We start from the raw sequence: 115,356 nt of genomic DNA on the forward strand, positions 1-115,356 counted from the left end.
TTGTTTTGTTCTTGTTTTTTGTTGCTGTTCATAATTTATTTATTGTGTACAGTTTCTTATTTTGTGAATGTGCTTGCTTGCTAAGGACAATACAATATTTTTTAATTTTCACACTTGTGTATGAAAACTAGATGGTAACTTTATAAGTAAAGTTGTGGGGCATGCTTTCAGTTGTTTATAAAAAGTTAGAGAACATTTAGTTGATGCGGTTACTAAAACAGCTGTACCTCTTGATTGGTAAGTTATTTCTGTTTTGATTTCAGATTTAAATAGCAGAGAAGTAGAGGAAGATTCCATATGCTCTGACTTTTTGTCTTGTTGGGAAAGTGGTCAAAGTAGCTGATTTGTGTCAAAAGTTACATCGTTTACAGTGACTAGAATGTTGGAAGTCTGGGAGTTTTTAAACAATGGGGAGCATTAGAATGTTGAATAAAGTGAATAAAGATGGACAAAAAAAGCACAAAAAAGTTTAATAATTAAAGTATAAAAGATATCAAAAAGTTGTACACAAGCACACTATTCCAGACCGGTCCACACGTTTTAAAGTTTGAACGGCGTTTCTAGCTTAAACGGTGTAAGAGGAGTAGCGTGCCAAAGAATAATAAGAAGAAGTATGTCGAAGATTTAAAATGGGGACTCTTGCTTCGCAAACGCCACTAAATATATTAATTGAGTGAAGTGTTGGGGTGGATCAAATGACAAAATACAAAGCTGCTTACCATATGTAATTGGCATGTAAAACATCAGGGAAAGTCATATCCTAATTACCCAATTATCCCACACGTATAGTTTCGTACAGGCTTAATTTATCTATGTAACCTTAAAGCGTAAACTTGTACAGTAGAATAAATATGTTTAAACTATTCTTGTCAAGATGAATTTTGATTACAGCCAGCAGCCACATTGAAATTAACTTGGTTCCATAATTGTATTCCATAGGTAATATTATTTAACATTGTTGACACTACAAATCCAGTACAAGGTAACAAAAATAAACAACATCATTTTTGTTTTGTAGGCTATGAAAATCCAGTACCGTACAACATTAACATTAACCACTTTTACACCAGTATCAATCCCCCTTTACCTCAATGCTTAATGCAAGAGGTTATACAGTACTTAACATCAAACTCCTACTTTTTAGTAAAATACTAATATATAGTTCTGCTGAAAGAATATGTAAAATCCCCCTGGTGAAGGTATTGGGTAGTTGTGCCTTACAAAACATAAAGTTGAATAATGGGGTTACTACCTGTTTATTGTAAACATGCAGAGACTTATTTGTTTTACAAAGTCTAAACCTCTCTCTCTCTCTCTCTCTCTCTCTCTCTCTCTCTCTCTCTCTCTCTCTCTCTCAAAATAGCTGTAATAGTTGCTAGTGAATGATGAAAACAGTGCCTCCCCTTCAGGTCTTGACCTCATCCATAAAGGGTCATGTTCCAGTAATCGATTTGTGAATGAATATGTATTTAGTGACCTGACCTGGATTCAATATTTGGATGTTTTATTTATAAGGCTCATATATTTGGTAGCCAAGGCTTATATTCACTTTCAGGGCAGGATAAGACTTAGCAGCAACAGTTTAGAGGGAAACAGAAAAAACAATTTATGTTTAAATTTGTTTTTGATAAACTAGTAGGCCTATTTCTAAAATTATTTACAGTTACAGTAGCTTTTTAATCAACAAATGCATGAACTTTGGGCCAATCCACTGAAATTTACTAACTTACAGTGTGGGTTGCATCAGCTATGCATATCACAGGCTGTTGTGTGTGTGTGTGTGTTTTTTTTTTTGATTCATCAAAAAGCCTAGTCTTACACAACAACTTTTCAGGTTATGTTACGCAGACAAAGTTTTGGCAGTTACACTATTATTATTATTATTATTATTATTATTGCCTTTTCTCTTATTAAGTTGATACATGTGCTTCATGACAAGTAATAAATGCATTTGTATTTCTTGATTCATATCGTGATTGGCCTTGGCATATTGTGTCCGGTGGTCACCTCTGACTTGGAGAACACTTCACTTGCTTTCCGGGGGGTTGTGTTCCCTTAGCAAGCGACTACTTCAGCACAAACATCATAGATATCATCCTACAGTACTGTAGTATTAACAGTGCAATAAACAGTTGTGCAGTGCATTAAGACAATTCTCTATCTGCCACTGAAAGACTACAGAAATGATCAATAAAATGGAACAGTAACTGCACACCTACCTTTCTTTGGCCCCAGTTTGGTTTTTTGGGGGTTTTGCTGGAGGGTGCTGTACACCAAACACAGGAAGCAGAGCAGCAGACAGGTTCCTCTCAGCTCCATGGTCCAATCTGGGAATGCAGAGCCTGGGAGCCAAGCCCTCACATTTATCTTTCACTATCCCAGAAAGTGGAAAAACACTGTAATGAAAAACTTCTGGCCAATAAATCCATCCAGTTTTAAAGAGGCCAAAAGTAATTTTATCTCACCCACTGCCAGACACCACTTTTTACACGCTAGAGGGTAAAGGTCAGGCATGACAAAGCATGCAAAGGTGGGTAAAATCATTGCTATCTGATAAGCCACAATGTTAAACAAACTTTGTTTTTTAAGGATATGTCAGAAACAGACATTGCATCCTTACATTGTTAAATTTTACCATTAGTTCATTTCAATGTGCCTGCTGGCTGTAATCAAAATTCATCTTGACAAGAATAGTTTAAACATATTTATTTGGAAAATGTATCTGATTAGATGGCAGTTTGTTGAAAATTCTTTTGCATGTTCTGCTGAATTTTCATCAGTCAGAGAAGAGGATGGGCTTGAAGACATTTTTCTTAAAATTTAGCAATAATAACCTCTTTTAAACGATTATGATATTTGTCAATGAACTTCTTCTGGCATGATTCTTTAGTGATTTTTGACCATTCTTCAATGCAAAATTGTTCCAGTTCATTCAAATTCCGAGGACTTCTCTGGTGTCTTCTTCAACTCATACCAAAGATTCTCAATCGGATTTGGATCGGGACTTTGACTAGGCCATTCCAGAACCTTGATTTTATTCTTCTTTAACCATTCTGAAGTAAATTTTGATGTGTGCTTTGGATCGTTGTCCTGTTATTATTATTATTATTTATTTCTTAGCAGACGCCCTTATTCAGGGCGACTTACAATTGTTACACGATATCACATTATTTTTTACACACAATTACCCATTTATACAGCTGGGTTTTTACTGGAGCAATCTAGGTAAAGTACCTTGCTCAAGGGTACAGCAGCAGTGTCTCCCACCTGGGATTGAACCCACAACCCTCCGGTCAAGAGTCCAGAGCCCTAACCACTACTCCACACTGCTGCAACTACACTGCTGCAACTGGATGGAACTTTAAATCAAGTTTTATAACAAAGGGTTTCAGATGATTGACCAATATCTTTTGGTATATTATGGAATCCATTTTACCATGTATTGGAACTAAATTTCCTGTACCATAAGAGGAAAAACAGCCCCATAGAAGGATATTAACACCTCCATACTTGACAGTAGGTATGGTGTTCTTTTCTTTGTACGCCTCACCAGACTTTCTCCAAACGTACCAACTATCAGCGTGACCAAATAGCTCGACTTGTTTCATCACTCCACAAAACCTTTGCCCAGAACTCATATCCATCATTCAAATGCCGTTGTGCAAACTTTAAGCAATTGTCCTTGTGACGTTTTCCTAAGGGTGGCTTTTTCCTTGCCCTGCGACCATTGAGACCTTCACCATGCAATACTCAACCTATGGTTGAAATGGAAACCCCAGTCCCACTTGCAGCCAATTCACTTGGAATATCTTTGGCAGTCAATCTCGGATTGTTATTAATCTTCCTGACACTTCTTCTACTTGTTCTTGGTGAAAGAAACTTCTTTCTTCCAGACCAAGGGAGTGTTGTGACAGTACCATGAGTCTTGTACTTCTTGGTACTAGAAACAACAGTTGAAATTGGGATACTCAAATGCTTGGAAATCTTCTTGCATCCTTTTCCAGCTTTATGACAATAAATTATGTTCTGCCTAAGGTCTTCAGATAGCTCTTTACTTTTTCCCATATTGATTTATTGGTAATGACAGCAATCATCCCATGTCTAACCCTTTTATACTCTCTAAGAATGTTCTACAATCCAGCATTTTCTAGACTTTTCTAAGCGTATGAATACTTTTGAATTAACCTTTTTGGAGTTTAGCAAAAATAAAATTACTGAAATAAATAACTGTAGAGATTTACTTCTTGTAACTTTTTCCTCATCCACAAAAGCAAAACCTGCTATTTTTCCTAAAACTCTGTTTGAGAAATTTCTAGAAATTATAAATTTCCAGTGGAGTATGTAAAGTTTTGACTACAACTGTGTGTATATGTGTGTAATATATATATATATATATATATATATATATATATATATATATATATATATATATATATATACACAGCTCTGGAAAAAATTAAGAGACCACTGCAAAATTATCAGTTTCTCTGGTTTTACTATTTATAGGTATGTGTTTGGGTAAAATGAACATTTTTGTTTTGTTCTATACTGACAACACCTTATAACTACTGACAACATTTCTCCCAAATTCCAAATAAAAATATTGTCATTTAGAGCATTTATTTGCAGAAAAATGACAACTGGTCAAAATAACAAAAAAGATGCAGTGTTGTCAGACCTCGAATAATGCAAAGAAAATAAGTTCATATTCATTTTTTAAACAACACAATACTAATGTTTTAACTTAGGAAGAGTTCAGAAATCAATATTTGGTGGAATAACCCTGATTTTCAAGCACAGCTTTCATGCGTCTTGGCATGCTCTCCACCAGTCTTTCACATTGATGTTGGGTGACTTTATGCCACTCCTGGCGCAAAAATTCAAGCAGCTCGGCTTTGTTTGATGGCTTGTGACCATCCATCTTCCTCTTGATCACATTCCAGAGGTTTTCAATGGGGTTCAGGTCTGGAGATTGGGCTGGCCATGACAGGGTCTTGATCTGGTGGTCCTCCATCCACACCTTGATTGACCTGGCTGTGTGGCACGGAGAATTGTCCTGCTGGAAAAACCAATCCTCAGAGTTGGGGAACATTGTCAGAGCAAAAGGAAGCAAGCAAGTTTTCTTGGAAGAAGCAAGTTTTCTTCCAGGACAACCTTGTACTTGGCTTGATTCATGCGTCCTTCACAAAGACAAATCTGCCCGATTCCAGCCTTGCTGAAGCACCCCCAGATGAGTCCAATTTTCAGCTTTGCCCAACACCTGGTCATCTAATGGTTAGACGGAGACCTGGAGAGGCCTACAAGCCACAGTGTCTCGCACCCACTGTGAAATGTGGTGGAGGATCGGTGATGATCTGGGGGTGCTTCAGCAAGGCTGGAATCGGGCAGCTTTGGCATGAATCAAGCCAAGTACAAGGTTGTCCTGGAAGAAAACTTGCTTCCTTCTGCTCTGACAATGTTCCCCAACTCTGAGGATTGGTTTTTCCAGCAGGACAATGCTCCATGCCACACAGCCAGGTCAATCAAGGTGTGGATGGAGGACCACCAGATCAAGACCCTGTCATGGCCAGCCCAATCTCCAGACTTCCTAAGTTAAAACATTAGTATTGTGTTGTTTAAAAATGAATATGAACTTATTTTCTTTGCATTATTCGAAGTCTGACAACACTGCATCTTTTTTGTTATTTTGACCAGTTGTCATTTTCTGCAAATAAATGCTCTAAATGACAATATTTTTATTTGGAATTTGGGAGAAATGTTGTCAGTAGTTTATAGAATAAAACAAAAATGTTCATTTTACCCAAACACATACCAATAAATAGTAAAACCAGAGAAACTGATAATTTTGCAGTGGTCTCTTAATTTTTCTGATCTGAACTGAAGCAAATCTGCTCTGGCACTTTATAACACGGACATCTTATTCAGCATTTGTTTTATAACTAAATAAATATTATGCCTATTACGTGGGTATCTTTCGTAATGCATTTACTTTTTTGCTTCGAGAGGAGCTGCAGCTTTCTCCGGGAGACAAGGTGCTTCAGCCCCACTCCGGCAGCCGAACCTGGTGCGAGTCCATTACCTCTTCCCCTCGCCCGACCCGCTCTCCTTCTCGCACTTGGTTTGCTTGTCTGTCGTTTTGAACTGAACTCCCGATCGCTGTTTAGCCAGGCTATTTATAGTTTAAAAACACCTAATTAAAATGATCCACGAGTGGGAAAGTTTTATGTGCATTATATAGAGACAGTTATTTTATTTTGTATTTTAGTCAGGTGTGTGTTTTTATGTGTCTCACCCCTCCCCCGTTTATAACGCTCTTCAGTTATAATGCTCATATTGTGTGTCCCCCGAGACCCGCGTTATAGTGAGGGAGCACTGTGTGTGTGTATATGTATGTATATATATATATATATATATATATATATATATATAAAAAACCATGGCAACAAGGATGGCTGAACAAAATTCTCTCCTAAGCATAGCAGCATAACCTGAGCCAACATGAATGCAGCATTTTCTATAGCAGCGCGCCTCAGTTTACACAAACAGAACTAGAAGGCAAGAAATATGTCATGTATAAAATAATAACATGGGTCAGAATATATTGCCACACAAATGTCTCTTGTTAGTTCTGAGGTAGCTCAAAACTAACTCGAGACATATTATTGTGTGGTAATATATTCTGACCCATATATCATTCTCTCTCACACATTTATCTAACAAACAAAAATAAGACTATCGTTAAACAAGTTTAGTTTAATGAAACAACATATCTGAGTGAACAGTAGCAAAGAGATTAAAAACGAGAGATAAACAGTATGTTTCTGCTCATTAAAGAGAGGTTTAAACACATCAATGTGTTGGCATTTTGATTGTATATGTTTCGGTCTTCAACCATATATGGCTCAAGAGTCATCAGCTGGATAGCCCTGGGATAAAATAAAAAGAGCAACAGGAATCCTTCTTTGAATAAAAAAAAAAAAAAAAAGCATCACCAAAGACCATTTACAGCACAAAAAACCAGTGCAAATTATCCCAAGAAGCCAACTTTGTGTCGTTTCTTCCCCAGGCTCTCCTCTTTCTGAAGGATCTCCTGTAGAGGTGTGTGCAGCGCCTTGCCAACCCGTTTCCCTGTCTTTAAGGGAGGGGGGGGGGAGGGAGGGGACAGCAGAGAACAGTGAGGATCAGCGGGGAAAGAACTGCAGTACTAATGCTTACATTTAGGTACAAAACACATCATTTTGTTTCTAATTGAAAACACATCCTTTTGTTTTTAAAGGAATATAAAACTGTTCTCAATATTCTTAGAAAATACAATTATTTTTAAAGGGGCACCAACAGATCCTAAAAGCTTTCTACACATACTTCTACTGAATTTCACACATGACAAATGTAATAGCAATACAGTAGTAAGTTGGGCAGAGAGGGGGCGGTGTTCAAGAAGTTAGATACTGTCTTATTTTTAACAGCTGTAGAGGTAATTGAATGCACCGTACAATGCTTGCTTTCAATACTGTTGGCTTCCTAAAAAAGGGATTGTGAAGGTAGATTACAGGCCCAGATTAGATGTAGGGTTAGTGCAAGACAATGCATTCATTTGCATACAGAACTGTAGTTATGATTCAAACAAACCAGACCCCAGTCTATCCCAGAGATCGTCCGGTCTTGACTATTTTGCCACTGTTTTGGTGTAATGATGCACTAATGTTACAATATCATACATATCGTGATATGCAGGTCACAAAACAATGCATCAGGATACATGTCATGGTCCTGATGCATATTAATATCAAATTATCATTTAATGATAGAGCATTTTGAACGTCAGTGAGCTATGCTGTGCTTTTGGTCTTGTATCACAATACAAAAGATACATAGTTCTATTACAATCCATCATGTAAAGAAAGTATCGTGATTCATTGTGTATTACACCCCTACATGCCACCGTCTCAAAAGGAGTTTTATGACAGACATTAAAAGTGCATCAAAAGTAGTCGGTGCTGTGTACGAGCAGGTATAACTAGCAAGGTAAACAGATGACTTTACCTCTATCATTTCAAATACGCTTTCCGGATCCAAACTGCCTCCTCCAACCTTTCTGACACAGGTGATGGTTCCCTTCCTGGTCACTGCAACAAGCAGACTTGCCATGGAGCAAGCCTTTTCTTGAAGTGTAGCGTCAATGACATGCCTGTGACCAATCTGTTAAAACATGGCAGTGCAGGGATCAGTAATTGAAAGAAGTGCAGGACAGCTCACAACTTATCCTATTGTGTGTTTGCAGACTAAATCTTTGCGCTCTTTCTTTAAAATTCAGTGCACATTGCTACCAGCAAAAGCTAGTAAACAACACATAATATTGTCAGCAGTTGTTAGTAGACTCTGTGATATGTTTCAGCAAGCTTGTGAATTAGTCATCAAGACCATTATGAAGCTTATCCATTTAGATGCTAAGATGCCTGTCTATGTAAATGGTAATAAGGGGTTTTACTCCTGTCTTCCCTTATGGAAATCCCTTGAAACAGGATTAAAAACACTAACGTTATTTGTCTAGGTGCATCTAAAGCAATGGTGTACCTTGCACAGAGTCACAATACAGGGGACGTTTTCTACATCGAGTCTCATGCAGTCATACGGGTCATCTGACAGCTCAATTTCTTTCGTACCCTCCTCATCTTCAATCATCTGGACTTTGGGGATCCTGCCAAGAAACACACACTTTATTTCTGTGTCCTTTAACACTGTATGAAGTAGTGCTGCACAAATGGATTATTCGGGTCAAGCTCTCCAGAGGTGAGGGTCATTGTTGTTGAATGGGCTAATATACCAGTCCAAGTTAAACAAGTGAAGAGAGCTGCTTGGAATTGTGTGGATTGCTGTTCTCCACAGATTCAAAGAAAAGCAGCAATCATCCCAAATCAGAGATGAATGCGAGGAGAAGTATTAAAAAAAAAAAAAAAAAAGCTGAAAACGGGCAGGAATCTGGGATCCACTGCCGTGTTGGATTTTTTCCTCAGGAACCCAAATTGAATGAAGTTAAGATTCAGATTAGAATGTATACCAAGCAGCAAATCACCCCAAATCCAAGCAGCAATCACCCCAAATCCAAGCAGCAATCACCCCAAATCCAAGCAGCAAACCACCCCAAATCCAAGCAGCAAATCACCCCAAATCCAAGCAGCAAATCACCCCAAATCCAAGCAGCAAACCACCCCAAATCCAAGCAGCAAATCACCCCAAATCCAAGCAGCAAATCACCCCAAATCCAAGCAGCAAATCACCCCAAATCCAAGCAGCAAATCACCCCAAATCCAAGCAGCAATCACCCCAAATCCAAGCAGCAAACCACCCCAAATCCAAGCAGCAAACCACCCCAAATCCAAGCAGCAATCACCCCAAATCCAAGCAGCAATCACCCCAAATCCAAGCAGCAAACCACCCCAAATCCAAGCAGCAAACCACCCCAAATCCAAGCAGCAATCACCCCAAATCCAAGCAGCAATCACCCCAAATCCAAGCAGCAAACCACCCCAAATCCAAGCAGCAAACCACCCCAAATCCAAGCAGCAAACCACCCCAAATCCAAGCAGCAAATCACCCCAAATCCAAGCTGCCGTTTCTTGACTTATTTCACTTTGATTGTTAAAATTAGCCCAATCAATCCAAATAATCATTTCATGGAGCATTAGTTTACAGGGTAGAAGGTGTTTGAATTCTCATAGCTGGAGCCCAGCAAAGGTCATAATTAAATCATTGCTGGCAGTACTGCATCAGGTACTGTAAACCAGTAAGATACCCAGGCTTGCGACATGTGGAGGTTTAATAAATAGGAAATTAAGAAGGATAAAACCTACCTATTTTCAGCTCTCAAACAATGTTCAACATAAAAATACACCAAAGTCATTATTTAGTGTTACTTCCTCCGGTTGTAGGTGTATTGTTATAGTTTTAAAATAAAACTTTTGTTTGGATAAATATAAAATGCTGACATAATGAGCAAGTACTGCAAGTACCCATTACCTGCATTCTAAAACTTTTATTCGTGTTATTAAATATTCATGACACTGTTAGGTGCAGAAAAATATGTCTGGACATCGCCTGTTTAGGAGCAAACTACCTTCAAGTGGAACGAGTGCATTCTCTTACCTTGTGTTAAAAAGTGCAGCCTTGATTGCAACGGAGATTGCATCAAAAAGGTTTCCATCACACTGCAACAGCTAGGAACCAAAAAGACAGACACGTTAACGACAGATTTCTACTTCCGGTTATTGGTATTTCAACCTGCTAAAATAGATTTTTTTATTGCAGTACTGTTATTTTCCTAGTAAAAAAGCACTAGCAAGTTTTTTGTTTTTTTTTTATTTAGAAATGACAACTCAACATGTGCAACTTTAAATTGCTGCCTTTCTGCAGATATGGTTTTGTATCAAGATGATCCATTTACTAACTTGTAGTTGACACACCCCTAGTGGTCACTTCTAAAACCATCTCAAGAATTTTTTTTTAAAGCATCCTGTGTCACTGAGAGGGGACATTAGTTAGTAAACCTGGTACATTATAGAATTAAAAAAAGTAATAATCTGAAAATGCAGAAGCAGTAATTTGCAGCGGGTTCACTGATGACAGCAAGTACACAAAACTAACAATTTCATATCTTCTCACAAGGGGTCAGTATAACATTCTAATGGATGTACGGTGGCACTAACAAAAAGGTTTAAAAGAAAGTGACTTTCTATAGCCTTTATACACAGGCACTTACCAGTACATCTACATACAAGGTCCAGCAGTGTTCCATGGGACAAATGCAGAGGGACTTGAGGTCTATGTTGTGGCCATTATCGAAGACTCTGTACAATGTGTTAGCAATCTCTGTGCCAAGGTCTTCCCCTCCTCGACCTTCAAATTCTGGAGTCGCATTTGCGGAACTGGAAAGAAGATAATGAATATTACAAAGGAAATGCACAGAAAAAGAAGGACTATTAAATGATTTGTTTTTGGGAGAATACGTTTGGACATTTTCAGTCTTTTGCACCACGTCATTTACCCTGTCACAAATCATACAGTAGATACAATTTAAAAAATAAAACCTTTCATAAATCAAAAGATTTCCTTCTAGGGGGCAAATACAGCCCTCTGTTTAAAAGTAAAGTGCTTTCTTCAATTCACCGACGCTGTTAAAATAGCAGTATATAATAACACAATCATAATTTAAAAAGTAGACATTGGGTGTATTTATTGCAGATCATGGCTGTTTTTGTTATATCGTCATCTAATCAAAACAATAAATGTACAAAAAAATGATTAGAAAAAAAGATCAGGGGGGCTCCCGAGTGGCGCATCCAGTAAAGGTCGCTCCACGTTGAGTGCAGGATGTGCCCTATAGTCTGGACGCCGTGAGTTCGAGTCCAGGCTATTCCTTTGCCAACTAAGGATGGGAGATTCCAGGGGACGGCGCTCAATTGGCCGAGTGCTGCCCGGGGGGAGGGAGGGTTAGGTCGGCCAGGGTGTCCTTGGCTGACCGTGCACCAGCGACCCCTGTAGGTTGGCCGGGCGCCTGCAGGCTTGCCTGTAAGCTGCCCGAGAGCTGCGTTGTCCTCCGACGCTGTAGCTCTTGGGTGGCTACATGGTGAATCCGCAGTGTGAAAAAAAGCGGTCGGCTGACGGCACACGCTTCGGAGGACAGCGTGTGTTCGTCTTCGCCCTCCCGAGTCAGTGCAGGGGTGGTAGCGGTGAGCTGAGCCTAAAAATAATTGGCCATTCCAAATTGGGAGAAAATAATAAAAAATAATTGATACTTTCAGCAGATCTCAGTTGTTAATAAAGGATTGCTTGGTATGGCCTTTAGTTATTATTATTAATTTCTTAGCAGACGCCCTTATCCAGGGTGACTTACAATTGTTATAAGATATCACATTATTTTTACATACAATTACATAATTTTTTACATACAATTACCCATTTATACAGTTTGGTTTTTACTGGAGCAATCTAGGTAAAGTACCTTGCTCAAGGGTACAGCAGCAGTGTCCCCCACCTCGGATTGAACCCACAACACCCCGGTCAGGAGTCCAGAGCCTTAACCACTACTCCACACTGCTACCCGATGTAGATACAAAATTCACTCGCATCACACGCATCACTCGCTTCCAGTGTAGACCCACTTTTAGAGAGACAGGAGACTTGAATCTGGGTGTGAGAGTTAGGGATGAACCGGTATAGATATTGTGCACACCTAAAGTGATTGTAGTTAAAAAATATTTATATAAATCATACCTGTTTTTCTTTCATTAGCTACCTAAGTCTCAAATGTTCCGTTTTGAAGAAGCAATAGCAAATATGTATTTTTATTTTATTTTAAAACGTTATCTCAGGTTCCATGCCTTATTCTCAGGAAATCTGTCACACTTACATTTCCTTTGTCATTTCACATCAGCAGTGTCTTCTGGGTCAAATATTATTGCATATTTGAGACCTACAATCACTTTAATGGTCAATCCTAATTTGAATCTTTGTCCTGAGTTTTCAGCATTGAACATGATATATTCAACATTAGCTGTGCACTACTCCCAATCCAAACTCTTCCCTAACAGAAGGAAAAACTGCCCCAAAATGCATTACATCAGTGATAGCTATGCTAACCACACAAAACATGTACAATTTCATCAATCTTGCTACCATAAACTGGACTTCAAATTATGATGACAACGGGGTACCAGAGCCAAGAGAAAAACATAAAAAATGAGCAGTGTCCTATTGAAGGCCAGATTAACCCCAGAGGATATGTTTTCATTCTGCAAGACTGTCTTCCACAGCATAATCTTCATCTGTCTCTGAAAAATAGATCATGTTCACTGCTGAAAACCTAGAACACAGGTTCAAGTCAACCTTGACCATAAAGGACACACCACGCCTACACACAGATTCATACCAGTTTACCAGAACAGGCTTCAATCCTCTTGCCTTTCTTTACTGCATCAGATACGGTTGTGACAATCCCTTGGTACGGCTCAGTTGAAAGCAAAAGGAAAAGACACTGGACATACAAGAAAGGAGGTTTTGTTTCGTGCATATATACAGCTACAATTTGGATTGGGATGATTGAAAATCTCTGAAGAATTGGGAGACTGATTTATTTATCAAATCCAAGCACCCACGTGGGAATTCAGGGCAGTATCTCTGGCTAGAGATGAATGAGAAATGCTGGATTAACCCTTGAGACACGCATGCCCAAGTCTCACTTGGGCAAACAAAAAAATATTACCTTCCTGTAACTGTACATGTGAAGCAGAGACTTTTACCTTTCCATATCATTCCTTTTCCAATTTGTATTATTGGGAGTTTTTCCCCAAAGGTCAACAACTTTAAGGGGTTACTTCAAATGTGTTATTAAGTCGCCTTAGATAACGGCATCTGCTAAATAAACAAATAATAATAATTAATGTCATTTTTTGATTTCTCATGAAATTTTCAATAAAAAAAGACACCTAAGTCTAGCTCAAATAGTTTTTGAGTTAAAGATCGATTAAATGTTGGTGGGTCCAAAATCAACCATATAATGACCGCTTGACCTGATAAACGCTAAAAACGTTTTGGTTTTTTTTGCCCTTTTTTGTCCCAAGTTTGAAAAATCAGAGATGGTGTAAATCCAATATTTTTGGGGTGATTTGTCATGGAATGGCCCAACCGCATTTTATCAACATAGGGTTAATGACTGGTTGAGGTCATTTAAAAAGTGAGATATAACAGGAGAAGGAGGGGGAAAATGCACAATTGTGTATATATAAAATGAAACCACTTAGTTGCAGGAAGGAGCAGTATTGTTCCTACCAGTTTTATACCATTAAAAATCATTGTATTAGAATTTCTAACTTTACTTACCAGTCTACAAAAAACTCCAGACACCCTTCATTGGGTTTCTCCAGCTTGGGTCTACTCATTTCTGCTTTCACGCCTACTAGAATGTCAGTGTGTCCCTGTGAAAAAGCCAATTGGTGGGGGGGTGGGGGTTGGGGGGGGGGGGGGATTTTTATTTAATCTTAAACAAAACTCCGCACATAAACCTGGACCTGAGGGTAGACTTCATAATAGTACCTAATCACTTATTGTGCTGTAGGTTGCATTGTCCAATTGTAGTTAGTAAATCTTATACAACACAGGACAGAATTAGGTACCAGGAAACATTAAAAATCACCCTGTTTTTTTAACGGCACTGTTGTGACTTGTTACAGTGTAGTCATAGAACTTCTGAGTCGACAAAGTATGACAGAGTTCCATTAGCAAGGAACACACCACAGCACAGGAAATTACAAACACAAGTTTACGTGTTGCTACCTGAACTACGCTTAATAAAATCATGCTTATCATCTTACTGCAAGTAGTCATAGGGGAATATCTTTAGGATTAAGAATCATGTCTAAGCAAGCAGGTTTCAAGATTAAACTGTTCAAACAAACGGGTCTGTTAATAAGGTCTGCTTTCTGGTAGGATTTACAGAATGATTAAATACTGAATAACATATACAACACAATGCAAAACACTTTCGTGTAAAATTGAACGGACTCCGTAGCTACCTGAAAAAACTTACCAGTTTTACTCTGGCAGAACCACTTGTGTTTGACACCACATCAGTTTCAATCTCCATATGTCGGTAATCGTCGCACCCACGCCCATCTACCCGCAAGTCATCCTAAACAAATTTACAACATTTTACAAACAATAAACGTATATAATAATATCGACGAGTGGACTACATAAAGAAACCAATCCAGCTACGATCATAATTAGAATGTAGGATTAAATGATATATCCTACTTTGCAGCCGGTGAACCTGACTCATAAGTGGAGAATTTTCACCTTTCTAAGTTTTTCAATCTGCTTTTAAGACTGCTGTTTAATAACTCAATTCCTCCCATCCCCTGACCCACCCAAATCGCTGATACATTTCAAACCTTTACCTGCACACCGTGCATGATATACACTTTCTCTGCTTCGCTCACTTGCACAGCAGCCATCTTTGAAACACAGAACACATTGGCGATTGCGCAATGTTTTGAACCCCAACAATACACCTTGCAAAATACATGTCATACAGTAATGCGAATTACTAAATGCATTACTAAGCTTATCTCATGCATTATGAGTTTAAAAAAGAAAATAGTGTATATAAAGATTTAAAATATTTTTACTCAGGCGCTGCAAGAGACAGACTACATCCTGCATGGGGCTTTGGTAACCAAGGAGACAACCTGTAGTCCCACTTAAACAGACTGTGCACAAGTTTGGAAAGCCCATGCCCGCACTTACCAATGATGCCGCGGATATATAATCCAAATGCTTAAAAATGTTCAGTTCTTCTACATGCATGAAAAATGATAGAAACTTAAAATGTGGAATCTTTATCCATGGTTTGTTAGCGTCGATTTAATTAATTTATTTTACATTCATTTATTGTTTTGGTTATGGTTTATTTAATTATTTTATTTCTTTTGAAATTGGGTTGATTATTCATATTGTAGCACGTGCTGTAAACGTAATATACCAAATAATTTGACTTTGTACTGTAAAGTGTTTTGAATTGTTATATATAAAATAAACATATTGTTTGGTTTATATCAAAACAGTTTATTCTAGAATATGTTTCTTGTTCTATCCACTGATTATCAAGGGTTATCAACTCCGGTCCTCCGGGATCTCCAACTATACAGATTTTTGATCAAACCAGAAACCAATTGTTTATAAAAAATATATATAAAAATCTACACTGCATTCCATATATAACTCACATGTCCTAGATTTTAGTATTAGGACATTTAAGTGTTTAGTATTCAATATTAAACGGCTTTACGCATATGTATTTATCCCGGCCCAAAACGGATTTGGGTAAAAAAAAAACAAAAAAAAACAAAACATGGCACAGATAGCAAGTTGGCATGTTATCCAATTAACGCAAATTGAATACGTAACTGGGATATTTCAAAGGTTAAAATCGCTTTAGGCCACTTATTTCAAAGTTGTCACTGAGTGGGATCCCCCTCTACGTCACCCATATGTTTCTATCCCAGCCAAATACTAGGATTTTGCTGTACCACTACCAGACTTGTAGGAGTCCGGGACTCGGGAGCGGATGAGCGCTCTGGGAGTTGTGGGTAATAATTTTGAACAGAGAGTGGGAGAGAGAGATATACAGTGGATAATCAGATGGCAGAGACAAATGTGATTTACAAGTATTACAATAGAAAATGCAACATTCAAAAAATTATTATATTTTATACTATTATTAGTAGTAATACTACTGTACCAACCGTCCCCATTTTCCCAAGACAGTCGTCTTTTTAGGTAGCATGTTCTGGTGTCCCCACAAGTTTAATTAAATCTTATTTTTGTCCCGCTTTTGTCTAGTTATCCCATTTTTCATGAACGTCTGTGTTTGACCATAGGTTCAACTTTAATTAAGCAGCACCCTGACGGACGGAGGTAAATCTAAAGCTAACTGGCCCCATAATCCCCCCCGCACCCCCAAAAAGATGCTTTTAGACAGGACAAGTTTGTAAAATTGACCCTTAAGTGCAAGAAATTAATCTGTAAGTGAAGTGTTAAACCTTTGCTAAATTAATACTGTTGCTTAATTATCAGGAATTAAGTGCACATTGAATGCAGGTGGGTGGTCGGGTTGGACAACAAAGTTCGGTACACAAAGAAAGTTTTCATACAAATAGGGTCTAACAGCCAGCAGAGTAGTCCAAACAATCCAAATCATACACAGGTATCCAATAATTCTCAGTTCAGTAATCCTCCATCTCTCCCCCACATCGATCCAGCAAAGTTGTCTCACTTCCAAACACAAAGGTTTCCACAAAAAAAAAAACACAGGGGTCTTCCCCATGACAGTCTCTCTCTCTCTCTCTCTCCTCACACAGGTTTCTTCCCCGTGACAGTCTCTCTCTTCGACCAGGACCAGGACCAGGACCAGGACCAGGACCAGGACCAGGACCAGGACCAGGACCAGGACCAGGACCAGGACCAGGACCAGGACCAGGACCAGGACCAGGACCAGGACCAGGACCAGGACCAGGACCAGGACCATCTCCATCTCTCTCCTCACACAGACTGGAGAATGCTCTGACCAAACATTTCACCCTGTTTAAATACCTGCCTACTAAATTACAGGCAGGTGATACTAATTAAACTAAAAACAAATTAACAGGTAGTCAATTAAATTCAATAAACTAATTACATCGTGGCTGTGCAAACACAGCCACACACATGTTCATCTGGCAGGGACAGAAATGAACCCTGTCCCTGCCAACTACCAACATTTTCTTCAGGCAGGGATTTGCCCTGCCACAGTATTTTATATGGGAGATCAGATATATAGCATAAAATGTAGAACAACAACTAGAGCTCACACTGGATCTTCTAGATATTATTAAACCGAGGTGAGGAAAAGTTTTCATTGAAAGAAAACTCAGAATTCTTTGACTTCAACTTAATCCAAAGAAGAATGCCTTATGTCTTAAATAAAAGTACACGTGAGGTTATTTGATTTTTTTTTCTTACTATATGACATGTCTTGAGTTCACTCCTCATTACTGCAGACTGGATGAGTGTGGAAACTCTTACTGAGTTATAGTCTTTACAAATGATGCCATCCCAGATTTAGGCTTTGGACAGTTGGTGACTTTAAATAGCAGTAGTGCATCAAAATCAATTTTGGGCTAGGATAAAAACATATGAGGATCCCCCTGTGTGAGATTCAGCTTTGAAATTAGTGGGCCAAAGCGATTTAACCCTTGAAATGCCCCAGTTATTCAATTTGCGTTATTAGCCAACTTGCAATCTGTGCCATGTTTGCCCGCTGTTTTTGTATCAAAATCTGTTTTGGGCCGGGATAAATACAGATGGGGGACGTAGAGGGGTTCCCCCTCTGTGAGAATCAACTTTGAAATTAGTGGCCCAAAGCAATTTAACCCTTGAAATATCCCAGTTACTTAATCAATTTGCTTTAATTGGGTAACATGCCAACTTGCTATCTGTGCCATGTTTGCCCGCTGTTTTGTACCAAAATCCGATTTAGGCCAGTGTAGTGTTATTTTCAGGTACGCAGATAAAGAGTGGTACGCAGCGCACTGCGCTTGCTCGCTCATGCCAACACAACTTCTAAACAACTTCTGCTTAGAAAACATGGAAGTGCCCATTCAAATCTACGTTACGCTGTTTTCAGTCTTTTTCAAATTTTTAAATTGAATTTGTCATATTTTTCCACCATTAAGAAAATAGCATGTGAATATTTATCATATGCACTACATTGGGTCTGTACGTTTTTTTTACTTCTGAAAATCTCACAGCGTACCACTTTCTAACATTACACGGGTCAAGTTTTGGTACACGTACCACATTGTGACGATGTAGGCCTACCACTTTATAACACTACACCTGGATAAATACTTATGGTTAAGGTAGAGGGGTGCCTCCTGTGTGAGAATCAACTTTGAAAAAGTGGCCCAAAGCGATTTTACCCTTGAATACCCCAGTTACTTATTCAATTTGTTAAATTTGCGGGATGCGAATAAAGAAGCTGGAATGCGAATAAGCTGGACGAATATTTAAGAAGCCAACTTCAGCATCGTACCTTTAAAGTATACTATATATCATAATTAAATCACAGATATGTGTATGTTTACGTATTTACGCGTAACTCAGTTATTATTTGGAATGTTATATTGAAAAACCAGAACTTAATTTGAATACATTTTAACTAATTTTGTCTCATACACACACCAATAGTGCTGGTTGTTTTGACGCGTATTAATAACGTTTGTTAATATACTTTTATAGGGGCGGAGGGTGGACGAAATTTGGCAGGGGGTCGGAGTTTGCTATAGCAGCGGCTGCTATAAGGAAGGAAGTTTGGGAGCGAGACACAGGGTGCGTTCACGCCACGCAGACTTTCGCCATTCTGCACAGAATCGGACTTTGCTAAGTCTGCGCAGATTCTGCAAAGATTCTGAAAATGCATTGGCTACTTGCTCCGATTCTATGCAGAATGGCAAAAGTCTGCGTGGCATGAACGCACCCTTTGGCTTCAACAAGTTAACTGCTGCCAGAGACAGGAAGTCTTGCTTCTGCTTCAGACTTCCTGGTTCTTGTTTGAGAAGGGTGCATACACAGGAGGAAGAGGCCGTACTTGGTTCGAGAGAATGTGATATTCTCCTTATGTGTAAAAGAAGAACATATAGTCGAACAGATCTGTATTAAAACCGCAAATATATTGATATTTGAAAAGGAAGCGTGCGTCGGTATCAGAAAAAGGGTGGTGGTCGAGAAAGGGTGTGCGACGTTGAAATTTTGTTCCACACAGCAGTGCAGTTTGGGTGTTGATACAACAAAACATATTGCGGGGCAGCTCTTTGCAGAACAGCGTCATCCATACACAGTAAAACAGGTACGTATGATCGTTCGTTTCAAAATATCTGTCAGCTGTCATCGCATGGAAGGGGAAGTTATTTTTCGTTCAAGGTTTTTGTTATGTTATTCCCTAGAGATTCTGCTCTGAAATTCCATTTTGAGTTTGTACTGCATTGGCAATGCTCCCTGCGTTTGCATGTTGTTAAGTAAACCGCTAAATTATACAGCATGGTGATACAGTAGTACAGAATGTAACAAAATAATGATTTCCCCCCGTTTTTCTATATGTGTAGAATTTGATACATCTCTCTACAGTAATTCACATTCATTAGTACTACCACAAATCAGTTTACAATATCCATTCATCCATACTGTGGCTTAATGCCTGCATGGCTTGACTTGTGTAACAACGTATATCCCTGAAGGTAGTAAGCAGCAGCAGAGACAGCAAACCCACCTGAATGTTTCTTGTGAATGGCATTTGGTGCACCATGCTGGTTGGGGTTGGGAATAAGGACAGTCGCCTACAGTACTCACCTGAATGTACATACCTGTGCACCGTCTTAGACTTTCTCAAAGCACACAATATAAAATGAGGGAGGCCTAATTGTAACAAATAATAATTTTTTATTGCTAATTTTATTGGCCTAAATTAATTGCATTAAATTATACAATAATTAATATATTTATTATCATTAATTTGACCTTGTCAGTTGTTTGCACGGCTATCTGTCATCTCCTATATTGCCACAGTGCAGTTCGATGCATTAATATGCAGTAGAATGGTTCATGGGGGTTAACCTGCATCACAGCTCAGTATCTGTTCTAAACAAGGATTAATATTGTTCTTTTGGAGAGCTTTCCCATCTGAATACTACAGTCCACAGCCTACCAATGAGGCTTTATTTTATTTATGTATAGGAACAGACAAAAACCTCAGGACACATCTACATATGAATTCGAGAAACATTACCATGTTTTGTACTGAGAGTTAATTGCAGGAGAGGACAATTTCATCTTCCACATTGGAGACCCATGGTAGCTGCACAAAATGCTAAATATTCCATGTGTATACTCTTCTGTAACATTCTAGAACAAACTAAATGCCTTGGCTCTCATCATAGAACGTCTGTAGTTTCAGTCACTGTTTTTTGTATCCCATTATGACATCTAGGAGGATGGTTTACAATTAAATCTGGTGGTCGTCATTCAGGGAGATTCTAGTCCAGTTGTCTGATTACACCACCGTTTCTTAGAAGTCGCCAGACTTTAGTGTTCCAATATGAAGGAGTGTAGGTTCATCTGCTTCATGTCACCAGTGGCTCATTTAGTAAAGCCACTACCCTCCAGTGAGCCAATTCAATGAGAGTTTGCTTTGTGAATGCTATTTGTGGTGAGTTGCCTGTCTTGGCTGGAGGCCCACAGGGAGCACTGCATTGGCCTCCAGTGTGTTCGGGAGGAAAATTGACTGGAGATGGTTTAGGCTTTAGAGGATTAGCCAGACTGGGCCTCCCCTCGATGGTTTAGTAGTTTAGTAACACACGTTGCTTAGGTTCAAAGAGTGAAAAGAGGCGTACCGCTTGACTGGCAACAAAGGTTTTGTATTGCTTGTCAGTCCTTCTAATCGCTAGGGTGCATAGTCATAAAGCACACTATATCAGCCATCCAGAATGTAAACTGGGAGTGGTGTCCAATTTGGCCGAAATCCAACTATGTAACTATAAACTAGGTCAACCTGTTAATTAATCACTTTTGCAGGAGGTTTAACTTGTGCCTCGCAATACCTTTAGTGCCACAGGGGAGTGGCCATGTAACCAATGGGCAGTCATTACTGGAACAGTTTAAAAAAAAAAAAAAAATAGTGAGATAGGAATTGTCACAGTAATACTGCAGCTCAATAGCTGATTCCATTTACTAAATGAATGCAGCTCCTCTTACCTTTTGAGATTACATACTGTACTTGGCTTATTATCCATCAGCAGTTTACACAGGAGTCAAGTCTTGTTCGCAAAAACTCTGATAAAGTATTTTTTATGGCATGACTTTATGCCTGCAGTTTATTTCCACTGGAAAATGAAACTATACATATTTTGCACATCATTTCCCATATGCTTTAATTGCATCATTTAGCATCACATCTATTCAGTTAATTGTCTTGAACTATACTTTACAGTATATGGACCTTTACTAATTCACTGTTTTCGATATTTCATCTTTTTTTAGTGTAAATTAAGAGTGAGAACTGTAATGAAATTTCATGTCTTTGTCCAAGTACAGAGCCCTTAGTGTATTTGTTTTACTGGACCAGCGCTGTGTTGCAGTGTACCTCAATAATACTACATTTTGTACAAAAATATAATTCCTTAATGTCAGTTTACTACATTCATCAATAGTTTGACCTTTGCCCTGTATGGGAAACAGCAAACTAGAGCTTCATGTTACTGATATCAAGAAAGTGTCCTGCCCAAGCGATCGCTAAGTAATGAATTAAAGGGACCAAACATATTTCTTTTCATATTTGCACACAGACAGAAAATGTGCAGTTTAGTTTTCCAGAAGTCTGGTTAATATGTTCTGTTTTAATTTATCTAGGTTGAAATACTGGAAAGTGCCAAACGTTTGGGATTCTTCTGTATACTGTGTTCTCCTCAGATATGAACGGATTAGCGAGATAACTGCAGTATTTACAGATCAACACGGAATACCAAACACAGCAGATGTTAATCCTTGGCATTTGTGAATGTGATACCCAGTTCACAGTATTGCAATGTCTCTCAGACTACCACAATGGGGAGTCCTAGTCTTGCATTATCCCATGAAGAGGGAAGGGGGAGGGATGGAGGGGCGGGTTACTGAAGCTGTTCTGTTGTCAAGGAAGGGTGCTGCTGTTGCTAAGCTCCCCTTAGTGGCTTCAAATGTAATTAATAGTTTATTTACTGTTTTCTGGTGTTTGCAATCATTGTGACTGCAGGGCTCTAAATTGGCAACAAAAAGGACAATGGCGATCAGTTAAGTATATTTGTAGAGGGCACCAAGGCCACTAAACTTAAGTCAAGGCCAAAGTGTAGGCTGCGGTGAAATTTTGCTTAGGATTCATATATAAGGCTAATTAATGTCCACAGAAAGAAACAACACGGTTTAACTTAATAATAACTTTTATTTATTCAGAAAATGATGTTTTTGTGTTTTGCCGACAGCTGTGGCCAGAAGTTTTGCATCACCTAGAATTTTAGGATTGAGACCATTATTAAAAACAAAACAAACAAACAAAAAAACACACCTATATGAACATAATTTAGGTATTTTATTTAACATCAACGAAACTACAAAATGATATCGCAAAAGTCTACTGGAAGCCATAATATAGAGTAATTCATGTTAGATTTCAAGATGTCACATTTTTCAATTGTTGGCAGTTTTTCATTTACTGTGGTAAAACTACAAAGCGGTATGCAATTCAACATGTTAACGTAACATTTGACTTTGAAGTAAAACTAGTTCAATCTATAGGGTGATGCAAAACATTTGACCATAGCAGTAGATTAGAGCCTGCAAGGACACCGCTGTTTGCGCTGAAGCCAGATATTGGCTATTATCACTAATCCATTGGATTGTTTTTGTTCAGTTTTAATAACCTATATTCTACTCGGTTCAACATAAACTAAACTCAGAAATGTTGTTCCCGTGTGTAACATACAAAATGCAGAGGTGCTGTGCTGCATTTATGGATAAAGCTACCAATCATCAGAAGCCTAAATTCAGGACATGTCATAATTTGCAAATACAGGTTACCTAGTGGGGTATGGTACAATTAATTCACACACTCAAACACACACAATTCTACCAAATTTCTCATCCTTGACCTTTATTATATTGATATAAAGAAAAAAAATCTAAACTTATTTACAAAAATAGAGTAAAATAAAATACAGATGTAGCTTTATAATACACACAACTACGGCTCTCATTGCACTCGTGCAGCTTATTTTTTTTTAAGCACCCAAACAAAAACAAAAAACAACTACTCTCCTTAAACGGGATAGCTTTGGCAAATGAGACATCATATTTTTAAAAGCTCATTTTTTCCCCTTCAGCATAACTAATTGAACTAAACGTCATGTTATTCCATCATTCACCTTGTACAGCAAGCTAATGAGAATCCCTCTGATGTTGTATTATCAGGGAAAATATTAAAAACAGGTGTATTTCCCAGCAGTATTAACAATGGCTGAAAGCATTACAGCTTCACATTTTTATTAATCCCTTCTGCCTCTGTAATATATATATTGTTGCAGCATTATGACAACCATAAGGCAAAGTAAGACCAATATATGGTGAGATTGTGATCTTGTGGACCAGTTACAGTATACATACAGTGGAAATTTGACCAAGGACTGTGTTAAAATGTGAAGTCTGCCAAACATGGCAGACAATGGATGAAATTGGCAAGTGGGGTTTATTTACAACCCCTCTAAACCCAGTGGCGTGTAACATCAAACGTGTTGAATATAAAACAGTGGAATTTTGTATGAATTGACATCGTGCCAATGACCGCCTGTTAACACTTGGTGTTGTTAACAGCTCAGCACTGCAATTCTGGTTCATCAAATACAGTAGATGATATTTAGCTGCTGTGGAAAAACACTGGATTGATGTTTGAGTGGAATACAATAACTTTGGTAACATTTAATAATACGCTACAGTATATTTAAAATGAATATTAATTAATTCATCCATGCATTCATGTATGTCCGAAATATAAAACTCTTCAGTTTGTTTATTTGACTTCCTGGATTCTAGACTGAACAATATGAAGAAATCCTATAGGCCAGATTAGGCATCAGTCATTCACCGTTTGATTGACATGATCAATCCATCATTCACACGTTTTGAGAGACTAAACCCTCCCACACATATCCTAAAATCTCGGAAGAGATAGGTCAAACACAGCGTGCCCAAGCACTGAGTTACTATCCCATATGCCATGGTACAACAGAGACAGCGCTCTGTGCTTCTTTTACAGAAGACAACACCTCTTTCCCCCCTTCCAAATAGCAGACTTCCAAACTCGCCTTCTGATGCCTAAATCAACCGATATATAATGGTAATCTCTTGGTCTAAACTATTAAAATCAACTAAAGTGATGAGCAAAGAAAACAAGCTAAAATCAGTGTATACAGTGGCACCATTAAATACACAGCTAAATAGGGGGCTCCCGAGTGGCGCATCCAGTAAAGGCGCTCCGCGTGGAGTCCAGGCTATTCCACTGCTGACCGTGGACGGGAGCTCCCAGGGGACGGCATATAATTTGGGGGGGGGTTTAGGTTGGCCAGGGTGTTCTCGGCTCATCGCACACCAGCGACCCCTGTGGTCTGGCCGGGTGCCTGCGGGCTTGCCTGTAAGCTGCCCGAGAGCTGCGTTGTCCTCCGACGCTGTAGCTCTTGGGTGGCTGCACGGTGAGTCCGCAGTGTGAAAAAACAGCGGTCGGCTGACGGCACAGCGTGTGTTCGTCTCGCCCTCCCGAGTCAACGCATGGGTGGTAGCGGTGAGCTGAGCCTAAAAAAATAATTGGACATATCAAATTGGGAGAAAATAATAAAAAAATAATTGGCAACGACTAAATTAAAATAAATAAATAAATAAAATACACAGTTAAAATACAATTGCAATTAAAATACTTAACAGTAAAATTATTGGTACAATTCCTTTCTGCACAAACAGTACAAATTTAACAGCTGCAAAGTGCCCATTAGCTACTGTTATTAATATTAATCTCTGGTACTGTTAATATAATTTCCAATCGGTTATCAATTTGACCAGTGGCTTTTGTCAGACCGTCCTTTAAAATGACAGCACTCAGGCTTCCTTCTTCTCCAGCACCGATAACCAATTTCCCACAGTTGCAGAAACAATCAGCAGTCTGTCACATCAGCAGGGCAGGCACCTTAAAAAGCAGACAAACCGTGCTTCAGCGTTCTCTCGTGTACAGCTTCCATCCTAACAGATTTACCCCGTGCCATTTTAAATAGCTCACTCCTTCCAATCAGGTCTCACTCAAAGAAGTATTGTAACACTTCCCAGTTACCAACGTGTACGACTAATATGTCTAAACAAATAAAAAGTGTTGTTTCAAAATAATGTGCTCAAAATGAAATTACACAAAAATAAAAATCGAACAGTGACTATATTACAAAACGCAAATAAAACAAGGCCACAATCCGTGAATACAATAATAAAATGAGTGAGTACAAAACACCCGTGTTACATCTGCGTTGGCTACTTTTATTAAAAAATATTAAGACTATTTTCATGTATTATCATTCAGTACATTTGTTGTCCTATTATCTCACTTTAAGATATAATACATAAAAGCTATTCATTGTAAATAATAGCTGTACACGTGCAACAAAAAAAGCGTATTCCTTTATCATATCGTAAAATATGTACCCATAGGTGCTTGTCATTTTGCGAGTTCATGTATAGAGTTTCTTACAAGTTGCGATGGTCACCAAACATGTGTGAGTAGTACTGTTGTGTAAAAATGAAACTTAAAATGAACATCGAACAACTAAAATAAAAATACACTTCAGGTTTGTGTGTTGGACATGTGACATTATTAAAATTATTTTCACTGCATTTTGTTAAAGTGCTGTAAATGCAGCAAAAAGCTCAGTATTTAAACCAAAAGGGAAGTGAAAAGGTTAACGTATCAAGCTAAAAAAAGTTTTCTTTGTGAACTCCAATAAACCAACATTATCTTTCGCCAGTCAAGTCGTAGAGTGCTTAAATAAAGTTTTGAGTCAACATAAACAGATTGCTTAAATAAAGTTTTGAGTCAACATAAACAGATTTAGTCTGTTGCATCTTCTTAGCAGCCACAACTATTCCAGGTAAAATAGACATTGACCATTTTAAGGTGATTTGCAGAACGCATAGAAATAATTGGGACTTTATTTTGGAAGTGTACTGCTGAGAAAAAAAAAAAAAAACCTTTAGGGAATTAAAAATGAAATGCACTTCAGCTTACGTGATTGCAGGAAAAATTGTATTGAAATGTTCTTGCTGTGGTGTATTTAATATAGTAAATAGTGGAACAAACTCGATGCACTTCAAACTTGTTTTTACTGAAAAATAAACAGTAACATGTATTCATAAGAGCTGTCTGTGTTACGTGCTGTCAGATCAGGACTTTACTAACACTAAGCTGACAATGCTTTTTCCCATATTACAGGTGGACAAAATTAAAGGTGCGGTCACCAATTCCACACACATTTTCAGCCAGTCTTGTGTTGCAGGAGCCTTGATGTTCAAAGTCCATTTTTCTTCTTGTTGGTCTTGTCTTGCTGTGAGCGGTGCTGAAATAAGACTCCTTCATGTAACTAATGGAGTACTTTGTCAGAAACTACAAGCAGACCACTACTAGTATAGCACATGCTTAAACCATCCAAAAATGCATCAGAATGCACAATTTTAATCATTTTTAAAAAGCTTCCACTGGGAAACCCCCCTCCCAAAGAAGAATGAAAAAAGAATAATCATACTTTTAGAGCTTGTTAATTTATATCAGAAAGTCGCTGTGTGATTAAATATTCTGTGTTTCTGTTTTGCAAAAAAAATAGGAAAAATAATACTAAATGTACTATTTAAGAACATAAGAACATAAGAAAGTTTACAAACGAGAGGAGGCCATTCGGCCCATCTTGCTCGTTTGGTTGTTAGTAGCTTATTGATCCCAGAATCTCATCAAGCAGCTTCTTGAAGGATCCCAGGGTGTCAGCTTCAACAACATTACTGGGGAGTTGGTTCCAGACCCTCATAATTCTCTGTGTAAAAAAGTGCCTCCTATTTTCTGTTCTGAATGTCCCTTGATCTAATCTCCATTTGTGACCCCTGGTCCTTGTTTCTTTTTTCAGGTCAAAAAAGTATATACACTGCTGTGCAAAAGTCTTAGACATGTTGCATTTTTCTACTCTGATGCATTATGAGCATCAACAATTTATTATTATTATTATTATTATTATTATTATTATTATTTATTTCTTAGCAGACGCCCTTATCCAGGGCGACTTACAATCGTAAGCAAATACATTTCAAGTGTTACAATACAAGTAATACAATAAGAGCAAGAAATACAATAACTTTTGTTCAGCAAAGTACAAGTGTGACAAACCACAATTCAATAATACAGCAGATAATAGTGATAGTTACATCAGGATATGATTAAATAGTGATAGTTACATCAGGATGTGATTAAATACAAAGTACTACAGGTTAAACACTTGGCAGATTACAGTATTCTGAAGTACAGGATTAAATGCAGTAAAATAGGGGGCAGATAAGAGCAAAATAAAGCACATTTACATGAAGGGTGATAGTGTCCCAGGATACAAACAGAGGAGTTCTACAGGTGCTCTTTGAAGAGGTGAGTCTTGAGGAGGCGCCGGAATGTGGTCAGGGACTGGGCAGTCCTGACATCTGTAGGAAGGTCATTCCACCACTGCGGAGCAAGGGTGGAGAAGGAGCGGGCTCTGGAGGCAGGGGAGCGTAGCGGAGGTAGAGCTAGTCTTCTAGTGCAGGCGGAGCGGAGAGGTCGAGTGGGGGTGTAGGGAGAGATGAGGGTCTGGAGGTAGCTGGGTGCAGTCTGGTCAAGGCATCTGTAGGCTAGTACAAGAGTCTTGAACTGGATGCGAGCGGTGATCGGGAGCCAGTGGAGCGAGCGGAGTAGTGGAGTAGCGTGGGCGAAGCGAGGCAGAGAGAACACCAGGCGGGCAGCAGAGTTCTGGATGAGCTGGAGCGGACGGGTGGCGGACGCAGGGAGGCTCAAAGCCTCCATATTTTTACTATTATTATTACTATTGCAACTTTGACTTGGGTAAAGAAGGAAAAACATTGAGTGAACTAGCTTGCATCACTTGATTTTCAAGGTGTGGTATCCAAAGCATAATCAACAAGTACAGAGAAACATCATCTGTAATTGACGAACCCAGGACTGGAAGACCCAAAAAGCTGTCAAGCGATTAAAAAAAATGAATCACAATCATGATTTTAATCTTAGTTAATCTTGGGTTTAATCGCATATTTAATTGATACAATTACTGCATCCATCTCATTTGATTGTTTTATTACTGATGCTGTTCTTACAGGGCTAGAAGTTAACTTTTTTAAGGCAGTAGTGAGGATTTACTACCAGTCTGGAAAGTAGGTAGCAAAATGGTCTTAAGGTCGGTTTATACTCCATCATCAGACCTGTAAAAATGTATACCATAAAAAATGTAAAAGTTCTTAATACCTATAAGCAGCGGTCCAGATAAGCTGCGTACCTGCTGTTTTTACAAATGAAAAAATCAGAAATATGTACTAAAAATACGCATAGCAATTTTGCGGCACGGCTACAACTACATCTCCCAGAATGCAATGTCTTCAGCTACTAGGAAACTGTAAACAAGAAAAACCAACCCAACAAACATTATCCAATCTTTGGCTAAACCTGTTGTTGTCTTTGCAGCCAATTGCTGTAAGAATAAGAAATTCACCAGCAAGCTACACAGGTTGAAGCGTAAACAGCCCAGTCCAGCTACAAATCCAGCTGGAACCATCGTCGGAGGCAATCGCTAAAAAAAGGTGCCTATAATATTAAACAAACTGTTTTATAAGTTATTAATGCATTCCCTTATTGTATTTATCTGTATGGCTTTATATTGAAGTTCGTCGAGTTTAAGGATTGAATGTTAACATATATCTAGTGTTCCGCATTTTCGCTTTTTATCTTTTAAAAAAAAAATTGGGGGAATTTTTCTGAGTTATATTTACATATATTAAAATAGAGATAAAATCGGTAATAAATAGTTTTTAATTGAAACATTGGTAACACACTTTACATGTGGAATATGATGCATAGCACTTCTGGTTTCTGATAGGTTTAATGTCCCTGGCATGTATGAGCGCTGTGACAAACTTCTGTGCTTTCTTTTTATTAAAGCACATGTAAAAGCAGGATAAATGGATTGCTTGTCTCTTAGTTCACTTTATTGTTTTAGTTTGATGTGTCGCTTATTTTTCAGTATGTTCTTTTATTGTGAACATTTTAAAAAAGTACTTGCAATACGAGTCAAATTTCTCCAGTGAGAAGGAAATTCTGTAAAACAGGCGATGCTATGTTTGGTATGATTCTTTTGTTACATCACATATCACTGCCTCACATCAGCTGTGACAGAGAGACACTTCTTGCAAAGTATTTTTTTTTTCTTCTCTCTTTTCTCCAGGAAGTCAGGAAGCAATCAGCGCGGCGCACAAACAAACTTGATGCTGATAAAAGCACGGTGTTTATATAATTAATGAATTAATAATTTTTTTAAATGTTTTTTTATTTTTTTATTTGTGAATTCATGCCTGATGTAATTTGAGGGCCTTGGGATATAGCCAGAAACTTTCCGTCGCGGATCATGCAAGCATGCCTCCTTGGAATGTGTGGTTAAGTATTTGAAGCACCTAACTTGAACACCCCCTGCCATTCGGTCTGTTCATATGTATTTTTATATGGGACACACAACATTGTGGCTTGCATTTTAAATGTATTAATAAAGTGAACATCTGGAAACCCGTCTTGAAACAGGCTTTAGATAAGGAGTCTTTCAGTTTTGTGAATATGCCTTGTTTCAGCTCTGTGAAGGACTGCGTTCACAAAAGTATCTGTGTCTCTAGTTTCAAAATTTGTGGAAATTGCTATACAGGTATCCTTCACAGGGGTGCAGATTTGGCACCAGGGTAACTCATACAGCACCAGCAGTAGACATGTTTGTTAATTTTTTTAATTCCTTGGCAACCATAGATGATAGTTTCTCATTGGGTCTGGACTACTCACATGACCCACCCGCACACCTCGTCATACACAGGAGAGAAGGTTTGTGTGGGAACTTTAACTGCAGAAACTGGTTGCAAACATGTCTTCACAGTGCACATTTTACCCAATTACCAATTAAATCAGCAAGTCAAAAAGGTGGGTGAGGCTGTGTGGTGCAGTGGTTAAAGAACAGGGCTTGTAAGCAGGAGGTCCCCGGTTCAAATCCCACCTCAGCCACTGACTCGCTGTGTGACCCTGAGCAAGTCACTTAACCTCCTTGTGCTCCGTCTTTCGGGTGAGACGTAATTGTAAGTGACTCTGCAGCTGATGCATAGTTCACACACCCTAGTCTCTGTAAGTCGCCTTGGATAAAGGTGTCTGCTAAATAAACAAAAAATAAAATAAAAAAAATATGTGGGCAATAGTAGGCTTGCCAGGTAATGAAAAATGCATTTTACGGTTTTCAGATATTGTAAAATAAAGTTTCGTGTTCACAAGCATGTTCATTTTACCGCAAAAGTTAAACATGTTTTGTTGATTTAAAAAAAAACAAAAAACATCCTTGTTTGAATAGATGCATATAATCACGGATTTAAGTTAAAGCAAAATCAGTTGTTGCAGCTAATTGTAAATCAAATCCATCAATAAAATGAATCAACAATGTGAACAGCTTTCTTTCTAACTATTGAGTGTAGCTGAATTCATGAGCTATTGTTTTGTTAATATGTCGAATGTTTTGGCTACTCTGGTCTGCAGTCTTTAGTTTCTTAATATTTCAATTTTGGTCTTAAGCAGTTATACATATAAATATATAGCACACAATCCTGTCTAATACCGTATAAACACTAATTGAAGAGCACACAATCCTGTCTAATACCGTATAAACACTAATTGAAGAGCAGTTTAGCACCAATTTTCAAAACGATTTGCACCCCTGCTTCAGTATCGCAGCATTGAAGTAAAGTAAAAACAAACCAACAAACTGCAGTTAAGGGGTGTGTAATGGTGCAAATCCCAAAAAAGCATTACAGTTAAATGTAAAGTCTTGGTGATTCCTCTGTCTACAGTATATCAGCAGTCCAGAGAGTGCAGACATAAAGGCAGATGTATTAATCCAGAGTATTGCCACAGCTTTTCCATTAGTTACGGCAGTTCTTGCATTTCTTGTTCTTGTACTGGAGGCAAAACCAGTGTATCTTTCACTTGTGTCTCTTTCATTCTATTCCATTCCAGGACCTAGTTCCCCTTAAGGTCCTTAATTGTTTGTTTGAACTAGGTTCAATTAAAAAAAGTGGTTGAAACAAGACGCTGAACCGATCAATTGTATTGACAAGGTTGGAACAAGGTACTATACTGGATTGGAATTAAATGTTGCTAAGTGGTTACTAGTCAATGCCGCAATTTATCAAACCTTTAGAATTGAAACTCCTTTCCCATTTGGCTAATGCAGGGTCACATGACCAGAATGGTTTGTGCTGTTTAATTAAACAGATATTGACTGCAGTTTTCACCTTGTAGTGGAAAACTGTTCCCTTTGGATTGAAAAGATGACCTCCAGTCTGGGCATCATTGGCCACGGTGTTGCTTTTTCAACCCATGAGGGTAAAAGTTTTCCACTGAGACTAATCTGAATTCAGCATTTGTGTAATATCCCACCCCAGTTATCACAGACTAGCACTGATTGTAACCTTGATGCCCTTTGTCAAACAGCACATTGAACATTTTTATATGTATTTGTCTCAGTGTGTTTTTTTTGTTTTCTGCAGTGTGACAATGGACCACGCATCCTAGAATGCGCAGCCCGGCTCACCGGTGCAGGGATATCGAGAGGCAAGCCGGCTACCTGCAGCCTGACCAGTGTGTGCCTCCCCCCCCTCGCGGCACGGCGGACGGCATGTGGTTCATCCAGGACGGCTGCGGCATCGTCTGCGGTGTTATCACCTGGCTGCTGGTCTTTTACGCAGAGTTCGTGGTGCTGTTCGTCATGCTGGTGCCCTCCAAGAGCCTGGTGTACAGCATAATCAATGGAGTCCTTTTCAATGCGCTGGCCTTCCTCGCCTTAGCCTCCCACTTCAGGGCCATGCTGACAGACCCGGTAAGCACGCCTGCTAAGCTTCACTTTGGAGGAGCATGGGCTTCTATTGGGCCTGTGCGTTTTAATTATTGTAGACAATACATTTATTAATTCAGTACAAAATGTTAAAAGGAAGTGTAAAGCAATATTTAAAAAAAAAAAAAAACATGTACAATCTTAACTTATGATAACCCAGAAATACTGTAGGAGAGCTCTATGTGAAGGTCCTAAACCATATCTAATATAGCTTCTATTAAAGCTGGCAATTCAATATAGTGCTCATATGTTAGTGGCAAACACTGTGGCAGCAGCAAAGGTCATTCAAAATGATCTAGACAGCATTCAGAACTGGGCTGACACATGGCAAATGACATTTAATAGAGAAAAGTGTGTTTAATAGAGAAAAGTGTATTGCATGCAATATACAAAATGTGCATTATAAATATCATATGGGAGATACTGAAATTGAAGAAGGGAACTATGAAAAAGACCTAGGAGTTTATGTTGACTCAGAAATGACTTCATCTAGACAATGTGGGGAAGCTATAAAAAAGGCCAACAAGATGCTCGGATATATTGTGAGAAGTGTTGAATTTAAATCAAGGGAAGTAATGTTAAAACTTTACAATGCATTAGTAAGACCTCACCTAGAATATTGTGTTCAGTTCTGGTCACCTCGTTACAAAAAGGATATTGCTGCTCTAGAAAGAGTGCAAAGAGCAACCAGAATTATTCCGGGTTTAAAAGGCATGTCGTATGCAGACAGGCTGAAAGAATTGAATCTATTCAGTCTTAAACAAAGAAGACTACACGGCGATTTGATTCAAACATTCAAAATCCTAAAAGGTATAGACAATGTCGACCCAGGGGACTTTTTTTACCTGAAAAAAGAAACAAGGACCAGGGGTCACAAATGGAGATTAGATAAAGGGGCATTCAGAACAGAAAATAGGAGGCACTTTTTTACACAGAGAATTGTGAGGGTCTGGAACCAACTCCCCAGTAATGTTGTTGCAGCTGACACCCTGGGATCCTTCAAGAAGCTGCTTGATGAGATTCTGGGATCAATAAGCTACTAACAACCAAACGAGCAAGATGGGCTGAATGGCCTCCTCTCGTTTGTAAACTTTCTTATGTTCTTATTTGACAACAAAAAATACTGAGGCAGTGAATTAGTGACACACCTTTATGTATTAAAGTGCAGTACACCCATCAACATGGCCAAAATATCAGATTTTTTATTATAATCTGATGTGATGTATACATTTAGGGATTCAGGGTCATGCTATGCTACATTGATCCGGATAGCATCCTGTACTATTCATTGGTTGTCCCCTTTCTTCACCTCTAGGGAGCAGTGCCAAAAGGGAATGCCACTAAGGAGTTTATTGAAAGTTTACAGCTGAAACCGGGCCAGGTGGTCTACAAGTGTCCCAAGTGCTGCAGCATCAAGCCAGACCGAGCCCACCACTGCAGGTAGGGACCAGTATGAACAAGGGCTTGTACAGAACAGGTTTTATACAGTAGACATGTTTACGAAAAGCAAACAGCTGGCCACCAGAAAGTCCAGTGTAAGGCAATTTAGTAGTAGTAGTAATAATAATAATAATAATAATAATAATAATAATAATAATAATAATAATAATAATAATAGAAATCCAATCTCTGGCCCTGCGGAATCCCAGGCTTCCTGTTAAAAAGGTTTTCAACTTTGCAGGTCTGCCAGTCTAAAAAGGATCTTTTACCAATTGTTTGTTTGGTGATGTCCAAGGTGTGGCCACTTTATTAGGAAATAAAGTTTGCACTGTAGAGAAGTCAGTAAAGTAAGTAATGTATGTAAGACCTAGAGCAGTTAGTTAGTTGGCCTTAAAATGGGTGGAAGCCAGGCTTTGTCAGAGTTTGAAAGGGCTGTGACTGTGGGTGTCTGACCAGTCAGTTGAATATGTAGCTCAGACTGCAACCCGGGAACATCAAGGACCACTGTGGTAGATCAAGGGTCATTAAAGAGCTACTTTGGTATATATAAAATATCAGAAATATCTTGACTAATGTATTCTTCTTGTTTATATAGCTTTTTTGTCATCACATCCTGGTGGCCTTTTTCTAACATCCTTGTAGAGCTCTCAGAATCATATCTAACCATGAAGTTCATCTGGTACACCAAAGTGTTACCATGAACCTTGTCCCCCTGCAACACTCTGCCCTTAGTCGATGTAAGGCATACATCAGTAAGAAATGTCATATACCACATCAAATGTCTATTTTCTTACAATCACAAGATCAACCAGAACAGTGAGCAGTATTACGCAGAATAGATTTCATTTTTCATTAGATTTTATTGTTAATTTTATTATAAATTGTAGTCTTAAACAGATATTTAAGGTTCATATCCTATGTGTAAAGCCTGACACAATACAGTAGAATCTGTCATATCCAATTTAATTGGTTCCAAGGGTCTGTCAGATATGTAAAAGTGTCATATTTCAGAGAAAGTCATTATACTACCTAGCAGTTGCTTTATAAACGCCGGGGATTTATACATTAACAATGTTAGATATATCAATGTGTATAAAAATCTGTTCCAATTATTGCAAAACAAAGCACTGCATTACAGTATTTGGTAATTTACAAAACAGCATTCCACAGTTCTTACCACGCTTTCTCAGTGTACGCCAAAGTAATCCAACAGGTTTGTTTGCACTGTGGGTGTTAACCCAAGACTTTGGAGGTCAGCAAAAATATTGTATCAGCTTTTAACAGTACAGTAATTCAGTAAATTTCTTGCTGTTTTGTTTTCTGTTGTTTAATGTGGCTAAACTAAATTCCCAAAAGGCTTTTCCTTTTTTTTTATTATCTGCAATTGAATCCATTCTGTCCTGGTAAGAGCTGAATTTGCTGTTTTAGACCCATAATAAAATGTGCATTGATCAGTTTCCAGATTATGAAATGTTGTTATGCTGTGTATTTTCTTTAACTTAAGGTGGTATTAGGATAGGGTTAAAACTAGAGTTTCTATGACCTTCCACAAGACAAAGGCAAGTCTGTGGAAACTTACTGAGGAGGAGATGGACTATAGTATGTGAACGCTGTATGGACATATTGAAATGTTGGCAGTGTTAGCCCACAGATTCAGACACAAACATTTGTAACCATTTATAAATAACCTTGAGTAAGATTTAAACTTGCATAACCTTTTTGTACTTTTAATAACAGGTGATAAAGATTTGAAGCAAACAGAATGATGTAACCAGAACAATGTAGACTATTAGGTGAAACTAAGAAACGCTTCTGAAAGATGTCAAATTAGGTTAGGTTTACAGCTGGTTTTTAGAGCTTTTTGTTGGAGCAGGAAGAATGAAATGAGGACTGCAAGACTGTCTCTCTGGAACATTGGCAAATATTGCCTTATTAATCTTAAATCTTTTTTTTATTTGAACAAATACTTTGGGTGAATCCAAAAGTAACACATTATGGGCTTCAGTGAACCGTGCATTTCTAATATACTTCCCCAACTCACTCTCTCTAACATACCTGAAACTCACTGAAGGTTTTATGGTATACATTATCACCAGGGATATTATTGTTGTTCATGTTGTATTTTAGTTTATAACTTTAATTATTCTTGAACTGTAACCTTGTATTACAGTATAACATGTGTACGTTGCTTTGGATAAATGCGTCTGCTAAATCAATAAATAAAATAAAAATGGTTACACTTTCAAATTCTAAGCAAGTTACAAGCTTCCCAGCACCATTAATCAATAAAACAAACATACTTTTTTTATTTTTTACTCCAAATATTACAAATTGTTCCCTGTTGTAAAAAATATATATATATATATATATTCATGTTCGTTCAACTCCGAGTTAGTCTTCGTCATCCGGACGGCTATTGTTAAATTATAAAATTGATCTTTTAAATACTCTATCCTGATTGGTCAAAACAGGTCACAAGGGGGTGTGACTATTACAGTAGATTCCCATGGGTTGAAAAAACAGTAGCCATATTTAAATTGGAAATAAAGATGACTGACAAGTGTATGTCAATTTTGATCTTTTGGGAAACCAAACTCGAGATGAGATTTTGGATGAGTCTGAATCAGATACCAACACTTATTCAAGTGGTGAAAAAAAAGTAATATTGCTAGGTATCGAAATTACTGAAGTACAGCTTCTGGACATAGAAAACGAAAATGAAAAAAAATACACAGAAGTCCAGAAGTGTTTACATTTATATATTATAAGTGTATTGATTTGGTTATTATCAAACAAACAAAAAAGCCTTGTATGTTTTTTGCCCCTCCCCAAGTGTAAAACAAAAAAAATCTCTGAAAACCATAGAAAATCTCTCTGTTTACGTGTTATCATATAAAATCTGTGTTATTCCGCAGCAAACAGATTCCTAGGATCCCTGATTATCACACAGTATATGTTATCAAACATTTTCTTTTTTTTCTTTCTCAGTGTTTGCAAGAGGTGTATTCGGAAGATGGACCACCACTGCCCCTGGGTCAATAACTGTGTAGGGGAGGAAAACCAGAAGTACTTTGTGCTGTTTACAGTGAGTACAGCTAAGACTGCCCCACAACACGGGTTGGTTCTAAGAAGTTGAATTCTTGGTTTTTAATTATGTTATTTAAAGAGACTTTTTTGTTTTTGTTAACGATATCAAAGACAAAATATATTTCATCATCTCACCTGATTTACATGAACATTTTAAAACATAAATCTAAATGAATGGTTTATATAATTTATAATCCTACTAAAAGTGTAGGGTCTCTCTTTGTATAGTTTGAGAAAAGATGACATCTCTTCTATAATGAGACGCTGTACTAACAACGTATTAAGCATCCCTGTAGGTTGCGTCTGCATAGAGCATGTATCCTCTATTGCGGTCGCTGAAGTGGATATTTAATTTGTGTTTCAGATGTATATAGCGCTGATATCCTTGCATTGCCTTGTGATGGTAGTGTTTCATTTCCTTTATTGCTTCGAAGAAGACTGGACAAGTAAGTTATATCAGACCTTTTTTTTGGAAGACTTTAAATGTAGTCTTCATCATTAAAAAGAGAAAGTACTGAGGAGTTTGTGGTATGGGCAGCTCATGCTACTTTCATTTCGTTGTCTTTTTTTTTTTTTTTTTTTTTTTTTAATTTAGTAATCACCAATTATTTTATTATTTTATCCCAATTTGGCATATCCAACTATTTTTAGGCTCAGCTCACCGCTACCACCCCCTTCACTGACTCGGTCCTCCGAAGCTTGTGCCATCAGCCGACCACTTTTTTTCACACTGTATACTCACCGTGCAGCCACCTTAGAGCTACAGTGTCGGAGGACAACGCAGCTCTGGGCAGCTTACAGGCAAGCCCGCAGGCACCTGGCCAGACTACAGGTCTCTCTGGTGCGCGGTGAGCCGAGGACACCCTGGCCGACCTAACCCTCCCTCCCCCCGGGTGGCGCTCAGCCAATTGTGCGCCGTCCCCCTGGGAGGACTCATGCCGGCGACCTCCAGGCTATAGGGCGCATCCTGCACTCCACTCCGAGTGGCTTTACCAGATGCGCCACAAGGGAGCCCCCTACTACTTTAATTTCTTGACTTCATTTCTTAAGTGCATGTTGTGTCTGTGACATAGTTGGCAGGCGGCAGCACGTACGGACACACACACACACACACATTAAAATCCTGTACTGTGTCATGCAAATATGAGACTCAATACGTTCTCAGAATCACTTCTAATCTTTTGAGTAAATCTGAGTGTAACTATGAACCTGTCCCCCTGCAAAACTACCCCTAGTGAGTTCATGTCTTACTGATGCACTGTGTTTCTTACCTCCACTAGAGGCTCTGTGAGCTCTATGGAGACCACAGGGGTGTGTTAACCTTCTTTTAAAAAGTCATGCCACATGGTGACTGAAACAGAAGCCGAAATACAAAGCGACTCTAAACAAGAGGAAGACTACATAAGTTAAAATTGCATACCCATGTATAATTTAGTTATCAAGCTTTGAAAATCAGCCCCTTAGCTGGGACTCTAGTTGAACAGCTCTGTAATTTGTGTTGCCACATGTTGCATTGCCCATGCACAGTGCAACAGAAAAATTAAAAGACTGCGTGGCACATTTATATATGACTCCTGCCTGGAAGGAATTTAAAAATAAGGACATAACAATTAAAACAAAGACTTTTCAGTGTATGTATCTGTTTCTTGTTTTTACCTGGTAGACTATCACACACATTTATTCTCTTCATAAAAATAAAACCATCCTAATGGACCTTCCATTCTGAATACACTTTCACTCCATTTGTGCCCTTTAGTCCGCTTCTGTTTTTGGCGTGTTTGCAACAGAAGCTTGAGTTAACCTTATCCACACCATTCAGGATTCTTTAAGTATTTTACCATACTGTGTCTTATACCATGTATTCCTGGGGTGAGTCTAGTTCTCCTTCACTGTACATTTTCCAAGTGCAATTTTGTATTTTTTTGTTGATGACCAGAACTGTACATTGTATTTAAGTACACACATAACGTCTAACTAGAGCCCTATATAATCTTACCATATCTAAGTATAAGCTCTGTTTGATTTCCATTCAGCTATTTGTGAAATGTTTGACTGTACCTTTAAGAGTCACACACCCCTATCCACCCCAGCCACACTAAAATAGCCTGTACTCTCCAAACCCCTGTATAAATGTCTGTGTGTTCTCCCCAGAGTGCAGTACCTTCTCACCTCCAGCAACAGTGATCCTGCTCATCCTGTTGTGTTTTGAGGGGCTCCTTTTCCTCATTTTCACATCTGTGATGTTTGGGACCCAAATCCATTCAATTTGTACCGATGAAACAGTAAGTACCACTTTCCACCTCATTTTACCTTTTCCTTAACCCTCAGAATAGATGTCTGTTTCTTAGTTAATGTATAAGGTTCAAGTTCTCTCACTGTAATGTCCCAGGAACCATAATCACATGGAAAGCATTTGCTTGTATACTAGCTTCTAAGTGTTGGATCAGATGAATAAATGGGGGTGGGAGATTTGTTATATTTTAGTATCTACATTCACAAACTGTTAATGTCAGTCACCAAAATCCACTTTTGGGGTAAAAACAAAGTTCCTCTCAGTTGTTCAGCATTGCTGATAATTAGGGATCTACCTAAATCGCGATTTCGCGGAAATCGTGAAATTGAGGGGTCACCGCGAAATTCACCTCTTAGGGGCCAATGCATACAAACAAGTACAGAGAGGAAAAAAAAAAAATAAACCTCGTTTAAATGAACTACTGCACAACGCAAGCGACGCAAACTGCATATCTTCCATCTGTAGATAGCCCTTTTTTATTCCTTCGCCGTCCTGTGTGCATTGCACTTAAGCAAAAAACAAACAAACAAAAAACGTCCACAAGTAACATTTACAAAATAAATTCTCCAAAGCAGTTAACGTTCTTGTTTACTATTCAAATGACAAAGTTTTAATCAGCATTGGAGGTAAAACAGTAGAAATGGACGACAAAAAAAGCAAAGTATATTCGGCTGATGATCGTTTCAAGATATTTCCCAAATAAACTGTACATGCAGACTGAGGTAATTGTTTTGCATATCTTAATGTGTGTTTGGAGAAAATATGATTGATCGCTATTTAGCTTCAGAATCACACATTAAACAAAAGGCTACAGAGGCTGCTGAACAGAACGTAAAATAAACAGCTTTCAGAAACCTGGAAAGTCAGCCCAGACAAGAAGTATTCCTGTCTGCAAGTTAAATCAGTACTACAACAGTCTAGCACAGCCACCTCGCTTCAACCTGCTGCTTATTATTTTAGACCCGAATAGCCACATTTTCTTTGTTTTGACTCGGTACTAATAAAATAAATTATTTGATGGGACAAATAACATAACAACGAACTTGCTGCATACATTGACTTTATTAAAGTATGCCAGATGCCCTTGTGTAACCGAGTTTTGGGGCTGTTTCTAATCGATTTCCACATCTGTATAACTTGGCAAAGCTTTGCCTTAACTTCCAACCAATTCAGTGGATGCAGACGTGCAGTCTCATTGTATGGACAAGTCAACTGCTGGGGGATGCTGCATGCCTGCCTTTAACAAATGACAGCACTGTTTTAGTAAGGAAGCAAGTACCACTATTTTTAGGCTTTATAGTGTTCTGAAATACTGTCTACTTAGGTTTATTTAATGTTTAAACCAGTCCGCGAAATGTCCGCGAAATCCTAATTTTATTCCACAACATACCCGTGAAAAATACGTAAATTTACTGCGATTTAAGTAGACCCCTACTGATAATATATAGAACTGTTGGGGCAACCATGCATTTGTGGGATTTAAATATTTTTCATGTATCTGAAAATGCCAAGATATTTGTTGACAAAGTGGTGTGTGGGGTGATTCAGTGAACATTCTCCACACCAGTGAGTTTATTCATCTGTTCCAGTACTTGCTGGAAGGTATTGTGCAGTATATGGCCAAAGTTACACACATCCTGTGTATTTCAAGCCAGAGCTTTTGAGCTGGCGCTATAGTATAGGAATAGTTAGAAAAACATATTTTAATATGCAATCCTTCAAGCTTTAATTCACAAGTTATTTACTGAATGATTTTCAAAGTCTGTTATGATGATTTGATTCATTGTATTTTCGTGAAATTGTTGTTGATGGTTTTGCAGTCCAGAAAGTTAAACGCAAATCAAATCAAATAAAAATATTATTTTCAACTTGCAAATGCTACCCTTGGCTAACTAACTAAGTAGTTTGTGTCTTGTACTGAAATAAATAAATTGGGTGTAGATGGGTTCTTTGTATATTAGTTTTTAGTGGAGATATGTGTCCTATACCGTACTAGAACGGCCTGCAGATTTCAAAGGAGTTGTTTTTTTGACCTGCAAACAGGTCTGCAGTGTTGAAAGGGTTAAATAACTCCTGAGTTAAGTTTTATGAATATATTCGCTAAACTGGAAGCTACTGGTAGTATCTCTTCCACATGGTGTACAAGATGCACCTATTTCATGTGCTGTAGGATATAGTTCACCTTGTGACAGCAAACTTTTGTCACAGACAATCTGAGGTACTTGGTAGATGAATTGCTGGTCCAGTGCTACTTGTCTTGTTTCCTTTATTGACCAGGAGAGGGGAGGATATTTATAGTTTCTTTGTAAAGAGAGAGACAGTTTACTACAGTAATTGAGAAGTGAAAAGAATTGAAAGTATAAAGGTACTACGTCCTCCGTGTGGTTAGATGTGCTTGTTTCGGTGTACAGTAGGTTGTGTTGAGGACAGTGCTTTTAGGCTCCCTTGATTTTAAAAGCATTACAGTTCAGCGCTGACCATATAAGGGTGGATTCAATGTTAAAAAAATAAATAAATACAGAGCTGCTTTTTGACCTGCCTTCATCTACAAAATAAGACAACACTGTCAACTGGCTGTCAATACATTGCTGCTTTTTATTTTTGTTGTTAATAGTTCTAGAGGCAATACATTCCTCAATGATTATTGCATCTACTACACCAGTCTGCTTCAGAGCCTGCTCTCCTGAATGGCACATGAATCATTCAAATATGTGGGCATTCTTGGATATAGAAGCACCTATCAATCGAGTGTCCTCTTGACCATTGAGACTGAACCTGACTTACAACAGGGAGATTTAGCTTTTATGTTTTAGTGAGCTGTTGTCTGCAAGGATAATGTACGTTTTTGCGCAGCTACATGGAAATGGCACTGATGCATGAGCACTATGGCAACTCAATATGCATTCATAGGATCAGTAGTCCCAAAACAGCACTAAAATACAGAACAGAGGCGCTAATGTGTCTTCCCTGGGAGAGGCTTCAAAATAATTCACACTAAATGGAAATGTGTGTTGAGTGAATTCATATTATAAGAGTTTATATTGTCTCGCTATTGAATAATCCATATTGTTTCGTATTGCAGCCTTATATTCTGCTATGCGTATTTTTAAATTCATTTTTGTTTGTCCTACATAAACTAAGCCACAAGGCCATTTAAGCATATATACCACATGGCTTGTATTACAATTGATAAAACCTTGTATCATGTATCTATGACCAGTGTGGGTGATATTTGGTATTGTGCGTGTTAGAACAATGAACACATCTTCCACACCAAAAGTTACCATGTACTGTTTTAGTAAGCCAATTGTCATTAGATGGTATTGCTTTATACACAGAAGTGACTAACACATCTTTAATATTCCTACCACGTCTAAAACAACATCTAGGTGGAGAGGTAACGAAAGGACGAAGTTGAGGATCACATTCCAATATCCTCAATATGTTTCGAGACTATTCTTTCAATGTCATTGGACATATTATTATACTCCGTGACAGAAGTTCATCTTTCTTGTGTAGTCGACTCATTAATCTTTTATAGTTTTTATAAGCTCACTACATTCTTTCATTTCACTTCTACTAAAAGTGGTATAAATTAAATTCTTCTTATACCCTGAGATTGAAAGTGAGCTTGCATGTCTTTTGCTTTCATTATAACGTATCACTACATATTCTTTTTAGCTGTACAAATTGACCACATGGAATATTTTTGATCAGATGTTTTGGGTGGTCACTATCTGCACGCAAAATTGTATTCCGATCTGTTGATATATGAAAAATGTATTTAGAGAACTTACTGAAATTAACAAATCTAGAAAATGTATTTGTCTGGCTATAGTCCATAGAACATTTTTAAGTTCGATTGGGATTGTTTATGTAATCTCTAAACAAAAAATAGACCAGTCTCAGGTCTCGTCCATGTTAGTAACACATCATCAATATATCGTTTCCAAAACAAAACATCCATAAGACTGGGTTAGAGGCAGTGTCATTAATATATTGTTTTCCCAATATACCAACTAAATTTATATTGGGATCAAGTTACTTCTTATTTAAAAGCACAATCATGGGCTATATATGGGATATTGGGAAAACATACTCAACAATTGATTCTAAAACCATTTTTAATTAATGAATGCTATGATAGAAAATGGTCATCTGTAACTTTAAATAATGTATATGGCTATTATCCAATTAATGGTTTCATTATTGGATTGATTGGTGTCTCATTATATTTGATAGAGCTGTTTTTTTTTAATTGATAATCGCTGCAACACCTGATGAAGACACACTATGTGTCGAGGTGTGTTGTGTTTGTTTTTTGTTTTGTTTCAATAAATAATAAACATTTTTAAAACAAAATGTAAGAGGAATCTGACACTTAATATTAGAGGTCAAGTCTAAAAGAAGAGATTTGAGTGTGTGACCAACCTCGTCTCTATGAGCATCATCGAGCAAAGTATACATGGTTTACATGTCACTGCTGTTCACTATTTAACTGCAGAGACATTAATATATAAAGTGCCTTGCTATGTAAGATATAAAGTGCCTGCTGTGCATGAATGCCTTCATGATTTAAAATATATATAGGGCTGACACGCGATAAAACATTTTTATCGGTTAATTTAAGGGAATTAGTTGATTAACCGGTAGATTCATCCCTGCACAATTTTTATAAAGGTAACAATCTTATAGTGGCGGTCCTGCATAGTAATACATTTAAAAAATCAATAGAATTTAAAATAAAATAAGCCCAATGGGAATCTGGTCGTTTTTTAAAAAGCGTTTTTATTTACACAGAACAACGTCAATCCTTGAAAGAGTTTAACAGCAAAAATTGCACAAGACTGGATTTTTTTTATTTTGTCTTTCATGCAAACATACCGTATATAACACTTATGGCTCCTTATGAACAACCTTTTTTTTATATTTAGGGCTTCTGAGTTTTTAAGTAAAAGGTTAGTTAGAAGTTAGTGTTCTTTTTCCTTCATGCATCTGTCAGTATAAATAATTATTGTGATTCCGAACTCCGTTGTAGATTTCAAGATATTTTATTCAATACAGTTGAACAGATGGGTATTCCATTTTCCCTAAGCACAGGTCATAACAGAATCAAAGATCGAATACACATGTGTGCATTGTTGTACCATTTCTTAACCAATCAGAAAAAGACATTCCCCTTTAATGACCTTTCTTAACCAACCAGAAAAGACAATGACATACCGATGCAAGTTTTAGAAGCCTATGAACCAATAGTAGTATTGATCACGTGGGTCCACTTTCGTTTTATTACCTTAAGTGATTGTAACATAAAAGCCTGGTTGATGTTCCACGCAGGAAACCCTGATGTTATAAAGATAAGGAAGGAGATTGTTTTAGCCCCCAAAGTGTTCTCTCTGATGATGCACAGGGTCCCCCTTTTAAATTGCTATTTGGTGCACTTTAAAGCTTTCCCCTTACAATCTGTCTTCCTGCTCCAGTAATCAATATTAAACCCAAATTGTCTTTTACTAACTCAATCTAAAACTAAATAGTTAATCTTTTAAACTACAGTTTCTTAAAGTGCATGTTTCTTCAACAGACATAAAAAAAAAATTTGAGAAAATGTCCTGTCACAAAGACGGCTGCAGTGGGTGACGTCAGACCAGAAACAGGAAGTAATGCACAGAGACTTGGGGTTTTGGTGAAGCTGAGCGCGTGATCGCGCTCAGTATTTAATGATTAACAGACAGAAAATAAAAAGGTTGTAACACAAATAAAACACAGGACACGGCACTTCACGCCAAAATAAAGAGACAAACAAAAACGAACACACACTAACAAACAGGGACGAACACTAAACAAACACGTACTGTGCTGGTCCTCCAGCACCACGTAGCAATTGCTCACTTTCTCTTTCTCGTTCTCGTTCTCTTTCTCCTCACTCCCGTTCTTTCGCCCTGAACACACAACCCCGAGTGAATGAAAATGTGTCTATATATACTGTTGTGCTGGGATTCAATTACTAATTAATTATTCACTTGAATCCCAGCACGTGAATGAATTACGTGCAACCCCGTACTCACATATTACTTACTTTAAATGCACGTGAAGTGATTTGTGCCATCCTCGTGCCTAAATACAATTATACAATTTAAATCACATGTGAAACACAGACCCGTTTATATCCCGTGTACCAATCTCTATACACCAACATTAACACACGCAACATACACCACATAACACACACATGCACACTGGGGCGGGGCACATTGCCACATGTCCCCACAAAGATAGTAACTGCTGAAAAAACAACGTTTTGGGGTCAAATTGATGCAATTGTAAGTGTCGCAATTGCCCGCAGCTTTAGTACATCTCATTACAATATTTTGTATCCCTCATTTGCACTATCTCCACCCTGTTTTTGCGAATTTCTGCAGGAATGACCAGGATTACATATTCGTTAAAGGCTAAAGCGCAAATAAGAAATGCGGCTGCAAAGCATTTGTTAAAATGACACGTTTGTTTAGTACATTTCACGCTACACTTCCGACTGGTTTGCATGTGGCAACGATTGCAACAGACGCAACACTTTAGTACATCTACCCCTAAATATGCCTTCAAAAAAAGTGCTAAAATATTTAGTTTGTTGTCGACTTTCACCCTGTGTGGAGTTTTGTCTGACTGGAGTTAGAAATAGTAAATTAAAAATATAGTGAGAGTCAATGAGAAGTCCCCACAAATATAGGAAAGCAAACGTGTGTGTGTGGCAACAACAAACCAGATATGAAATGACGTGGGAAGCCTTCTTGCATACATTCTTTCTCAGTAGGGGATGTTGGGATATAGAGTTCAAAATGCCCAGCCAAAAAAAATAAAAAATAAAAAAATCTGCCTGTTAATTTCTTTTACAATAAAAAAAAAAAAAAAAAAAAAAAATCTGGAAAAATTAATCTGATTAATCGGTCTGATTAATCTGTTAATCGAAGCAGCCCTAATATACCGTACCTGTACATACCATACCATACCATACATACTGAAATAGATTTTCAATTAGAGAACAATGAAAATTATTATGAGTTTAAATGTACTGTGCATTATACTGAAAATATGTCTAATTTAACTTTTTAAAAAGTATAGCCTACATTGCAAATTAACTGCACTTGAAACCTGCATGTCCCATGCAGATCACAGGCATTTTTAAACCACAAAAGCAAGATGTCCTCATCAAGGTATTGAGCAAATCAGAAACATTGACGACTTGCATCCACAGTTTGCTGTTCATTGGCCTGTATTATATTGCTTTTTTTTTTTTTTTATAGAATGGTTGACAGTGTTCCTGGGAATGTTGAAATCTGTAGCAACATCTTGCATTTTCTTGTATCTTGGTGCATTATTGACCACTTTCAAAACATCCACTTTTATATGGCAACTAGAAATGCATCATAGGATCAGTAGTCCCCAAACAGCACTAAAATACAGAACAGAGGCTCTAATGTGGATGTGCGTTAATACATTCCCCTATGTGTGTGTGTGTGTGTGTGTGTATGTGTGTGTGTATATATATATATATATATATATATATATATATATATATATAATATATATAATGTAATGTATGTATGTGCACATGAATGTGGGTCATAAATCGGCTGTAATTTTTGATTAAATCCACCCTTAGTTGTTTGAGCACCCTTCACTAGTCATAGTGATATTGAAATATCTTCAATGTACCAGCACCTCTTGTTTGTTTAGTCTGCCAGGGTTGTAAAGATCTTTTTTACGATACACTTTTCTGTGTAAACTGACCACACTTTTTAATGCGGTTTGCTGTTTGCTGCATGCTGTTTGTTAACAGTGCTGTTTTTGCTGTCTTTTAACCCTCACTAAACTAATATTCTCTCTCATTCTTCATATCTCTTTGTCTGCAACTGTGCGAGTGAAGTTAAATAGTCCCCCTTTGTCAAAACCTGCTAATTTTAAACCCTTCCCTCCTTCCAAAATTGGACAATTCCAAATTTAAAACTGAGCATGTAGATTCAGAAAAAAAACGTTTTTCCATTAGTCTCAGTTTATTTGACACATTTGTTAAAACATTTTATACAATACAACTGAATCATATGATTTGTATTTTTACAGCTGTACTTGATAACATTTTTAAAGCCATGATACAGTCACCACAACCAGCTCACTTTTTAAAATGCCCCTGTGGCCTCTATAGAGCTTGCCTGTCTGTTCCAACCATTAACCTGTCCCTCGGTCCCTAGTAGATACAGTTAGAAATACCACAGTTTAATAGTAACACTGTGGTGTACCAGCTGAACAGAATACGGTACATGTTGGAGAGCTCCACTGAGGCCACAGGAGAGCTTTGAATTGCTTTGAGTTTTAATAGGTCACCAGAATGTGATGGCTGAAATGGAAAATGATATGCATTGTGATTATAAACAAGAATGAATTAGTTCTGTTAACTCTGATATTGTATAGCCGTACCAAGATGTTCTTTAGGTGCACATGGAAAATGTTCTGCTCCACAGTTATCGATTTAAACAAAGCAATTCTGAGCCTAATCCAAGGCTGGTTTTAATGGTATTAAAATGTCCCCTGTTACACCTGTAAAGACCGCCACACACCAGAAGTGAATACGTGCTTCAATGCGACTAAATAATAGTGCCAGTACTTTTGATAAGAACTTTTCACACCCCAAGCAATGAGACTGGCTACACTAGGTAGATGCTAAATAAATAGGACTGAGACTATCTTTTGGGAATGTGTCGCACGACAGATAGGGGACTGAGCAATCACAGCTCACCATCAAAGCATGTGTTCGACCAGGAAATAACAGAATCTAAAGAAATTTTTTTATTTTTTTATTCCTAGTTTTATTTTTATTTTGGGAAGGGAAGTGGTAAATGTTTGTTTCAGTTATGATTCTTAATTCCTTTACAAAGCTTTTAACGGAAGGAAGTCTGTATAAAAATAGCTGTTTTTTGCTTATTTCCCTCCCTGAACAAATCAAGCATTTCCCCTTAATGATGAAGGTCAACACCACTATCTTGTTGTCACCCTATAAAATGATACAACTTGATTGTTGTTGTTGCTGCCAAGGAGGGGGCCGCTCAGTACCACTGAGGCGGGAAAGGTTAATGGAACAGCAACAAGGGGAGTTGAAAGAAGAGAAGGAGAAGCAAAGTGATTTTACTGAAGTTCTGGTTGTTTCTCATTTTCAGGGGATAGAGCAGTTGAAAAGGGAAGAGAGAAGATGGGCAAAAAAAACGAAATGGATGAACATGAAAGCAGTGTTTGGCCATCCCTTTTCTATAGCATGGCTTAGCCCTTTTGCGACGCCCGACCATGGCAAATCAGACCCCTATCTATATGTTGTCTGAAAAACGCTGTGAGAAAGAGAGCAAGAGCCAGCATTGCCATTGTGTACATCAGGGCAGCACCACTACCACTCACTACATTTCAAATTATTGTAACCTTGACATCGAACAAGTCTCATTTTTTTTATTATTATTATTATTATTAATTTACTGCAGTTGCAGGGGAAACTAATTGTCTTCTTTATCTGCGTTTTTGAAATCTTGACAACTTTCTTTGTCTGGGGCTGTTGATTTATTAACTGAACTGCTTTCCTTCTGTTCACCACAATGCCAACTCAAGCCTTTTTTTCTGTTTGATTTCTGATTCATTTCTATAACAATGGGGAAAGATTACTACTACTACGTATTTTTAGGGCCCAAACTACCTAATATATATATATATACACACACACACACACAGGTATATCATGTATATAATAATTTTGTATTCAAAATAAATTGCAAGCGACCTATTGAAGAACTTCATAAATAAGTACCTAGTAAGTTGCTCCATACTTATTGTACCTTTATGCAATTTATTTTAAGGTTTATCTGTGTACCAATAATGTATTTTAAAAATCTTTCTTTTCAGGTTTTTTTTTTTACGTTATAATTATTTTAAGACAGTTAAGATTTGTGGTTTCATGGTTTTATCAACAGACAACAGAGGCCTGCTTAATACACATATCTATTCTGTCTGCCTATACAGTACAAACTTTGTTGCTACACCTGTTTAAATAAATGGGTTTTAAAATACAGGTTTCGTTTAAAAATCTTGGGTTAATTGTATAGTCACTTGGAATACAGCATGGTGGTCGTAATGGGCAGTTTATCCACTACTTCGTGTCTGCTTCCCTTTTCCCCTTTTGTTAGTCGGTGGCTTGCAGTCCAAGACTACAGTGTGATGTAACAGGACCTCCAGATGTTAAATTGTTGATCGTCTGGTGTGTAGCTCCCTTTGCTAGCTCAATTAACAAGCTGCAAAAAGACAAGGTTCTGTGAGACGGGAATTGCGCCTAAAAGCAACGAGCAAATAGAAATATTTAATGTGGTTGTTTCACCCTTAATGGAACTACCATAAGGTATATTAACGGAAATGCACTTGTCTATTGAAGGTGAAACAACTTCCCATCTTTTAGATATCTGTGCTTTTCAAATGCTTGTCTATTCGTCATCTTCATGTGTAGAAAAGTAGTTCCAGTCCCTTATAATCATCATCGTTAAGATCTATAATGGCCTGTATATAAAACTAATGCAAATTAATAAATAACTAGTTTGTTTCTTATTTCTCCTGCACAGCTTGTTTGCAGTCTCTGACGCTAATGCTGTCTACCTTAATAACAAGACGCTCTATTGCAACCTGCGCTACAGAATATTGTGCTTTTCTTTTGTCTCTTTAAAATAAAGCTGTTTGGTGGATATGTACATGTTACTTTCTAAACGTCTGCACTGACCTGCACGGACATCTTTTACTTGGTTCAAAGCAGTACCTGGTGTTTAGAAAGTGTGCTTGAAGCAGTTTCCCAGTAGACTTAAGAAGACTCCGTGCCCTGGATATTACTATAAAACTGTAACATAGAAGTGTCCACCAAATACAGTTTTATTAAAAGGTAAATAGTTTCAAATGTCATTTCTATATTTTTGTATTTGTATTATTACTATTGTTTGTTTGCAGTTGTTGTTCTGGGTTTGGTTGCTGCGATGTTGAGTTCTCACCCTTTTTTGTTCAATCTTACTTGACTTTGAGCATGTCTAGAGATTCCAAGATGCCAGGACCCTCTTCATACAATTCAAATCATGTAAAAATGGTCCATTTGGCCTTGCCTACGTACAGTAGTGGGAGAGAGAGTAGATGGGGCTGACGGAGTCACTGGCCGGGTTTCCCTACAGCTAAGAAAGTCGTCACTCTCTCTCCACAGTCATTATTAATGAGACTTGTAGTGTACGGGCTACTTGATTCTTATTTGCGAAACCATCATGTCTATGTGGGAATGCAAAAAGGTTTTCCTCTAATATGAACTACAAAATAACCAACTAGCATGTTGAAGTGGAGTCAATATGAATTTAAATTCAACCACAGTGCAGTGTTGTATATTTCAAAATGTCAAGGTTGTTGAGCAAAATAATTTGAGAGAGCACTAAGGAGACTGCCCTAGGAAACACTCTTAACTGTGTAAAGTACATTGAAACCTATTTAATTGATGTATATGGTGGCAAATCTAAATATTAAATCATTGGAAAAGTAGGTTCTGTGTTTCACGTTTGCAACTAAAGACAAGCAAGTTGGAAAATGACAACAGCTTAATATGGTCTTTAGTTAATATGTTTCTAAATATTGAAATACTTACCTGAACAACAGCAAATGCTAAATTGCGGAATATTTCAGTTTTTATGTAAACATTTTTAAAGACATTCTATTTATCAAACAGTAAAAACCATAAATAGAAATAACAACAGACACGTGAAATGTTATCTTCCTGTACTTGATAGAGCCATCTTTAACAAAAACACCTTTCCAATCTTTGATGCAGCTGATGTCTTTTTCGTTGAAGACATTTTAAAGAAATCGTGCCGCTATAGGCAGTGTGTTTAACCATCTACCCAAAACAAACTAAAGTGGCTGCCAGGTTCCTAAATGTGACATGTAGCGTGTCAGTAAAGCAAACACTTGCTGTATCGATTTTTAAGTGCCAACATTTTTTTATATTTAATCTATTCTATCAGAAATAGGAATTTTCACAGTGAACTACATATTACACAGCAATGGGTACATTTCACAGAAAAATAAGCCTTCTTCATGAGGTTTGCTCCTGCATCTGTTAACTTTTAATACATTTTTAAAATCCCAGGACAGAAATGGGTGGTTTAAAATGTGATTAGATTCAGTTCTGTCCAGGAGGTTTTAAGTACTTATACTCTGTGGAGATTTTTAAACAAAGGAAAATTATGAGTTTATTAGGTGTAGACCTCTTGTTAAGCATTAAGACTGTAGTTCACGTAACCTCTGCTACACCATTCATTCTCTGCTACCAGTCAAGTTTGGCTACATGACATTTAACACCACAGTAACAAATATGAACTTAAAAGTAGCCTACATGTTTTTCAGATTCCCAAAAAGTATTTTTTTTAAGTTTGCATCTTTAGTAAACAAAAAAATTAATTAATTTGTTCTTGATAATGCTGTTTCCAGCAACAAAGTAAAAGATTCACTGTTGGTAATAACGTTATCGAGAACAAACTGATTTCTGTTCTTGAGCCACTCGTCAAAATTAACTGATAAAGTTAATTTGCTGTTACAGGGTTACTGAAACAGGCCTGTTGCTGTTCAATATTTCTTCCCTCCTGTTGCCAACAAGTCACCTTTGAAGAACAAATGTCTGACAAACTAACATGTCTTCCTGCTTCAATGCTCCTAAAATAATGGATTTTGCATTCGTACTAATGCGCAAAATGATAGTAACCCACACACCTAACATTGCTTATACCTTGTAGTCTAGCCAACTACCCCTCTACAATACCTATCTCAATTACTTCTCAATCAAGAAGCAACCAATTTTGACCTATCAACAATTAGGAGACCTACCTAAAATACAAAAAAATTACATTTCATCAGTAAAAATGATGTAGCATAAAAACAAATGAAATGTCACATTAAAAATCTCTTGGGGACATACATTTGTAAAACCCCTTAATCTGGGAGGATATATTAGTTAGACCTCCTGTCTTGCGTATTGAAATCCGAGGCGCCAGGGGTTTTACCCATATAGTGTATAGAACTACATTCTACCCATCCTTAGGCAATTTTGAGAAGTTTTTCAGATGGGCGTAGTCAATGAAGAGGTCGACAGGTAATAGGATGTGAGCTGGAAACACTTTTAAATAGTACATAGAGGTCAAAGGCTTGTGTTGACCGTCGGGGAAACCCACAGTTAGGAAACAATTAAAATGATAGCTTTAAAATATGCAGCCTTATCGAACAAATTGTGTCATAGCGTCATTTCTTTTTGTGGGGGTTGTTTTGTTTATTCCTATTCACAAAACTTTAACAATTTTTTTCATAGGTTACTCGAAGGTTGTCCTTTAAAAATTAAAATAAACACTCAAAAAAACTCTCTTAAACATTAGTTTGAACTGCCAACTTAATTAATCAAAATGGGCTTAAAAAAACAAGAAATTCATTAAAATAGTCCTTAAAGTTTTGTAAATAGGGACCATAGCTTGTTACATAAAAAAAAACCTTAAACTCTGTTCTGTTACTCCACATTGCTAAGGGTTTTCTTTACATTCTGCTTGTCATAAATATTTGAGGTGGTTTGATTTATCCCGTCGAGCATGACCTGTATGTAAACATTTTTAGATGCGGAGAGCAGACTTACCTAAATCATTTATTAACAAATTCACTGGTTCTTGTAGTCACTGAAAAATGTATAAAAGGTGCTGTTTTTGGGCTGTATTGTAAAACATCATTCTTGGTCAATATTTCATGCAGGGGTCTTCAGTTGTTTTGAATTGTTATAGTAAATCTTACTTATAGTTGAAAATCATCAAGGGACCCAATTGGGAAAACAAACAAACAATACATTGGCATATGCATAAGCCTTTAAAATCCATGCATGCATTTTGTTGTCTTTTAATGTGTAATTTTGCCTAAACTTTTAATAAATCTGTTGATTGTGACAGAAATGTTTACATGTGACATCAGGGACTTTACATGTACAAATATGTTTGCTGGTTTATTATTGTGCCACTTCAACAAACCAAGTTCTAAAGATTGATATTTTCCATTCATCACCATACAGTAAGTACATAGAACTCAAGACTATAGGACTGATCTCATAATTTCTCAATATTTTCATGAAAAAAAATAAAACCTTGAAACCGCTTGCACGCATACAGTAATTCCGTTTTTTACCAAGGGAGTGGTTTGGTCGTGGGTCTTATTTTTCTTTCTGTCTTGTAAATAAAGTATTCACAATGTGCTTTTCTTTAAAGTGTTTATCTGAATGATGTGTATGTTCTTTCAACTACATCCCCTTTGAAAATAAATGCAATAAACAGTTTTTCCAAAGAATTGCTTTTTTCTCTTTCCCTTTGGCATGTCATGGAATGGACTGTCTGCAGTGGCATCAAACAGCATCCAAATGAAATCTGGAAAATGGTACTCCCCAATTATTAGGGAGGTACCCACTCTTCTCTCTGCATGCCAACAAGATTGTGAGACTATTAAAAGTGGATGTTGATGACACATGGGGGCGGGGAGAGGCAGGTGGGGTGGGGGGGTCTGTCTGTGTGTCACACTTACATTTTGACATGTATCTTGAAAACATAAAAAGTTATTCCCCTTACTGTAAATCAGTCACTATAAAATAATAATGTGCTTACTTTCTAGCATCTAGCGCTTAAATACTACTCAAACCATTCATTGACATTTCTTCTTCTACACGGTTGTGTGCTTGCTGTTGATTTATATCATGGCCATCCCCTTTTGAATTTACAGCAATGACGGGATCTTCGTGTTATAGCTCTTTTTATTGAATGAAGTAATGTTAATAAGTGAGTGATTAAATCACATCTGGGGGAAACTGGATTAATATAGTTAGAAAGCATAGGTATTTAGATCCAGCCCTGTTTAGATCAATAAAATAGACCCCACAGACACAAAAGGCTGTGGAATGACTTGAAGGTCAGAAGGGACATTGACTCTGTAACCACTTTTAAATCAAAGTTGAAAACACATTTTTATTCAATGGCTTTTGTATGAACAAATTGTTATGTTTTATTTATTTTTTTATTTTTTTATTGTTCAGCGCTTTGAGGTGCACATGAAAGGCGCTATATAAAATAGATTATTATTATTATTATTATATATATATATATATATATATATATATATATATATATATATATATATATATATATATATATAGTAGTGTTAAAATAGAGCTGTACCAAACCGCAGAAGCACATGCCTTTGAAAATGATCTAGATATTAAGTAATGGTGTATTCCTTTTAAATTTGGTTGTCGCATCACAAATGTATTAAAAAGTACATGAGTTGATTCAACCCTTCAAAAAAAAAAAAAAAAAAAAAAAAACTACATAAAAAAACTCTTCTTTAATTTTGTATTCAGTTCACTGCATGCAAAGTTTTTGGCTTCATTTTGTTTGGCTGGCTGTTTGTTTTGTTAAACACCTGTTAGTTTTCCGAGATTAGTACTTTCTGCTGTGCTTTGTGCCTGTGGGGAATATTACATTTACATGAACATTAGGCTCGGGTTCTAACCACAGCATGTGCAGTTTTGGTCCAAGTCTACTGCGTCTCATTCTTATTTTAAGTAACTATACAGATAGTATATTCAAATGTCCTTATCACTTTTGATTTGGGTGCAGTTTCAGTCCGCAGTCAAGTAAAAGTCAAGTAAAAGTGCCTTTTAATAGTAAAATAAATATATTATCGTTGCTATGTTGGTGCCCGTTTTACAATTCCAAACCATAAGCCAGTGTGACACAGGAAAGCAATAACACCTGACAGTGTGTTTGTGTGGTCCAATATCTGCCTTCAGGTTTTTGTGAACCAGGGATAGTGGTTTTAAAAGTGCTCAGCTGTGCTAGTATGGTGATATATTTGCACAGGTTGAAACACTTGTTAGACAATGAGATCGCTCCCTCTATTCTTGCCATTTTATAATCTGGAATACAGCAATGTTCTATTCCAGATTTACAACACCCCTGCCTTTGAGTTACAAGAACAAGGTTAAGTTACTTTGAGGTCCTTTAAACAATGCTGTTGAAGAGTATTTTGCTGTATAGTAAGTTTGGCAAGAAATAACAAAAGCATCATTGTAAAATTCACATTAAAATAAAAAGGAATTGCTGTACGTTTTAAAAAACATTGGTGCTAGGACACCATTAAAATGCACAACATCATCCTTTATGTTTTAAAGAAAAACATGAATTAAAAAAAATTCAACTTGCACAGGGCCATATGAATGCAGAATGCTCTCGTCCTGGCCCATACATGTAAATATTACAGGAGAAATCAAAACAACTGTTATTATGAATACAATAAAAAATTAAGGACGACTGGTATACTGTAAGGTATGTTTGACTTTCATTTTGCTTAAACGTTACTTCTTTATACCTGTTTTTTGTTTTAAGTGTAATTCACTGAGTTATTTTTGTCGCAGGGAATAGAACGGCTTAAAGGCGAGACTCCCACTTGGGAGAGGAAGAGGTGCTGTGAGGGGATGAAGGCTGTGTTTGGGGGCCCCCTGTCCCTTGGCTGGTTGAGCCCTTTCTCTGGCCTGAGCTGTGAGAAGAGGCCGTCCCCTCAGATCCATGCTGCGCAGGGAGAGATCATTGAGGAGAATATCATTGAAGTCCTGGAGGAATGCTAAGAACTTTCCTGTTACTGGATCTGTATTGTATATCCAACCCTGAGGGGGACCAATATAGTCTGTGCCTTAACTGCTTTTATTCTTGAACTCAAAAATAACTTGAGGCAACTGACAAAGTGTTCAGTATGCTTACTTACCCTTTCTGAAAACAGAAATAGAAAGTGAAATTGTGCACCAAGCAATAAACCTGCCAGGTGGAGGCGTCAAATATAATGTCAAACAAAATTCAAGGACTAACCCCATACTCCATAAAGGGTCCTATAATGTATCTGAAACGTGTATGTGTTATTGCATTACTGTATAATGTGAGGCCAATTTGCTTGAAAGTCGAAAAAGGTTTAATCAAGATGGTGCAGTATTAAAAACCTCAGAATATAGCCTTTTCACAGGGACACAATGTGGTTTCTTTTCAAATTGACCTCCAGTCCTAGTTTTTGAAAGGAGAAATAGCCACATTAATGTTACAAAACAGAGAAAAACAACTGGAGAGATTTTGAGAGATTTTGAATTATGTCTTAGTTTTTTGGTTTGTGTTACTGCAAAATGAACAACTGTTTTTTCTACATTAAAAAACGAGTTGATTAAAGACAGGTGGAAACTTGAATAGGTAGCATCCCACAAATTATACAATTCCTATACAATTCATTAACATCTATTTAAGAAGACACGACTTAATGATCAGATTTATAGTTTAAAAATATAGATCCAAAATGGGTTTTAATGTTGTGTAACCTGCAAGATCAGTAGAGGCTCACCAGGTAAAAGCACATCTGAATGGCTGACTCGGTAGAGCCTGGTCTGTGCTGGTAATTTCACAGGGAGGGTCGCATGGCTGTGGCGCTTTAATATTAGAACACAAATAACAATTATAATATTACTGGTTGACCACGAAAACAGGATTCCTATGAACAAAATCGATAAAACATGTTTAATGCACGTGTAAGAATAACTGATCTGAAATATCTATAACTTTCCATTTAGAGTTTGATGCAGCATACACTGTGAGGATGTTTGGTCTAATGATTATATCCACCCCCTGGAAATTAGATGTTGTGCTTTTGTATGATAATAATTGAAGAGGAAAGAGAAAGTAATTATATGTTATATATTGTATCTAACCATTCATGCCAAGTTAGCTAATTAACAAAATTACTAATTTACTGAAATAGTCTGAAAAATTGTCGATTTTTTCATAAACTACAGGATACAATTAAGAATCTGAAGTCTGTACTACCCAGAGATAGACTTTGAAGAAAAAAGTCTAGGTTTTTAGACTTAAAATGTCCTGCAGTGCTATCTATTATCCCCCATTATTGAGTATTGAGGGAACAGTTGGTAATAGCTAATACTAATGTACAGTATATGCCAAAGCAGCCAGTATGGTGGTAAATGTACTGATGCATTTTAAAGTTCCACAAAGAAGTTAAAATATAACTTTCAAAGCTTTTTTTGAATTCAAAACATAATAGAGGATGCCAGAAAGTGGGTCAATAGGGAAAAGGATGGTTAGTAGACCTCACCCCACAACAACCTCCAGGAACAGGAAGCCAGTGCATGGTGGAGGAGAGGCAGATGCTTAAAAACAATGACAGTTTGCACATAGGTTCAAGAGGAATACAGTATAGGAAAAAATGGGAGGCGATACAAATTATGGGGTGTGTCTTCAATTAAAATAATAAACAAAAAAAGCTGTTGCATAAAATCTGTCCTGTGTGTTCTTGGAGAAGTCAAAAATGCTTTTGTTAGCAATTTACGAAGCATGCAGATTACTTTGACCTAGGCTCAGAATCTGTTGAACACCGCTCTTCTTATCTCCATCATATTCCTTTCATTTGAGTTGTCAGTTCCGCAGCACACCGGCTCTTGGCATGTCTCGGATGTCATGTTGAGATAACGGTGGTGGATTTCTCAACGGTGAGTCAATTGATCTGGTCCAAGGTAATATTTGCAATGATCTCAAGGTCCCAGCTTTTTCAGGCTGTGCAGAGGATTTTGGATCTGAAGATCCCACCGACTCTCACGTTCCTTGGAAACAAAGAAATACACTTTCTGAGTTCATACCAAAGTATACTTGCATTTCACTGATGTGAAACAATAAGGAATCATGCCTGTCCACTACTGTCTTAAAATGCTATCTTACCCGTGATTGAAAGTCTCCTGTCTGAACAGACCCAGCCCTTCAACATTTATTATTTATTTCTTGGCAGACGCCCTTATCCAGGGTGACTTACAATTGTTACAAGATATCACATTATTTTTATATACAATTACCCATTTATACAGATGGGTTTTTACTAGAGCAATCTAGGTAAAGTACCTTGCTCAAGGGTACAGCTGCAGTGTCCCCCACCTGGGATTGAACCCACAACCCTCCGGTCAAGAGTCCAGAGCCCTAACCACTACTCCACGCTGCATGTAGCTTGCATTTGTCAATGAGGATGCCTATATCGTCCTTAAAGATGAAAAAAAATATATTAAAAAAAATATGGAAACACTAATTAGGTCACAAATTTGCCAGCAGCCAGACTCCCGTGTCCATATGTTACTGTTGCCATTATTAGTTGCTCATAGGTCACACAGCATGTACAAATTTGGAGGGTATGGAAGACCACACCTACATATCAATAAGAGAACCTGATTTACACATGAAAGTTTAAAAAGTTGTCAGTAACAATTGAAATGACACCTGAGAGAAACAGAACTGAAAGAGCTGGAACAACATGTGGGTAAATATAACACTTTGTTAGTCTCCTTGGTTTCACCCACACCACTGACTCACACAAGAAGGTTGTCGTTGACAGCAGACAGGTGTTTCAGGTAGTAGCCCCTATCTCAACTGGGATCTCAGGGTTAATTGGATTTAATGTTGCAACCATAAATCTGAAAACCCAAGCTGTGATTCAGATAAGAATGGTAAGAATCGGAAAAGGCTATTTCAACGTCATCTAACATAACTACAGATAGATATCTTGAAGAGTTGCATAAACCGTTCCAGAAAATGGTGCCTGAATGTTACCTTGTGTTTCATAGCTGTAAGTTACTCACAAGACTTCCCTTTGATCTTTACTTTCTGCTTCAGAGCCTCAATGTTGGCCCCAGTCTTGTCATCATAGGTCTGGAACTGACAGGCTGTGTGGCTAGGGAGACTGTCTTCGATGAGTAGCTCAACAACCTGGAGTCCAGGGGGCGGTCTTTCTGAGTTACAGATGGTGCAAGCCCATTCCATGGCCTTGCACTCCTCAGTTGTGCCTATGGAACAAAGCGGAGTCCAATTCTTAGTCTTTATTTAAATCATTTTCAAGTTACAGTCTGCAGTCATAACATCAAGTATTCTGATCTCGACTATCACAGAAATGAATCGGTCTAGTTTGATGTGGGTTCAAATCAATCCTGATTCATTTAAATAGATGTACTTTATTTAACATTTTCAATGTACATATTAGGTATTAAGTATGCCGTACAGAAAAAGTATTAATTTAGGCATGTAATAATAATCTTATTGATACAGTAATTTTGACACACTAACCCACCAACCATCCCCACCAGTTTCTCTACTGTAGACCTAGTACTGCTTGGTGACTTCCTTACGAATGTCCACCCTCTCACGGTGAGCACCGGCCCTCATCCCCAAAACACCGCTACCAAATGTCCCCTCATATTTATACAAACATACACCCCCCTCCGATCTCTCCCCACATTTATAACAGCACCCCCCATATTTAATTACCCCTTTTTCCTCAGTTACACGTTACCCATGATCCTACGCGCTACTTTGCTTAGCACCCCCGCTACAACTTTTTTTGTAATTTGACCAATAAAACTGTGTACTATTCTCATACAAAAGCATATATGAAAAAAAAGCTTTAAGATACAATGAAGGCCACTTCAGGTCACCTGACTATTCAAACACATGCACACACAGATACACATTTATACGAATGCATATTTATATACTTACATAGAGGTGGAAATTTGGGTAATTATCATGACAGTGCAGTCCTTTTTTTTTTTTTTTTTACAAATTAGAGACTAATTATACAATTAAAATGCTTCCTTTTTATAAAATTAAATATTATTTTAGTTTCCTAAACAAGGTTTTTAATAGTTTATACTTTTAATATATCTACAACTTATGTTGCTTTTTTAAGAACAGGATAAGACCAACAAAAAACATAATTTCAAAAATTCTACTGGTTTTGTTTTCAGGAGAAAGAAAAAAATGAGTATGAGCGTGTGGGTAACAGACTTCCAGATACAGTCTATCCAGTTATTGGAATCTATCTGAAAGATACAAACAGCAGTGAATTCAAATACAGTTTGGATTACTGAAATGGGCTTTATTTGAATGACTGATATGTACAAAACATGTATTGTTGTTTCTTGGTTATGGAGAGATAAACAAGAGGGGACGGTGTTAAGAGTTTTGTTTTTCTAGACTGACCGCTCCCGACAAGGCCCTGGCCATCCACACAGGGTCCTTCCTGATTACACTACTTAAAGTCTGAGGTGGCAAAACAAACATCCTGTAGGATACACCAAAAAATAAAAACCTAACTAATAACAATACCCGCCACCTCACAAGTGTCCCATATAGTTTCCATTTACTATAACGTAGAAAAAAAAAGTTTTTAATTTTAAAACTGCAACAGGAACTGCATGACATTAAAACATGTCTCAAAGGGGTAAAACAAGCAACAATTGCCCCACTTGCAGTCATTCTGCATTTATTTTTACTATTATACTTCTTGGAGGGCAGAGTATTGATTGTAACTTGATCTGAATTCAAAATGAATTAATTGAAAATCATGTCATAGTTTATAAACAATTGCTTTGTTATTAATGAAACCAAAAATTAGTGCTGCCAAGGAGTAAAATTTGAGGAAATTGGGAGCAAATACTGTAGGTAATACAGATTTTTTTTTTTTTTTTTTTTACACACTGCATCTCCTTAATTGGATTTGACATTGCCCTGGTGTGGGGCATGTTCTCCTGATAAACCCTGGGCCCCTGGATTATTCTGGAAGGCTGAACGAACGCAGGATTTTAATAATGCCCTACCAGGATATTGGTCTGTCATCAGCCTTGAGTGCTGAAAAAAACCCCCACCAAAAACAGAATTTCTATTTTCAGTTCTTCTACAGCAACATTATAGAGGTACTAAAAAATATAATGCTCTAGGTGCACTTTTACTTCTTCTTAAAAGATTAGAAGCAAGTCAATTCTTCAACTACTGTAGTGGAAATGTTTGTAATCGTGTAGCCCTCTGGGATGCTTGTCGGGTCAGGGAATCAACCTTTGAAAGTCTGGTTTCCTTGGGTTTGCTGTGAACAGCGTTCCGCATGTTAAGAGACCACTGTATGCAATTTTATATATACTTGACTTCCCTGTTTTTTAACCCTCCAATTATGTTTCAGTCGATTTAACACAACTGAGGTTCCCACATAGTATTTTACAATTACATATTTTTATTTTTAAGACTCCTTCTAATGTGGTGGGATGAACAGACATATACATGAAATTATAATTCTGCCATGCTTGTTTTTTTTCCTTGGACTCATTATGCACACAAACATTATGTTCAGACTCAGTAAAACAAATGTAGCAAAATTCTCAAAAAAAAAAAAAAAAATAGGGTAATGGGTAACATAAGATTACAATTTATTTTTTATATTAATGTGGGTTTTATAATATGTTTTTGTATTTATGCAGTATGTGCATTTTTCCTTTTTATTTATTCATTTATTTTTTAACCAAAGCTACATCTGGATACATCATTATGGAGCCATGAAATGCATTTTTTCGGGAACTTAAATTATTATAGATTTAGGCAATAGACGTAATAACCCACAAACTACATCAAATACTTTTGAAATATTAAATAACAATTTCATCTTAACAAATTAGACACTTTGAAGACACAACTGGCCTACCAAGTACCAGGGCAGTAATGGTACCTGGGATTAAATCTGTCATAAAAGATGGGGATCCTGCCAAGAGTGTCACAAGTGAAAGTTTATTTAAGAATTTGCAGTAATTCATGTGTATATGTTTCTCAAACTGCAACAATAACAAAAAAGATTTTAAGCCAGTGGTCTGAAATAATTTAAAAAATACATATATTTACACTGCACATCAGTTCACTTTTATTTATCTTAATACACAGGTGTCAAGTAAGAAATGAAAGTGTCTGGCATGACTTCGCATTCAGATAAGCAGGTCATGCAAAAACCTCCCCACCTTTAGTACAATTATTTTTAGTTTGTTTTGTTCTCACCTTGTAACTTTCTGCTGAAGGTATGACAGCAAAAATGATAATCACACCAAACCATGCATAGAAAGGGGTCTTTGTTGGTGTTCAGCAGTGTGGATCAGTACCTGAATTGCTTCCAGGAATACTTCGGATATGCAATTACCAGAGGCAGCTGTTGGCACTGTGCTACAGTGAGTAAGCAATCCGTCACTTACTCATTATATTAATGTGCCAGCCACAGTGTTCTTGTTATCACTACACCAAGAAAAGTCCCGTATGCCATAAAGCTTCACCAGGTCCTGTAAGGGGAGTTGACTATATGGATTGCATATGTTTTTCCAGGTCAGCTACTACTATTGTCACCACCAAATTCATTCTTTTTTTTTTTTTTTTACTGAATTGGATTACAATCATTTAGATTTGTTGAGTTTTAGACTATAGTTGTTACTTTTGTTACTCTTGCATTTTTAATTGAAAAATACAATTTGTGTAAAAGATCTGCCAAATATATTTTGGAGAAGATATGATCAAAGATAACATATTTGCCTTCTTAAATGAAGTACAGAACTGTAGTTGACGTCTCATTTAAAACTACTATTTCCTAATGTATACAACCCTAAATACGATAGAAAACTAAAGTGTTTTTGGACAGTACTATAGTACACCTAATCTTGTGGAACAAATGCGATCTTGCTCATCACACTGATTGCGCATTAAATTCAGTAATCGAATCACTCGAAATACTCACCAGCCAAAAAAAAGTAATTGCACTGCTCCATTCTGCATTTTCTGAAGCAACAGAATTCTGATTAGAAGGCATTACTGTCTGGTAGTTGATCTACTAGTCTGGAAATTCAAAAGGCAAGAACCTGAGCCATAGGGTTTTATTGCTATTAAAAATCTGTAAATGGCGCATGTATTGCTATTTTAACATTTAAATGTACAAGTTACTGATTCACACATTTTTATATGACCATTAAAAAAAAAATCTGAAAAATTAAAAAACGATGCTGAGGAAAAATTGTGATAACCCAGAAATATTTCAGATTTTAGAAAATTGCATTTGGTTGGTAATATGAAGGAGATGTTATCTGAAACTAATGATTGGTGTACGAAAGTTCTGATGTTTCTAGTATTGCACAATCTATGCTAACTTAAGAACTTTATCAACATGTTAAGTTTTGGTTTAGGCAAATTATACATTTCTGGAGGTAATTTATCTTGGTAACACATTAAATCAAAGTGCTACATTTCATGCTGAACAGGACTTGCTGTATACAAAAAAAAAAAAAAAAAAAATGTAGAACCTCAAGTTTAAACTCAAGATTCTAAGAAAGACTACAGAAGTATTACATAACAAATCTACTTTTGAGTTATCTGTGTCATAAATATAAAAACTTCAACTTTAGGTTACTGTAGCTGTACCAGGTTTGATAGTCTTACACTTGCAGGCCTGCTGTATACAGAACACATTGTCAAAGATAGGTGGGGCAGCAGCCTAAGGTCTCAAATGAAACGAGTAAGGAAGTCTCAATCTAGTCCTCACTGAACAAAAGCCTACTTCACAAAACCACCACACATTGGACACAGTTTGGCTCAGTTGTCAGTCTCTGTTTGAGAGAAGCCCAGTACTGAATTACATGGGGTTCCAGGTCAGGATTGAGATGCGCTGGCAGAATAACAATAAAATAATCCTGCAGGCTCTGCGATGTCAGGGAATCAGCCTTTGAAAGTCTGGTTTTCCTTGTGTTTGTTGTTAACAGTTTCAACATTAAGAGACCACTGTATGTCATTTTGAGATAGTTATTGATTGGCTCTTGTAATGCTGAAATGTGCATATCCCGATTACCCAGAATTCTATAGCTACTGCGTTCTCTCACCTTAACTCGAAAGCTACTTTTACTTATATATACAGTACTCCCTCGCTATAATGCGGGTCTCGGGGGACACACAATATGAGCGTTATAACTGAAGAGCGTTATAAAACAGGGGAGGGGGTGGGGTGCGCCGCGGAACATATACCACACATCTGACTAAAATACAAAAGCTGAAGTGTCTCGTCTCCCGGAGAAAGCCGCAGCTCCTCTCGCAGCAAAAAAGTAAATACATTTGGAAAGGTAACCACATAATAGGCCTAATATTTATTTAGTTATAAAACGAATGCTGAATAAGATGACTGTGTTATAAAGTGCCAGCGCAGCTGTTCTTCAGTTCAGATACTGTATCGAAAGGGAGAGACAGAAACGGAAGTTAGACTGAGAAGTTGTCCTATTAAAAGGTAGATTTTCTTGCTCCACAAAGGGAGAGATATACCTGATTCAGTGCCCTTGCGGTAAATTTTGTCAGTAAAACTAAACATACTCTTAAAACTAGAATAGCTGAACATCGTAGCACGATAAGATGTAAAAATGAAACCTATCCAGTTGCTGCCCATTTTATAGAAGCCAAACATTTGATTTCATCGCTTAGATATTTTGGTAAGAAAAGGTTGAATTTTCAAGGAGGGGTGGTGATTCTGAAAGATGCATTTGATTTAGACAAACCAAAACCAGCGTACATAAACTGATAAAACACAAACCCGTTAGTGGCCTGCATTCATCAAACTCACTTTTTCCCCTTTAATGAGTTTTGACATACATTTTAACGTTGGGCTGTATTGGATAACACAGTTTAGGTTTAACGCAATTCATTTAAGGCATGGACCGATTATACCTGTTAAATACAACCAAATTAAGTTTCGTATGAATCAAATATGGCCTTAAAAAAAAATCTTACAGGAACTGAACATACGCTATGAAAATATATTTTTTCTAAGAAATGCAAGACTGAACCTGCCTCACAGTGTTTGAGTTTATAGGTGGAAAACATGGCAGACAAACTCAACCATTACAGGTAGAAATCCTTCATCAGATGGCTGGTGAGAACAAGTGCAATGATGCAATGTGGGCCACGTTTCCAATGTGTTATTTCCAGTTTTACTGGAGTCTGTTTGGTTTCCAGCAGGGGGTCCCGTTGAGTTTTAATGCTCTTTCTTATCAACAGCCTGTTCACCAGTGTGTGGCGCAGCAGTGTGCAGCACGAGGAGTCCCGTGAGAGTGAGAGAGATGCCCACCCACCACAGCATGGCATGGGCTTCTCCAAAAATCAGGTGCCCCAGGAAAGCCTGTATCACAACAAAAAAATAAAAAAAAACACACTTTAAACCAGAACAGAAACTGAAAGGTTATAAATATGTGCATAAAAGCAAGAGTTTATCGGATTGTATAGTTTGGTGAACATTGGTATAAGGCAGTTATCGTGTTTACCCTGTACAGTGCGAGCAGCGCATATGGGTCCCTGTTTTTTTGAACGAGGACCCTAAAAAAGGGAGAACTAGACTGAAACCCCTCTGTGGTCACCATATACCAAACATGCATTATTGTGCTGGCATGTATGCATAAATTATTGTCCTACTGGATTTGTACTGTAGCCAAGTGGCAAGGCTTTAACAAAAAGGAAATTAGACTGTGCCAAGTTTCTGACATTTGAAATCTAAAATATGAACCGGTTTAATGCATTTTTTAACCTTTAAAAGGGCTATTTCACACTATAGTTTTTATTCGCTGCGTTTTTACGGCTGACGTTTCGGTGCTATTTTTATATTCAGACTTGCGTGTCAAATATCACAAAGATGGGGGAACTATAGCACTGCAGAATATCTTGTTCTTTATGATAAGCAGCACAAGAAATATCTCGATAAAGAATGCAAACAGAAATTATGGGAAAATATGAGGAAATCAGAAAGTAAGCACTATTGGTATGTTAAAATAAACACACTGTTTTGACTACAGGTTTTTGTTAAATGTCTGGGTGTAGCTTCTAGACAGTAAATGCCAGGAGATAGCGCGGCACATTATTACATATAGACTGAACTACAAAACAAAATCACGTATCTAATTATATCCAGTAGCATACGCAGGTAAGCTGTATTGTATTTACAGCAAATTAAAGTCTAAAACAGTTTTATGTCAATCATATGTGTTAGTATACGTGCATTTTTCCCCCCAATAATGTAAAACCCTGCCAGTAGTGTCTGAAGTTACATCTGCATTGACAGTACCATCTACCTGCGTTTACTGTATTGTTTATTAAAAAAAAAAATATCAGGATGCATCGAAATGATTGCGTCTGTACTTCTAATTTTGTTTCGTGTTGCCAATAAAACTGTTGAGATTATTTGTTACCAATACAGCGGCTGATCTGACACATGTCAAACGCTCCCTTTTTATAGGCACACTGGGTTCAGGGTGTCCATTTGCGCCACACATACCCAACCTATCGCAGCTCCCCACCCAATCAATCAATTTAATTAACCAGGTTAGGCAAAGCCTGCAATGGTTTTCTGTTACTAAACCGGTTTACCGGTCACACACACACAAGACCTTCTTTGCTCTACACACAGCACTCCTTGGATAAACTCACAGTATTTCCCCTTGTTACCAGCTCCCTGGCAGTCCACTCCCTAATGGAGCTTCAAGTTCCCTTTTTATTTCTGTGGCTGTTCCCAATTAGCACCGGTTATCTCATTTGGGAACAGCCACATTCTCACATGTATTTGGCAGGGATAGGAATTAACCCCGTCCCTGCCAACCACCAGCAAAACACATAACATTTTATTTACAGTCAGGGCTCTGGTCTGCCACAATTTATTTATTTTTTATATATATATATATATATATATATATATATATATATATACACACACTACTGGTCAAAAGTTTTAGAACACCCCCATTTTTCCAGTTTTTATTGAAATTTAAGCAGTTCAAGTCCAGTGAATAACCTGAAATGGTACAAAGGTAAGCGGTAAACTGCCAGAGGTTAAAAAAAAAAGTTTAGGTTACCAAAAACTGAAAAATAATGTACATTTCAGAGTTATACAAAAAGGCCTTTTTCAGGGAACAAGTAATGGGTTAACAACTTACAGCTGTTCTGCAGCAATGGAAGTAAATTAAGCCTTGAAAGTTGATGCTAACAATTCCTACAGTTGTCCCAACTTTTGTTGATTACTTACAAACCCTCTGTCTGTATAAAAGCAGTGTTGGAACAGACTGTGTTACTACACCCTCTTAAGCATTATTTGGACAGTATTGTACTGCAGGAAGTAGTATATTGCTCTCATAATGGCGAGAAAAAGGCAATTAACAAAGGAAGACAGACAGACCATTATAACCCTTAAAAGTGTAGGTCTTTCCTTTAGAGAAATTGCAAAGAAAGCCAAGGTGTCAGTGAGTACAGTTTCCTACACCATCAAAAGGCACTTGGAAACTGGAGGAAACTCTGACAGGAAGAGGTCTGGCAGACCCAAAGCCACAACAGAATCAGAAGACAAGTTTCTGAGAGTCAACAGCTTGCGTGATAGGTGGCTCACAGGACAACAGCTTCAAGCACAGCTTAACACTGGTCGAAGTAAGCAAGTCTCAGTTTCAACTCTGAAGAGAAGACTTCGAGCTGCAGGTTTGACAGGTCGAGTGGCAGTAAGAAAGCCATTGCTAAGATGGCAAAATAAGAAAAAATAAGTGGACTACTGAAGACTGGAAGAAGGTCTTATGGACCGATGAATCAAAATTTGAAATCTTCGGTTCATCACGCAGGGTTTTTGTACGCCGTTGAGTAGGCGAAAGGATGGTTCCTCGGTGTGTGACACCAACTGTCAAACATGGAGGAGGAAGTGTGATGGTCTGGGGCTCTTTTGCTGGATCCAGAGTCTGCGACTTGCACAGAGTGAGTGGCACCCTGAACCAAAACTGCTACCACAGCATTTTGCAGCGCCATGCAATACCCTCTGGTATACGCCTAGTTGGTCAGGGGTTCATCCTACAGCAAGATAATGACCCAAAACATACCTCCAGGCTATGTCAGAACTACCTTAGAAGATAAGAACAAGACGGTAGGCTTCAAATCATGGAATGGCCAGCACAGTCTCCAGACTTAAACCCCATCGAGCTGGTTTGGGATGAACTGGACAGAAGGGTGAAAGCAAAGCAACCTACAAGAGCAACACATTTGTGGGAACTTCTGCAACAGTGTTGGGAAGAACTTTCCGAACAATATTTGATTTCCATTGTAGAAAGAATGCCACGAGTGTGTTCGGCTGTTATATCTGCAAAAGGTGGCTACTTTGATGAGTCAAAAATTTAGATTAAATTTCGTTAAACAAAACGATTCCATGATTTCTTTTTTTATCTCCAATTGTTTATTTGTTCTATGCTTTAATTTCAGAGTACATTGAGACATTAAACTGCGTAAATTTCAATAAAAACTGGAAAAAGGTGTTCTAAAACTTTTGACCGGTAGTGTGTGTGTGTGTGTGTGTATATATATATATATATATATATATATATATATATATATATATATATATATATATATATGATAACCTCTTGAATTTCATAACTACATAAAAAAATACAACAGAATTTGTAGGATATGCTATACACATACATACACGGTTGTGTAGATAATTCTTTCTCTTCTTCTTTGGAGCAATAACCACATGGCAGCTTGCACCCGATCCATATTGCCTTCAGATTATATCCAAATTTAGCAGGACAGGGTGGTGGTTGCTGCATTTTGTTATTGTGACAAACCTGTTTAGATTTTTTTTTCACAGCGAATTTCGCATTTTTTCCCGCAGCGATTACACTCAGGTATGAAAGGTAGTATTCAATTACATAGGTTCGATTTTTTACCCCAGAAAACACAGCAAATTAACGCTATAGTGTGAATAGCCCTTTACCGATTAATTGTTTGTACTCTTGAAAGTTGAAAGGTTTGCAGCACTGAAGACTGGAGGCCTATCCACAGAGTAGGGATAGCATAAGTAGTGGCAATGCAAGCTTCCCATCCAACCCTTGCTCATTGTTAACATAATTCAGGGTGTCTACAAAAGATAGCCTGTGTCAAATTGTGAGGTGGTTTTGTGATGTGGAGTACTGTTTAAAGACCACCAAACTGTCACTTGTAACATATGACAGTCCATCCCCAGAATAAGTCAAACATGTTCATGGATTAAAACAACACAAGGAGGGTTACCTTAAATATTTAACACACTAGCGGTATTAGAACATAAACATGGTAACCAATTACTTTACTAAGTGCTCACATGCTCTAGCTGGGGGCTATTATAACCGGTAGCTAGCATACTATTGTAGAGGTACATTACTCATTGCTAGCTCTCAGTCTGATAAAGAGATTTTACATGGTTAACCATGTTTGGGACAATGTGTGGGAAATCATGCTGTACAGTGTATTCTGTTATCAACCAAAATAAACAAGCAGTCTACTTACGGAAGATATGAAGTTGGAAGCTGTAGTGGTCACAGTAGCTCTTGCTGAAGAGGAGGAATACCTGAGTGCTTTAGCGAAGCAAGTCCACATCACAGCATTGCAGGTGAACAGCAATCCCCCGCACAGCAGCCTGAGTGGTATGTGCAGCTAGAACGGAGGAAATAACAGCCTTACTGTACCTCAAACACCAAGTGAACTATTTCTCTCTGTCTGTGGGTTTACTGATAGAAGCTGTTCACGCAGATATATGGGGCGGAGAATTTATTTAACATCAAACTCCTGTCTCTTGATCATTTAAATAATACACTTGTTTGACTGTGATTCTGAAAGCCAGGGCTGGGTGCAGTGCTAGTGTGAGTTTCAAGCCATGAAAGACATACAACCTACAACAGAAATTCCCTGGTTTATATTTACAACAAGCTAAATGGCATGGTAATGGTGTATGGTACTCCAGCATAGAGTGGGCTATTAGATAGTGTCCTGTAAGCAGGTTTAAAGTATCAAGCGGTTGATCAGATCAATCTATCAATACCCCACCTAAGCCACAGCTGAATTTTTTTGAGTATGTTACAGCACTGGGGCACAACTGTGGATTATCCTAGCAGGGTAAATATGTATTGTATATATTTAAGGTATTTCCATGCAGCAGTAAGCTAGTTTAAAGTATTTCCCTCTTTTAAAAACAACCTGTCAGTAAGATATTTGTGCAAGGCAAAAATACCAAAGTAATATTCCATATTTAATTATAGCAAGGCAAGGCGGATGACAAAAACACTCCCATTGCACAGCAGTTTGAGCCATTCCAGGATTTACAATGACCTTAATGGGACTTTCCCCTCTGTGGTTTGTGTAATTGATCGAAGGTAGGCCATATTCAGCGCACAGTAAAACCTGGAATGGCAATTCAACTGGAGTGTTGATTCCATCTCTGTAAAGGCAGTCTGTCACAATTGTGCAAATTGAGTACAGTAGCATTAAACCAACCCCAAGCCAGTAATCTTCTGAAGGTCATTTTGAGAGAGAAATCAATTGTCCAGCTGTGGACTCCTAGCAGGCGACATTAATGTTGGTATAAACAGAAATACGGACATCTTGAAGGAGTTTATATTATCTTTATATTATCTGTGTCTGCCCATGGCTGCTGTTTAAACACAATTAATGCATGTTAGAATGTGGGATTCCTAAAAAACAAACCTTCACTAAAATACGGTATACTAGGCTCTCTACTCAAAACTGTCGGTGTCGAAATTTCTTAATAAGGGATGTTTAACAAATGTTTGCGAGACACAAAACACTTTTGACACACTCCGACAATATAGCGAAAGAGTTTAGTATGAAACGCAGCAGATTTTGAAAACACTGAGCATTTGACAAAATTCGGACTGTTTGGCTTGTTAACCCCTCATTCATTAAGGAGTTCCAAAAGCTTTAGTAATGTTTAAGGAAACCTTTTTTCATGAAAGTTTTCCCAACAGGTTGGGTCTGCCCTAAAAGCACAGTAACTCAGCATTCTCCATAAGTGCACATTGTAATTGTAAACATGGATTTGTCCGCTGGTGTTGTAGCATGCATGGGCAATGCTGTCACTGTTGCTGGTATTGCCACGCTAATATTGCTGTAATAAATGAGGATCGAGTTCAGCCTTGCACCACAAGCTGTGTAACATACGACCGGTGGACATAGCTAATTATGTTGACAACCTACGTAAAGCAATGCCCATACAACTTGCCGGACGTTTTCTGGGTCATAATAATAATAATAATAATAATAATAATAATAATAATAAGACTTAAAGCCCCCAAAAATCAAATGTCTTCATTTTCTGAAAGCTTACAATATTAGTTGAAGTCATACAGTAAACTAATCATACATCTATATATATGTTGGGTTAATTTTACTGGAGCAACATGGGTAAAGTACACCGCCTTGCTCAAGGGTACAGCAGCAGTGTCCCACAGGGATTGTTAGTGTTCATTTGTTGTTCAATTTTTAATTTGTTGTGTGCCCGGTCTGTAATTTCGTCCCATATTTTATTTCTGAAGGACATGTTTCTTTTTTGGTCCAAAGAGTTGTTTTTCATATTTTGCAACTTCCTCAGTGTAACCTCCAAACATTCTTCAGTGAATATTTTTTCCCTCCTTCTTTGGAGGGGTGATAGGGTTTAGCCTATAATAATGTCAGTGGTGGCAGTGCCAGCACTGTTTTCAGCTCTGTTTTCTAAGATGAGGCACTAGTTTTCTAGTGCCTCATCTTCCTGCCCTGCTGCACCATCAACTATTTATCCATACATTTGTAGACAAACAGCCTAGACCAGTGGTTCTCAATCCTGGTCCTGGGGGACCACTGCCTGCTGGTTTTTGTTCCAACTGAGCTCTCAATTACTTAATTGAATCCTCAATTGAACGAATAATTTGCTTAATTTGACTTTTTCAATTGTGTATCTTATAAAAAATTGGAGATGTCATGTTCCTTATACAATTTTATACTTAACTTGAAATCTCCATCCGTTTAAAATATTTTAAGAGCTCAGATTAGGCAAATTATTAGTTCAATTAAGGTTCAATTAAGTAAATGAGAGCTCAGTTGGAGGCCCAGGATTGTGAACCACTGGCCCAGAAATACTAGAAACGACAGGAATTCCTGCCTTTTTCGTAATGTATTTCTACACGATTAATGGTTAACAGACAACTGTAACACTTTGCTTTTTAAATAAACGTTTTCCCAGAGCGGGTTCCTGTCATTAGTAAAACCAGACATACATTATCTTTTGAATCTGTTTGTTACCTCACAGGTCATGATGATCGATCGGTTTTCGTCTGCTTTTCCCTGGGAGGAACAGCATCTGCCTATTCCTTTTAACCGATTAAATCTTTAATGACTGATTGCACCGACGAATTTAAGGTGGGATGTGTGCTCGTTCATTTCCTTATTTTAGGCGATTATGTTTGTGTTACATTTCGACTTTCTGACAAATAGTAACAAATTTGCTCCGGTAAAACACAATGAAATACCGAAGGTTTTGAGTATAGAGTCCACTGTTTGCAGCACTGCATTAAATGATTGCATTCTCAAACAAAATGCAACATAAGGTTAAAAATCTGCGTCACTAGTGCTCGAAATAAAATACGAGCAATAGGTTTAGTCAGGGCTGTATTTTCATGATTAGAAATCACGGTGGTCTGTATATTTAGTCTGTGTGTGTATGTGTTATATATATATATATATATATATATATATATATATATATATATATATATATATAATGCTTAAACAAGTGCAGCGTTGTCTTACCCAGTCGCAAACTGTAGTTTCGTCGGCTTGCCTAAAATGTCTTTCATGTAATGCCCATGATTTGAGCCCATTTTCACAGACCCCTTTCAGGTAGTCAGATCCGAGGGATAGTTTCGCTGACGAGGAGGCGACGGCTCCAAGAAACCCTGCCAGCAATGCGTAGAAGACACCGGAGAACATCTTCTAAAGTATTTACAAATGTTAACGAGTACAAATGAAAACAAATGCTTCTTCGTTACATTTTTTTCTCCTCTGTATAAATTTGTAACCGAGACACATACTTCCCACTTAGGAGTGTCAAATCGTTTAACCAATCAGAACGGTGTGTTTTGTTTCTTGGATTCTGGGAGATGTAGGCTCTGTGTGTGTGTGTGTGTATTGTTCTGTACAGTTATGTGACCATTCCCCAGTGGTTATCTGATTCATTGAGGGAAATTGGGGAAGTCTGTCACTGTAATAGTCCATCATCGCTTTTGCGATTCTCTAAAACATCAGTATAAACGGCACCTTTTGGAGTTTTGCAAAAAAAAAAAAAAGGCATCTATTTCATTTTCCTCGTCCACAAATTTTTCTAAAATTCTGTTTTTGAGAAATATCTCGAAATTGTAAATTTCCATTAGGGTACGTAAACCTTTGACTACAACTGTGTGTGATTATATATATATATATATATATATATATATATATATATAAATTTATATATATATATATATATAAATTTTTATATATATATATATATATATATATATATATATATATATATATATATTACACCGTAGTGTTCAAAAGTTTGGAATCAAAAAATTATTTACAGCAAGACTTGTATTGCCTATTTTTCCTCACTCAGACCCCTTGCTAAATATCTTAGTATCCCAAAATAGATAATATGATGTCGTTCGCCTCCACTAAAAGGGGGCAGCAGTAGTTTTAGTGGTTATTTGGATTACGATTAGCAGGTCACTCTTGATCTCTGCATAGTCTCTGTGGTGCACAGCCGCAGCCAGTCTCAACGCAGTAACTTCAAAGCAGCGATGGGCTTTGCCAAAGATCTTCTATATACACAAGATAGTCAACTCCTCCTTTTTTCCGTCCCCGCCGTTGCGGTGCATCATCGGAATCCAAAGAGTTCCGGTGGCGACTTTTCTCCTATCTCTATAATGTAAAGTCTGCTTCATTTCGTATTCAAAGCTTTCTCTTTTGAAAACTATTGCATTTAGCAATATTCACCTGTATCTGTTTATATACACCCCTCCTTAACACATACGTGTTATTATTTATACGATCGATGTTTTCACGTGGCTGACAAGAGCTCCTTATCGCCGAAGTGCTCTCAGAAATTGCCGGCTTCATGTATATTCATGAGCAAACAAGACGGGGCGTGGTTTGATATTTGGCTTTGTTGTCAGGAATGGGATAGACAGCGATCGAGAGTGAACGAGATTGGCTGCTACTCAATTCTTCAATTTTTTTGATAGCAGGTTAATTAGGTCTATTTATTAGGTTAATTAGGTATATTTTAACTGATTGTTACCATCATTAATATTATTTCAATCACTACTATTATTAGGCATAGGCCTACTATTAATTAGGCTTTCTCAGTTGCACGTCGGTAGCATGAGTGAACATTTCTGAACACTCAGAAAAGTACACAGAAAAACATTATTTCACTTAATTGTAGAGCAATAGTAGTTATTAATGTATTGTACGGATTGTAATGATTTCTATGGGTGGAACTGCCCTCGAAGAACGCGCATCTCTGCGATTCTGTGCAGAACTGCGGAAAATCTGCGCTATAAGAACACGACCGTTATCTGTTGCGCTATATGTCTGCGCAGGCGCAATAGTACGGGCTTGTGCTCAGAAAATAGCCTTTTTTCATAATGATTACGTACTGTCATCATTTTCCAATGTAGCCGTTTTCTCTATTAAATAAATTATTTTTTAACATCTACAGTAATCTGGGAAATGACGCAGCTCCATTGAGTGAGTCTCAATAGAAAAAATACCTCGCACTCTCTTGGGTTCGTTCACCGGGTTCATTCTGCGCAGATTCTGTGCAGAATTTGACCAGTTTAGCCAATGATCTTGTAAGAATGATCTTCGTGAACGCACCCATTGGCTAAATTAGTCAGATTCTGCACAAAATCTGCGCAGAATGATCTCCGTGAACGCACCTATCATATCCATTAAGAAGTAAAGGCGGAGTCGAGTATTTTGCGTGTCTATTATGACGCCTGAACTAATAGCGATTATTTGGCATTACAATGGATTATAGAGGTTAAGGTAGAGAGGGCAGTATTTTTTTCAGATTCGTTATCAGGGCTACAGGCGAATGAAGGAAAAGGTGATATACGTGATTTAGTACAGGAGGTAATGTATCTCGTGTCACAATGTGTGTATTTAGGATTGTATGTGGTTTTTGTGTGGATTCCAGCGCATATAGGAATGAAAGGGCGGATGGGTTCGCAGAAATGTCAGTGAAGTCTTCATTATGGGTTAAGGGAGTATTATAGAATAATAGAAAAAAAATATATAGTGAATGAATGGCAGAATATGTGGAATAGGGAAAAAAGGGCGTGAATGATATAAATCACAAGTGTCAGTTTGCGGGAAGGATGGTATGGAGGGAATAGACAGGAGGGGCAGCAGAGTGGAGTAGTGGTTAGGGCTCTGGACTCTTGACCAGAGGGTCGTGGGTTCAATCCCTGGTACTACTGCTGCTGTGCCCTTGAGCAAGGTACTTTACCTAGATTGCTCCAGTAAAAACCCAACTGCATAAATGGGGAATTGTATGTAAAAAAATAATGTGATATCTTGTAACAATTGTAAATCGCCCTGGATAAGGGCGTCTGCTAAGAAATAAATAATAATAATACTGTTATCGGACATTCAACTTTAAATGAACATTTCTATAATTGGAGCGCATGAGAATGGGTTATGTATGAGATGTGGGGTTATGGAAACTGTGGAACACCTGATGGTTGAATATGCTAGATATAGGGAAGTGAGATTAGAGGTAGGGGAAGAGTTGAGGGCTTTGAATATTCAGAATATTTTTTTTAGGGACGGTATAGGGGATGGTAATAGAATAGATAGGGGTATGGTCAGGTATATAGGGAATTAATTACAGGAGATTTAACCGGTCATAAAAAAAAGAATAAATCAGGAATCAAAAAGTGTTGGGCTCACAATAACGATAATCAAAACAAACAATAGGTGGCGACAATAAGCTTCGGCAGAAGCTTGGTGGCCATTAACCAAAAAGAAGAAGAGTATCTTGTGGTCGTTAAGTCCGTTGCTGAGGAAATGACGTATGTATGTTCCCGGCGTATTTACGTGTCTTGCAAACAAAGTTGTCGAAGTAGAGCGATGCTGCTTTGGTAGACTATTAAAGTAACTCTCGTTGTTTTGGTATTTACAGAATCATTTAGGAATGAGTAGGAAATGTAACGTGTCGTGGGTAAAACCTACAGAGCCTACTTTTCTGAAGAAATTTAAAAATGACGTTGGTTACAAAGAAGGACCGACTGTGGATACAAAGGTATGGACGCAACACGAACAAACCATTTTGATTTTGTATTCTGTGTGTTAACTTCAGACCATACATTAAATTTAACGATGGAAAGGTTTTTAAATCACAGTTGTATTTCATAGTGTCGTTGTATTTTGCACTTTTAATTGTAGTCTTATTTTGTGACCTATCGCATTGAATTACACCACTTGACAGCTGCACAGTAATAGACATGAATCACCATTCTAGTAAGCTAGGCTGAGGTACAGTTATATAAATGTTTTAAAATCTTAAAAACAACACAGCACATAAATTGTCTTGAAAACATAAAGGGAACCCAGGCATTGGGGGTTTACACTAGTTTCAGCAAGCGGGTCTCGTATCTAAATCTAATATTATTGACTGATTATGTCAGTGGCCATAGGCATGAACAAGTAGAGTGGTAATCTGTCAGCAGGAGCCTTTGATTGTTTTGCGTTCATCACAGCAGATCAGTGCAGTAGTTTAGTTTATTCGCATTATTAGGCCCAGTTCTCACTTTCGCGCTATTTACGTGCTGGAGGAAGGCTTTACGCACATTCTGAGCCGTTCTTCAGCGCGAAAACCAGGCACTTTGTGCCCACATAGCCAGCGCAGGTAACGCCTCCTCCACTAGTGTCTAAGATTCTCAGTTTATTGTATCATTATCAGTGGTATGGGTCAGATTTTTTTAACAGCCATATGGCGCACCAAAATCATTTTGTTTATGGGTATCAGCCAACTTTATTTTGGTACTCTGACGTAATCTACTGGATTCCCGTTTGATAGGTCTGGCATTCCTAAATTAATTTACTTTCAGATTAATCACAATAGATCGGTGCGCTTTATGATAATTTAGCAATAATTAAAAAAAAAAAAAAAAAAAAAAAAAGCCTATCTGTAGATGTTACTACCAGAGTAGGATTTTTACCACTGTTACGGCCGCAGATTTTGCTGGGTCTGTCCGTGACACAATACGGACTGACCCAGGTTACACAGGGTTGGGGTTGATTCAGGAAAACAATCGGAAAATTAAATTTTTAGACTGATTAGGTCAAAGGGTCAAAAGTTAGAGAGGTCAAAATGTGGTAGATGATAGTGGTGTAGGGTATGTGCAGGTAAGCGGCATTTACCAGCATTTAATTTTGGCAATATAGCGTTTACCCACTTCTCATATAAGCAATACAGAGTTTATTAATTTCTACTCTCCTGTGATGCAAATCCTGGGTTAAAGACAAGATATTAAACGGTGAGCGTCTGATGTGTTGCTGCGCCAGAGAGCTCTGTCAGAACTGGCGCCAGCAGGGGGGTGTGGCACTGGACTGTCTTTTATGTGAGTGTTCTGTGATTGTTTTTTTATGTACTGTTAATATTCTGTGAGACACTGGACATGCATAAAATGACACACCTCTCGGGTGCTGTTAATGTGAAAAGCCACAGACCCGACAGTGCGCTTCCTTTCGCGGGCTAGGATGAAGGCTGCTAGCACCGTGCTGCAGGTCCAGTGTGTCTAACAACAAAACATAAAAAAAACAATCCCAGAACACTGAAACACACACACACACACACACACACACACACAGAGAACATGCAGTCCAGTGGCCACTCCACCCCTGCTTGCGCCACAGTTCTACCTGAGAGCTCTCAGGTGTCAGTCTGGCACATAGCAGCAACACAACACAGACGCTCACCGTTTAATATCTTGTATTTAACCCAGGATTTGCATATCACAGGAGAGTAGAAACGAGTAAACTCTGTATTGCTTATATGAGAAGTGGGTAAACGCTAATTAAAAAACTGTTAAACCGCTTACCTGCGTATACCCTCGACTACACCACTGCCATCAAACACATTTCGACCTCTCTAACTTTTGACCCCTTGACCTGATCAATATAAAAATGTAAATTTGCAATTTTTTGTCTGAAACAACCCTAAGGACTAAGTTTGGTGTAAATCGGTGACGATAGGGTTTAAAATCCAACTTTTTAGGGTCTATTTGTTATGGAATGACCCTGCAGTGCTATCACAGTAGTAGCGAAACATATTTAGTGCAATTACCCATTTTCCTTTCTTTAAACTAACGTTCAGTAAAATACAAATATTTATCTTTCTTAAAGCTACCGACAGCAGTCTCTTTGATGTTTCTTACTGGGTGTTTTTACTGGTAATAAGAACCCCCTCCCCAGGACAACTTCTTGTAGCTTTAACCATCTCTAGTCATTCTGTAAATATAAAAGTTGTATTTAGAGATCGGTCGCTGATTTAACTTTGTGATGTTGTTAGACTAATGTGAGTTGATTCTCTCTCTCTGTCTGTCTCTCTGTCTCTCTCTCTCTCTCTCTCTCTCTCTCTCTCTCTCTCTCTCTCTCTCTCTCTCTCTCTCTCTCTCTCTCTCTCTCTCTCTGTCTCTCCGTCTCTCCAGAGACAGGACATGCCCGTTCTAGATGACAATGGAGACAGCGATCGGGAGGACGAACTGCCCCAAGTGGTGGTTCTGAAGAAGGGAGATCTGTCTGCAGAGGAAGTAATGAAGATCAAAACTGACACTGATGGAAGCTCAAAGGAGGGCAAGTATATTTAATCTATCAACAGGGCTGGCACTAGGTTAACTTTGAGGTGGAGCCCCTTCCGGGTTAGAAACTAAAGAACTATTGACTGTTGTGTATAATGGTTAAAATCTCATTAGTTACTGGTAAATCTTGGTGAATAGGTTTAAACATATTCAAAATATTATTTTTCATGTTGAAGTGATTTAAATAATGATTCTTCTGAGGTTGTTTACTGGATAATTCATGGAGATCAGTACACCGCTAAACAGCAGGTACAGTCACCATCTTCACTCTCTCTAGCCTTAGCTAATCAATCCCTGAGTTGATCACTCAGGCATGGCAAGTCAGAAATGACAGTAAATTTAACTAGGAGCTTATTAATTAACATACTAAACATTTTCCAGAATTCCTACTGTAGCTTTTTCATGTGATTTTCCTATGCTCACACATTTCAATCCCACCCCCGACACTCATTTACCCTATTTTTTTAAAAAAAGGAGAGGCATTGCAGTGCTTCCAATTGTCCAGCCAAGCACAATGACAGACAGAATAAATATTATCATCAACAAAAAAAATCATCAGTTCATTCTACTCAAAGCATTGCTTTGCTCTGAAACACTACTAATATTCAATTGTCATTAATACGAATTTCAAGGGGGAAGAAACATTTTTCTTTTTCTGCATGGCGATGCATTATCCATTGCTTTCACTATGGCAACTCAAAGTGCATCATAAGATCTGTAGTCCCAAAACAGCACTAAATACACAGAGGCACTAACCCTGGATTTCCCAACATCCTTTACACTCAGCTGTTTGTACTAGAGCGATTCGTTTATTCAAATTCTTTCCCTAAACTGATAGCTTTAATATTTATAACACAATTATCACTATCTCAACTAGTCTCCTGCAAATTTAAAGCTATTATGAATTAGTCATTTAGCAGATGCTTTTATCCAAAGCGACTTACAGAGACTAGGTGGTAAACTATACTGCTGCAGAGTCACTTACAGTAGGACCTCGCTGTCAGCCGACCGCTTTTTTTCACACTGCAGACCCACCATGGAGCCACCTCAGAGCTACAGCGTCGGAGGACAACGCAGCTCTGGGCAGTTTACAAGCAAGCCCGCAGGTGCCCGGCCAGTCTACAGGGGTCGCTGGTGCAAGGTGAAATGAGGACACCCTGGCCGACCTAAGCCCCCCACTGATATGGTAGTTGGGCTACCATATCAGTGTCTGTAAATCCATCAATCAGTGTCTTTACATGAACATAAGAATTCTGCTATTTTTCGTAATATATAGTTTTCCGAAAAGTTATTCCGATATCAAGTCATACAAACAAGTCGATAAAATAATTCTAAATGGATGTCAGTCAGATTTCAGTCACTGATCAGTTTACACAGTTCCATTTGTTTAGTTATGGATAAAGTTATATACTAATTTAAGTAGTATTTGATCAAAAGAAAACTCCATTATTACAACTATGGTTGTTCACACAAATTGCTTATACTGTTGGTGCAGCAAATGAATTCTAGCTAGGTAAAATACATTGAGAATTTACAGTACCCTATGTAAGGTAAGGTAGCTTATATGAAGAAAAGGATGAGCTATTGCAAGGATTGGACAGTTTGCACATGCTATGGAATTGGAACATGAGAGATGTACAGGATAATAATCTGTAGAATACAGCATAAGAATTTACAACTTCGCTAAATCTAAAATACCTAATTCATGCCTCCGTCTGCAGACTGAACTAAGCCCTGTCTGTTCCCATCCTAGTCACTACTGCGTATGCGCAAATCCTGTACGTTTTCCAAAAAATTAAATCCATGTACACAGTTCAATTTATCGGAAGGGTATTTAGATGATCTGTTCCAAGTCATGTAAACACTGAAAAGTGATGTTTTCAGAAAAATAATCTCATCCCCAAAATAATACAAGAAAGCAAACAGTCCAGTTTCAGGAAATATGTATCTCAATAAAGAAAGACAAACAAATTCAGTAACAGCACCTATGACAACATACAAGTAAGCACATATTAAGTGTAAAACTATAAATGTCCCTTATATAGCAAATAACTTTAAATAAAAATATATACACACACATATATTAAACCTAAATATGTATTCAGTATGCAGAAGAGTAGGATGTTAATAACTGATCATAACTACAAAAAAAAACCTCTTAACCCTTGCAAGGCTGGCCTGGATATGCTAACAAGAGGGTTCTTTGATTGATTAGACTTTATCTATACATCTCTATCGCAGGACAGTATTATTTACACAATTTTGTTTGTGCTCCCATTATTTGGTGCCCTAGGAAGCCACCTATGTTGTCTACCTCTAGCCCCGGCCCTGTCTATCAAGTATATTGAATAGCACATCATACTATTCATGTGAGCTTGGTTTACAGATGTTGCTAAATCGTGCAAGGAAAGGACAATAGCTCACATACATGCAGGAATACAGCTAATAATTAATAATAGTTCATTATTATTAAACCTATCATTTTGTAACTTTCACTGGAGTTGCTATGGATTAACGGGAGAGGTCATAACCCCATTGCTGATGTGAAAATATGTTTGGAAAGTACATAGACTAAATGACAGTTTCAATTTTAAAAATGTAATGTTAGGAATTGCCTGTAGTTTGGTAATTACATCTGTTGCATTAGCTGTAAGTGTAATTTTAACTTTAACTAAAACTAATTGGAATGTTTGTCTGATATTCTAAAAACAAATAGTGAAATAGAGTAATAAACTGGCAATGCAGTGTGTCTTTAGTGATGTGTATACATTTTCTTTTAGTACTCCAAGCACCCAGAAGCAGCACTGTACCCCACCCCTCTGTCCTGACTTTCATTGTGCCTTTTCCCTTGATTATTGCAGAAGACGACGCCTCTGCAGATGGTAAGATCATGTTCAGGAAGCCTGTCAAGCGCTCTTCAGACAACAAATTTCAACGCATCACAGCGACTTCAAGCAAAAAGAAAAAGGGTAATGAAAAGAAGGACAGTGATGACTCCAAAACCGCCACGGAGAACCTGCAGAAGAAAGTGAAAAACAGCAGCCTGCTTTCCTTCGGGGACGATGAGGAGGAAGACTAGCTCACCTTCAAGACTGGTGTCTTGTCCTGTAGCATTTTGATGAGCTTGATTATTAAAAGTGGATGTGTTTTTTGGAGGAATCGGTGACTAACTGGCTGATAATTGGTTTCACGGACCCTGATTGATGTTTGGGGGTTTTGAAACCAGCCCTTAAAGGTTTAGTAACTAAAGTTTTAATATACATGTCCCACCCTTACTTAGTACCAGTATCTGTCACTGCCTCCTTATCTGTTTCAATTACACTATTCATATCTAAATACGTTTTCTTAACTCTGAAAATACAGAAACAATTGACATGTAGGAGAAACTAGCTTATGTTATAGTGATGTACATCAACTGTATTAGAAATGAAAAGAGAGGCAGTAAAAATGATCTTGAACCTAATAATAGCATCATGTTTTAGACCACTTGCACACTAATTCTGGCAGAGAAGTTAAGAATCTGCAGTAGATGGGGATGTGTGCTGACAAGCAGGTTGGTGTCAGATGGCCACTATTATGAAAGATGTGTGTTTTATGAATTGTCCCTTTAGAACTATAGTTGCAAACAGTAAACTGATAAGATTCTGTTAACAGTTATCGACGTGGCACTACGATGCGTTCGCAGCCTAGGCACGTCTTCAAGGTTAATGAGGAAGGATTTTAATATTCTGCTCATAGGATGTAAATACATGTAAAGCTTCTATAAAGGAGCTGGGGATATATTATTCAACATATCAAATTTATGTTTAAATATGTTTTGTTTTTTTTTCTGTTGGTTTAAGTATCTTGAATGTGTGATATGGGTGTGTGTTTTTTATTTTATTTTGCTGTGATATGAATAAAGAAGCTTAATTTTACAATGCTGAATTTGGATTAGGAGAAATAGGATCCAATGTAATTGGCAAGCATTTCCATGTGGGTTTTAGATGTAACTTCCAGAGTTTAATGGGACAAGCTGTCATTTAATACTTGCAGATGTATGTTGAAACTTTTATATTACTGTCTTTTTTTGTATGGCATATGACTAACTTTCCCTAACTTTTTAATGTTTGTAAGTTGTTATCTGGAATGTGGTTACTGGAGTGGGCCAAGGGCAGCATCAGCATGGCAGTTATAATATCAACTGGCTGTTGTTAGGGTTAAAGAACGTTCTCGAACATTCTAGAACAAGGGGGCTCAATCTAAGAGCTTGTGAGCATAATTTATGAGTTGCCTATGGAAATGCTGTCCTAGGTCTGCTCCTGGATATTTAGGTGAAGATCTTGAATCTTCTCTTATCAGTAGTCACTACTTGATTTAATAAAACAAGGTATTTCAGTTTATTTGAGTGTCTCTGAAGCCTTTTCTACAAGTGAATGGATGATAAATTAAGACTGACCTAGTGAGTATGTATTGGGGTATATGAATTGGTTTGCAACGTGCAAATATTTCCCATCATTTCCAGTAAATTCCACACTGCAGGGACAAATAGCTGTACTGCTGTATGCTGTCTGAACAGGACAGTTAGTTTTTGCAGTAAATACAATTGGGGAGCACTTACTCAATTTATCACACCAAAATGTGGGATGTTATTTCAAATTCTAAGTCCATTCAAATCCAGTTGACATGTATATATGCCATATAGGAGGCTGTGTGCCATCATCTACATTAGCTGTAACATCCTCAGAAAATTCAAGTAGGTTAGTTAAGCATGACCTCCCTCTTCTGAATCCTTGTTGCTGTATAAATAGTTTTCAAGCGTACTTCTTAATATTGCTTTCTTCATTTTGCATGTTACAGAAGTTAAACTAATAAGTCTATAATTACCTTTGTCTGTCTTGGTCCCCTTTGTAAATAATGACACAATATTTACAAGCTCCCAGTCCAGGGACCTCATCTGTTTCTATAGAACCATTCATGATAATAGCCAGTGGTCTACATCTTTCTACCTTTGTTTCCTAAAGCACCTTTGAATAAATATAATCTGGCCCCGGAGAGTTGTTATTTGTTTAGCTCCTGTAGGCATACTGGTGGCATATTTTCTCTCTGGTGAAAACATTCAATAAATATTGGTTTGATACATCACATATTTTGCAGTCCTCACAAACCTTGTTATCATACTTAACCTCCTCTTTCATAGTTATTTTACTTTTATAATATTGGAAGAATTTTGTAGGATTATGTTCAGCATCACTGGCAATATTTTTTAGACCTCTTTTGGCCTTCCTAACATCTCACATATGTTATTTGTCCCTACATGGACAATCAGGTCCTGTTCCTGCCCTGTTTGTGACCCGATCTACTCTGTCGATCACATCTTCAACTCTAGCACTTGATCAATGTGATACTCAAATGTCAGGTTTAATTTTAATATAGATGGCTAAACAATTATACTATATTATATAATGCGTATTATGAAATAAGAGTATTGTAGCGTGGTAACTTAGTTGAAAACAAAAATAAATAAATACAAAAGTTAGAGGTTTACCCCCGGCAGCCACTTGCTCTTTAAACATAAAAAAAAAAAAATTTGAAAACGAACATACATTTTTCAAACCTTAGGCTCAGGTGCGTTTAAGAATGTATTTATTTAGCTAACATGGTAAGCAATGAAGTTGCCAAAACCAACTACAGGAACTTACATGCTTACAAGGATGACACACTTATATTATATTTACTGGTTTTATCTTTCAAAACCAGTAACATTACTGGTTTTAACCTACTGTACATCAGACATAGGCAGCTCTGGTCATTCGGCCTGCTAAACCTCCAGGACCATCGTTGCCCATTTCTCATTATTAAAGTGTACATAAATATAAGTACACATTGATATTTGTGTATGGACAGATAAACTGTATTTGGAGACCTCATAATGAGCATTGTACCCTTGAAACTACCAAACTCAATCCTTGCTAACACTCGATCACACACGCATACACAAAATACACAGGCAATGGAGTAACAGTGAGCTTTTATTACAACACACATTAAGTGTTTAACAGGAAGTATTAGTTTAATAAAACAGTTAAAAACATTTATTATGCATTGAAAAATGTAGAGTATCTCTCAATACTATAAGGGGAGGCAACGTCGACCTTTCCAGCCCAGATTTCTATTACAGCCATGTCGTTAATTATTATATTGACTCGATTAAAACCTATGACCAAGTCTAAAGAACCGACAAATCATTTAATGATATTTACTAAAACTGTAAAGAAATGACCCTCCGTGACCTCAGTTGCCTTCCACTAGAGTAGATTATATTCACAGTATCAAATCTGATGCCATGATACAGTAAACATTAAAGTGACATTAGTTCCCAGCACTACATTCATCAGTGTATTTTTAGAAAGGCAACTTAAAGCAAGCTAGAAAAGCACAAATGATTACATAAATTGAAAACAGATACTTGATTTGCATCGGAAACTGGTCTGTGCTGTTTGAACATTATCACAATAATAAACTTTCTAGGTAAAATACATTCACATCGAGAAGTATGGTTCTTACAGTACTTAAGATATCCTTTTATATATATATATATATATATATATATATATATATATATATATATGATATACCAAGGATAAAAACAGGACATAACTTGATGCTAGATGATGTTATAGGATAGGCATAATCATTTGTAAATCTTGCTAAAAACTGGGTATGACTAAAGATAAACCCAAAGCATATGGTGATATGGTGAGTCCTTAGCTAGAATGAGTAACCTACAGTTCTTTCTGTTGTTTTACAAACCTTATTAAAAACAACAAAAAAGAAAACCACACCTAATACTACCACTGTTCCCATGTATAACAAAAAGACATTAGCTTTAAGTATGTACAGCCAATGCATTTTTTGTATTTGTTACATACGGTACCTTTAATTTCAGCATAGTGAATTTCATCAGCCTGAGGAAGTTAAACTGCCCATTCAGAGTCCGATGTGTTCTGTGAAACCTCTTTACCTGAGAACCTGATTAGGTTGTTTGGATTTTTAGAAACCTGGGTGACCTCCGTAGACTACTTTATAGGAGAACAAGCAAGGGAGGGTGCAATTTCTGTGCTAAAGCCCACAGAGGATGAAATTAGAAAACTACAAATCCTGTTGCTTCGGCTGCCGATTTTAAAAAAAATCCCAGAAGGCCAAAAGTGTGACATTTTAAATTTTAATAATGACATTGTGGCCCTGAACTAATATTCACACAACCTATATAATCCAGAATCATTATGTAACGTGATTGTGAATGGAAAAAATGACAATCACATGGTTTCAACATGTGTTGATTATGCCTTATCACCAGTCTGGACAGGACGTAATAAAATTCACTAACAGTTGTGGATTGAGGAACATGAGACTTGTATATGAGAATAATTGTATATAGTGGAAAATTAGCCAACCAAGAGTTTATTGACCTGAATTAGCAACGGTTAATATCTGTAATTTCCTTGACATAGACTTCACCTTAGTTAAACACCTCATCTGAAGGATAACAGCTCCTATAACACAGAGAGCCCTACCACCACACTGAGGCATTGATTGAGCAGCGATTTAAGAAGAGCACCCCATAATAAGCTACTATAGTATGACCACTTCCTTCAGCAACCTGATTTTTCTTTGTCCAGTCTAGCACAAAGGAAAAACACGTTTCTCCTTCCCCGATTCTTCCTTTTAATCAGCCACTTCTAAATTCACAGCTGTTCAAAATGACACCGGTATTGTGTATGCTGTAAAAAGCTTGTTGCAAATGGGTATCTCTAATGATAGAAGAAACCAGAGTGTCTGACGAAAGCATTTTAAAAACCTGGAAACCAGTGATGAGAACATTCAAAAACAAGCACATAAAATACAGAGCAGTGCGTCTGTAACTTTGATTAATTCAGGAAATAAGCACATGATTTTGAAGGTTAGCGTTTACTCTTCTCTACTCTGAGAAGAGAGGCAGCTAGCCCATGCTTTTGTCATGATTCCATAATAGGTAAAACATTGCGATATTTCTTGTATGCTTTATTGGGTGTATATGGAGTGGAACTGAGAGGGTGCAACCAGTGGTTAATGGTCGTTCTCTATTGAGCACCTCCATTCATGACACTGATGCTCCTTTTTAAAGAACCACTTATATGACCATCGATCTATGACAGCAGTAACTAGGGTATTTCTACCCTGTAAAAGACTCAAAAGGGGTCTATGGTAACCTCTGAACTCTAGATAACAAGTCCAATACACAGCTCTAAGAAAGTTGAGGTGGGTTGTGGAAGCACCCTATTACTTGCAAAGCAGTATTATGACTGCTCCTATTGCGCGTCTTGCTGCGTTTTTGTTGTTAAATAATATTTCAACATCGTAGTAATCTCATATTCAATATAGTGAAAAAGGACAGTTTTAAAAAAACATATTAAAAATAATACGGTATTTAACAGAATCTGGTCACATTATTTAAAATAAAAAGTCAAATTAGGGTATAAATATTTTATGATACTGATAAAAAATGATGTTAGAAAATGCTGGGATACTGTGATCTACATATGTTATGCTCAGCTATCACTGCCAAAAGAAACACACAAACACAACACTGCTATGACATATCTGATTCTACTGAACATTCTTCACTGCACAAGCAGCACTAGAATTGTAGCAGTTATTCAAGATGGCAGGTCACATGTGTTCAGGGTGACTCTGCAGACAGGAAATCATTTCTTGCACTGGCTTTCCCTCATAGCAGATCTGGTACACAGATGTAAACAGAGGAAACCTAGAAACACAGAGAGATGGAAGCAGCGTTATTCCTTTTCTTGTTTTTAAAGCACCTACAGGGTTGGACAAAAAATGGAAACGCCTGCCACAGCACTGTCAGTAGGGTGCAGGCCAGGGTTTAAAGAGTTAAAATGGTTTGGTAAATTTGTTCAGTTTGGATATGGATACACCTGGTAACCTGAAAGCCTCTTCTCAGACATATCAACTCTGCTAGAGATGCAGTCTTGTTCATTGTGACTAAAACTGATTGGCATAAAATAATATATAAAATAAATGTAATTTAAATAACCAATGCATCAATCTTGGTGGCCAGTCTATTAACACAAATAGCCAGTGCTCAGCCCATGAGCACAAACTGACCAGCTGAAACACTTTTCAAAGCAATGAAGAACACATGAAGACAAACACTCACTTCTCAACAAGGCCCTTTTGTTTCAGAATGTTATACACCTCTGCAGAGGTCTGCGGTCCCTGGAGCTTCTGGCCATTCAGAATCTCCTGCTCGAGATCCTCAATACTCTGCAAGGTGATCAAAATGACACGTATTATAAACAGCCACGGCCTACTCAAAGATAGCCTTAGAAAATTCAAAAGCCGTTTTATTTAAAAAAAATGGATAAAACAAACAAGTGCAACACAAGGAAGCACAATTATGTGCTGTAAATACTATTATAAAAAATACACAATGTTTTCTGTTGTTCTAGTGCCTTTATAGTCTACAATAACATATATTATATTACCTTAAATTACCCATTCCACACAGATACCGAATGTAGCAGGTGGGACCGTGGGAACCAGGAAGTGTGAATTGCTGGCATTATAAATACTGGCACTGTAAGGGTGCAAGACAGCCAGGTAGTCGATGTGTAGCTGTGTTTTGGTGTTCCTGTGTTCCTGTGTTCCTGTGGTTCCCCCTGTGATGAGGTAAGCTGGTTGCACTATTGTTTTGCTCCCTCTTAATCTTTAAGTGCAGTATTCTTTTGGTGTTCTGGTTTTATGGTATTGTTTATTGGTATATTGTAGGGCGAGTCGGCAGATATACTTTTGGACGTCGGTATTCCGGACTCTCCCGAGGTAATGTAAACTGTTTTAAATGTAATTGCTGTGTTAGATTTGTTGTGGTGGTGCGGCGTAACCAGGTTTCTTTTGTTTATTGTAGGAAGTGGAACGCCTCCAGCCACTGTTTCTGGTAGTTTTCTTTCCTTCTGTTTATATCTTGCACATTGCTTTTGTCATTATTGTCCCCTTTGTTTTAGTTTGTGTATACGCACGGTTTTATTTGTCTTTATATTTTTAATAGTACCGTGCAGCGTTTAGCTAGCTTTTAGTGTGTGTGTCTATAGGAGGTGCTAGGGATAGCGTTGCTATTGTGGCTGCTCTGCTCTACAGAGCATTGAACGTTCAGTCAAGTTGGGTGCTGAGTTGTGTTTTCTTTTTGAATTGTGCACTATTATGTTTGGTGTGGTGATTTTTGTTTGTAGGTACACTTTTAATATATTTACTTAATTATTCACCTGTGGTTTCTTTATTTTATCACAGGTGGTGTATGACTGCCCTTTTGGGCTTTGGTGGGTGGAGCAGCCAAATATTTATTAATTGGATGGATGCTTCTCTATCTCTCCTCTAGGTGTCGCTAGGGACAATAAATAAACAATTATTCTTAGGATTGTGTTTGTTTTATTGCACTGCAGCAATTGTTGATTTTAGTTTTGTTGTCTATAATAAAGATTGTGTTGAAAAGAGCACAACCAATTTCCATTCTTTTGTCTTTTCATTTATTTGAGAGGGGCTGTATGTGGGGTACCCAAATATTGCTGCTAGATAGATAAGGTTATGTGAGGTTCTATTCCTTGTTAAACTATAGATGGCGTAGTTTGGATAGCGACCTGGACAGTGAAGTAGAGAACAGGTCGCGGAGGCCACACTCATAATAGCAAGGAGCAGTGAGTGATGGATATCTGAGACTGTGCTATACAATTCTGCAGTCAATTCTGTTTGTTAACCTGTCCTAGGTTTTAATATGCCAATAGGGCAGCCAGTAAATAGTTCAATAAACGTGTGTCCCATTTCAGTTGGGTGGAAGTTTAAAAGAGCTAAAAAGAGTAGGACATTTTTTTTAGTCTCTGCAAAATGTGGAGAAAGCCAAGGCACTGTTTACCTTCCCTGTCTTTGCAAAGGCCTCAGCCACCCTGCGGTTCCGTCCTCCGTAGCAGGTGGTGATGAGATCAGCTACGCCACAGCTCTCCAGAAAGGTGGCTGAAGACACGGACCCCTCTTTACTGAAGATCTTCGCAAACGCAATCATCTCCATCAGGCCCAGGCGAATGACGGCTGCCTTTGTGTTATCTCCACAGCGGAGCCCGTCGCAAAACCCAGCTCCGACAGCTACTATGTTCTATGTAAAAATGTAGAGGGGAGAAACAGTCATTCAAGTGCACTGCATTTCACATTTAATCACTTGTATTGCAGCACAATGGGTAGCAGAAACAGTGTTATCTTTTTCAAGTTCATCTGTTGTTGGCACATGTTAATCACTTTGTCTTCAGTTCCCAGCTGCTTATAGTACACAGCTTAAAGTAATTAACATTTCTCCTCCATGCATTATATAGGTCTCAAATGTGAAGTTTTGAAAGATACACATGGTACGGCAAACCTGCATTTTCATTTCAAAACGTGATTTCTGGTAGTATACCAGGTTAAAGAAAACTTTTTTTGGAAGTCATGCTTTTTGACTGTCTTGTACTTCCTGGGTCATTTGACTTGGAGAGTGAAATTCCCAATCAGGTGCTTCTCCCATTAACTGACATGCTTTCAGCCAATAACATGCTTTGACCCAGAAGACACTGCTGTACACTTAAAGCAGTACTGGGTATCATGTTTTAAAATTAAAATACTTCTGTGTTTCTTTTAAAACTGCACATCGGAACATAGAGTCAGCAGTCTGCCGCTGAGCCTAATGACAGATTTGGTTGAAGTCAGACTTAGAGCAAAAGAGGCACTTAACAGGTTTTATTTTATTAAAAAAAGCAGGACTTTAAAACAAGAACCGATCAAACCACTTGTCATATAATGGATATAACTACAGGACATCTAGTTTTGTTGGGGATGATAGTCCTGTGTGCCACAGAATTGTACCACTGGGAAGTCTTATCTCTTTGTACAAAAGTGATGCGTGTGATAAATGCTGTTCTTCCACTTTTTAAAGTTATCTTCATTATGGAAGTCTTACTAACTAGCCTGTGCAGTCATTTGCTGTTCACTAGGTGTCAATCAGACAAATTAATCATTGCAAACCATGAAAGAGAATGAGTCTGAGTTCTGAGAAGACGAGAGTCACAACTAAATAGTCAGTCTTCTGATGTAACTCGTCAAGTGGTCATTGTATCATCTACTGCTGTGCTTTCAGGTACAAAGTTTAAGGGTCTAGATTGAGAATGACCATGCTGAATGCTGTCATCATAGCAGAATACTACTTATTTTGTACCAACTGTGTGTAAAATCTGTTATTGTAGCATGCTCAAAGAGGGCAATACACTGTATGTAAAGCTACATTTCATTCACAATCACAATCAAGTGTTGAATTTAAATCAAGGGAAGTAATGTTAAAACTTTACAATGCATTAGTAAGACCTAATCTAGAATACTGTGTTCAGTTCTAGTCACCTCGTTACAAAAAGGATATTGCTGCTCTAGAAAGAGTGCAAAGAAGAGCGACCAGAATTATCCCGGGTTTAAAAGGCATGTCGGATGCAGACAGGCTAAAAGAATTGAATCTGTTCAGTCTTGAACAAAGACGACTACGTGGTGATCTTATTCAAGCATTCAAAATTCTAAAAGGTATTGACAATGTCGACCCAGGGGACTTTTTCAACCTGAAAAAAGAAAGAAGGACCAGGGGTCACAAATGCAGATTAGATAAAGGGCCATTCAGAACAGAAAATAAGAGGCACTTTTTTGACACAGAGAATTGTGAGGGTCTGGAACCAACTCCCCAGTAATGTTGTTGAAGCTGACACCCTGGGATCCTTCAAGAAGCTGTTTGATGAGAATCTGGGATCAATAAGCTACTAACAACCAAACGACCAAGATGGGCCGAATGGCCTCCTCTTGTTTGTAAACTTTCTTATGTTCTTAAACTAATCTCATCTATATCCAAAACCCTTAAACTTTGAAGTTACTTACCAAAAGTTTATCTTTCGCTAAAGCTACATAGTTCTGAAATAATCCCCAGAATTCAAAAGGTGTCTCAACTAATTTGTCCAACTTGCTCTACATAAACCCTTTAGTTTACCAAAAAGAAGAATTATTCACAGTTCATAACGAGACCCAACCTTGAAAAGAAAAATGTACAGACACATCGAGATAATTAGCAGGGAATGCAATGAGCATTAATAAACTGTCCCTGTGTTTACAGCTATTTAAAAAAACATCCATCTTCTTCATTCCTGCTGTGTTCTCATGAATAAACATTCACAGTTACGAGGTGAAAGTAATTCGTATTCATCTCCTGCCTTGCAAATTTCCTATCCGTTCCATTTACTTGTTATTTCAGAGAGAGCTGTGCATGTGAATAACAGAGGCTCCCATCATCGTGGGATCACAATTCAGCAAAACTGATTCTTAAGGCAACTCCAAAACATTATTTAGAATATCATATTTAATACAGAGAGGTATTACAATGAAAACCTTTTAAAGTAATAATATTCGGAAACATTCATTTTGATAAAGAAGTTTTATATTGGTTCAATAGCAAATGTAATTTCTGATTAAAATATGCGTCCGATTCAATGAACCAGTAAGTCCATTAAGTGCTTTTCACTGTATTTGGGGAAAACATGCCTTATTTATATCTAGTAAATGCCCTATCCTTTCGAACATTAAAATGACTTCTCGAAGTTCTTGTTAATATGTACAATGTCACGGCTACAAAACCATTAAAGAGTCTTTAAAAGCTGCCTTGCCCCTCAACCATTCTCACTTCAACACGCAAATCTTACTAATTTGTCTTTTATATTATTCAATAGCTCAGGACATGGGGCTTTAGAATCATGAATCTCGCTTTAAACAGAGACAGCAATTTCAAGCAGACTAACGACCCAGATCGAAATCAAAAATTAAAAACACTGAAACATGTTTTCTTATAAACAAACTTCAGTTTTTAATAGTATTAATATCCTCTGTAGCAGTGTGATAAAAAGAGAAAGGATCAATGTTGTAATTCTCCCTCCCAACCAGAAAGGGCGCTGTGTAAGGATGGTGGTATGCTGCCTCCTAGATGGGCCATCTTGACGGTAGGTGGAAACCGGAAGGTGACCATATTAGGGGGAGCACGTAGTTGCAAGTACTCGGAATGACTCCATTGCAAACAGCGAGAGACAGCCCTCTATTGGAGAAACCATGGTGACGGGTTGATTTCAGGGAGGAGTTTTGTGGGTACAAAGGGGAAGCAGCTACGTCAGTACGGCCCCTTGCGCTGAGAACATAACGACCAGCCGGAGCCGTTTTTTTTCTTTTTTGTTACGTGCTGTTTTGTAAGGAGTAAGGAGCCAGGGGCTGCAGCCACGGAGCCAGTCCAACTAACCGGAGCACCCCCCCGCGGATTGAAGAGCACACGTTCGTGCACAGGACTGTGGATTGGGGATTACTGAATATTGTTTGTTTCTTTTGTTTTTGGTCTGCAAGCCAGCCATGTTGCTCCCCCCTCCATCCCCCCCCCCCCCCCCCCCCGACACCATTGCTGGTAGAGGGGTAGTTCCTTTTGATTATATTTTAATAAATACGGACGTTTATTGGGAAATTATCGTTTGGACTGTTCATTTATTCACCATACTGCTGTCACAAGCAGTCATTACCTGTACATAATTGACCTTTGATTAAGTGGCACCGCCTTGGGCTCGGGACACCTAACTGACACCACACTCAATTATCTAGTCATGTTATTGAGGCACAAACACTTGCATCCTTTAAAGTTTTGGGATCAATCAGAGAATAGGAACCGAATAATAATACAAGGGCTAAACAGCCTCCTCTCGTTTGTAAATGTTCTTAAGTTTCTATGCTCAAATGACGCCCTCAGTTGGAAATTAATACTTAAAACAACCACAGCAATACATTTCCACTTGTTAGTATAAGAACTTTCTTGCGAGTGCTTCGTTCTTATGTTGTTCTAATTTTTATCAAATTAGAATACATTTATCTATTGATGGTGGCTGGACTGAAGACTGCCTCAATTAAGGTTTTTGATAACATGCAGCAGACCCATGCATGCCAGGACCAGTGACTGGTGTGTGTTTAATAGGACTGCATTTCTATCGTCAATAAACATGCTGTCATATGGTAGGAGCTATGAAATACTTACAAGGTGGCTGCAAATGGAAATGTCAATCACGCAAATGACCTTCAGAGAACACAGAACCAGTGGGTAGATGCTAGATTTCGTTTCTCTTTTTTAAATTAAAATTAAAAAATAAATAAATAAATCTGTATATCATATAAACTATATTATTGCATTTTAAAAGACTCCTGATGAATAATACATTTATTAATAAAGATTGAGTGGTCCAATATTGTAATTACTTCTGAGGACCACTTACACAATTTTAATCTCTACAAATGATGGCCATATTAAATTAGTTAATCTACAGTACAAAATCCTATGCCCTTTATGTAGAGTAGGATTAACCTTAAGCATATCAAAAAAGCTCAGTAGATTGTTTATGAAAAGTTTACTCCAGTATTTAACTTCTAGGGCCCTATTTTGATGGTGCAAACCTGTAAAGCAGGGTGCAAATGCATTAGCCCCCCCATTTTGATGAAAAAACAGGACACATGGGAGCCATCTGCCTTTGACCTGCAAAGCTATTTCGGTGACACACTTTGCCCCATCCTTTTCCGTTTGCATTAGTTTACGTGAGTGCCAGTAGTTGAGGGTGTGGCCTCATTTGCATGTTAGCTTTGAATGATTTTAATGATGGCGCAGACTGGGAGGACCTCATCTCAAACCAACCATGTAAGAGTTAGTTTCAGATGCAGTCACTGTCAACACCAAACCACGGGAAAGTCTGGTGAACAGCGGTCTGGTGACTCGAATTCAGCATGTTCCACACATTGCTATTTGGACTCATTGTTCAATACATTGTGAAGCTTTAGTACAGGATAAGCTTGTGGATTTATCATGCAATAATACCCTGAAGCTCACTTTTCCAAAACAAGAGCCTTGTCTGAAAAGCAGGCGCACCCATCACAGTGTGAAAGTAGGATATATTGTGGTTTTGCATTTTAATGTTTTTTGCTTTCTTGAAGTTGAAAATGTGTAGATTACTAAATTAGTCTTTGACTGCCAATGCACCTTTAAAGTTTGTGATTGAAATGTTTAATCAATCATCAATATTAAGTTATAAATAACCGCCACAGCCACACAGCTAATGACTACATGCATATTCAAATGTAAAAATACTTTGGAAGAAATTACTTCCGGTCATTATGAAGTATCATATATATTTGTATTCATATTTTTTTTTTCTATATAAATCTATATTTTTCAGAGCAGTCCTAAAGTTAACGAAGGCATGGCTGTTAGCATGGCTATATTATTTATTGTTAAGGATACGATTTTGGCACGGTGATTTTTAGTACATTTCACGGGCGAGTTGTGGAAAAAATAACACTTGCTGTTCCCTTTTTGTAATGGGATCAACAGACCATGCGTTTTAAATAAGCCTCCCCTTATCTGTTTGGCTTGAAACACACTGGTCCCCGTCTACACCGCCATCGAAATCACTCAAAGATAACAAGCAAATGAGGCCATACCCTGAAAGTTATGCTGATCAATGCACTAATGCAAACAGTAAAGGACGTGGCACCACTTTTTCTTCATTGGTCAGCGCTAACAGAATTACGCCAGTGCCCAGCTCAAGCTACCTTCAAAATCTCAGCATGAAGGGGATGGCGAAATCAAGTGTAAACGTAAAGCACTTCTGCCCCTACATTTGCGTTTTCCTGTTCTCAAAAATCGGGCCCCTAGATTTTTTGAAAGGAGACAATTTGACTTTAAAAGTTCCATGAGAAACAAACAACTTGTTGATACCTTCAGTTATATTATGGTGTTGATTAGTTCCAGGTTTGTAAAATATGGGGTTTCTCCTTTCATAAAACAGGGGTTAATTTGAATAAAATCTTTGAAGTATTCCCTTATAGGAATTCAAGGGTTATGAAACTTAATCTATGAAGTACTAGCACTTAAATGAAGCAAAGCAGGCACGCAGGGTATTGAGCAAAAAATATACAAAAATGTTTCAAACCAATTATCTCTGAAATCCCAGTATAGCAGCACAATTAAATGATAAGATGTATTCTAATTTCCTCTGACTTAATACAGGGCTTGAATTTCATTCGTGTGTGCTGGGGGGATTTCCCCCCTATGCTGCGGGGGGGGGGGGGGGGTCCAAAATTTTAGGGGGGGAATGGCAAAAAAAGGCACTTTTGCATATAAAAAACTATATATATTTTACTCTATCATCATTCACACTGGTGTTGCTTTAAAATAAGCCGCTTTCAGGAGACATAAAAGAGCTGCTTCAAGACAGCTGGAGAGTTGAAGGGCAGATGAAGGGTGATGCCTCATTTCCATCTGACAAATCACACAGGAGATCCCTGACAATTCCCAATTACATGAAAAACAAACAAACAAAAAAAAAACAGGCTAAAAATTCTCAAAGTCAAATGTGATTGTGTGTGCTGGTCAGGTGGGGTTGTATTCAATGGTCTGGTGTGATTGTGTGTGCTGGTCAGGTGGGATTGTATTCAATGGTCTGGTGGGATTGTGTGTGGTGGTCAGGTGGGATTGTATTCAATGGTCTGGTGGGATTGTGTGTGGTGGTCAGGTGGGATTGTATTCAATGGTCTGGTGCGATTGTGTGTGGTGGTCAGGTGGGATTGTATTCAATGGTCTGGTGGGATTGTGTGTGGTGGTCAGTGACAATTACACGAGTCAGGCAAAAAACTTCACAACATTTGTCCAGCACACTTTTTTGCTGCCCCTCTTGCATTGCAGCACTTACACCATGACAATGTTACACATTTTTGGGTAAGAAACACCTGGTTCAACAATTACATTCACATTCAACAGTCACATTCACATTCAACAATCTTAAAATTTAAAATTGAAATTGTGGAGAATGTACCTGTTATTTTTATTGTCATTGTTTATACTTGTGGCTAAATCGGTTAGTTTAGCTCATTCATAACATGGAACAAGAGACAAGTTTTCACAACATCATAGGCTGCGTTTGTGGCCAGATGCGTGAGGTGGTGTAGCTTTAAACTAGGGATGCAAGTCGGTTATGATCGGTTTGGTTTTTTATTATGTCAGCTGTTTTTTGATGTCCAATGAGTTTTTGGTAAAACTGAATTTGTTCAGCCAAGGACATAGGACATACCATTATTACATACATGTCATTTTTATAAACTGTCACAGATAAGCTCAATACAGTGTTTTTTGCATCCCTCATACCAATGGATTATACAATTAGACACAATAATGTATTAACAGACATTAAACTTGTTTTACTTATTATTGACCTGTTGCCCCATTGTTGGCGTGATGGTGGCTTAAAGGTAACTGAAATGTTTGTCAACTTTTTTAAATAGTTTCTGATGAAGAAACACATCAAATTTGAAAGGTGACCTAGATTTATGTCCGCAAAAAATTCTGGGCCCCCCAAAAAACATACAGAAAGTTATCGTTTAGTATGCTAGTTTATTATAGCCCATAACTACAATATATTTGACTCTGTAAGGATAAGGCCCTTACACTGAATTCAATCAATACACCGATAGAATGCAACAATTTAGACAAACAACACTAATTTAAATGCATGCACAGTAAAAGAACTGACCCACTCACAGGAGCTTCTAATTAAACACAGCTACCAGATATTTGCACTAAAACTCCAGGCTGCAGGCTACCACCTCTTTTGAATAGAGGTGCTTATTGTTATAATGATGGAACTGGGTAGTAAGCACCGTCTTCCTCAAATTACTGTCAAGTAGGTCCGTGTCTACAGCATCCCTTTCAGTGGTTTTGCAGCTTTGCACAGTTTACTCCATTTTCACTGTGGTTCGGGACTTACATTTTATTGTCTTTCAAGATTTTTGCATTTGGTTGTTTTAAATCAGTTTAGCATAATTATTTCATTTTATATTAGGTCTAAATTAGGTTTTACAGAGTGATTTAACAGAAACATACTTTGATGTTACACTTTTTTTTTTTTTTTAACCAAGGTTTAAGTTTGGGTGCGCAGGCTGGGTGTTTGCATATGTCTGTTTGTACCTGAACCTGTTAATAAATTCGTTAATAAACCATTTTAGAAAGCTAAAAAGAAAACAGCCCTAGACATCTGAACACCCAGGCTAAGTCAGAATCAATCAGGCAAGTATTGACATAGCTTTTGATTTATGTTACTATATTAACACTATTAAGGGATGTCATCATAAACCATCTACATGCAGAAAAGTGCATGATGAGCTCCAAAAAAACCCTCAGGCTTAGTGCTGCGACTGCCAACGGTTTTTCATTGTACCACAAATTTGGTTCGGTTTTATCTTTTCTTTGTATCGTTTGGTTTGGAATTATGAAAATGTCGGTTTTGGAATGTGAAAATCATAACCATTGCATCTCTACTTTAAACTTTGAGCAGGCTCTGTAAAAACTACTTACCTTTAGCGCCCCGCACAGTTCCACAGTGTCTGCATCATCCACCACGGTGATGCGGAAGTTTGGGGTCTGCAGGAGTTCTTTGAACAGAAGGCCATGCGCCATGTTTTTGCTGCCTGTGAAGAAGAAGCTATTAATCATTAACATGTTTATTTTTTATTTAGATTTAATTTGACAAACTGCAATTAATGCTGGGGTAGCTTTAATATTGTACAGGACGGTGCAGACATTCTATATGAACCCTAAACTGTTGGCATTCTGCAATGAGTAATGGCTTTGTTCCACACATAGAAAATAAACAGGTCTAGCCACACTTTTCAAGCAGCTACTGGTGAATATGAAACATGGCTTTTTGTCAAAAGCCATTAGAAACTAAAAGTTTTGGCTTGCATATCAACAACATGCCGGATGCAAAAAAAAAAAAAGTGTTTCACGCCTTTAACTTGAGAGCACCAGACAACCCCTTTCATGAAAAGTAAAAAACTTAGACTGCTCACAAATTAAAGGGTTGGGTAATTTGCTTTCTTGTTCCAGGCAATCTTTGTTTCACAGGCAGGAAAGCCCCCACTGCTCCGCAGATACAAGAACTAATTTGAGTGAAATGCAAACTTAAAAAAATTAAAAAATCCTTGCTGTAGTTAGGAAACAATCGATCCTTACAGTAGTTAGGAATTAGCATTTACTTTTAATAAGACTTTTTTCAGATGGCTTCCCAGATACGTATTCAGTATTATATAATAACATTTTCCTGTTGCAGTCACAATGGTGGACCTCAGTTGGCAAGTTCTTGCATATTCACGACTTCAGTAAATACAGTGGTGCGGCTATCTCTTTCAGCACAAGGGAGCTCTGATCCAGGCTAAGAACACTGTGGACCATTCTGGAGAAGTGCTTTAGCTTTCCTGAACTTCCCTGATGGAACAGTCATCTATCCCTCCAGAACAAATTAAACACCTTGCTGTTTTAACAACCACACCTCTGGGAGGGCTGAGAGGATATCAAGTCACTTTCACCACATAACCAGGCAGGTGGAACCCCATCGATGAGTAAAGGCCCCTACACAATAAACACGATGCGACAAGCGAAAATTCACAGCAATGTGACAAAATGAACAGAACCTATACTTTGGTAAGTATCTTTCACACCAGAGGCGACATGACAGGCGACATGACGACGGTCAGACGGTACTACCGTTAAGTGGGGATGCGCTGAATTTAAAGACGAAAATAATTCCAAACTTACTTAACTGCCTGGAGTTACAAACAAACTTGCAAAGAAGGAAAAGGCACTGAAGGACTACAGACACAATATCAGATACATCTGTTGTTTAAGTTTGTGTTGCTTTGATCCCAGGTTAGTTTTGTGTTTGTTTATATTCACTCTATAGAGCTGGCTTTTGATTTACGTTTGAGTATGTACATAGTTCTGAGTTAATAACAAAATTAATAACACTAAAACCAACGAGGTGATGTGATGACTCTAACCATTACTAACAACTAAGACAGTAGGAATTTGATCACCATCGGTGTTATATTTATAGTTTTTTCCTGTGTATATGTGCACAGGCGGGTCTAGTGTCCAGCGCAGAATCTGGCCACTGGTCAATTACCGTCTGATCGTCACTGAGCGGTGCAATTTCTTCATGCAACAACGAGCGAATTGAGTAATCAGAGAACAGTTTCAATGCACGTGATCCAGCAGGGTGAAGCAGTATCCAAAATGACAGAGGAAAAAATAATACTGGCCGTGGAAAAATACCCAAACCTTTATGACAAAGATCATCGCAATTGTATAGATACAGATTTGAAAGATAATATATGGGAGTCCATTTCAAAAGAACTGGATAAGCCTGGTATGTATGATTTATTGCCCTATATGTTGAAATACTGCCATAATTTCCACATCATGTTGACGAATATGTACCAGTTTTGATAACAGTTTTGTCGATAGCAGTTTTCAATAGTTTTATAGATCTGGCAATTTCAAATCTGTCGCATCGTGTCTGTGTCACTTCAGGTGAGTATGGTCATGGTGCAGCGAAAGTATCTTGTTGCCTGATTAAAATCGCATTGTGTCTGGTGCGTAGCAGCCTTAAGACTGTAGGAATAACACCACTAAGAGGAAAGCAACTGGACCAAGTGCCAAATCCATAAATTAAAGACTGAACTGAAGTGTGACAATTTGGCAGTGAATGGTTTTCCAATGATCTGCAGGATTTCGTTTTGCGGGAGGGGGGTGATAGTGATGGATCACTGAGACCGACAGCGCAACGCTCACAAAACAAAATTATTTCTCTTTATTCAATGGCCATATAGGAAACCAAAACGTATTAAACAACGCGTCATCGCTCTACCTCTACCTCTACCTCTTCTGGGTAATGTAGTTTAGAAACCCCAATCCTTTCCATTCTGCTCCGGTGAACATTCTACCTGTTTGAGGTCTGACTAACATAACGTGACTTTCGTCTTGTGTATCAGGACAAATAGCCACTGAAAGTATACCGTATTATACCTTTCTAAACAGCCGAGAATCTGAAGATTATTAAGAGAATAACGTTTTAACGCTATGATTAAATATACAATTACCTAGTTTGAATGTAAAAAAACAGGGTTCATTGTTGTTGAAGATACTGCAGCAGTACTTTATACTTTGTTAGGATATTCAGTACATACAATAGTTAAATTGTTTTTTTGTTTTTTTTATTAGTTGTCACCAATGTTTTTTACCCAGGTTTTCTCCCCAATTTGGAATGCCCAATCATTATTTTTATCCCAGTTCACCGTTGCAACCCCCTGGCGACTCGGGAAACGGAGGCTGGAACACGCGTCCTCCAAAACGTGCTCCTGCCAATCCGTCATTTTTCGCACTGCAGATCCATAGTGTCGGAGGACAACACAGATCGGCCACAGGGTTCGCTGGTGGGCAGTGAACCATGGATTCCCCTGCTGACCTAAGCCCTCTCTACCCGAGCGGCGCTCAGCCAATTGTGCGCCGCCCCTTGGGAACCCCCGGTCACGGTCGACAATGACATAGCCTGGATTTGAACCTGCGATCTCCAGGTTATAGGGAGCATCCTGCACTCCACGTGGAGCACCTTTATTGGATGCGCCACTCGGAGCCCCTAAATTATGTTTTTTGATGTAGGTTGCTGTGCTATGCCTCTTACCCATAACCAAATAGTATTAGTTTGATTTACAGTTTTCAGTTTGGCTGCAGAACATTTACATTTGACAACATGTCACAACTTGAAAGTTTAAATTAGTTAATTGTTTAGAAAAAAAAATGCACACAAAAGGACACAAAAATGTCCTTGGATGAAGTTTACCTATGGTAGTTTCACAAAACTTCTCTGCTGCCACTTCATTGGCGATATTGGCTCCCATTAACACGCTTACATCAATTCCCATTTTCTCTCGGATTATGTCAGAAATCAATTTGAGTCCATTTGGTCCTTCATCTATTCCCTGGTGTGAAAAGAAAATGGATCGTTTTGTTAAATTTCTTCCCCCAACACAAACAGGCAAATCAGTCAAAACATGATGCAGAAAAACAATCACTGTTTCACCTCTCCAATCATGCAAAATACAATTGTTTTATCAATCACAAGCTGACTGCTGTAAAATACTTTCACTCCCAGAGAAATATTTCAGCATAGCATAATAAAAAAAGCGTGTTTGATTTTTCTCAAACTTTATATGAATGAAGAATACAAGCGGAGCAACAATAGCCAAGACGATGCTATAAAAAAAGTAAAAAGAACTTGATACGAGTACGAATGATCTCAGCTATCCTAACTAATGCATTCTTATTTTTGTTTAGAATTACTTTCTGTGGGATTTTCTACTTCAGTCATCACATCCTGGTGACTTTTTTTTTTTTAATTTGGAATTGCCAGTTATGTTTCTTATTATCTCCCCAATTTGAAATGTCCAATTATTTTTTTTATTTCAACCCGGCTTAACGTCTTCCACCCCCGCACTGAGGCTCCCCCCCCCCCGGGTGGCGCTCGGCCAATTGTGTGCTGCCCCGTGGACGTTCCCAGGGTCGGCAGTGGAATAGCCTGGACTCGAACCGGCGACCTCCAAGCTATAGGGCGCATCCTGCACTCCACACCACCTTTACTGGATGCGCCACTCGGGAGCCCCATCCTGGTGAGTTTTTCATGGTTTTGCCTATTCTTCCAGTACCAGATGTACTCCGGGAATAAACAAAACATCTGATTTTAAAAAGGTCACGTGATGACTGAAACAGAACAAGAAAGGCAACGTGCTTCTCAACAACAAAAGGAAGAATACATTAAAGATAGTTGGGATATTTTATACCCATATTAAGTAGCTCTTTAAGGATTGAGAACATCCCAGAAGACCACTACAGAGCTTGGTAAATAATGTTTTGTATGTATGAAACGTTCTAGTTGTTTGCAACAAAATAAACGAACAGTCTAGAGTTTTATGAGTATCAAACTTAATTTATATCCATCAAAACTCTGTGAACATAGATCAAGACGGGCAACGTGCATCCTACCTAGAGAATAACCTTGTATCAGTTTGCAATGAGTTACTTAGCACAAAGAAACATTATTATTATCCAATTTGCTAGCACATACTGGTGCCAGCACTGTAGTCTCTGTGTACAGGAACACCTCCTAAAAGAACACTTCGCCTAAGGGAACACCCTTGTGGTGAAACAGATTTTTCCCCATTGTAAATGCTCCGGCTAAAGGAACTGGAACTTCTCTTAAAAGAACACCTTTTTGGCAACGATAGCGATTCGTTCACAACTGGTACAGTACTGTTTTGTAACCTGATAAGTTAATTTACATCGGAAGTCCCTGGGCTCGTGAGAAACCAAAAAAGATATAGTGTACAACCAACACATACAAACAGCCCATTACAATAAATAGAATAAAATTAATAAATTAGTTAATATAAACAAAATCCCAGACTTTTTTTTTTTTTTTTTTTTACTGTGTTATAATTATAAATATAGCAGATACCAAATACCAATACTATTGTTAACATAATAAATAGAACAAAAAAGTACCCATCCACCCCTTATATTAAAATCGTTATCTTACGGACATTAAAATGAATCATTTTCATTCCAATACATAATGTATTACAAAGCTATAAACATTACCATTGTATTAAAAAAAAACAAAAAAAAAGACATAACTACAGTTCATGATTGCAGACTTGTCTTTGTTATAACCAAATGTTTAATTTAGTTGTAAAACTGTTACAAAACATGGTACCCTTAATTGAGAAAACTGTCTGTGCAAACTGAGTACGTCATCTTGGAACTATGCAATCACCTCTTATAGTTGCTCTGGTAATTCTAGCATTATTATCTAAGCAGAGTTTCATACACTCCTTTAATGGTGGAGGAGCTAAATGCTTCAAAGACTTAAAAAACAAACATACATATGAGTAATTTATGTAATTATCAAACCTTAACATGTTATATTTCTTGAGTATATAACAGTGATGATATCTTGTCGGCTTTTTATCTAGAATTTTGAGACTTTGTTTATACAAAGAATTCAGAGGCTTAATTGCAGTCGTCCCAGCTTGTGACCAGATAGTTACACAACAGGACAAATGAGATAAAATCACAGAATGTAAATACAACTTAGCAGCAGTAACAGATACATTTTGTCTAATAAACCTAAAGTTAGCCAAACTGAATGTCAGTTTTAACAACCTTTTCTCTTAAAGGAAAGTTGTGAGTCTATTATGACACCTAAATATTTAAATTCAGAAACTATATAAAGACATGCACAAAATGTCTTATGCATATCATTGCCTCGTTTTGTATTCTGATTTCCACGAGTGAACCTCATCGCTACAAAATGGCATGTAAACAAACAGCGAAACGTGCCGCTGTTTGTCTTGCTACAAAAAAATTGGAAATTGTTCGAGCTCTTGAAAAAACCTGAATCAGACAGAAGTCACTGAGCAATATGGTATTTTCTGTTATGGTGAGCTGCTTCACTATTCTGTTAAATAATGTTGTGCATGTCTTGAATATTGCTCCTGTATAGGTATTCATAATGAATCTAGAGCTGCTGCTGCATTCTTTTAATGTGTGTAGGGGTGCTGTGTTAATTTAGTTCAACAGTTAGTTTGTCTGTTACTTTATTATTATAGTTTATCAACATACACTTGCCTATTTTTCTCTTACTTATTCTATTCATTTCACTCATAGTTAAAATTGAATGTACTTGGTAAAATGACATTTCCGTTCTTAAATCTATGAGAACTCAGATTATGTGATGTTAATTAAGTTTCCCTCAACTTAACAACCTTCCTTCCCCCAAAACATTCTTGATTGATCTACTTCAAAGGAGAAGATACTGGTAACAGGGTCGTAAAGATTTAAATTGGGGAATGTTTTAGACTGTCTGTTAGTCTTGTGGGATTAAACACATTTTATATTTTAATTAAGAAAGCCTGTCTGAAAAACAGAAAAAACAACTTTCTTAATGCAAAGGGTTAAGAAGGGCGACACCTGGTGGATACAAAGTGCCATGACTGTCTCCCACGAAATACATAACACTATATCCAAACGTAATGTGACTAATGGGGGTTGCAAGCGGTGAGCCGAGGATACAGATAATAATTGGGCATGCTAAATTAGGGTGAAAACCGGGGTAAAATAATTGGCGATGACTAAATTCATCATCATTTCTACATTTCTGAGATGGATTTACCAGTGAGCAGGAGGATGTTTAAATTATGTACCTGTAATAGTTCTTTTCATTGTTAACATTGACACGTTTTTACACTTATAACTTTAAAGTCTGTTTTAAAGCTCTTTTTAAAACAGTCATTTTAATGTACAGTATTATATGTCTTATAGTACCTCTGTAATCTAGCACACTGTCTAAGCCAGCACAATTTTCCTGTCCCAAACAATGCCAGATTGTATAGGATTTAGTGTACCACTTACTTGTAGATGAAAACTGGTGATCTCTGCAAGAATGGACTTAACCACCTTTCCAATGTATCTATTTTTTTAAGGCTGTGTTCACACTGGGTCCGTTTAGAGGGTTTGGTCCGCACTTGGTACAGTTCGGTACGTTTGGTGTGAGTGGTCTCGGTCCGTTTGGCAAACACACACTATACAACCTGACTCGGAAGTTAACATTTTGCACACAGTTTCATTTATATTCTGAGGAAACAAGCAGAGCAAAAAACAAAATGTCTCAGGGAACTACATTAAGGTTACCTGGGAAAACTGGAGTAGTCCCAGTTTTTTTGTCCTGGTTTTGCTATTGTATCACTTTGTTTGTTTAATCAGTCTGATTATGTTTAGGTATATCACATGTTTAAATGGTAATAACTGGTCTATTTTTTTAAAATCTGGCTTTGTGTACATTTAACATGTTTTGACTAGATGACAATGTAAAGAAAATAATGAGTTGCTATCTGCAATAAATACAGCCGATGTTTAATTTTTAAACTATTACTGTGTTATTATATACTGTTATTTTAATGGCTTCAGAGTTGCTATGGCGTCAGTGAAGTGAAGAAAAGAAAAAAAAAAGTCCTAGTTTTTCACTCTGGAAATCCTAACTACATGGACAGTGCGAGAAACTGAAACTCCGATAGAAATTTGGTCAGACACCAAAATCCAAGCCGAATTGGACAAAATAGATTCAGTTTTTTATGCAGACAGTAGGAGAACAGTGCAGAATTGTGTAACTACATACTGCACTATTCTCCTACTGTAGGAATTCAAGAAATGTATTAATTTAATTAGCGAAGTGCTGCCCCGATGCTTTCTTCCACTGCAATATATAAGAATCTAAAACATGCTATTAAAAACCGGAGCAATACATCAAAGCTGCTGTCTTTCAATATGCCTGCAGGATATTGTAAACATCCGGTTCACACACCTTATAAATGAGTCGAGTGCACGTGCAAACTGCATTGTGAACACAAGCAAACTCGGTCCTGAAAAAAATGGAAAAGGATCAAAAAAACTAACTTCAGCTCACATCCAAACAAACTTAGTCTCTTTGCGCGCAACAGGTAAGTGTGAACAGCAAGCACATTGATACATTGTTTCAAACTAAACAAACCAGACCGAGTCCGTTTGAAACTGACCCAGTGTGAATGGAGCCTGTCTGATTTTCAAGTACTGGAAAACAATGTATTTCCTCAAATATTATGCTATTGCCCCTTTTAAACACGGTCCTCCTCAAATGAAGGCACCCTGGATATGCAGTATTACCTTAATCAGAGAGATGCCGACTGCTCTCTGAGACACACAGCCCACCATCTGGTCACAGAGCCTTCCGATGAACTGGTGCGGGACCACGAACACCAGCAGGTCAGCGTCCTTCGCAGCCTCCTGCAGCTCGGGGACAGCCACCTGCCAATACAACAGACAAGGAAGTAGTTGCAACCATTCTGAGTGGTTCTGGGTTCTGTTGCTCCACCATTATTATTATTTTTTTTGTCTCTAAATCTTCCTTTACCTGGCTTTGAGCATGTTAATAAAGACAATAACAGGCACAAAGATTAATTTATAAGCATTGAGTAGAATTTTTTTAAGAAAATTGAGCTTAGGCCCCAAAGGCAGCAGTGTGTAGTGGTTAGGGCTCTGGACTCTTGACCGGAGAGTTGTGGGTTCAATCCCCAGTGGGGGACACTGCTGTTGTACCCTTGAGCAAGGTACTTGACCTAGATTGCTCCAGTAATAACCCAACTGTATAAATGGGTAATTGTATGTAAAAATAATGTGATATGTGAAATAATGTGATATGTTGTAACAATTGTAAGTCGCCCTGGATAAGGGCGTCTGCTAAGAAATAAATAATAATAATAATAATAATAATAATAATAATAATAATAATAATAATAATAAAGCCTAATCAGTGCTATTGTTTTAGGGTGTCCTGAAGTGCTGCTTTTGAAGAATATTTGCCAGCAAAGATAACGACCAAAAAACACTGCAGTGCAGTTACGAGCAGCGGTAATATTCATTTTTCCCCTGTTTACATGGGGGCAAACACTACACTGACGTAAATAATTCAACTTTTAATATTCAACTCAATATATTCTGTCCCACTAAGAAGTCATGGAAAAGAACTACAAAGTCAAGGATAAGAACTAAAAAAAAAAAAACAATACTAAAAAGTCAAGGCTAATGATCCTTGAAACATCAATAACAGTCATGGGTTGGAGTCACTGCAAGAACATTGAAACATGCACCAGTTGTTTTCCCTGCAGCAGAGTAAAAGAGATGTCACAGATCTTTGCATCAAACATAAACATTTGCAACCAAGATTTATACATCGTTTGTACAGCATATAACTAGTGAAGAAGAATTTGAATAATGCCAAGAATCGCAGTCCTTAAACAAATAGCAAGAAATTAGTTACAATACGATAGACTAAGCACATAAATGTGAAGAGAACTAGTACATGAAATGCATTAGATGGAAAAATGGTTAATTGACAATAGGTGGATAAGATGGGTGCTTTGTGTAAAATCCTTCTATCCTGAGTTTGTGCTGTAAGTCTTGCCATAATAATGATGTACATTAAAGAGAAGTAATTATTTATTATTATTTATTTCTTAGCAGATGCCCTTATCCAGGGCCACTTACAATTGTTACAAGATATCACATTATTTTTACATACAGTTACCCATTTATGCAGTTGGGTTTTTACTGGAGCAATCTAAGTAAAGTACCTTGCTCAAGGGTACAGCAGCAGTGTCCCCCACCTGGGATTGAACCCACAACCCTCCGGTCAAGAGTCCAGAGCCCTAACCACTACTCCACACTGCTGCATTAGGTAAGACTGTATAACTGTACTGGTATTACAACTGTTATATTTGTTGAAATATGCAATATAAGCAAGTATTAAAAAAAGGAATATGTCTATATCAGTCCAGTCAGATTTAAGGTGAGCTGCCTGCAGTAAATGTACAAGTTGAAACATTCTGTCTGAGGATGAGAAGACAATCACAGGTGAGAGACATTCATTTGGGGGGCTGAATCATTACTCAGCATTTTTCAGCGAGACCCCCACTTCTGGTAATGCAACAGAGGAACATTACAGGGTTTCGCTTCCCTCACCACATTTTCTGGTAGTTTGTATCCTGGCAGGTACTTCACATTCTCGTGGTCTGTGTTGATGACTTCAGTCAGCTTCCTCCCATTAACAGTCTCCTCAAAGACCCACATCTTTATGGTGGACGCAAACTTCTGCATGCTCTGAACATTGCTGCCTATAATCCTGGCAATTGCAGAACCCCTGGTAAAATCCAACAGCAAGATGTGTAAATCATTAGCTATCAGAACAAACACTGTTATGCTTTTTTTAGAATATGTTGCTTGATTAGGGTAGTCCAAGTTTTGCATGGATGCTGCTTGGTGAAATACTGGTACTGCAACAACACCTACACAAGTATACACTTTAGGTCAGCAGCTGCTAAATAAGCTATTTTCATCTCTATGTGCATCTGTCATTTCATGGCCAATCGTCTGAGATGATACACCTGTTATTTCCATATATGTGTATCCGCCTGTCACATATCTGCCCTAATTGTTTATCCGCCATGATCAATCTCTTCAGCAACGTTAGATTATTATTGAACAGAGAAGATTAGTTCAGAGATTGTACATCCCACCAAAGTGTTCGTACACTGTTGTAAGTACTCTGTGCGATACCATTGCTGGTAGTGTCACGTGAGTGTTGTTATGTAAATAAATCCTGTTTGCCTGCGGGGCGTATCAACTTCAACCACCATCTCTATCTCCTGCCTGTCACTCAGCAGTGAATGCACGCAGATACACGGCAGACTGTTACTCTGTCACACGCATTAATACCCTGTATCTTTCTAAACAAGGGGTTTAGGGGAGCTCCCTAATAAAAGCTGAATTTCAAAACATAGTAATATAGTAATTGTTACAGCTGTGTATAATGGTAATTAAAACAGGATTCATTCACACAACTTTTTACATATCCGCCCTTACTGTGGTCCCACCGCAGTCAGATATGTGACGGATTACTGAAATTAACACTTTAAAACAGATTAACACTGCTTAGGTTTCAACAATGGCCTTTTATGTTAAGTTTTATAAAAGTGTTCCTGTGTACTGTAGCCTAGCTGTACGCTTGCATGACCTCCTCCTCCTAATTAATATTTTACAGTTATAGTAACTTCCCAAGCCTCACTATATTATTACATTCTACTGTAATAATGAACTCCCTGATATTTATGTGATACAGTCATCTGAAATTTGTGTCAAATGGGTTATCAGGCAGTTTGTATCTGATACAAATGACTTCACATTAAGATTAGCTATACTGTTTTTTGTAACATATTTTATTATATATATATATATATATATATATATATATATATATATATATATATAAAAAGTGCAGTATAATACAGTAAAATCAATAAAGTTGATTTTGACCCTATCAAGGTCAGAGCTATCATGGTATCACAGTAGGGTGTATTCTGTTATACTGCTGTCATATATTTATACAGTTTGACACAGTAGCTGTACCAAATCCCATGCAATGGCTACAGTTAAAATTAAACTTTGGCTATATTGTAGGCCTACATTTGCTGCGTCAAATCAGTTGCTCAGTTTAAACACTGCCTCCCTGAAATTACATTTCTTTACACTCCATGTCCTCTTAGTCTTATGCAGGCCTTACATTCTAACTAGTCACTACCATTTCTTAATCTTTTCCATTACAGCATTTAAACCCCGTAAGCCACATGGTGCATTTGCTTGTAATGGGATTTTTTAAAACGCTTAGTTCATCATCTTGAATCTTATCCCGCACTGAGTGACGGCAGAATCGCAACAACACAATATTTAAATTAAGAATCCGCGCCATGTGCCGACTGTGTAGAAAGACTGTCTTATGTGCTGCCAACGCTGCAGTAGTGTGGGGGTGCAGTTTTGAGACTGCATGAACAATAATATGTTTTCCATCAGGTAAACCCACCATTTTTGCATTTATTCACACAGGCATCAGCCACTCACCAATTTCCCGATCCAACAATGCACACTTTCAAGGGTGCAGTCATCGTAGATACAAATAATACGAATTGCAATATAAACAATTGACAGATATGTACTGCCTTACTTTACTGGTGCAGAGATATCGAGACGTTACTCCAATGTCAAAACTTAGAAAGGAGCCAATGGTAAAATACATCATCAAAATACATCATGTTGTCGCACTAGTGCATTGTGGAAGTTGCAGTTTGTGACCGTACATAAGGAGACGCACTTGTGCTTGGTAAAATGTGACCTTGAACGATTCAAAACGCAGATGTGCACCATATTCCACATTTTAAAGGAAACTGGTTTAAGTCCACCGTCCGTATGACATATGTAAAGTATGCAAATACATTCGTAAATATAAATGTTAATTTTCAAATTAAGACAATAGATATTCAGTCATAAGAAACTTGTTATGCAAAACTATAGTGTAGCGTTGTGGGTGTTTAATAGAAAACCCGACGAGGCTGTTTGTTCCTTGAAACACTTTGCTGGTTTATTTAAATCAGATCTGTACACATAACTGAACAACAAGAACAGTCACCATTTTCTTTACTCCCGTTTTACCTACAGTCCCTACGTTAATCACACAGGCATGGCAAGTCGAACACTGCTGCCAATACCCTAAACATTTTCCAGAACAATTCTTACACCTGTTTACGGTATATTTTGAATCAGGATAGTGTGTGTGCGTGCAGGGGGTTGCATGTTGTGTGTGTAGGGGAACTGGGTTGCAGTAATGCAAAAGACGGGGGTGGGGAGACAAGAGAAAAAGAGAGCGATAAAGCGGAAAAGGGGTCGGTTAAAGAAAAATAAGTACTACTAAATCAATGCACTTTCATTTTCGACTTCCAGTTCCCATCCCTTACGTTACGATTTTATTTTATTGATTATGTGTATTAAAAAATAAACGGCTTGAGCCTTCAACTCCATCACAGCCTCTGCCCCAAGAACCCGAAAACACTACAGTGTGGTTTCTATAACTTATACATTCGTAAAATTGGTAAACAAAAATAAGGCGTCAGCAGATGTAATTTTCACCTATAAAAAGGGATTTTATCAAAGGAAATAATTAGTCGTGCACTTCCAAGTTCTATCTAGGTGTCACATGTTAAGAAGAAACATGTAATTTCAGAAAGCTATCAGGTTGCATTGCTATGCTTGTAACCCCGAGAGATAGTGTACACAAAAGGACAGCATCACTAAACATTTACTTAAGTGCTAAGTTTGCACCGTTTTTGCTGACAATTAAAAATAAACTGATGGTGAACAACTTTTAGTTATTATTATTACTTAGCTGACGCCCTTATCCAGGGCGACTTACAATTGTTACAAGATATCACATTATTTTTACATACAATTACCCATTTATACAGTTGGGTTTTTACTAGAGCAAGCTAGGTAAAGTACCTTGCTCAAGGGTACAGCAGCAGTGCTTGAACTCCAGACCCTCCGGTCAAGAGTCCAGAGCCCTAACCACTACTCCACATTGCTGCTTAGTTGATAATTCAGCGCATTAACTCAAGGGCTCTTATGGACATATTGTTAGTTCTTGTTTAATTTTTAACATCACCAGTTATTTATCTTCCAAGTTTTTTTTTTCTTCTTTTCTTCATTTGTATGATGTGTGCAATGATTAGGAGTGGTTCTTATGCAGCTCTATTGTTCTACGTGCCTGACGTAGACATACCGTAAGTAACACAGAGCCAGCACCATCTGAACAGGTACAGTACTGTAATGACCTAATTACAGTCTGAGACTGCGTTAGCTTCTAATAAACATACTTGTAATGTGCGCGCACAGCGGCGTAGTGATTGAGAACTGCACGCATTTTCAGACTCTCGTGCAAATGCAGGTGTTTCAAATGATGTGCTGTGCGTGTAAAACAGCCTGGAAAAGGAAAACGGGGGAGGGAGCGAGGAGCGAGCAGCAAGGTGAAGGACGCCAAAAGTATAGCGCTGTGAGAAGAAATAGATTAGAAACGTAAAGTGTATATTTAAGGAAAGGGTTTTTGTTGCGCACCGTCTGACTAAGGAGAGTTTGAGAGTGGTTGCCGCCCTGACCGCCGTGTTGAGACTGAAACGACAAGCTGAAATTTATTCACAGTCATGTTGCTGCCCCTTGCTTTAGCTGGAGCCAGACAGCGAAGACTGTGAATTCAGGAGAGTAGAGTTCTCTTGCCTAGCCTTGCTCTTTCCTCCCTCCCGCTGGTGACTCTGAACTTATCTTCTATAATTGTTATGCACACTCTGTGAACTTATTCTCCTATAATTGCATAAGTGCACCTTGTGAACTTACCTTTTATATTGTAAAATATTAATTACACAATCAATATTTATTTAAATTGCTTTTTCTTTTAGACTGAATGCTAGTGTATGTATCATACTGATTGTAATTTAATAGGGACATTTTTAACAATTATCTATTCTCTTTCTACTTGTAATTAATTACTGGTGTATTAGGTTTTTCTACATAATAAAGATATCCAAGCTTTGTGATAATTAAGTGGTAATAGAGTGGGTCAGGGCTGGTCCTTTAACACTTAACTTTTTATTGTGTGTTCATTTTCTATGGAGTGGTATTTGACATTAGTAGGTTTACTTTTTAGGTTATTGGTTTATTTTCTTATTGTTTGTTTTATCATATTTTGAATGATTGGTTTGACATTTTATTGCTCACTAGAAGGTGTTGGCTCTTTCTTATTGTGATGGGATACCCCCCACCCCAGTGTATTTATATTACTATGATTTTAAATGTACTGTTTTGTGTGTGTTTCTTAAGCACTTTTTTATGGTTTTACACCCTGGATGGGGTTAAAGTGCCCCAATCAGATAAAATCGGGAGACTGCATGGTCAACAGTGAGTGATTATTGATAAACTGGCTGTTGACCACGCATGTGAAAAACCCTGTGCCGAATGTGGTCGAGGGATGAACTAGGTAATTGATAGACAGCTAATCCCTCGGCCACAATATGAAAACAAGCAGCTTTGGCTGAACGGGGTTAGTGTGTTCAGAGGTGGAACAAGAGATGTAAGAAGTGAAACTAAGAGAAAAGAATTGCTACTTGTGCTAGTTTTAGACTATTAGCTCTGTGTCTGTTTTGTTTATCTTTTTGGCCACGTGCCTTTGTTTTGTATCAGTGTTCTGTTTGTTCAAACCTTTTATTTATTATTAAAAATCGCGCACCAGTGCATTCAACCCCAGTACTGTGTCTGGATGATGGACCCTGCTGTGGGCCAGAGATAGGAAGTAGTGGGAAGACTGGCAGCAACATCCCATACATAGCAGCCATGGTGTTCAATTACCTGGTTGCAGAGATGGGAATCGACCTGCTGCTCCCACCTCCACAGGCAGTAGCCACGGCAGGGCCCAGAAGAGAGCCGCACCAGTCCCCAGCGACCGAAGGAGAGCTGCTCCCACCTCCACTGCCGGGGAGAGACTACCCGCTGCTCCCGCCTCCACCGCCAGGGGGAGACTACCTGCTGCTCCCGCCTCCACCGCCGGGGAGAGACTACCCGCTGCTCCCGCCTCCACTGCCGGGGAGAGACTACCCGCTGCTCCCGCCTCCACTGCCGGGGAGAGACTACCCGCTGCTCCCGCCTCCACTGCCGGGGAGAGACTACCCGCTGCTCCCGCCTCCACCGCCAGGGGGAGACTACCCGCTGCTCCCGCCTCCAGCACCCAAGTGGGACCACTTGTTGCTTCCGCCACCACCACCTGAAGCTACCTCCCAAGGGTCAACTCTTGTCCAGTCCTGCAAAGCCTGCACCGCCTAGGGCTGCCACACCTGCTATGCCTGGGGAGGCCAGTTCGCTCTCGCCTGGGGATACGTGTTCGCCCTCGCCTGGGAATACCTGTTTGCCATCGTCTGGGGATGCCTGCACACCACCCCCCGGGGATGCCTGCTAGTCATTGCCTGGCGCTTTGTGTCCAGCAGAGTACGCAACGCCACTGCCGGAGTGTCCCGCGCTGAGGGCAGCATTACCGCTGCCAGTGCCACCATCACTGCCGGAGTACACAGCGACACTTCCATTGCCGGAATGTCCCGTGCTGAGAGCAGCATGGCCGCTGCCAACGCCACTTCCGGAGCGCACCGCACCGTTGCCATATCTGCCTTTGCTGGAGGATCCAGCCTGTGCGCTGTTAGCATGTCTTATTTCTAAACTAACCTACTGCTGTTGCTCCCGAAGTCCCGGCCCCCCAGCGACTTCGGGTCTTTGACAGTCCTGGCTGGGTAGAGCCTTCACAGGAGCCGTCTTGCAGTTCAAGTGTTCCATAATAGTTAATCCTGCAGAGAGGACGCTCTCCTCCTCGATGTCAACAAAGTGCCCCTCTGTGTAGCATGGCGGTGCAGTTACCTCGAGCTGTGGTGCAGACGCCTTTTGAGCTGCGCACAGCCTCCCTGGGCACACCTCTCTGCCAATCCGGACCTCCCGATCAGCTCAATGCTGAGCGAGCCTACCTGCTCAATTAGTTACCTAGCAATGTGTCTCCTGTTCCAGGTACCAGCTGCAAACATTTGTGCAAGAACCAGCGACAGGGCTGTCCGTGTGACAAGTACATACAGCCTAAGGTACATAAGGGTACGTTTTTATTATAATAGATGTTAGAAGGTAAAGGTCTGGATTTAGTGTGTACATTGTTATTGGTTGAACATTTCTAGAACATGAAATACATAAGTTATTATTTAATTGGTATAGGCTTTTATATACTACAGTGAGATTAGCCTACTGCTTGTGTACTGTGCTTTAATGTTAATGCCAAGTACAGTTAATAATGTATGGCGTCCCCTCGGAGGTTGTGGGAAATAGCTTTGGATGCAATAACACAGTGCAGTGTTTCTTGACAAATTGTTGCCACAACTATATTGACTCGCAAGCCGTGATGCCTGAGAAGCTGACCTGAGAGACATGGCATGCCAGT

General features: G+C 38.0%; 5 protein-coding genes across 14 annotated transcripts; 2 read left to right on the forward strand and 3 right to left on the reverse strand.

The window, feature by feature from the left end:
* Positions 1-6,738: 6,738 nt before the first annotated feature.
* Positions 6,739-19,910, reverse strand: LOC117435648 (exosome complex component RRP42-like). 4 transcript variants are annotated; one of them, XM_059012846.1, is made up of 8 exons: positions 19,859-19,910; positions 14,582-14,683; positions 13,876-13,970; positions 10,757-10,922; positions 10,144-10,214; positions 8,575-8,698; positions 8,044-8,199; positions 6,739-7,132 (listed from the first exon to the last, which is right to left on the reverse strand). In XM_059012846.1, the coding sequence occupies exons 1-8, from the start codon at positions 19,892-19,894 to the stop codon at positions 7,028-7,030; spliced, it is 855 nt and encodes a 284-aa protein (XP_058868829.1). In that variant the 5' UTR covers positions 19,895-19,910; the 3' UTR covers positions 6,739-7,027. The 4 variants fall into 4 exon arrangements, with proteins under 4 accessions (XP_058868829.1, XP_058868831.1, XP_058868830.1 ...); XM_059012848.1 differs by lacking the exon at positions 19,859-19,910 and adding an exon at positions 16,707-16,822; XM_059012847.1 differs by lacking the exon at positions 19,859-19,910 and adding an exon at positions 16,299-16,322.
* LOC117435388 (palmitoyltransferase ZDHHC3) lies at positions 19,024-57,630 on the forward strand. 4 transcript variants are annotated; one of them, XM_034058496.3, is made up of 9 exons: positions 19,024-19,438; positions 28,907-29,022; positions 29,664-29,720; positions 32,008-32,336; positions 33,667-33,791; positions 36,780-36,876; positions 37,243-37,324; positions 39,030-39,160; positions 55,703-57,630. In XM_034058496.3, the coding sequence occupies exons 4-9, from the start codon at positions 32,034-32,036 to the stop codon at positions 55,910-55,912; spliced, it is 948 nt and encodes a 315-aa protein (XP_033914387.2). In that variant the 5' UTR covers positions 19,024-19,438; positions 28,907-29,022; positions 29,664-29,720; positions 32,008-32,033; the 3' UTR covers positions 55,913-57,630. The 4 variants fall into 4 exon arrangements, with proteins under 4 accessions (XP_033914387.2, XP_033914386.2, XP_033914384.2 ...); XM_034058495.3 differs by lacking the exon at positions 29,664-29,720 and having other exon boundaries at positions 55,703-57,629; XM_034058493.3 differs by lacking the exons at positions 28,907-29,022; positions 29,664-29,720 and having other exon boundaries at positions 19,025-19,438; positions 55,703-57,624.
* On the reverse strand, positions 57,336-73,156 carry LOC117435389 (transmembrane protein 42-like). 3 transcript variants are annotated; one of them, XR_009316245.1, is made up of 4 exons: positions 72,783-73,156; positions 69,492-69,638; positions 58,230-59,161; positions 57,336-57,937 (listed from the first exon to the last, which is right to left on the reverse strand). XR_009316245.1 is itself a non-coding variant. In XM_059012849.1 (4 exons), the coding sequence occupies exons 1-3, from the start codon at positions 72,960-72,962 to the stop codon at positions 58,988-58,990; spliced, it is 501 nt and encodes a 166-aa protein (XP_058868832.1). In that variant the 5' UTR covers positions 72,963-73,155; the 3' UTR covers positions 57,336-57,937; positions 58,958-58,987. The 3 variants fall into 3 exon arrangements, 2 of the variants coding, with proteins under 2 accessions (XP_058868832.1, XP_033914390.1); XM_059012849.1 differs by having other exon boundaries at positions 58,958-59,161; positions 72,783-73,155; XM_034058499.3 differs by lacking the exons at positions 57,336-57,937; positions 58,230-59,161 and adding an exon at positions 62,537-65,325 and having other exon boundaries at positions 72,783-73,136.
* A 1,977-nt stretch (positions 73,157-75,133) lies between these two features.
* Positions 75,134-83,265, forward strand: LOC117435520 (uncharacterized protein KIAA1143 homolog). 2 transcript variants are annotated; one of them, XM_034058777.3, is made up of 4 exons: positions 75,134-75,152; positions 76,204-76,323; positions 78,734-78,878; positions 81,745-83,265. In XM_034058777.3, the coding sequence occupies exons 2-4, from the start codon at positions 76,216-76,218 to the stop codon at positions 81,960-81,962; spliced, it is 471 nt and encodes a 156-aa protein (XP_033914668.1). In that variant the 5' UTR covers positions 75,134-75,152; positions 76,204-76,215; the 3' UTR covers positions 81,963-83,265. The 2 variants fall into 2 exon arrangements, with proteins under 2 accessions (XP_033914668.1, XP_058868833.1); XM_059012850.1 differs by lacking the exon at positions 75,134-75,152 and adding an exon at positions 76,006-76,093.
* A 1,616-nt stretch (positions 83,266-84,881) lies between these two features.
* gpd1l (glycerol-3-phosphate dehydrogenase 1 like) lies at positions 84,882-110,621 on the reverse strand. The gene is made up of 8 exons (XM_034058347.3): positions 110,412-110,621; positions 108,480-108,657; positions 106,626-106,766; positions 101,713-101,851; positions 98,391-98,503; positions 89,832-90,068; positions 88,086-88,192; positions 84,882-87,671 (listed from the first exon to the last, which is right to left on the reverse strand). Exons 1-8 carry the CDS (start codon positions 110,453-110,455, stop codon positions 87,575-87,577), a joined length of 1,056 nt encoding a protein of 351 aa, XP_033914238.3. The 5' UTR covers positions 110,456-110,621; the 3' UTR covers positions 84,882-87,574.
* Positions 110,622-115,356: the final 4,735 nt, after the last annotated feature.

Source organism: Acipenser ruthenus, chromosome 3, assembly GCF_902713425.1.
Source record: "Acipenser ruthenus chromosome 3, fAciRut3.2 maternal haplotype, whole genome shotgun sequence".
Lineage (NCBI taxonomy): Eukaryota > Metazoa > Chordata > Actinopteri > Acipenseriformes > Acipenseridae > Acipenser > Acipenser ruthenus.

What these genes read in the sequence shown, in the direction of transcription:
- LOC117435389 (XM_059012849.1), bottom strand. Translation starts at nt 72,962, where the DNA reads ATGTTCTCCGGTGTCTTCTACGCATTGCTGGCAGGGTTTCTTGGAGCC. An exon ending in AAACTACAGTTTGCGACTGG is followed by an intron (nt 69,639 to 72,782) that starts GTAAGACAACGC and finishes CCTCCGTTCTAG; the next exon opens with CTGCACATACCACTCAGGCT. An exon ending in CTTCCAACTTCATATCTTCC is followed by an intron (nt 59,162 to 69,491) that starts GTAAGTAGACTG and finishes TTTGTTCCATAG; the next exon opens with GCACAACTGAGGAGTGCAAG.
- gpd1l (XM_034058347.3), bottom strand. Translation starts at nt 110,455, where the DNA reads ATGACTGCACCCTTGAAAGTGTGCATTGTTGGATCGGGAAATTG. An exon ending in TCGGCATCTCTCTGATTAAG is followed by an intron (nt 101,852 to 106,625) that starts GTAATACTGCAT and finishes TTTTCACACCAG; the next exon opens with GGAATAGATGAAGGACCAAA. An exon ending in GTTTTGTGAAACTACCATAG is followed by an intron (nt 98,504 to 101,712) that starts GTAAACTTCATC and finishes TCTTCTTCACAG; the next exon opens with GCAGCAAAAACATGGCGCAT.
- LOC117435388 (XM_034058496.3), top strand. Translation starts at nt 32,034, where the DNA reads ATGCGCAGCCCGGCTCACCGGTGCAGGGATATCGAGAGGCAAGCCGGC. An exon ending in GGGCCATGCTGACAGACCCG is followed by an intron (nt 32,337 to 33,666) that starts GTAAGCACGCCT and finishes CTTCACCTCTAG; the next exon opens with GGAGCAGTGCCAAAAGGGAA. An exon ending in CTTCGAAGAAGACTGGACAA is followed by an intron (nt 37,325 to 39,029) that starts GTAAGTTATATC and finishes TGTTCTCCCCAG; the next exon opens with AGTGCAGTACCTTCTCACCT.
- LOC117435520 (XM_034058777.3), top strand. Translation starts at nt 76,216, where the DNA reads ATGAGTAGGAAATGTAACGTGTCGTGGGTAAAACCTACAGAGCCTACT. An exon ending in GACCGACTGTGGATACAAAG is followed by an intron (nt 76,324 to 78,733) that starts GTATGGACGCAA and finishes CCGTCTCTCCAG; the next exon opens with AGACAGGACATGCCCGTTCT. An exon ending in TGATGGAAGCTCAAAGGAGG is followed by an intron (nt 78,879 to 81,744) that starts GCAAGTATATTT and finishes TGATTATTGCAG; the next exon opens with AAGACGACGCCTCTGCAGAT.
- LOC117435648 (XM_034058986.3), bottom strand. Translation starts at nt 15,008, where the DNA reads ATGGCTGCTGTGCAAGTGAGCGAAGCAGAGAAAGTGTATATCATGCAC. An exon ending in CTGGAGTTTTTTGTAGACTG is followed by an intron (nt 10,923 to 13,875) that starts GTAAGTAAAGTT and finishes TCTTCTTTCCAG; the next exon opens with TTCCGCAAATGCGACTCCAG. An exon ending in GCGTATTTGAAATGATAGAG is followed by an intron (nt 7,133 to 8,043) that starts GTAAAGTCATCT and finishes CCTCCCTTAAAG; the next exon opens with ACAGGGAAACGGGTTGGCAA.